General features: G+C 46.2%; 2 protein-coding genes across 3 annotated transcripts in view; one reads left to right on the top strand and one right to left on the bottom strand.

The window, feature by feature from the left end:
• Nucleotides 1-20169, top strand: part of BTG3 (BTG anti-proliferation factor 3) — a 64132-nt gene extending 43963 nt beyond the window's left edge. The window contains exons 4-5 of the mRNA XM_063956360.1: nucleotides 8204-8408; nucleotides 19427-20169. Coding sequence (XP_063812430.1) covers nucleotides 8204-8408; nucleotides 19427-19654 — 433 coding nt within the window. The 3' untranslated portion in view covers nucleotides 19655-20169. The remainder of the gene's footprint in view (nucleotides 1-8203; nucleotides 8409-19426) is intronic.
• A 3892-nt stretch (nucleotides 20170-24061) lies between these two features.
• CXADR (CXADR Ig-like cell adhesion molecule) lies at nucleotides 24062-124363 on the bottom strand. Of its 2 annotated transcripts, XM_063956359.1 has the most exons (8): nucleotides 124048-124362; nucleotides 74677-74843; nucleotides 47148-47349; nucleotides 43563-43718; nucleotides 43322-43444; nucleotides 42811-42949; nucleotides 39296-39482; nucleotides 24062-27272 (listed from the first exon to the last, which is right to left on the bottom strand). In XM_063956359.1, exons 1-8 carry the CDS (start codon nucleotides 124082-124084, stop codon nucleotides 27249-27251), a joined length of 1035 nt encoding a protein of 344 aa, XP_063812429.1. In that variant the 5' UTR covers nucleotides 124085-124362; the 3' UTR covers nucleotides 24062-27248. The 2 variants fall into 2 exon arrangements, with proteins under 2 accessions (XP_063812429.1, XP_063812428.1); XM_063956358.1 differs by lacking the exon at nucleotides 24062-27272 and having other exon boundaries at nucleotides 36092-39482; nucleotides 124048-124363.
• Nucleotides 124364-144179: the final 19816 nt, after the last annotated feature.

The following is a 144179-nucleotide window of genomic DNA, read 5'->3' as shown; positions in this document are numbered from 1 at the left end:
CCACTTCCTTGTGGAATGGGCTTTTTCTGATTTTGTCTGTGGCAAGCCTGCCACAGAATGAGCAAGCTGAATTGTACTACAAATCCAGCGAGCAATCGTCTGTTTAGAAGCAGGAGCACCCATCTTGTTGGGTGCATACAGGCTAAACAGCGAGTCAGATTTTCTGACTCCAGTCGTCCTGGAAACATATATTTTCAGGGCCCTGACAACGTCAAGTAACTTGGAGTCCTCCAAGTCCCTAGTAGCCGCAGGTACCACAATAGGTTGGTTCATGTGAAAAACAGAAAACACCTTAAGGAGAAATTGAGGACGAGTCCTCAATTCTGCCCTGTCAGAATGAAAAATTAAGTAAGGGCTTTTATATGATAAAGCCGCCCATTCTGACACGCGCCTGGCTGAAGCCAGGGCTAATAGAATCTTCACCTTCCATGTGAAATATTTTAAGTCCACAGTGGTGAGTGGATCAAACCAATGTGACTTTAGGAAACTCAAAACAACATTGAGATCCCAAGGTGCCACTGGGGGCACAAAAGGAGGCTGTATATGCAGTACCCCTTTTACAAACGTCTGAACTTCAGGCACTGAAGCCAGTTCTTTCTGGAATAAATTTGACAGGGTCGAAATTTGAACCTTAATGGACCCTAATTTTAGGCCCATAGACAGTCCTGTTTTCAGGAAATGTAGGAAACGACCCAGTTGGAATTCCTCTGTAGGGACCTTCTTGGCCTCGCACCACGCAACATATTTTCGCCAATTGCGGTGAAAATGTTTTGCGGTTACATCCTTCCTGGCTTCGACCAGGGTAGGGATGACTTCATCTGGAATGCCCTTTCAGGATCCGGCGTTCAACTGCCATGCCGTCAAACGCAGCCGCGGTAATGTCTTGGAACAGACAAGGCCCCTGCTGGAGCAGGTCCTTTCTTAAAGGTAGAGGCCACGGTTCTTCCGTGAGAATCTCTTGAAATTCCGGGTACCAAGTCCTTCTTGACCCATCCGGAACCACGAGTATCGTTCTTACTCATCTCCTTGATTCTCAGTACTTTTGGTATGAGATGCATAGGAGGGAACACATACCATGACTGGTACACCCACAGTGTTACCAGAGCGTCCACCGCTATTGCCTGAGGGTCCCTTGACCTGGCGCAATATCTGTCTAGTTTTTTGTTCAGGCGGGACGCCATCATGTCCACCTTTGGTTTTTCCCAACGGTTTACAATCATGTGGAAGACTTCCCGCTGAAGTCCCCACTCTCCCGGGTGGAGGTTATGCTGAGGAAGTCTGCTTCCCAGTTTTCCACTCCCGGAATTAACACTGCTGAGAGTGTTATCACATGATTTTTCGCCCAGCGAAGAATCCTTGCAGTTTCTGCCATTTCCCCCCTGCTTCTTGTGCCGCCCTGTTTTCGTGGGCGACTGCCGTGATGTTGTTCCACTGGATCAATACCGGCTGACCTTGAAGCAGAGGTCTTGCTAAGCTTAGAGCCTTGTAAATTGGCCTTAGCTCCAGTATATTTATGTGGAGAGAAGTCTCCAGACTTGATCACACTCCCTGGAAATTTTTTCCTTGTGTGACTGCTCCCCAGCCACTCAGGCTGGCATCCGTGGTCACCAGGACCCAGTCCTGAATGCCGAATCTGCGTCCCTTTCATAGATGAGCACTCTGCAGCCACTGCAGAAGAAACACCCTTGTCCTTGGAGACAGGGTTATCCGCTGATGCATCTGAAGATGCGATCCGGACCATTTTCCCAGCAGATCCCACTGAAAGGTTCTTGCGTGAAATCTACCGAACGGGATCGCTTTGTAAGAAACCACCATTTTTCACAGGACCCTTTGTGCAATGATGCACTGATACTTTTCCTGGTTTTAGGAGGTTCCTGACTAGCTCGGATAACTCCCTTGCTTTCTTCTCCGGGAGAAAACATCCTTTTCTGGACTGTGTCCAAAATCATCCCTAGGAACATTAGACGTGTCGTCGGAAAAAGCTGCGATTTTGGAATATTTAGAATCCACTCGTGCTGTCGTAGAACTACTTGAGATAGTGCTACTCCGACCGCCAACTGTTCTCTGGACCTTGCCCTTCTCAGGAAAGCGTCCATATTTCTTTTAGGAAGAATCATCATTTCGGCCATTACCTTGGTAAAGACCCGGGGTGCCGTGGACAATCCAAACGGCAGCGTCTGAACTGATAGTGACAGTTCTGTACCACGAACCTGAGATACCCTTGGTGAGAGAGGCAAAATTTGGACTTGTAGGTAAGCGTCCCTGATATCCAGTGACACCATATCGTCCTGGTTCGCTATCACTGCTCTGAGCGACTCCATCTTGATTTGAACCCTTGTATGTAATTGTTCAAATCTTTTAGATCTCACCGAGCCGTTTGGCTTCAGTACCACAATATAGTGTGGAATAATACCCCTTCCCTTGTTATAGGAGGGGTACTTTGATTATCACGTGCTGGGAATACAGCCTGTGAATTTTTTTTTTTTTTAATACTGCCTCCCTGTCGGAGGGAGACGTTGGTAAAGCAGACTTCAGGAACTTGTGAGGGGAAGACGTCTCGAATTTCCAATGTACACCTGGGATACTACGTGTAGGATCCAGGAGTCCACTTGCGAGTGAGCCCACTGCGTGCTGAAACTCTTGAGATGACCCCCCACCGCACCTGAGTCCGCTTGTATGGCCCCAGCGTCATGCTGCGGACTTGGCAGAAGCTGTGGAGGACTTCTGTTCCTGGGAATGGGCTGCCTGCTGCAGTCTTCTTCCCTTTCCTCTAACCCTGGGCAGATATGACTGGCCTTTTGCCCGCCTGCCTTTATGGGTACGAAAGGACTGAGACTGAAAAGACTGTGTCCTTTTCTGCTGAGATGTGACTTGGGGTAACAAAAGTGGATTTTCCAGCTGTTACCATGGCCACCAGGTCCGATGGACCGCCCCTTTATACGGCAATACTTCCATGTGCCGTCTGGAATCTGCATCACCTGACCACTGTCGTGTCTATAAACATCGTCTGGCAGATATGGACATCACATCTACTCTTGATGCCAGAATGCAAATATCCCTCTGCGCATCTCGCATATATAGAAATGCATCCTTAAAATGCTCTATAGTCCATAAAATATTGTTCCTGTCAAGGGTATCAATATTTTCAGTCAGGAAATCCGACCAAGCCCCCACAGCGCTGCACATCCAGGCTGAGGCGATTGCTGGTCGTAGTATAACACCAGTATGTGTGTATATACTTCTTAGGATATTTTTCAGCTTCCTATCAGCTGGCTCCTTGAGGGCGGCCGTATCTGGAGACGGTAACGCCACTTGTTTTTATAAGCGTGTGAGCGCCTTATCCACCCTAAGGTGTGTTTCCCAACTCGCCCTCACTTCTGGCGGGAAAAGGTATACCTCCAATAATTTTCCATCGGAGGAAACCCACGTATCATCACACACTTTAATTTATCTGATTCAGGAAAAACTACAAGTAGATTATTCCCACCCTACATAATACCCTTATTTGTGGTACTTGTAGTATCAGAAATATGTAACACCTCCTTCATTGCCCTTAACATGTAACGTGTGGCCCTAAAGGAAAATACGTTTGTTTCTTCACCGTCGACACTGAAGTCAGTGTCCGTGTCTGTGTCGACCAACTGAGGTAAATGGGCGTTTTTACAAGCCCCTGACGGTGTCTGAGACGCCTGGACAGGTACTAATTTGTTTGCCGGCCGTCTCATGTCGTCAACCGACCTTGCATCGTGTTGACATTATCACGTAATTCCTAAATAAGCCATCCATTCCGGTGTCGACTCCCTAGAGAGTGACATCACCCATACAGGTAATTTGCTCCGCCTCCTCACCAACATCGTCCTCCTACATGTCGACACACACGTACCGACACACAGCACACACACAGGGAATGCTCTGATAGAGGACAGGACCCCACTAGCCCTTTGGGGAGACAGAGGGAGAGTTTGCCAGCACACACCAAAAACGCTATAATTATACAGGGACAACCCCTTATACAAGTGTTTTCCCTTATAGCATTTTCACATATGTAATCATATCGCCAAATAAGTGCCCCCCCTCTCTGTTTTAACCCTGTTTCTGTAGTGCAGTGCAGGGGAGAGCCTGGGAGCCTTCCTCTCAGCAGAGCTGAGCAGGAAAATGGCGCCGTGTGCTGAGGAGAATAGGCCCCGCCCCCTAAAACGGCGGGCTCTTCTCCCGGAGTTTGTGAGATCTGGCAGGGGTTAAATACATCCATATAGCCTCAAGGGCTATATGTGATGTATTTTAGCCATAAAAAAGGTATAATACATTGCTGCCCAGAGCGCCCCCCCCAGCGCCCTGCACCCTCAGTGACCGCTGGTATGAAGTGTGCTGACAACAATGGCGCACAGCTGCAGTGCTGTGCGCTACCTTATGAAGACTGAAAGTCTTCTGCCGCCTGTTTCTGGACCTCTGGACCTCTTCAACTTCGGCATCTGCAAGGGGGGTCGGCGGCGCGGCTCCGGGACGAACCCCAGGGTGAGACCTGTGTTCCGACTCCCTCTGGAGCTAATGGTGTCCAGTAGCCTAAGAATCCAATCCATCCTGCACGCAGGTGAGTTGAAATTCTCTCCCCTAAGTCCCTCGATGCAGTGAGCCTGTTGCCAGCAGGACTCACTGAAAATAAAAAACCTAAAAAACTTTTTCTAAGCAGCTCTTTAGGAGAGCCACCTAGATTGCACCCTGCTCGGACGGGCACAAAAACCTAACTGAGGCTTGGAGGAGGGTCATAGGGGGAGGAGCCAGTGCACACCACCTGATCCTAAAGCTTTATTTTTGTGCCCTGTCTCCTGCGGAGCCGCTAATCCCCATGGTCCTGACGGAGTCCCCAGCATCCACTTAGGACGTTAGAGAAAATGCAGTTGTACACAATGTCCACTTAACCACGGACATGTGGACAAGTGGAGCAGGGCAGATTCAGGACTATATGACTGTGAAAGCACACTGGGTAGATGTATTGCCTCCCGCAGCAAGAACAGCAGCGGCGGCACCAGTAGCAGCATCTCGCAAACGCCAACTCGTTCCTAGGCAGGCTATGCTTTGTATCACCGCTTTCCATAGGAGGCACACAGCTGACATCCTCTTACGGAAACTGAGGAACATCATCACAGAATGACTTACCCCAATTGGACTCTCCTGGGGATTTGTGACATCGGACAACGCCACCAATATTGTGCGTGCATTACATGTGGGCAAATTCCAGCACGTCCCATGTTTTGCACATACATTGAATTTGGTGGTGCAAGAGATGCTGTCGGTGGCCCGAAGAATTGCGGGCCACTTTCGGCATTCAGCCACCGCGTGCCGAAGACTGGAGCACCAGCTAACACTCCTGAACCTGCCCTGCCATCATCTGAAGCAAGAGGTGGTAACGAGGTGGAATTCAACACTCTATATGCTTCAGAGGATGGAGGAGCAGCAAAAGGCCATTCAAGCCTATACAGCTACCTACGATATAGGCAAAGGAGGGGGAATGCACCTGACTCAAGCGCAGTGGAGAATGATTTCAACGTTGTGCAAGGTTCTGCAACCCTTTGCACTTGCCACACGTGAAGTCGGTTTGACACTGCCAGCCTGAGTCAGGTCATTCCCCTCATCAGGCTTTTGCAGAAGAAGCTGGAGAGATTGAAGGAGGAGCTAAAACAGAGCGATTCCGCTAGGCATGTGGGACTTGTGGATGGAGCCCTTAATTCGCTTAACCAGGATTCACGGGTGGTCAATCTGTTGAAATCAGTGCACTACATTTTGGCCACCGTACTCGATCCTAGATTTAAAGCCTACGTTGTATCTCTCTTTCCGGCAGACACAAGTCTGCAGAGGTTCAAAGACCTGCTGGTGAGAAAATTGTCAAGTCAAGCGGAACGTGACCCGTCAACAGCTCCTCCTTCACATTCTACCGCAACTGGAGCTGCGAGGAAAAGGCTAAGGATTCCGAGCCCACCCGCTGGCGGTGATGCAGTGCAGTCTGGAGCGAGTGCTGACATCTGATCCGGACTGAAGGACCTGCCAACGATTACTGACATGTCGTCTAATGTCACTGCATATAATTCTGTCACCATTGAAAGAATGGTGGAGGATTATATGAGTGACTGCATCCAAGTAGGTACATATACTGGCAGGAAAAAGAGGCAATTTGGAGGCCCTTGCAGAAACTGGCTTTATTTTACCTAAGTTGCCCCCCCTCCAGTGTGTACTCCGAAAGAGTGTTTAGTGCAGCCGCTCACCTTGTCAGCAATCGGCGTACGAGGTTACTTCCAGAAAATGTGGAGAAGATGATGTTCATCAAAATGAATTATAATCAATTCCTCCGTGGAGACATTCACCAGCAATTGCCTCCAAAAAGTACACAGGGACCTGAGATGGTGGATTCCAGTGGGGACGAATTAATAATCTGTGAGGAGGGGGATGTACACAGTGAAAGGGGTGAGGAATCGGACGATGAGGAGGAGGTGGACATCTTGCCTCTGTAGAGCCAGTTTGTGCAAGGAGAGATTGATTGCTTCTCTTTTGGTGGGGGCTCAAACCAACCAGTCATTTCAGTCACAGTCGTGTGGCAGACCCTGTCGCTGAAATGATGGGTTTGTTAAAGTGTGCATGTCCTGTTTATACAACATAAGGGTGGATGGGAGGGCCCAAGGACAATTCCATCTTGCACCTCCTTTTTTTTTTTTTTTTTTCTTTGCATCATGTGCTGTTTGGGGACTATATTTTTTGAAGTGCCATCCTGTCTGACACTGCAGTGCCACACCTAGATGGGCAAGGTGTTTGTGTCGGCCACTTGGGTCGCTTAGCTTAGTCACACAGCTACCTCATTGCGCCTCTTTTTTCTTCTTTGCATCATGTGCTGTTTGGGGACTATTTTTTGAAGTGCCATCCTGTCTGACACTGCAGTGCCACTCCTAGATGGGCCAGGTGTTTGTCGGCCACTTGTGTCGCTTAGCTTAGTCATCCAGCGACCTCTGTGCAAATTTTAGGACTAAAAATAACATTGTGAGGTGTTCAGAATAGACTGGAAATGAGTGGAAATTATGGTTATTGAGGTTAATAATGCTATGGGATCAAAATGACCCCCAAATTCTATGATTTAAGCTTTTTTTGTAAAAAAACACCCGAATCCAAAACACACCCGAATCCGACAAAAAAATTTCAGGGAGGTTTTGCCATAACACGTCCGAATCCAAAACACGGCAGCGGAACCGAATCCAAAATACAAAACCCGAAAAATGTCCGGTGCACATCACTAGTTCGCACACAGCGGTTCTTCGCTGCAGTGTGAACGGGTTGGGACTGCAGCTGCATGGCGCCCGCAATGCGCACGCGTGTGGTCGCCGGGCAGTGACGCCACCAGTGCAGAAAGTGATCGCAGTGGCGATCGCATGAAGACTTAAAGGCGGGAGGCGTTCCGGGGCGTCAACTGACCGTTTTCAAGGCATGGTGAGGCGAACGCAGGCGTGTCTAGGCATTTGGAGGGCGGATGTCTGACTTCAATCCCAAGACCTTCGTCGCTGGATCCGTTGCACAGGGTAAGTAAGTCTGACCCTGTTCTTGTTTTGCAGGAAACTTTTTTAGCATAGCAGGGCTGCACAAGCGATCACAGCCCTGCTATGCTAAAATACACTCCCCCATAGGCGGCGTCAAGTTGATCACACGAGCAGCAAAAAGTTGCTACGTGCGATCTACTCTGAATGACCCCCTTAGTTCTACTATTTGTTTCTCACCCTGCTCACTAATGAGGACTGTTCCTTTGACAATTTTGTATTTTTTGGTGTATCGTTCCCAATGCATGTAAAACTTTCATGGTTATGCTTTCTCAAAAACAGATTATTCAATTAAAAAAGGAATATCTCTGAAAATGTATTGAATAACGTTCACTGTAATAAGTGCAATGTAAACGAGTGATCAGCAGGTGGCGCTGCTCTCTGAGAAATGACAATGAACTGGTGTTAATCTGTAGCTATACAGTATTTTACAATGACACCTACAAAAAGCTACTTTTTAATATATATTTTTTAATTAAAGGTCTAAGTCAATAGTCTCTCCAGAGAGCATTATTTTTGCAGACCTTATGTATCATTTTACTAGACAGTACCTCTTTTGTACATCATTTTTTATTACACAGTATCTTGGTATGTATTCATAAACCTATGTACGCTAACATTTTGTTTAGGTATGGGGAGAAGAACCCTTCGTTCGTGGTGGCAAGCTTTGAAAGCATAGATGACCAGAGCAAGAACCCCCAGAAAGTGGCCTATCCATCGGAGAAAGTGACTTCTGATTATCATTCCGGCTCCTCTTCCTCCGATGATGAGGTGTATGTAACTCAAAAGACTCCGCCCACTCCAGTGATGCACAACGCATTTGATGCTTATCAGGTATATATATCCCACGTAGGTGTGCTTACCAACGTCTCCTTCATCCTGGCAGACACCATGACTCTCTGAGGTGTTTATAGAATCTTAGGGGGAAGTTCTGTTAAATGTAATGAAAGGGCCATTCAGGTGATGTATTGATGGGACAGTGTGGGGGCAATGGCACCATATATTTTTAGTTTTACCTTGCACCCCCATAGGGGTGCGCAGGAAAATGCATGTTGGCAGGCTACATACAGATGAGGTGTACACTGCACATTGCCCTAGCATGTGTCGGAACATGCAATGTAAAAACCGCATGTAATTGAATTGATCCCGAAACTACTTGTGTGTTCTACAGCTTCTAAATTAATAGCAAAGTTCTCAACTCCCACTTTCCCACCATGGCTTTTGAGCTGGCATTAAAAATATTACACTAGGTGCCACAAACCATTTTTTTTTTTTAAGACTGTCTAGGTTTAAGGATACAGTGAAAGGAGTTATGAGTACGAAATGCGGTCAATTTGCCTACAGTTAAAATCCCGAAAAGTCGACATGAGTTTTTCATGATTTTGTTATTGAAACTGACTTGTTCATACTTTAACATCCCAGTGGGCCTGGAGGGAGAATATAATAGTGGCCGAGCGCAGCGAGCAATGCGAGGGGATGCGGTACACTTATATGGTGTCCATGTTGACATACACACAAAAAAATGAAAAACTTTTTGACCCGTTGGTATTTTAAATGTCGGTATTTCTCCGGCAGGATCCACAGATTATCCACAGGATAAACATTTGGATATGAGGTAGCGTCAGCGGATTGGCACCAACGATCAAAAGCTTTTCGACCTCCCAGAATGCAATGGGCCAGTCCCCTATATCCCCGCCTCCTGGCTCAGGCAATTACGTTTTTTTGTTGGTGCGGCAGGAGCCAGACCACGATCTTTGAGCTGCTGGTTTTGGCAGCCGTAGTTATTTAATTTATTTTTATAGTCTTAAGTTTTTTTTGAGCAAAGTTTTTAAAAAGCGTCTTACATGTACCTTAGAAATAGTCGCTCCAACATCTCTCCGCCAGGTCGCAACAACGCTTACCCACGTGCACAGTGCTGTTCCGGCTGCCATCTGTGTAGGATGTACTAGCAAGTCCAGCAGACTTTACCAGGCTGTGGCCGGAACACGGGGAGAAGGTAAGGCGTCAGTTCCGCTTAGTGGGGGAGACGCAAGACATCAGCACTGTTTCGGGAAGGAGACTACCGAACATTCGCTGACGCGGCTGCCACCTCTGGTGCACCAGCACTAGGCCTCAGGGATCATATGCTCCAGGGATTAGTGTGAGGCTGCGATCCCTGGGGTTGATGTCCGCAGTGGGGAGTAAGACGCTCCCCTGGTCGCCCCTCCCCCTGGTTCATGACCAGTTTCCCGCTTCCGTATGAGACGCTGTGTATCTAAAGGACCCAGTCGCAGCATAGCCAGCTGTGTGACTGGTGCGTCTGTGTGCACTTGGGCGTCTGTGTTCACTGTGGTTTCGCTGGGCGTTTGTATACTTTGTATACACTATTGGCGTCTGGATCCACTCAGCATTCACCAACGTATAAATCGATCCTGGAAGCGCGGTGAAGTCTCTCTGTATCCCACACTCTTGAGCTAGGTGATACAGCACTAAGGGCCTAATTCAGAGTTGGTCGCAGCAGACAAATTTGTTAGCAGTTGGGCAAAACCATGTGCACTGCAGGTGGGGCAGATGTAACATGTGCAGAAAGAGTTAGATTTGGATGGGGTGTGTTCAAACTGAAATGTAAATTGCAGTGTAAAAATAAAGCAGCCATTATTTACCCTGCACAGAAACAAAATAACCCACCCAAATCTAACTCTCTGCAAATATTATAGCTGCCACACCTGCAGTGCACATGGTTTTTCCCAACTGCTGACAAATTTGCCGTTGCCATCAACTCCCCTAAGTCTCTACCTACCATTAAGTACGAGTAGTTGGATAAGTGCCTGATGCATACGAGTCTAAACTATTGCTGCGGTTTTCTTTCTCTGTGCGACTGAATACATTTAAAAGTCCTATATACGGTAATTCAGTAATATGTTTCTCCTATATACTTGAAATGTATATGTAGTTGAATATGTGCTCATATTGCTTATTATACTAATGTATAACTTTTGACTGATTACCAGTGTGATTGCTCACTTTACTATGCACTGTCCGTTTCTGTTAATGATCCTCAATGTTGGCGCAAGGCAAGGAGGGATCGGATTGTATGTCACTTTAACAAGTTTTAAAGTGATTTCAGTCACAAATTGTGTAGTTAAAACTGTACAGGTGTGTGATTTGTTTATCATGTCTAAGAGAGGCAAGGATGAGGTGGATATACTCTCCACAGCAGCACCAACACTGATTTCCTGTTTGTCTTGCAAAGCTGGGTTAACCTCTCAGGATCTGGTTCAAAATGGATTATGTGCAAATTGTTCTAGCTTTCACCCAGGGGTGTAGCTAGAACTTTGTGGGCCCCGTAGCAACATTTTGAAGGGGCCTCCATCCCAATGCTTCTAGAGAGACCCTTCTCTGCAGCAGTTGTTAATTTTATGCCCTATAATAGTGCCCTAGTTCATTTTCTGAACCATAGTAGTGCCTTTTTTAATGGTATGCCCCCATAGTAGTGCCCTAGTTTCTTTTATGAATTGTAGTAGTTGCTTAAGTTCACCCTATGTCACTTTTCAGAGCTGCCAGTACACATTATGCCGCACAGTACCCCCAATTCACATTATAAAGTGCTCCCCTTTCATATTGTGCCTCATTACAGTGCCCCGGTTCATATTATATAACATTAAAATGCCCTCCAGTTCATTTTATACAACACTACAATGAGCAGGTCCAGGAGCATACCTAGATATATTGCCCCAAGGAAAAAGTTGGAAAAGAGCCTTACGTACCACCCAGTGGCGAAAAATTTATATAACACATGTAACTTTGACAGGGAAGGTGGCCACTCTCAGCTCTGGGCCCCATAGCAGCTGCACTGCCTGCACCTTTGGTAGCCATGCCCTTGCTTTCACCAAAGCCTCCTGTATAATCCAAGGCAGGCACAGGTTCAAGTTGAACCCCCATTGGCTTCTTTTGCACAGACGTTATCCAATATAGCTGAGCGGATAATTCCATCGCCTATACCAGGGATAAGTTACCCTGTTAATCCTTACATGCTACATTCCTCCTGGGGGTTGTCACATCCAGTCCAGGATTCCGTTCAACAAAAACAGGCTGAAAGGCCTGTGGAAAATAAATCACACAGATATGAAACAAAATCGTCACAGTCTACACATGTTTCAGAGGGGGACTCTTTGGTTGAGGACTCCTTGCATTCTGGGTCTCTATACAGAGATGAGGATGAAGGTCCCAGCTGAGTGGATATACCTTAGCTAATTAGTACTATGAAAGCCATTCTATCCTTGGAGGAGGCAGCAGAGCCTTTGTTAAAATCCAAGGCACCTGTGTTTAAACGTCCCAAAACAGGACTGAATTCCGGGGTCAGAACAACTGACGGAGATTATGCAAGAGGCTTGGGTAAGACCCAGTAAGAAGTTTAGAATTCCAAAGAAATGGAATTCCCATTATCCTCTTCCAGCTGGGGACTGTTTAAAAAGGGAGGTGGCTCCCAAAGTAGATACGCATGTCATTCGATTGGTGTGAAAATCTACATTGCCTCTGCCTTCAACATCATAAAATGATGGTACGGATAGGAAAATAGATGTTTTTTAAAAAACCATTTTCATCTTGTCTGGGGAAATTGTAAGACCAGCTATGGCTTTAGCCTGGATGGCAAAAACAGTGGCAGCTTGGGCTAATGCATTAGAGGATGATCTTTCATTGGCATCTAGAGAGCAAAAATCTCATATTGCATATATTAAACAGGCGGCTAATTTTATGGAAGAAGCAGCCTTGGATATGGGTACTAATGCCTCTCAAGCATCAGCCTCAGCAGTAGTAGCTCGCAGATCTGTTTGGCTGTGTACATGGAAGGATGACTCGGAATCCAAGAAAGTTTTAGCATTTTTGCCTTTTACTGGAGATATTTTTTTTTGGTAAAGAATTAAACAGTATTTTGGAGTCAGAAGCAGACTCCAAGAAAGTGAAGTTTCCTTCAACATACAAATCCAAACCTAAGTTTCCAGCTTTTCGGCTCTTTCGGACCCAGGGAAAAGCGTAAAAGAGAGGGTTATGGCAAACCGTTTCAATCTGACAAGTCTGGCAAGACTAAAAAGCATTGGGCTACCAGGGGGCCTGCTTCCAAGCCAGAAGATAAGCCATCAGCCTGATGGTGCGGGCCTGAACCTGGGGGATCCCAGGGTGGGAGGCTGACTACTTCTATTTGCACAGACCTGGCAGCAGTCCACCACAGATGCCTGGGTGCAAGAAGCGGTATCTCACGGTTATGCGTTTGCCTTCAAGAAACACCCTTCACAAAGGTTCTTTTGTACCAGACCGTCTTCAGTGGAAACAAAGGCCAGGGCCTTGCAATAGGCAGTTCAGAAGTTGCTTTAATCAGGAGTGATAATTCCAGTTCTTCCTGCGCAACGAGGACAAGGTTTTTATTCCAACCTGTTTCTAGTCTAGAAGCCAAATGGGTCATCTCGGCCCATTCTCAATCTCAAAGCTCTGAACAAATACATTTGGGTGCCTCATTTTCATATGGAGACTTTACGTTCCATTATTTTGGCCATGGATTTCATGGAATCCCTGGATATCCAGGATGCCTACCTGCATGTACATATAGCACTGTCCCATCAGTGCTACCTCAGGTTTGCTATCCTCCAGCAACACTTTCAGTTTTAGGCCCTACCATTTGAACTGGCCACAGCTCCAACAGTGTTTACCAAAATTATGGTGGTAATGGCTGTTATCTCCATCGGCAGGGGATAAGGATTTTTCCATACCTCAACGATTTATTAATCCTGGCACAATCTCAGGAATTGCTTCAGTGTCATCTGCAACAGACAATAGCTTGTCTGCAGAGACACGGTTGGCTCATAAATTGGGCAAAGTTGTCCCTGGTTCCGTCACAACAGATGACACACTTGGGGGCTGTATTGGATTCGGGTCTTCAGAGGGTATTTTTACCTCTGAACAAAATATCCACAATACAGTCGAGGATTCAAGAGCTGCTACATAGTCAAAGGGTGTCCATTCATGCAGCGATGCGTGTGATGGGATCTATGGTGTCGACCTTCGACATGGTGGAGTATGCTTAATTCCACTCGAGGCCTCTACAATGTCTGAACCTTTCCAAATGGAATGGGTTACATCAGACAATAAAAACTCAGACTATGGTCCTTCCTCTGGAAGTAAGAAGGTCATTAGCCTCGTGGCTACAGACAACCCATTTGGACAAAGGGAGACCCTTTTGGATCACAGATTGGGAGGTTCTGACAACGGATGCCAGTCTTCAGGGCTGGGGAGCAGTGTCAGAAATAAGCTACTTCCAAGGGCAGTGGACCAAGGAAGAAGGTTGCCTGCCAATAAATATATTAGAACTTCAAGCCATATACAGTATATGGCACTCATTCAGGCAATGGACATTCTTCAGGGGAATTAGTTCAAATTCGCTCAGACAATGCAATGGCAGTAGTGTACCTCAATCATCAGGGAGAAACTCGCAGCCAAAAAGCAATGAAGGAGGTAAGCCGCAAGTTAAGGTGGGCTGAACTTCATCATCCAGCCTTGTCCGCAGTGTTCATTCCGGGAGTCCTAAACTGGGAAGTGGATTTTCTCAGCCGACACTCCATTCATGCAAACGATTGGGCTTTACATCCCGAGATCTTCCAGACTCTGGTAGACAAGTGGGGGTTACCGGAGATAGAGCTCACGGCTTCCCGTCAGAACAACAAAGTTCCCGCATACGGGTCAAGGACAAAGGATCCCAAAGCGACCTTTGTGGATGCCCTGTCGGTAAGATGGGACTTTCGTCTGGCCTATGTGTTTCCACTGACCGCCCTCTTGCCCAGGGTGATGCGAAAGGTAAAACAGGGAAAGGGCGCCGTGATACTAATAGCTCCGGCTTGGCCCAGAAGACATTGGTACACAGATCTGCAGAGGCTGTCAGTGGATACTCCGTTCCTACTCCCTCAACGTCCAGATATACTGTCTCAGGGTCCTTGCTATCACAAGCACCTGGATCAGCTGTCTTTGACTTCCATTCTGAAAGCACGAGGATTCTCACAACAGGTAATTCAAACAATGCTTGGAGCACGGAAACCATCCTCAGCTCGCATTTATTACCGAATATGACAGGACTATATTCAGTGGTGCAGTGACAGGAAATTTGACCCTAGGTCTTTCAGAGTTTCCAGAGTCCTAGCATTCCTTCAGGCAGTAATGTACAAAGGTCTACAGGTGGCTTCCTTGAGAGTTCAGGTGTCGGCATTGACTGTATGGTTTCAAAAGAAAATTGCTAACCTACAGGATGTTCGCACTTTTTTCCAAGGAATGCTTCACCTCACATTCCTTTTGTTCCTCCTACAGCTCCTTGGGATCTAAGTTTAGTCCTACAGGCGCTTCAAGTTGCCCCATTTGAACCACTGAAGCAAGTGAATTTTTTTAAATGGTTGACAGCTAAAGTTCTCTTTCTACTGGCTATTGCTTCAGCTAGAACAGTTTCAGACTAAGGGGCATTGTTATGTCGCTCTCCTTTTCTGATCTTTCATCCAGATAGAGCGGTTCTCAGAACCAAATCTGGTTATCTTCCTATGGTGATGTCTAAAGTCCACCTTAACGAAGAAATTGTAGTTCTGGCTTTCCAAGGGCCGGACCTTTCTGCGGGAGATGCATCATTGGACGTAGTCCGTGCTTTAAGGATCTATGTGGATCATACCAGTGCCATCAGAAAGACATACACTTTCTTTGTTCTCTGCGGATTTCACAAGAGATGATGGCCTGCTGACAAGCAGACACTGGCGAAGTGGCTTCGGATGACTATTTCAGAAGAATATTTTCAAGCTGATCTCCCTATTCCGGCTAATGTCTCTGCTCACTCTACTCGTAAGGTAGGTCCTTCATGGACAGCACAACGTGGTGCTTCAGCTGAATAGATATGTAAGGCAGCCACATGGTCTTCCATTAACACATTCTTTAGACATTATGCCTTTGATACCTTTGCCTCTCAGGACGCTGCATTCGGGCAAAGGCTTATCCTGTCCAATCGGGAGCGTCCCCTCCACTAAAATTGCTTTGGGACATCCCGATGTTTATCCTGTGGATAATCTGTGGACCCTGCAGGAGAGATTCGTAGTTATGGTAGACTTACCGTTGATAACTATTTCTCCTAAGTCCACAGTATCCACAGGGATCCCACCCTGACGCACCTGATTTGAGAATCCTCACGCCTACTAACCTCTCTCTTCCTTGTACGGAAGTGTGTGCATGTGTGTTCTTCTCACCTGATAAGTGCTCTCAACGATGCTCCTGCCTTGAGCTTTGGAAAATAACTGAAATGCCTGAGCCAGGAGGTGGGTGTATAGGGGACTGGCCCGTTGCATTCTGGGAAGCCAAAAAAGCTTTTGATCGTTTGTGCCAATCCACTGACGCTACCTCATATCCCTATGTTTATCCTGTGGATACTGTGGACTTAGGAGAAATACAGTTATCGACGATAAGTCTACCATAACTACATATTTGACTTTGTAGGGATTTTGATTGTGGGAATTTCATACTAAACCCATGAGTACGAGTGGTTATTGGAGTGTGTGGAGAACCCTTTACATTGTAGGTAATTTTTCTGCCCAGTTACTGTCTGTGCTATTTAAGTATATGGGGAAATTTAACCGTGGAGCGTAGAAAAAAACAACCGTATACAGTCGACAGTCAGAACTGAGACATTCACAATGTTGACAGAAGGTCTCCCTTGATTATGTTGACATCATAATTGTCGACACCTGCAAAATGTTGACATTTGAAAGGTCGACATTACTGTTAGGGATAGATTAAAAATGTTTTGTCAACATTTCAACATGATGAATGTCGACAAAACATACTATACCCCTGTATGCAAATGAAGAAGCAAATCTGCCTCATGTTTGGGTAAGTGCTAAATAACAGAGCAATCTCTTAGCTGCTTTCGAGGCTGGGAAGCTGAATTAAAGTTGCGTCAGGACAGAGGTCCAAATGTTGTGCTTATAAAATCTGAGTGATTTATTTTTCATACTTTCTTAATATCCGCTACATGACACATTCTCTGTCATGAATCCAGCGCAGCGATTCTCTAGATACGCCAATCTGAGAACGCTGCCCGTGACACCTTACTGATTACAAAATGATTAATACGTTAAAAAAAATAGGTGACATGAGCCTCTCAAGGCGTCGGTGTGAAAACACAGACAACCAGACCTAAAATTAAGATAACTTAATTTAAGTAAAAACTTCAAAGCTTATGGTTACAGAAAAAATAAATATAATAGTTTAAATAGTCACACAAGTAATTACAATCACGAATAATAAAAATAGGGGGGGGGGGAAGGTACAACGTTCATATCACCTAGGCGGGGCTGAATGCTGAGTGAGGTGAAGTCTCCCCCGGTAGTTATGTTTCATTATGATCATCTAGATCCCTTCACGATAATGAACGAATGGCAGAGTGTGTCCCATATTTAAATTCTCTCCAATTCACCTCCAGCCCCCCCTCTTGGGATTCCTGTTTAACCCTTCCAAAGCCAGAAGGTATTGAGTTTCAGCTTGCACTGTGGGGTCTCTTAGCAATACTAATGGGCAGATGGCCTTATCTGTTTAATTGTTTGTTTGAAGCTCTGGGCTAGGGGTTACAACTTTGTCTTAGGAAGAGCAGGCCACGCTCTTCTGGCCATAGCTCTGGTTCCTGGGTAATCAAACTAGCTCTGGTCAGGAAGAATTCCACACCTGGGTAGCCAGTGTGTCTCTACTAGGTCGCAGGGTGGACCCCTGTGGTGTTAATACACAGATTCCTGTCCCATACACAGGATCTTAGGCCTGATTAGCATCTTGTCTCTGAAGTTCTGTGGCTATAATGAAATACCAGAAGATCAATTACCTCTCTACCATTTGACATGCAAAGACATTTAACTGGTATAATACATTGGTACATTGATACATCAATCAGAATAATACATATTTTAATTTTGCCCATTTCAATATAAAATCGGGTGTCCCTTACATTCTCTTCAAAGTTTTGTCTTCTTTTTTTCCTTCCTTCTTGCATATGAATCTTGTGCAGCTCAATGACTGCAAAGCAACACAAGCTTATTGTATACATGTGTAGCAAGAGCTTGCTGTGTATACCCCACTGTATTCTGTCTGGCACCTGGGCATGTGCCAGCATGACCTATTACATCACCCAGGCTGCACTGCTAATAGGCTTTCTGTATACTAATATATTCTATTACTTTAAAATGTGGTGTTGATTCTATTCAAATTCAAATGGTCCTTTTTGGGAGGTTTGTGGGGGATTTTTTTTCATTGATCCCATTTAAGGTCAGGATTCTGTTACAATAATAAATGGATGTGCAATCAAAGAAACAATTACTGACTTAATGGTGGGGAGGCTCATGTCTAATACGGTATGAGCTGAGAATGGGCTACAATATACTGGTCACCTAGTAACACTGTGGTACAGTAAGTGTTGGTACCTTCTCCTTACACCCCCAAAAATATAATGGGCTCTTATGTCTTTTAACAAGCTCTTTAAAAGCAGATCACATAATGTATTTGCTTCTTGATCTGCCGTAACTGGATGTCCATACACTATATTGTACGAGACTGAGGAGCTCTGCGACAAGTAGCGTAACATATGGTTCTTTATATTTTGCGTCTTCGTCACATGACAGATTCATTGAGGGATAAGATTTGGTAATGTTTTATGTCCTCTGTGTAGGCACGGTTTTGTTTAGGAGATGTAATGTTTCTTGGGTATAGTTGGTCTCTAGGAAAATGGCCTCTTGCAGAAGCAGTTTTATGTATGGTAAAACAAGTGTGAGAGTCCAGAAGATCAGATTTCTTCCCTGATAAAGTCTTCATCACAAAGACCCCAATACCTGGGTATGGAAGAGGTCTCTAGTATCCGGTGTTTCATATTGTGTATGTACTGTGTACCAGTAGTGATATTGGTATCACCTGTATATAGGGGGGGTCAGTGTTTTATCAAGGGGGTGATATCCGTATGATCGTTGTCTTAACAGGTATGTCATGTATGACCTATGTATCGGATGCGTGATACCATTGTGAACTGTGTATTAGCTGTGAGACCTGCGTATAGTGTAGGTTATCTGTGAATTCATTGGGCGGTATTCAGTTCTTTTCACCTCTTTCCACACCTGTTCAGTTTCTGCTAACGAGCGTGCTATCATCATTTTAGCTCGCTACCCCCGGGGTAGCACGACGCCCAACCCTTTATGCAGCTAAACCTGATTACTTTTGTCGCGATATGCGCAATAACTGCGATCAGTTTAGAAAGGAGATTAGGCGTGATATATAATTTGAATATCACCCTAAGTCTGTCATTAGTAAGATACTTTGAATGATCGTACAATGGGTTAAAAGTACACCTATAGGAGTGTATACATACTGTAAATGCATGTGCTCCCTACAGGGAATTTAGCCATGGCAAATGTATAAATCCCAGATATACAGCAGTGTATATTTGTATTGTATAAATGTGTTTTTGTTTTTTCCAATCCCAGAGTCTCTGCAACTAGTTTTTTAAACTACAGGATACCTAAAGCCTAAGTGCCATTTTGTTTTTATAAATCTACTAGGAACTAGTCATCACAAATATGCAAGCTATATGTCCTCTCACTGAGTTTATTGAAGGTCACACCTTTTGTAAGAGTACTTAAGATTTAAAAGGGATTTTCAGCCTTTGTTTTGTCTGTCTTCATGCAACATTCTTATCTCTCCAGCATAGACCTGCGCGTTTCGTCAAGGATTTAGCAGATCTTCTTCAGGGACCACAAAATAGCAAACACTATAAATAACTCCTGGGTGGTTTTAGAACTAATGTTTTCTTGTTTCGCATCTTGCAGGTGCCAGAATTTATGTTGCAGCCGCCTCCTCCCCCTCCCTGGAGTAAGAATCCTAAGAGAAAGCAAGGTTCTCATTACCAGTACCAGACACGTTTCCTATCCGGCTACCAAGAAGATAGGAACAAAGTGTATGGTCAGGTGCCATGGCTGCCACCGATGACGCAGAATGAACGGCACCACTGGACTAGCCTACACATGCTGAGTACAGGTCACCAGTGCTTAGTCTGAGTAACCTTACCTGCAAGGTGACTGCTGGACCAAAGTGTATGCACATCCTTTTCTATCAGACTTTGACTTATTTGAAACTTTCTTGCACCTTTTGTACATGTATAAGTAATTTGAGAAACACTTCTTTTTTTGGTTAAGGTTATAGTTAAGTGCCTAAGTATTTTTTAATATTTATATATTGTGACTTGCACATAATCATGTTTAATTAGTTGCTGTCCTGGAAGTTTCTATACCAAATCTATTTATCTACAGACTTTATTTGATATTTTATGTATTAGACTAATAAATGACATATTTTATTGTAATAAATAATAATGTATTACAGCATTGGAACTTTGTAATGATCTCCAATGGTGAACATGGTCTGTATTTGCAATGGTTCTACTTGTCAATGAAAAGAAACTGTTTCTGAAATGATATTGCACTTTCTAGGTAACGTGACTTGTCATCCTTATTCGTGGGCACATTGTTGGCCGTTATTTCTGTTACGGAAAGTAAAGAGAAAATCTCTTGCATAGCGTTGTGTGGTGGTTTTTTGTTTTTGAGTCTTTACGGATAATGAGCATTGTGGTTTTATAACAAGTCTACTTTATTGATCCAAGTGGTAAGTGTGGGGGTGCCCTGCTCTCCTGAGACTAGTTTACTCATGAAGTTTGGCCAAGTATTGGGATCATTTTGGCTAATAGTTTATTTGTGATGTGTTCTACCGCTTGTATGCACTTTTATATCAAGACAAAACGTGTGTGCGGAGGCTACGCACTTCTTCTTGTGTGGTTGCCCACAGTTTAGCTTTTCCATACGGAGGCACCTGTTACATTGATTAACCAAACTAACTCTCACTGATGTCGCTAGTGGAATCACGGGTCCCGTTCTTAGGAATATTGCCAGGAAATGTCACCGCACAGACGGCTTCTACCCTGGAGCTGCTGGCATGACTGGGGCATCGTTAGTCAGTATCGAGGGCTTGGCTTATTATGTCCCACGTTTGCCTAGATATGTAGTGGGAGGTACAGTATGCCAAAGTTCTTGAAGATGGTGGTTTTACATGTAAGCTGCTATCTAGGACAAAAAGACACTTCGAAATGGAAGTAAAATCTTTTATACATATAAGGTGATAGATTTACGTAGATTATCACCCTTATGAGTTACGCTTCATGCAGCGGCGTATCTAGAGAGGGAGGGGACCTGTGTGCAGTCTCCGTGTGTGGGCCGCCTCCTCTCCTGCAGCCGGCAGTGCCGCTGTTAGCGCAGAGACTCTGGCACAGTGCCAGAGTCTACAGCGTATGCGGAGGAGGGGACCCACAGACGGTCACCGATGGACGCCGGATAGGTAAGTTTAGAAGAAATGGGTGCAGTGTGTGTGGTGTGGGCCCGCTCTGGACCCAGGGGCCCACGTGCACCGCACACACTGCATCCATTATAGATACGCCACTGGCTTCAAGGCCTTTATATTAGGTTGATCTACAGCAGTGGTTCTCAACCTGGGGTTCTAGTACTTTCAGTGGTGCTCACTGACGCTCAGGCAAAGGCGTCACTGGGACTGGTAACACCTGGTGCGCACTCTGTATCCCCCCCACCCCTGCATCCGAAAAGGGAGCATGGTCTTGTAGGGAATTCCAATGACATCACTCGGAGGTGTGCCTGCACTGTCTGCTCCTCTGTGACAGAAGCAGGGGAATGTCACTGTGAGTGAGCCAGTATTTTGATGTCACCCCCTCCGAGGGTGACAACCGAGTATGGCCCATACTCCTCTAGTGATGCAACTGCATCCAGGTGATAATTAGACAAATTGGGAAATCAGGCCTAGATTTATCAAGCCTTGAAGAGTGATAAATTGCAGTGATAAGTACCAACCAATCAGCTCCTAACGGTCATGTTACAGGCTATAACATGTCAGTTAGAAGCTGATCGGTTGGCACTTTAGCATCGTGCAATTTATCACTCTCCAAGGCTTGATAAATCTGGGCCTCAGTGTCCTAGGGCTCTCTAGACCCATGCACCATGGACTCTCCCTGTAATAGAGAGCAACTGTGGACTATATATTTTTATTTTTTTTGGCAATTTTAATGTTTTTTTTTCTTTTTTCTAAAGAATATGTGCAATTCATTCTATTTTTGTCCCAATTTTTTTCTAAATCTAGTTTATAGCTTTTACATACAGCGGCGCCTAAACATTTTCTCTAATAGCAATTCTACTCAGTACAAATGTATTGCTTTGCAAAAGTTTGCGGTACAGATAATAAAAAGGGAGTAATGTTTGAGAAACACTGGTCTACAACAAATTATTTCCAAGAAAATACAGAAGCAATTTATTACTTTAAATTGGCCGCGGGTAGGTGGTGTAACTTAGACGGTCTACAGCTGTTGAAGTATTACAATTGTTTGTGAGATCCATAAACTTAAAGGATAACTCCACCCAGAGCGATTAAAAAAGTTGTTAAAAAAACCAAAAAAACAAAATTTACTTATTTACCTGGATGAACTATTTAATGGGTTCATGTAATCTCACCTTTCAGTTAACAAGGCTGAGTAAGTGGTGATAACACAACGGACCTGGCGACCAGTCAGAGGAGAGCAGGCACATTACACATACAGCTACTGTATGCAGGACATGTTTTCACATAACTCCTTGCACTACACTCAGAGTACATGTTTATGTTTCGGGTGAAGTTCTTTAACACGGCTTATCTCACGTAATATATTTGTTTGTACATGAAGCCAGTTCTAAGAGGTATTAATAACAGCAGGCATGCTCGCTAACGCAGTCACAGAAAGATGTCAATACTGTAATGCATGAGGATCCGGTCTGTAGGTAGACCACTATTTGTCGATATGCGTTTTTCAATTTTTATTTTTTTTTCAAAAACGTTTTCATACTTTACGATCCACGTGGACTACAATAGGGAACGGTAACCTGTGCCGAGCGCAGCGAGGCACCTTGCCTGAAACATGGCGAGCCATGCGAGGGGACACGGTGCACAAATTGTGGTTCCCGGTTACTGTACTGAGAAAATGACACCAAAAGAAAAGTAAAAAAAAAACTCATGTCGACCTAGGGTCCCTGTCGACCTTACTGTCGCTCAATAGTGGTCGACCGAAGTCTAATCTACCTAACATACCACACCCGTATGCATGTATAATCTCTTCCATAACGGGAATTATACCGTATATTGAGCATAAAAGTTAGTGTTACATATGTGCCTTGTGTTCATTTTCAGGTTGGTAGCAGGAGACCGGCGTTCACCATACCGATCCCGGCCACTAGAATGGCGGGGGTGAGCGCAACAGTGCCCCTTATGTGACGCCACAGGTTCTGTTCCCACTCTACGGGTGTTTTAGACACCCATGAGTGGGAACAGTCCCTGTTAGTCGGCATGCCGACTTTCGGGCTGGACAGAGTTCTGGATTCCGGCGTTGGTACAGTGACGGGCAGGATCCTGACTGCCGGTCACATGACCATATCCCTCTTTTTCTGTTATGTGATGTATACACTTGTGACTATCCATGGCTGCCCAAAGGGAGCAGGATCTGTGGGAAGCAACATTCCCTTACCTCCCAACCACTTAATTTATGCAAGACCATTGTGATTTTAGGGGACAGTTCAGCCATCTTGATTACAATTGGGAGGCAAATTCTGTATGCCTTGCGGACCTGCTGCTTCTGGTTCCGACAGCATGGAAAGGGTGTTTTTAGGGTTAGGCATTCCAGTATTTCTAGGTTGCTGGACACCCTCCTCCAAGGGTCATGGCAAGCCCACTTTTTTGCCCTCTATCCCTATCGGTAACCTCCAAATATTGGGAAGTATGACACCTCACAGGAAATAAAATTCTTAACACAAATTTGGCCAAAAATGAGGATGTTAGTTACCCATCTAATGAACTTGACCTGGACATAGTGGATGGGCCCACATATTTGGCCAAATGTGTGCCAAGAACGTCACTTGTGCTCCATGTTAATTGTAAGAGTTTATCAAAATTATTTTGGTTATCAGTATTCTTAGGGCATAGAGTGCACACCTGCAATTTACTTTTTCCTGTGTGGCAGAATCCTCCACATACCAGCACAACTTATGCTTACAAAAATGTGTGTAGTCCAACTCACCCCTTTTTCCTAAGTATGATACCTACCTACAATTTGCAGTATTAATGGAGAAATATGAAGCTTGATTTGGAAAAACAGTTTTCATTCTAATCAATTTTTCAGTTTGCAGCATTGATTGTATTTATACTGTCTGGAAACACAAAAGCTATCCATATTCCCCCTCACAGTGTTATGCACAAGGTATTTGTCAGTATTCATTTTCTGCATTTGCACTTTTTCGGATTTGGAACTATACAAATTATGGCAATTTCACTATATCCTGTAAAATGAATTCAGTTCAACTATTTTAATTGGCCCCCCCAAAAAGTGAAAAAAAATTAAAGTCTCTTTATTTACATTTCACAAATTCACAATAAAAAAAAGTGTAATAGTATTGTTCCAGAAAACATGAATCGCCTCAGCATGACTAATAAAATATTGCTGGGAGTTGTAGTTATACACCAGACAGTTATGTTGTTCAAAACTGCTTTAAAGGTAAATATATTCATCCTTAAAAAAAAAAAAATTATGTCCTCCGATCTTGTAACTCTTGTTTGTAAGAGTGACATGAAATATTAACGTTTATATACTGTAGCTGCAGCATATTCTGTTGCGCTTTACAAGTGGGAATAAATATTCAGATTTTGGGGCCTTTTATACACTTCAATCACTGAGCACTTTGTCACAATGTCGGTGAGATTTGGTTCTCCGCATCAGGAAATGAAAACATTCTTACAATGCCAATTTCACAGAATATTCTTAAATTCATGCACATTCAATAAAGTCTGTGTTGATTTGAGCTATTTCGTTAAATCACTTTGTAGTGCTACCGTCTGGATTCCCATTACATTTGGTGCCATGAAATATGGATGAAGGCTTCGTTCCCAAACTCTACATAGCTGTTGCAGGGACAGTTTGAAATATAAATATTCCATGAGGAATTCATCTGTAAAACTGGGAACTATTAAAAAAAAAAATAATAACCTCAGTTCTTGCTCAGTGTATATTTATAATGAAAGGAGTCAACTTATTGCAACAATACGTTATTATAACGAACAATTCAGTTTGTGGGATGTGGGTGGAGGTATGTGTAAATGGTGTGTTATATATATATATATATATATATATATATATATATATATATATATATATATATATATATATATATATATATATATATAGGCAGTGTATGGGGAAATGGTTTGGATACATTCAATAATCACCTTTAAAAGTAGATAACACAAATAGGCAACTTGCTTCAGATCATGACGCAGGGCAGAGTGTTCCAATGTGGTTGTAACGGTACATAACTGAATTAACTCCATAGTCTGCCAGACATATCTGTTCTGTGCCATCTCCTAGCCAAACAACGGCAATTACATACAAACAGGAATTTGCAAAATACAGGATGACGCACACAAATTTCCCCCCCCCCCCCCAGATTTTAATGGTTAACAAAAAAAGGCATGGTAAATGTTATCCAAAATGTTAGTACATAATCTAGAAGTATATGGAATACAGTTTATTTTCAGTTGCTTTTGAATATGATCTCGTCATTTCTTGGCATATAGCAGCCTTCAGCTTATTAATGGTTCTTAGTCAATGTTTGTAGACCTCAGCTGTCAGATGGCCCCGTTGGCTGTACAGAGACCTCTCATGAAGCTGATGAGGATGGTTTTCGGTCCAGTAACGAAAAATTCTGCTTGATAACACGGTCACACAAATGAAAGTGAGCTTCATCAGGAACTTGCAGCAATAACGCCGGAAATGACTGCCGACTGATGCGAAACTTCAGAAATGGACTACAAATGTGTATCGCCAATGAAGGCCACCATCTGGTCATACAGGTTGAGTATCCCATATCCAAATATTCCAAGATACGGAATATTCCGAAATACGGACTTTTTTGAGTGAGAGTGAGATACTGAAACCTTTGTTTTTGATGGCTCAATGTACACAAACTTTGTTTAATACACAAAGTTATTAAAAATATTGTATTAAATGACCTTCAGGCTGTGTGTATAAGGTGTATATGAAACATAAATGAATTGTGAGAATGTAGACACACTTTGTTTAATGCACAAAGTTATAGAAAATATTGGCTAAAATTACCTTCAGGCTGTGTGTATAAGGTGTATATGTAACATAAATGCATTCTGTGCTTAGATTTAGGTCCCATCACCATGATATCCCATTATGGTATGCAATTATTCCAAAATACCTCTGGTCCCAAGCATTTTGGATAAGGGATACTCAACCTGTATTATATTCAAAACCAATTGATAATGAACTGTATTCCATGCACTTTTAGACTATGTACTAACATTTTTAATCGCATTTCTTTTTTTTTAACCTTTACAATCTGGGAGGTTTTTGTTTGCCTCACCCTGTATAAACAGTAAATGGACTGTATGTATCTGATATTTCTGTACAGTAAGTGTCCGCACTGCAGATTATTTACATACATTTTATTATTGGTGCTTGTTCTTATTATACCTGAAGCAAACTCAGAACATTGGACTTTCAGGCGTGTTACAGGCAGAGATAGCGACCACAGTTTTACATGCAGCCAGCACTGGTATAAAGTGAATGGAAATATATGAGCCTTCTATTTACACTGATTGTGTAGCATTTTCAATAGTTCGCCTCTCTTTCCATGCGGACTACCAATGCACGCAATGCTCCTTCTTCCTCCCTCAGGCAGCTCTGCGATTGGCTCTGCTTTGTTTGCCATTCAGGGCACGAGTAAAAGTCTGAGGACTTATAGGTTTCTTTCCCAGACTAAAGGCACGTTACAAAGTAGTCATAACATTCTGCATAGCATTAAAGATCAGCTCTGTCAGTTAATCCAAAAGAAATATAAAACTCGTTTTTTGTTTGTTTTTTAAACTCAAATTCTTGATGACAGCAAAGCAAAAAACAAAATCAGCTTGAGAAAAAAAAATACTGTAAAGTCATAAATTTATCCTAGAATTCTAAATACAAAATAAATTTTTTTGGAGATGCCAAAATGAAAAGGATTGTTAGAAAACAAATGAGTAAACGTTAAGTTTCAAGGGATTACCTATGGTCCGGTAGTTATGAATGTGTATATACATTAATAGTAATAGTCACCAAAGGCTTTTCGAGTTGATTGAAGGACGCACCGCGTTACCGGCTGACACAGTAATTTGTTACTTATTGCAACTGCTTGAAATGTTACTGTAGTTTGTTTTGGTAGCTGCACCCATAACCCTGTGCTGCACCCCTGAACTGCAGGACAGTATTGAGTTCTTCAGCTACAAAAAAGTCTCTTCTTCTTCGTTTAACCTTCTTCTTTCATTAATATTCACAACCTTAAAGTATTCCCGAGTCTTCAAGAAATCCTCAGGGAAGGCAGAAACCGTGCCGGCCGTGTAAACACCGCTGACTTTGTTGGGCGGCAGGGGAGTGGTAAAACTCATCATATAACAGTGCATCAACAACAGGAATCCCATATCTGCCCCACTCACTGCGTGCTGGGTGTGTAGTCCAGTTTATACCACTGTTAAGCCGTGATACTTGAATGAAGGAAAGAAAATGGGTGTTAGATGGTTGCATGCATAATAATTCATGTATTTATTTAAAACTTTAGCTAGGGAGATCGTGTTTTGTAACACCCCTTTCAGACATATGGATGAAAGCACTTGCAAGTGCCGCAGCAGCCATACTACCTTATGTTAATGAGGTATTGTCGCACCTCCCACAATCATCATCGTTAGTATTGGCACTACATCCTGTCCAATGCTGGAGACAATAGATATACAAGCCTCAATCCATCCCCGTAGTCTGACTACATGCCCCCTGCCCTCACACAGATCTTTTCCGTATATTTGGGCAGTACGGATGGTGTAATGGTTAGCATTACTGCCTCACATCACTGAGGTCATGGGTTTGATTCCCACCATGGCCCTAACTGTGTGGAGTTTGTATATTCTCCCCGTACTTGCGTGTGTTTCCTCCGGATACTCTGGTTTCCTCCCACAATCCCAAAATATACTGGTAGGTTAATTGGCTCCCAACAAAATTAACCCTAGTGTGAATGTGTGTACATGTGATAGGGAATATAAATTGAGGCAGGGACTGATGTGAATGGCCAAATATTCTCTGTAAAGCACTGCGGAATATGTGTGCGCTATATAAATAACTGGTTATAAATAAATATATTTGCAAAGTAGCCATCCAGTTGCTCCCATATCATGGAGAGAGAGAGCCGGGCAGGCACGGGACAAACCAGCCACTCCCGTATCCTTCATCAAGTTGCGTCTGCATCGTGTGGCAGATGCGCAGTCTGGGGATAATCGCAGGAAGTGGCCGGAGCTATGCCTGGCTCTGCATCAGGTCCATAATAGTGTGGACAATACTAGAGTTTGTACATTAAGCAGGACGCTCAGCTATGTTAAAGAATGCTACACCTTACATTATAAGGCTGTGGCCCAAATGTATCAAGCCTTAAAAAGTGATTAAGTGGAGAGCGATAAAGAACCAACCAATCAGCTCTGAACTGTCATTTTTCAAAGATCCTGTAAAAGGGCAGTTAGGAAGCTGATTGGCTGCTACTTTATCACTCTCTACGACTTAATACATTTGGGCCAGGGTTTTAAGTGACTCACAATAACATATCAAACCTATGGAGTGGAGAAGTTGGCCATCACAGCCAGTCAGCTGCCTATCATTTTATAGAATGAACAGGGTGGCCCAAAAGTAGGTAGAAGTATGTTTAGATTATTATTATATATTTATATTACACTACCTAGTGCAGCGGTGGCCATCCCGCAGCTCTTTCATCCACCGCATGCGGCTCGAGTCGATCCGCTCCTGGCCACCGCTGTCCGACAGTGCACACACACACACACACTCACACAGCCGGGCCGTGCGCACAGACTTCTAAGGTCTCCAGCGGCGGTGTCTATCTTAAATTCGGCGCTGGCCCGTGAGCCAGAGTTCGCGGACCGGCAGCTGAGGCTCCTGACTGGCTGCCGGACCGCGGGCTCCGATTGGCTCACGGCCCGGCGCCGAATTGAAGATCGACACTGCCGACGGAGGGATAGGAGAGGTGCACGCTGCGCTCTTCTCACCTCACAGCAGCGTGGTGAGCAGCACTTGGGGAGAAGGGGGAGGGCACACTGTGGGGACATGTGTTTCTGCACTGGGGGCATATCTGGTAAACTGTGTGGGGGCATGTGTATCTGCACTGCGGGCATATCTGGCACTGTGGGGGCATGTGTACCTGGCACCGGGGGCATATGTGTATTTGGCACCGTGGGGACATGTGTATTTGGCACTGTGGGGCATATATGTATCTGGCACTGTGGGGGGCACCCATTTTTTGGCATTTTTATATGTATGTGGCACTACTGGGGAATTATATGTATGTGGCACTGTACAATATGACTAAAAACGGGGTTATGACACAAGGTCATACTCCTACAAACATCATACCGAAAGGTGTGCGCACAAAAAATGGGGCGTGGCTTTGTGACAACTAGGCCACGCCCCCATTTTTGTGCACGCACCTTAACTGCAGATCTTTTCTGGCTCTTTGCCTCTGACAGGTTGGCCACCCCTGACAATAATAATGAAAGATCATTACTAGATACCTACATTTGAGCCACCCTGTACTTGATAAATACTGTAGCCAGAAGCTGATTTACTCTTGGTTTGATACATTTCCCCCACTGTATGTCGCTTAGTTTCAGCATTACGTATTGTATTCACTTACAAGAGTGACTTCTAGCTAAACAGAACACACAGCTTTATGTTCTGCTCTTTGAGTAAATGATCCCTCTGATTTTATCAGCACAAATACGGATTACATTATCACTAGCTGGGTGGCACAGAGAAGGTGAGATCAGACAGTGCTGTAATAGTTTGTGGCGCCTGTAACGTGCTCTTCTTGTCAGGAGTTATAAGACAGCCACGGAGCGTGGGGAAAGGACAACGATTTTATGTGGATCAGGCTCATGATTATTGTCGGGTCGACCCAGGTCAGCTCCAAAAAAAAATAACCCGGGTTGATTTACAATGCAATCCTACCCGGGTTTCGACCAGGGTTGAACACAGGTAGAAAATGTGTGTACAGGGGCAGGGTAAATGAGTAACCCGGATCAGACCCGTTTACAGCAATAGAAGAGCCCCCAACCTCCCAACCGCAGCATTCTGCGGCCGGATCGGAGGTTGTGGGGCACGGCGCAAGCAGCCTAAGAGCTGGCCTTAACGACACTGCAGTATAAACGGTACAGACCCGGGATATTCCCAGGTTGGCACCGCAGTGTAAACGGGGTAAGTCCCGAGTGCAGGATGTTGGTGTAAAAGGGGTATTAGGGTTTTGCTGTTGCTGCTGTAGCCTTCTCAAGAATCACAACAAATTCTAGGCCATACTATTTTCTTTAGAACCAGCTCAGAGGCATGTATCCTTTGTGATATATGAAGACAGCTGTAGATCCTCACTTACTCCACTAGGTGGCAGCAAATATTTGAAACTACATATTATAAAAGCAAAATGTGATCATAGCAAAGTAAAAATATTATATAGGTATTCCCTCACAATGACGGGACTCCCAGCAGCGGGGGTACCCAGTTATATGCATGGGGGCACACTCATCAATCTGAGGCTTTTAAGATGGAAAGGTCAGAAGAGGTCTAGTCATAAATAAATGTTAATAATCTATTCTTATCAGTACTTCTTATCCCTGCCTTGATGAAAACACTTATAAATTGTACCACGAGGTTGTTCCTTGTAAAACACACATTAGTTTATCATGTAATGTATTATAATTAGCTCTGGGATACAATAATACAAGCTATACTGCAGGCGTCATCTGAGGTCTGTTGTTTCTAGCCTATTAGGCAAACATACAGAGCTGATATAACTGCAATCTATTATGATAACCTATCAACCATTTCCTTATTAGTATAATAATATAAAAGTAAAGAGAAAGTTCAGTCTCTATATTAAGAATATATGACTCATCTGTAGCAATAATTAGCAACATTCATTTAAATGAATTGTATATGCACTAAACTATTTGTTCTCGCTATTAAAACACTGATAGTCTAATTACAGTGGAAGTTTGGATTTTTCAGCTGTCAGACCCACAATCCTTGCTAGCAGCATTCAGTCAGCTGTTCATTAGGCAGAACACACGTAAAGTTTATTCAAATGCATTTATCGTCTCCAAAGACTAGAGGCAGCCATTTTGTCACCTTAAACAATATTCACAAGAATACAGCCTACTGATTCGCTAAAAAGAAGGGATACCACTGTACGCTTCAGTTGCGCCAATAGAACCTATCAAACAGAAAGGTTGCATGCACCCTCAGTAGTATGGCTTCAGATTCTGCCCATCAGATGGCTGCCATCACTAAACTTTACATTTTGACCTGTTCTTGAATGTTGATGTGTACAGGATACTGGAAACGGAATACATAAGAATAAGTCACATGACCGACAGCGGCATCCCAACCCTGGAAGATGCCGACATTGGCGTCTGGGGGGAGATGGTTAGGCACTAGAGGGGGTGGTTAGCCCTAGCACTACCCCGCGAAGATTAGGGGTACCCCCCCTCCCGTAACCCTAACCTTCGGGGGTAGCGGCTACTGTTAACCACCCCCTCTAGTGCCTAACCCAGATACTCACATTCGGGATGTCGGCGGTCGGTGATGCGGCGCCGCTCTCCTGAGTGGTGTCGGGATTCCGACATTGGTCACATGACCACCGGCATCCCAACAGCTGCGATGCTGAACACATCGCACCAGAATCTCATTGTATCTCATTGAGGTGGGTATTTAGCAAAGCTAAAGAGTTAAAATTGTGAGAGATAAAGTACTAGCCAATCAGCTTCTACATTACATGTTAAGGGCTGCGTTTGAAAATTGACCTTTAGGAGCTGATTGGTTGGTAATTTATCGCTCACAATTTTATCTCTCGCCAAGCTTTGATAAATACCCCCCTGACGGTGTTACACAGGAAACGTGTAATTAAGAGATGTCTGCACCTATTTCCTCTTAAAGCACTCTAGATATGCTATTCCAATTAGGACCACTGCTATTTTATTGGTTTTATTTATTGCAGTGAAAAGATACAGTAGGCAATAAAGAAAACTTAATTTCTGAAATAATCTCAAACGTAACTTTACTGGGCGACAGTAAACCTTCTATATTACTGAAATGTGTTTCTGCAGTTCATGTAGAAATCTGATAGCCAAGTATAAGAGTACAGTAGAGCCTCCGCCAAGTCTGCAAGGGAACCATTTAAATGAAAGCTTGGCTCCGAATATTTGTTGTTTCTTTAGCAAAGTATCTTTAGGAGCCGGTAATTACTTTCTAAACAAACAGAATCAAAACTGTAATTAACAAAAGTATAGCTGTTTAAACACTAACTCACATACTGTAATTTCTGCTTAATACCGATGGAGAGCTACACAGGACGTTGCATCTCTGACAGCTGGGTGGAGATACAGCGAACGATTAAGTCATCTGCGATATGCTGGAAGCGTTAAATTGATGGAAAACAATTATGGGATACGGAACGTGATCCAATTACAAGATCTGATCAATATGGATCACAAAATGCCGGAGGCCTACCTCACTACAGGTCATTAGAATTAATCGCTCAATTAATCATTTTAAAAGATTTATAGAATCAAACCCGATGTTTAATGTGTCAAAATTATTCCCATGAAGGCTTTCTAGAAGGGTGGGTCGTATTTATCCTATTAATTGATGATGACACTACATTATTTTAAAATGACAATTTATACAGGCCATATACTGTAATGCATTACAGGTTGAGTATCCGATATCCAAATATTGCGAAATACGGAATATTCCGAAATACGGACTTTTTTGAGTGAGATAGTGAAACCTTTGTTTTTTGATGGCTCAATGTACACAAACTTTGTTAATACACAAAGTTATTAAAAATATTGTATTAAATGACCTTCAGGCTGTGTGTATAAGGTGTATATGAAACAAATGAATTGTGTGAATGTAGACACTTTGTTTAATGCACAAAGTTATAAAAAATATTGGCTAAAATGACCTTCAGGCTGTGTGTATAAGGTGTATGTGACATAAATGCATTCTGTGCTTAGATTTAGGTCCCATCACCATGATATCTCATTATGGTATGCAATTATTCCAAAATACGGAAAAATCCCATATCCAAAATACCTCTGGTCCCAAGCATTTTGGATAAGGGATACTCAACCTGTACTTGTCAAATTTGATCTACTGGTGTCAACAGGCTTTCTATAACCCTGTCTCATTAAAGACGACCAAGTCACACTTTTAATAGACATCTCTCAACCTCTCCTCATCTTAGCTAGGGTATAATAAGAAGTGTTTGTGGTTTCTTCTTCTTCTTTGCTGTAAAATCACTGCACTAATTCTGGATGCCAGGTATGATGAAAGAATGGTCATCAAGATAGGGGGAAGCGGTGAGGGGACTGGAGGCTAGATATGGCATACATATGAATTGTTATACCGCGCACATTTATGTGCAAAAGCTTGGCAGGTGAGTAGATAGCAGTCCATTTGCCTTCCAAGTGTCTTGGGCAACCTTAAGACAGGCAGACACGTTCTTCACAAATCTCACAAAGCTTCCCTCCTTTGGACCCTTCCATACTCATCCTTACGGTGGACTCATGAACAGACATCAGGAGACTGTAGTGTAGATACTAACCATCAGATTCTCATGATCTCAATGCTTAAAGCCTTATCCTTGGGTGTGATTGGTTGGACAACACAGTTGATGAATTCATTGTGTATTTCAATAGACTCTCCTGCCTTATGAGGGAGGAATACTGGGATCCACAAACCTGTGTTGTAAAAAGCTAAAATGGGGTACAAGATGGGTGCTTACTTCTCCAGGCCTCTCTGCTTTGGATGTTCGGTCTCCAGTGATTGCCATCCACAAATAGTAGAGTTGAACTTTGTCCCTTTGCTGTACTATATGTTCCATGGTCCATCTCTTGCAAATGTTTTACAGCTAATCAATAACTCTGGCACACATTACGGAACTCTGTATTAGTTTCATTTAACTCTTGTTGTTAATTATAAAGAGAAGAGAGATGGGAGAACTCAAAGTTCACAAATGAGTTTGGTTGTGTTCTTTAGGTATTTGTAGTACAAATCTCATTGGTCTGAGTTTATTCCCGTAAACCTCACCAAACAGTCAGATTTATTTAGTCCGCTCCTTATGGGGATTGGGCAGCAAGTACACTGGTCCCCCAAAATGTGCTCAAATTACAATTTAACATCCATGTGAATGAGGGGTGAGAGCCATCAGTAATGTTGACGGTGGACAGTGTAGGCTTCTAGTTAGCACTTACTATGAATTGGTCCTTTCCATGGGTTAACTTTTAAAACCCCTCTTACTGCGCCCAAGAAAATGAGAGAGAGAGAGAGCCTAGTGGCTGGCCAGGAGATACTCTAATTCAGCACATCCCATTGCCAAGGATTTCCAGCTCAGTACGGAGAAGACCCTATGCTATTTTGCTCCTGAGGGATTCCTTGCTTAGCTTCTCTTCCTTACAAGAACAGTTTAAACATTTCTGTTAGATCACCCTTGCCAATATTCTTAAATACCCCATTTAGATATTATCAAAGCCCCTCCAAAGGGCCTATGGATTCATGCGAGATTACGTAAATGTAATGATGAAAGGTGCATTGAGAGGAGATGCCAAACCAGTTCCCAAGATCTGTCTATAGCTACACAAGTAGCACATCTGAATGAGCCTATAACTCGCTGAGGAGTATGTGTCACCTGAACTGGATACAATTCGTATCTCAAATGTTTAAACAGAGAGAATCTTTATTCCTCCACCAGGTGAGCGTGTGCAATGCGATTCTGGAGGCTAGTTTGCTTGATGTCCCCATTTACCTGCATAAAGTGGTCTTTTGGATAGTCCTGATCAATGAGTAGCTCCCCACAAAGAAGCAGGTTTGGTTTGTAGAATCCATAAAAAAAAATAATCTAAATCAACGTCATTAAAGCTGCTTTCCAAATGCCCAACATAACATCTGAATCAACACCACCCTGGCACTGTACACCATCTGATGGTGGGACTCTACGGTGACACACTTTGCCTGGTCTGCAATAATCCTCAGGGAGATCTCTTGGTTAATCATGTCTATCGTATACCAATGACTAGCTCTGTGGATATCTTCTAAGGAGCCAAGCTGGGGTACCAAGGATAGCTAGGAAGACGTGGCATGTTTATAATCACTCTATTAAAATGTTCCTATTAAAAGTAGATTATGGTAACAAGAGCCAAAAATGGTGGTTTGTTATTGTCCAGAGGTTCTTTATACTTACAAATGTCATCTTTATGAGTGGAATATTAGGCTTAACCACTTAAAAGAGCTAAATAACCAGCCAAATATTGGCTAAATGTATTCATTTAAAAAAACTAAAACAAAAAAAAAAACCTCAAAACATTTTTAATTGAAGTCCCTACATCTTTTATAAGAACCTACAGTTCCATTGAGAGAAAAGGTGTCTCACCGGTTTAAAACACAACTTAATTCAAACTAAGTGAACCTCTCTATTTGGGTAGCAGTTGATTTACCGACTGACAATACAGACGGTCATAATCCCTACAGCCATTGACCGACAGTCAAAATACCGACCTCCATTATGCTGACATGTTCAAAATGCAGTCAGAATGCTGACATTTGAAATGCCGACATGCATTTTTAAGGAATTTTTGCCCACAGACTTGTTCATACTTTACCATCCCAGTGGACCTGGAAGGGGAATATAATAGTGTGCCGAGAGCAGGGAGGCACCATGCCCGAAGCTTGCGAGCCATGCTAGGGGACACTGTACACTTAGATGGTGTCCCTGTCGACCTGTGTTGACATTCACACCAAAAACAGAAAAAACTCATGTCGGTATTTTGACATGTCGCCATTTCAAATGTCAGTATTCTATGTCGGCATAATGAATGTTGCTATTTTGACTATAGGTCAATGGCTGTTGGATTATGTCTGTCGGTAAATCGTACTGAACCTCTCTATTTCACCATGGATTTCTCTATTGAATTAAACTTGATAAAGCACTCTACCCTCAACTGAGCCCTCAACTGGGAGGAGATCAGATCACATTTCAGGACAAACTTAGGAACTAGATTTTCCAATGCCCGGAAACTCTCTGTATTTCATAGCACTGCAGTGTTTGCTCAAAACCTGTGAAACGCGTCAAAACCGCCATGTCGTCTTCATCTTACAATGTAATTTAGAAAAAAAGCTCAGAAATCATGAAGGATTGGTTAGTGTTTTTAAATCAGAGAAAAGAAATAAGGATTTTCAGACAAAATGCTGAATGAGACAAGTCTGGATTTCATCACTTTATTATTTTAAAAAAAGTACAGTAATTTCACAAGACTACGGAAAAAAAAGTACAGGTTTGAAAGCCCTTCGTGTACATTTAAAAAAAAAAAAAAATTTAACTCAAAATTCATTAGGAAAGCTATGTATAAAAATGATAGCAATAATTGTGCTCTGCCAGATCTGAAGGATATAATATATTGTAAAAAGGCAGATTACCATGGCAGGTAAATGGATCCTGCTGCACCTACTAAGTACCTTTCCAGAAAACAATTATTAAAGAAAAAAAAACAAAACAACTTTATTACAGCCACTGTTCGATATGTACTGTTTTTATTTCATTGCTACATTAAAGCAGATCCGTCACGGATAAATAAATTCATATGTACAGGTTTGCTTTGGAAATTCAGCAATCAGATATTTTTTTTTTAAAAATGACCAAGGCTTGACTTATCTCAACACTTTGATAACCATCCAAACAGTGCACAACTGGAGAAACAACTTGTAACAGGTAGATTTCAAGGTTTTTAAAAAGAAAACGGAATTATTAGGGGGAAAAAACAAAAACCACTTACACTAATTAGTTTTAGAAAAATTGCAAGATTGACACAATCTATCATACGTATAAAAATCTCAAATTCTTTTAAAGTTCATTTAAAAAGTTGACCTATTGACTAGAGACATTGTGCAGCCATTACGTGGACTGTTGTCTCATTGATGTCATGTGGACTTAGCGGAGAGAGACAGCTCTCCTAACCAATATTAGTGAAGTCCAATGTGGGCAGTAGATGTGTCTAATTTAATGATCCACTGTGTCAAAAAGAGCAGGAAAATACAGAGAGGTCATCGTCACACTCAGGAACTTCATATTTTAATTAAGGCTTGGAGCCAATTCAATGTTTTTACGAACATGGTCATTCTTCATTATTTTGTTCCTGTTTAAGAGGATGGCTCCGACAGACATTTAATCATATAAATGCGTTTAGAAAGAGATCACATTTTGAAGACTGTGCCTTCACATTTAGAGCACCTTCAGAAAGATGATTGTAGGCACGTGTGTGTTCTAAGTTACATTCCTGCATAAGGTTCTCATATGAAGAGAAACAAACCAAAAAAAAAAAAAAAAGGCACCGGGTAGGAAGATTGCGCACGCAGATCTGGAGCAGACGTGTAATGGGTCTGCACCGCTGTATACAGCGGCACAATATGATCATTGAGTAATGAAAAGAGACATCTAATTTCATTTCCACCGGCACTTCCTGGATGATGCTTGGTGGCACTAGGACAATACCCACTTAGACCACCATGACAAATTAATTTGACCCACAGCTGTCGTATCGAAACCACTTCAGCTACTTACAGATGTGTCTGTTATTGTTGCTGCAGCCACGTTAAACAGCCCTTGTAGTCGCACCTAGTTCCGAGCAAGTTTATTAAAGGCAAGTGTCTTTTAGTGCTTTTTCCCCCCCAAAAAAGTGTTATTTGCATTGCTATGTGAAACAAGACACACAAGCAGCCAAAGCCAATTAAAATACGTAATGCTACTTTACAGTGTTTTCCACTGTAACATAGCATTTCGTATACAGATACGGCTTCAGTCGCACACAGAATATAGTCATGCAGCTTATCATTTTAATCAGCGTAGTCTGCTTTTGCATCTAATTCGCATAGTAAAGCGATTAAGAGACATTTTCAGAAAAATAAGATGCCTGGTGCTGGCAGCTCTCATGTGCCACAACAAACAACATATGTAGGCTTGAACAGAAAGGACCAATCTGTACGTTGGACATGGGGCTTATTTGTTTGGTCATTTTCCCCCACACTAAATGGTCCATCCTGATACATTATAACCTGAAAACAGTAGGGGCAGAAGGGATTGGCCGTAGTGGGTCTAGTTGACCAGTGGCCCTCATTATCTGGGTGTGTCAAGTCAGCTGACTGACCAAATGGAACTGAACAAAGAGCAGACAGAGGCATGGTGCAATCTTGTTGCTTAGCCCGGTACCCAAGTACCCCAAGATGCCAGATCAGTGATAGTTGTAGAACCACGTGTGGCCAAACTGCTTGCTTATCTGACTGTTCTAGGATCAGTCCAAATGACAGGACCGCACCATGGGGGTAATTCCAAGTTGATCGCAGCAGGACATTTTTTACCAGTTGGCCAAAACCATGTGCACTGCAGGGGAGGCAGATATAACATGTGCAGAGAGTTAGATTTGGGTGGGTTATTTTGTTTCTGTGCAGGGTAAATACTGGCTGCTTTATTTTTACACTACAATTTAGATTGCAGATTGATCACACCACACCCAAATCTAACTCTCTCTGCACATGTTATATCTGGCCCCCCTGCAGTGCACATGGTTTTGCCCACCTGCTAAAAAATTTCCTGCTGCGATCAACTTGGAATTACCCCCCATGTGTGATCAGCTAGACCAGGAGGAGACACATTTACCAGTGTCCTCTACACTTTTCTAAGTCAAGCTGGATCCGCCACCGCTCAAACTAGTGTTATGCCAGGAGGTCCATTACGATTTAACACAAACTAGATTACTATTCACTAACAAATTACTAGCACAGAAACAATATAAATAAAAATGGACAAAAAATATTAAAATAATAATAATAATAATAATAACAAAAAGGCATAAACAACAGCTATCATTCCTCATTTAAATAGACTCCATTACATGCCATGCTATGGACAGAAGCTTTCCTAGAAACGAGATCACCTTTTGTACACTACGATTCATTGGAAGACAACACTTATACAGCTATACATGAATGCCTAATACTTGACTGGTACCTTCCTTAATAAATGTGAAATATGGGACACTTCTCACTTCTGCTCGTGCTGTGTACTCCTACCCCAATAAACAATCGCTTTCATGGATTTCCTAGCTAATAGAAAATAGTGCTTTCATTTGATATATGACAAAACATTGTGTAATCAGAACAGGACCTGCAGAGCAGAACGTTCTCTGTATCTGCAAAAGAAAGAATGAAGCTGACCTGTCTCTCCAGAACAGATCAGTATGTGCTACGTCCTACTGGAATGTGTAGGGGAAGGAAACAAAACCAAGAAACAAAGTCTGAAGGGAGCGGAGGTGACCGCTAAGACGTGAGGGATCATTTAAACTATTGAGCCATCCTTGTTTTGTGCTGGAATCATCACAGGTATGGCTCCCATTCTACTAAGATTTGGACCAGCTACCTTGGGCGATATGAAGTTTGGTGCAGTGCTTGGAGGACGCTCATGCTCTTCACTTGGTACATGGTTGTATCGAGACTTTGAGTAGCCATCCATATTTGACGGAGACAACGATCCCAGAGAAGAGTGGTTGCTTCCTATGTAACTGCGAGCAGTAGAATTACGGCTTGTGGGAGGAGCGACATCTTCTCTGTAAAAAAAAAAAAAAAAAAGTGTCAGTGTACTTCTTCCCCGAGCCCAAGAGTCAGTGTACTTCTTCCCCGAGCCCAAGAGTCAGTGTACGTCTTCCCTGAGCCTAAGGGGGTATATTTGCTAAAGTGTGGGTTTTAAGAAGTGGAGATGTTGCCCATAGCAACCAGATTCTGGCTATTATCGTCTAGAAGGTGCTAAATAAACGCCAGGAAGAATCGGATTGGTTGCTATGGGCAACATCTCCACTCGCACTTTACCTCTAAGAGTCAGTGTGCTCCTCCCCTGAGCCCAAGAGTCAGTGTGCTCCTCCCTCCCCTGAGCTCAAGAGTCAGTGTGCTCCTCCCTCCCCTGAGCTCAAGAGTCAGTGTGCTCCTCCCTCCCCTGAGCTCAAGAGTCAGTGTGCTCCTCCCTCCCCTGAGCTCAAGAGTCAGTGTGCTCCTCCCCTGAGCCCAAGAGTCAGTGTGCTCCTCCCCTGAGCCCAAGAGTCAGTGTGCTCCTCCCCTGAGCCCAAGAGTCAGTGTGCTCCTCCCCCTGAGCCCAAGAGTCAGTGTGCTCCTCCCCCTGAGCCCAAGAGTCAGTGTGCTCCTCCCCTGAGCCCAAGAGCCAGTGTGCTTCTCCCCTGAGCCCAAGAGCCAGTGTGCTCCTCCCCTGAGCCTAAAGCTAGGTACACACTATACAAGTTGGTTAAATTTGTGTTGTATGAATGACAGGGTTTGTTAATTTTCCAGTGTCTAGGAGCAAATGGTCGATCATTTGCTCTCATCCATTACCAGATTTTCAATCCAACCAGCCAGATTCGGCAGATTATCTGCCACATAATTGTATAGTGTGTACCTATCCTAAGAGTCAGCGGGCTCCTCCCCGGAGCCCAAGAGTCAGCGGGCTCCTCCCCGGAGCCCAAGAGTCAGCGGGCTCCTCCCCGGAGCCCAAGAGTCAGCGGGCTCCTCCCCGGAGCCCAAGAGTCAGCGGGCTCCTCCCCGGAGCCCAAGAGTCAGCGGGCTCCTCCCCGGAGCCCAAGAGTCAGCGGGCTCCTCCCCGGAGCCCAAGAGTCAGCGGGCTCCTCCCCGGAGCCCAAGAGTCAGCGGGCTCCTCCCCGGAGCCCAAGAGTCAGCGGGCTCCTCCCCGGAGCCCAAGAGTCAGCGGGCTCCTCCCCGGAGCCCAAGAGTCAGCGGGCTCCTCCCCGGAGCCCAAGAGTCAGCGGGCTCCTCCCCGGAGCCCAAGAGTCAGCGGGCTACTCACCGGAGCCTAAAGCTAGGTACATACTATACAATTATCTGGCAGATAACCTGCCAGATCTGGCTGGTTGGAATGAAAATCTGATAATGGATAAGAGCAAATTGACCATTTGCTCCCAAACACTGGAAAATAGACAAAAACTGTTGGTCATCCAAGTTGGTTACATTTGTGTTGTATGAACGACAGGTTTTGTTCATTTTCCAGTGTCTAGGAGCAAATGGTCGATCATTTGCTCTCATCCATTACCAGATTTTCATTCCAACCAGGCAGATTATCTGCCACATAATTGTATACTGTGTACCTATCTAAGCGTCAGTGGGCTCCTCCCCGGAGCCTAAGCGTCAGTGGGCTCCTCCCCGGAGCCTAAGCGTCAGTGGGCTCCTCCCCGGAGCCTAAGCGTCAGTGGGCTCCTCCCCGGAGCCTAAGCGTCAGTGGGCTCCTCCCCGGAGCCTAAGCGTCAGTGGGCTCCTCCCCGGAGCCTAAGCGTCAGTGGGCTCCTCCCCGGAGCCTAAGCGTCAGTGGGCTCCTCCCCGGAGCCTAAGCGTCAGTGGGCTCCTCCCCGGAGCCTAAGCGTCAGTGGGCTCCTCCCCGGAGCCTAAGCGTCAGTGGGCTCCTCCCCGGAGCCTAAGCGTCAGTGGGCTCCTCCCCGGAGCCTAAGCGTCAGTGGGCTCCTCCCCGGAGCCTAAGCGTCAGTGGGCTCCTCCCCGGAGCCTAAGAGTCACCCATCTAGGCATTTGAGTGATCACTTCTGTAATGTTAAGAAGCGCCTGTCATCACCACAAAGAATGTAATTTTGTGGGCTGAGGAAACATTCATCACAGCGCAGTCTATATGTTCTCTATGAATCAGAGGCAAGCATGAGGCATTATATTAGATACATGTGTTGGTGTAACACATTTTTAACACTTGGCAGAAATATCCACTATAAGATAATACACGCCTCTTGCTCCAGTGAACAGCTCTGAGTTTAAATATGACTAAATATAAATTCTAAAAATATTCTATAGAATAAAGGACACTTTGTAAAGAAATATTTGATGCAACATTTCTTTACACTGCATCAATGTGTAGAAAACATTCAGCTGCCCTTTACCAGTGCAGGATTCCGTATGTAGTTACAAGGTTAATAAATAGGTGAAGGTGCAGAGGACAACATAACACACAATGCTGTACTGCCAATGTTTTCACAATCACATCAGTCCGCCTCACTTTTTTTCTTTTTTTAGTTCCGTTTCTTTCTTGGTAAAAGAACTACAACAGTATTATTACCCCTCTGTGATCGTTAAGGTGATTTTGGAAATAGTTTTTCTCCATTGCCTTTTGATAAAACATTAACCGTTTTAAAAAGATACCTCAGCAGGAGAAATTGACTGACTGCTTTAGCATTATGGTTTTTTTAAAGCTATTTTTTATAACATACACTAACATTCTGAGATCATTACACAACATTCCCCAGGATCCAACACTGGTGATACTTCATTGATATCCCCTCCCAGTTCCCATAATGGACCGCTAAGGCCTTGGGCATATCGTGATATCAGCCCAAGAACTGGAAGCCGTTGCGTCGTCGTCACCATCCTTATTAGTAAGGTACTTTCAAAGACTTGCTTCCACTTTGAAATAGAAGCCGTGGAGGTCCTACCCTTCCTCTTTTAATCTGAATGAATGCCCCTGAAGATGGGCCGAACTGTGAAATATTGTTGTTCAGTATGGACACTTGCTTGTATTCTGTTTTGTTTATAAGTCTGTCTTCTCATCATTATTTTAGGTTTACTTGATATTTGGGAACATCTTGCCTCCCCCTCTCCTTTCTTTCCTTTTTCTGTATCCCATTTTATTTCTTTTGCATAAGTCATTAAAAATGTAATAGTGACAAAACATTTTGGTTTAAAGCCATTTAAAAAAACACCAGTGGGTAGGTGTTCTAACAATATTTAAATTCCATCTCCTAGGTGCCTGGCCGACAGAAACCAGTATGGTGGGGGCTCAATCTGACTACACCAAAGAAAAGCCGGCTGCTGCCTAATCGCATGCAAATAAATCTGCAAAAAAAAAAAAAAGCTAAAAATTTTATACAGAAAAAAACTCACCTAATTTCATGTTGTATTTCCTTTTCATACTTTTTTTCTTTCTGCTTTCTGCAGCAACAAAAGATCAACAGGCCCAGAAGTATAATGAACAGCAACGTTCCAATGATTGCACCAGCAATAATTCCAGCTGTATTTGGAGCTAGAAAAACAAAAATATAATATTACAACAAATTATCTGGGTGTAGTATTTCTTGCGGGCATTACGGTTATACTGTATGTCTGCCCCGCTGGTTAACTTTGCAACTTGGAAGCCTCCCCTACTTCAGTACTTTGCGGGGCCAGAGGTCAACTATGCAGCCTTTACTGAACACCAAGCCCTCAGAACTCCAAATCCACTTTATGGTGTTAACAGGTCATAAACCACTTCCCTTCCCTGTACGCGCATTTTAGAACTTCAAGAACGTGTTTCTTTCTCAAACATGATCTGCCAACTGTTCTATTACAAACACATCCCCAGACTACTTCTGCACAATGGCAGTTAACACACAATGACGCATAATAAAATACTTACTAGGGACGACACGGAGGATGACGAGGCACTCATCGGTGCCTACCCTGTTTCGAGCTGTGCATTTGTATGTGCCACTATGTTCCTGAGATGCATTTTTTACGGAAAGCACACTTCCAGTCGGATCTAAGTGAAGCAACGTTTAAGAATATCAGAACACAAATCGCACATGAGACAATGGATGAATGCTAGGTGTCATGCCACAGAATGCGAGGAGTCAGTAGAACAAGTTAGTAGTTTGTACCAGATGTTGCGGTTGCTGGAAGCTTCTCCTGCCCACTGATTTTCTGCCAGCTGTACGTAAGAGGCATGGATCCTTCTTTGGAACCACATTTCATGGAAAGGTCTTTCCCAATCTCCTGCTTTCCTTCAATGAAGCACCTTGTGCTTGCCGGCCTGACTGTAGAATACACAATTAGATGTATTATATTTTAATTTATAAAGCACCACAAAGGATTTGCAACGTTGTACGTAAAGGTACAAATGTACAATAAATGTGCATACGTTCAAAATTATACAGCTAAAAAGATAACTTTACATACATGATGACATAACTGCGATGTTCAGATCAGGCTAGTTGGACTAGGCTTGGGAGGGAAGAAGTCTGAATTGGATTCTAAGAGGGACAGGGAGCCAGTGAAAAACCAGAGGGGGAACAACAGAGGTAGAACGATGAGAGGGGATAATGAGGCAGACAGCAGAGGAAAGGACAGGGTATCTGGATGGAAGGTAGACTGCAAATAGACAGTCATTGAGTTGACACCAGATGGTCGATGGTCCTAAGTCAACACAGTTTTTCATGATTTTTATAGTTAGGGTTAGGATTAGACACTAGGGCAGGGGTGTCAAACTCAAATTCATCGGGGGCCGCATCAGCAGTTTGGTCCCCATCAAAGGGCCGGTTGTATCTGTAGGTCTATGTGTCCACTCTTTATTATCATAAATTAATGTCACTGCATTCAATTATTACTGTTTTTTGTAATAATGTAAGTAATAACTAGCTCTGAAAGGGGGAGACGCAGAGAGAGAGCGCGAGGGGGGAGACGCAGAGGGGGGAGAGACGGAGAGAGGAGCAGAGAGAGGGGGAGACAGAGAGGGGAAATGGATAGTGAGGAGATAGGGATAGAGAGGGGGGAGAGACGGAGAGAGAAAGGGGGGAGACAGACAGAGAGCGAGAAAGGAGGAGAGACGGAGAGTGGGGGGAGACAGAGAGGAAGGAGATGCATAGAGGGGGATACATGAAGAGAGAGGGGGGGCAGAGGAGCGAGAGAGAGGAGGAGCAGCACTTTCCACTTGTACAACAATAGTATTGCATTTTCCTGCCTGGCATCAGTAGTGCTTACAATCAGGGGCTGTCACTGTGCATGGAGATGGCTGCCAGTGACTCTATGCATCCCTCCCATGAACTTTTGGCGCTGGTGACAATCAGGACCGGGGTGTAACAGCCAGGTGTCCGTGTGAACAGCAATAGAGAGAGGGACTTGGAATAGTTAAACAAGTCGGGCACATGCAGCATTTGAGTCTATGGTGGAGGAGCTGAAAGCAGAGCATCTCCTTCTCCCCCTCCGGCCGGGAGTCGGGACCCGAGTCACTGACTGTGCAGTGACTGTCTTAATGCACAGGGCTCCGGGGCACTGGTGGTGGGCAGACAGGCGCAGCGTTGGTGGCGGCATTAAATGAGTCAGTGAGACTCATTGTAATGCCGGAAGCTCGGGGACCTGAACCAGCCCCCACCGCGGGAACAGTCAGCCCCCCTGTCACCGCTGATTGTAACAGCTCAGAGCTAAAGCAGCATCACCACCCGGAGCTGGCCGCGGGATCACGGAGTACCCAGCCCCGATCCCCGGCTGCGGAACACTGGCAGCTCTCAGACCCCAACACCCTCCTCCAGCCGCAGGTTATCCACTGTCCGAAGCACAACTCACCAAATCGAGGAGAGCTGCGCCATCAAGTCCGCACTGGCAAGGCTCCACCTCCTATTTTTAAAGTTTGCAGCCGGGCCACAGAGCCATCAATCAATCTGGCAGGCTAGGGATTGGCTGCAGCGAAGCGCGTCCCACGGACCCACCCATGTTTGAAATGTGAGTCCGCGGGCCATCAGACGAGGTCTGGCGGGCCGGATTTGGCCCGCGGGCCTTGTGTTTGACACCCCTGCACTAGGGGGAGGGTTATGTTTAAGGTTAAAAAAAAAAAAAAAACACGTGTTGACCATTTGCATGTTGATCATTTGTTGTTGTTGACTTATTAACTGTCTATCTAGACAGTGTTGATAATCCACACCCAAGGATAGATGATAGAAGGGTGAAGCAGGAGTTTAGAAAGCCAGTGAGGTGTAGATTACAACAAGGGTGATAGAGAGCATGACCCTTCAGATATTGTGGAGGGGAGTATGGCAGATTTGGTAGAGGGACTGAATGTGGGGGGAGAATGAGAAATCTGAGTGGAAAAGGATTACTTGGGGTTTGGAAGGGTTTCAGGAAAGTATTTTGACATTAAGGAGATGACAGCTGAAAGGTAGGAGGAAACATGGAAGAAGATGATGATGATAGAAGGGGGAAGTATCAGGGAGAGAGATATACATTTGGGTCTAGTCAGCACAGAGGTGGTATCAGAGGCCACAGGATCTGCTAAGCCCACAGGGAACAGGGGTAAGGGGAGAAAAGAAAAAGTAATGGGCCTAAGACAGACCCATGAAGGACGACAATAAGAGGAGGGGGGGGGGGGGGGGGGGGATAGATGAGGAGAAGGACAAGGTGAACCAGGAGAGTGGAGTCACAGAGTAGAAAAATAGTATTCTGTCCAATATGATGTTTCTGTAATATGAAACACAGACGCTTTTCATGTCCCCTGTAATAAAAAGGCACAAGACAGTCAAAAGTACTTAAAAATGTATAGATGGTTGTTGTAAACAGCTGGCAATTCTTTTTCTTGGCTAGATTAGCCCCTTCCTTGCACCTGCAGTGGACTAATACACGCATGGGATCAGTAGCTGGAATGCATGCTGGTCCTTGTAGTGCCATTTGGTGGATCTTAGGGTGCTGCCAGGTGATTAAGTTCTCTTATTTAGAAATATATAAATGTGTGTGCTATTATCATGTAGCAATATACAAATGTATGACCCAAAGTAGGTTTTATTATAATGTGGTGTAATAACACCGTGGAGTGGCTGGTGGCTTCATCATAACTTTGCAAATATATGTAACTGAAATCTCTGCATTTCTATTTTCATATAGGCTGTAAATCTCATTCACTGGTCCATTATAGTGTGCTGGGGGGAATTCTGTTTATTTTCTTGGCTAGATTAGCCACACTCTTGCAAACACCTGCAGTCATTCCTGCTGCCAGGGTTGCTAAAGAGCCAGTGGGAATCTGTATTTGCCAGCAGTACGGAATACCAAAGGACCTTTGTGACTGTTTGATCCCCTGCTGTAATTGTGGGATATGCAGGAGAGAGTGATGCTACTAAGGAGTTAAGAAATAATGGGGCAGATGTATTAAGGCTAGAGAAGGGATAAAGAAGTGATAAAGCAGTGATAAGTGCTAGATGATAACGCACCAGCCAGTCAGCTACTGTCATTTTTTTAAATCTGTAATGACTGGCTGGCGTGTTATCACCTTCTCCAGATTAATACATCTGATTAGGAAGACTATTATATTAAAAACAGGCAAGCTTAGAATTTAGAGAGGTGCCTTTACCTAGGTAGCACCTCACTGGGAAAAGCGGTGTCCAGAGCACCCATTTAGCAATTCCGTATGGCGGAAAGGATGGCTGTGGAAAACATGTTCATGTCCCTATTATAGTTGAAGCATGATAAAGCAGATAACTTACTATAGACGGTCAGCGGCAATTTCTTGATTTTGAATCCTGGAAGCTTCTTCACCTTGCACTGATAAGTACCTGTGTCCGACTCCTTCAAGTCAATGATTTCTATTGAGGCGTCGCCTTCTTTGGGATCAGAAGACACAAAGTGCACCCGGTCTTTCAGAGGCCCAATGTCCTGATAGAAGATCTCTCTATTGTAATTAATGATCTGGAGAAACAAAACCAACAAAAGCCATGTTAAGAAAACAAACTCAGAAATAAAATGGTAGCAGCCATAGATACTGGTTAGTAAATTGCCATTAGGGGTATTTTATATTTAATTGGTCAGTTTACATAAAACAGAATGTAACAATGGTTACGTTAGAACAGATATGACGAATGATAACATTATGTGCACGGAAAACAAGGTCAGATACATAAAAACATCCTCTAGATATGGTATATACAGTCTGCTGTTATATAAATTGCTCAAGTTAATAACAAATGAACAAGCTGCAAGAACGCAACATTTGAATTGTGAAGAGACACAATACAGTAATACAATACAGATTAGTATTACAAATCTTAGTAATACAGATTAGTAATAGTAATACAGATGTATTAAGCCTGGAGAAGGCATAAAAGGAAATTTACGGTAAGACTTACCATTGTTAAATCTCTTTCTGCGAGGTACACTGGATTCCACAGGGAATAACATTGGGTGTGGTATAATAGATAGACAGTGTCTAGTTAGACAGTCAATAGATAGACACCATATGTTAGACAGACATTAGGTCGACAAGGTAGACAGTACAAAAGGTCGACAAGGTAGACAGTACAAAAGGTCGACAGGGTCAAAAGGTCGACATAAAAAAAAGGTAGACGCCATGTTTTTTGCCTTTTTGTGGTTTGTGTGGATAGTTTTGTCATCTGGGACCCCCAATTGTAGAAAGGCATACCCAAGCCTCGCTGCGCTCGCCACAAGGTTTATAACCAACTCTATGCCGACATGGATAGAGAAGGTATGAAATTGTCCAAAAACATTGTCTATCTTTATGTCGACCTTTTGACCCTGTCGACCTAATGTCTGTCTAACATATGGTGTCTATCTATTGACTGTAACTAGACACTGTCTATCAACCGGATATCATAACATCGGGGTATAGAGTTGGATATTGATCCGAGGCACCAACAGGCTAAAGCTATGACGGTTTCAAAGATGCACTGCACCACCTCCTCTATAGCCCCGCCTCCAGGCACAGGAGCTCAGTTTCGTTAACCAGTCCAATGCAGTAGCAGGTAAAAGATGACAGTAGTTAGTAGCCACACATAACCACGTTCTCACGACAGGAGAAAGTACCAGTGGCTAATGCCATACAAACACAAAGAAGCTAAGTGATCAGGGTGGGCGCCCTGTGGAATCCAGTGTACCTCGCAGAATGAGATTCAACAATGGTAAGTCTTACCATAAATCTTTTTTTCTGTAGCGGGGTACACTGGTATTCCACAGGGAATAACATCTAGGATGTCCTAAAGCAGTTCCTCATGGGAGGGGACGCACTGCAGCGGGCACAAGAACCCGGCGTCCCAAGGAAGCATCCTGGGAGGCAGAAGTATCAAAGGCATAGAACCTGATGAACGTGTTCACTGAGGACCACGTAGCCGCCTTGCACAAGTGTTCTGTGGACGCTCCACAGCGGGCCGTCCAAGAAGGTCCAACATATCGAGTAGAATGGGCCTTGATAGTAGCAGGAGCTGGAAGTCCAGTCTGTACATAAGCTTGTGCAATCACCATTCTAAGCCATTTGGCCAAGGTCTGCTTATTCGCAGGCCAGCCACGTTTGTGAAAACCACAAAGGACAGGGAGAGAATCAGATCTCCTAAGAGAGGCGGTTCTCTTCACATTTATACGGAGAGCCCGTACCACATCCAAAGACCATTCAGTTCTCTGACCATGTTCTGGAGTTCCTGGGCTTTTTCCATTGGGAGAAAAACCCTCTTTTGTTTTCCGTGTCCAGAATCATGCCTAAGAAAGATAGTCGAGTTGTAGGAACAAACTGTGACTTTGGTAGATTCAGAATCCAGCCATGTTGCTGTAGCACTCTCAGGGAGAGCACCACGCTTTTTAGCAACTGATCTCTCGATCTCGCCTTTATCAGGAGATCGTCCAAGTATGGGATAATTGTGACTCCCTGCCGGCGCAGGAGCACCATCCCATCATTTCCGCCATTACCGTGGTGAAAATCCTCGGGCCCGTGGAAAGCCCAAACGGCAACGTCTGAAACTGGTAATGACAGCCCTGTGCAGTGAATCTCAGGTACGCCTGATGAGGGGGATATATGGGGACTTGAAGGTATGCGTCCTTTATGTCCAGTGATACCATAAATTCCCCCCCTCCAGGCTGGAGATAAATGCCCGGAGCGATTCCATCTCGAATTTGAACTTTTTCAAGTACAGGTTTAGGGATTTTAAATTTAGAATGGGTCTGACCATGCCATCCGGTTTCGGGACCACAAATAGGGTTGAATAGTATCCCTTCCCCTGTTGAACTAGGGGAACCTCGACAACCACTTGTTGTTGACACAGTTTTTGAATTGCAGCTAAAACTCTCTCTCTCTCTGGGGGAGAAGTTGGTAGAGCCGATTTGAAAAACCGGCGAGGAGGCTCGTCTTCAAATTCCAGCTTGTAACCCTGGGATACAATTTCCCTTGCCCAAGGATCCACGTCTGACTGAACCCAGACGTGGCTGAAGAGTCGAAGACGTGCCCCCACTGGCGCAGACTCCCTCAGTGGAGCCCCAGCGTCATGCGGTGGATTTAGTAGAAGCCGGGGAGGACTTCTGCTCTTGGGAACTAGCCGTAGCCGCCAGTTTTTTCCCTCTTCCCTTACCTCTGGCGAGGAAGGAAGAGCCCCGACCTCTTCTGGACTTATGCGACCGAAAGGACTGCATCTGATATTGCGGCGTTTTCTTTTGCTGTGGGGAAACATAAGGTAAAAAAATAAGATTTTACTTACCGATAAATCTATTTCTCGTAGTCCGTAGTGGATGCTGGGACTCCGTAAGGACCATGGGGAATAGTGGCTCCGCAGGAGACAGGGCACAAAATAAAAGCTTAAGGATCAGGTGGTGTGCACTGGCTCCTCCCCCCATGACCCTCCTCCAAGCCTCAGTTAGGATACTGTGCCCGGATGAGCGTACATAATAAGGAAGGATATTGAATCCCGGGTAAGACTCATACCAGCCACACCAATCACACCGTACAACTTGTGATCTGAACCCAGTTAACAGTATGATAAACGCAAAGGAGCCTCTGAAAAGATGGCTCACAACAATAATAACCCGAATCTTTGTAACAATAACTATATACAAGTATTGCAGACAATCCGCACTAGGGATGGGCGCCCAGCATCCACTACGGACTACGAGAAATAGATTTATCGGTAAGTAAAATCTTATTTTCTCCGACGTCCTAGTGGATGCTGGGACTCCGTAAGGACCATGGGGATTATACCAAAGCTCCCAAACGGGCGGGAGAGTGCGGATGACTCTGCAGCACCGAATGAGAGAACTCCAGGTCCTCCTCAGCCAGGGTATCAAATTTGTAGAATTTAGCAAACGTGTTTGCCCCTGACCAAGTAGCTGCTCGGCAAAGTTGTAAAGCCGAGACCCCTCGGGCAGCCGCCCAAGATGAGCCCACTTTCCTTGTGGAATGGGCTTTTACTGATTTTGGCTGTGGCAATCCTGCCACAGAATGTGCAAGCTGAATTGTACTACAAATCCAACGAGCAATCGTCTGCTTAGAAGCAGGAGCACCCAGCTTGTTGGGTGCATACAGGATAAACAGCGAGTCAGATTTTCTGACTCCAGCCGTCCTGGAAACATATATTTTCAAGGCCCTGACAACGTCAAGCAACTTAGAGTCCTCTAAGTCCCTGGTAGCCGCAGGTACCACAATAGGTTGGTTCATGTGAAATGCCGAAACCACCTTAGGTAGAAATTGAGGACGAGTCCTCAATTCCGCCCTGTCAGAATGAAAAATTAAGTAAGGGCTTTTATATGATAAAGCCGCCAATTCTGACACACGCCTGGCTGAAGCCAAGGCTAACAGCATCGACACCTTCCATGTGAGATATTTTAAGTCCACAGTGGAAAGTGGTTCAAACCAATGTGACTTTAGAAAACTCAACACCACATTGAGATCCCAAGGTGCCACTGGAGGCACAAAAGGAGGCTGTATGTGCAGCACCCCTTTTACAAATGTCTGAACTTCAGGTACTGAAGCCAGTTCTTTCTGGAAGAAAATCGACAGGGCCGAAATTTGAACCTTAATGGACCCTAATTTTAGGCCCACAGACAGTCCTGTTTGCAGGAAATGAAGGAAACGACCCAGTTGAAATTCCTCTGTAGGGGCCTTCTTGGCCTCACACCACGCAACATATTTACGCCAAATGCGGTGATAATGTTTTGCGGTTACGTCCTTCCTGGCTTTGACCAGAGTAGGGATGACTTCTTCTGGAATGCCTTTTTCCCTCAGGATCCGGCGTTCAACCGCCATGCCGTCAAACGCAGCCGCGGTAAGTCCTGGAACAGACAAGGCCCCTGCAGTAGCAGGTCCTTTCTTAGAGGTAGAGGCCACGGTTCGTCCGTGAGCATCTCTTGAAGTTCCGGGTACCAAGTCCGTCTTGGCCAATCCGGAACCACGAGTATAGTTCTTACTCCTCTCCTTCTTATGATTCTCAGTACTTTTGGTATGAGAGGCAGAGGAGGGAACACATACACTGACTGGTACACCCACGGCGTTACCAGAGCGTCCACTGCTATTGCCTGAGGGTCCCTTGACCTGGCGCAATATCTGTCCAGTTTTTTGTTTAGACGTGACGCCATCATGTCCACCTTTGGTTTTTCCCAACGGTTTACAATCAGGTGGAAGACTTCTGGGTGAAGTCCCCACTCTCCCGGGTGAAGGTCGTGTCTGCTGAGGAAGTCTGCTTCCCAGTTGTCCACTCCCGGAATGAATACTGCTGACAGTGCTATCACATGATTTTCCGCCCAGCGAAGAATCCTTGCAGCTTCTGCCATTGCCCTCCTGCTTCTCGTGCCGCCCTGTCTGTTTACGTGGGCGACTGACGTGATGTTGTCCGATTGGATCAACACCGCCTGACCCTGAAGCAGAGGTTTTGCTTGACTTAGGGCATTGTAAATGGCCCTTAGTTCCAGAATGTTTATATGAAGAGACGTTTCCAAGCTTGACCACAGGCCCTGGAAATTCCTTCCCTGTGTGACTGCTCCCCAGCCCCTCAGGCTGGCATCCGTGGTTACCAGGATCCAATCCTGAATGCCAAATCTGCGGCCCTCTAGTAGATGAGCACTCTGCAGCCACCACAGGAGAGACACCCTTGTCCTTGGCGACAGGGTTATCCGCTGATGCATCTGCAGATGCGATCCGGACCATTTGTCCAGTAGATCCCACTGAAATGTTCTTGCATGGAATCTTCCGAATGGAATCGCTTCGTAAGAAGCCACCATTTTCCCCAGGACCCTCGTGCACTGATGCACTGAGACCTGTCCTGGTTTTAGGAGGTTCCTGACTAGCTCGGATAACTCCCTGGCCTTCTCCTCCGGGAGAAACACCTTCTTCTGGACTGTGTCCAGAATCATTCCTAGGAACAGTAGACGTGTCGTTGGAATCAGCTGCGATTTTGGAATATTTAGAATCCACCCGTGCTGACGTAACACTACCTGAGATAGTGCTACTCCGACTTCTAACTGTTCCCTGGATCTTGCCCTTATCAGGAGATCGTCCAAGTAAGGGATAATTAAAATGCCTTTTCTTCGTAGAAGAATCATCATTTCGGCCATTACCTTGGTAAAGACCCGAGGTGCCGTGGACAATCCAAACGGCAGCGTCTGAAACTGATAATGACAGTTTTGTACTACAAACCTGAGGTACCCTTGGTGAGAAGGGTATATCGGGACGTGGAGATAAGCATCTTTGATGTCCAGAGACACCATATAGTCCCCTTCTTCCAGGTTTGCTATCACTGCTCTGAGTGACTCCATCTTGAATTTGAACCTTTTTATGTAAGTGTTCAAGGATTTCAGATTTAAAATTGGTCTCACCGAGCCGTCCGGCTTCGGTACCACAAACAGCGTGGAATAATACCCCTTTCCTTGTTGCAGGAGGGGTACCTTGATTATCACCTGCTGGGAATACAGCTTGTGAATGGCTTCCAAAACTGCCTCCCTGTCGGAGGGAGACTTTGGTAAAGCAGACTTCAGGAAACGACGAGGGGGAAACGCCTCGAATTCCAGTTTGTACCCCTGCGATACTACCTGTAGAATCCAGGGATCCACTTGCGAGTGAGCCCACTGCGCGTTGAAATTCTTGAGACGGGCCCCCACCATATCTGAGTCTGCTTGTAAAGCCCCAGCGTCATGCTGAAGACTTGGCAGAAGCAGGGGAGGGCTTCTGCTCCTGTGAAGCGGCTGCATGGTGCAGTCTTTTTCCTCTTCCTCTGCCCCGGGGCAGAAAAGAGTGGCCTTTTGCTCGCTTGTACTTATGGGAACGAAAGGACTGAGTTTGAAAAGACGGTGTCTTTTTCTGCTGATGTGGAGTGACCTGGGGTAAAAAGGTGGATTTTCCAGCCGTTACCGTGGCCACCAGGTCCGATAGACCAGCCCCAAATAACTCCTCCCCTTTATACGGCAATACTTCCATGTGCCGTTTGGAATCCGCATCCCCTGACCACTGTCGCGTCCATAACGCTCTTCTGGCAGAGATGGACATAGCACTTACTCTTGATGCCAGGGTGCAAATATCCCTCTGTGCATCACGCATATATAGTAATGCATCCTTTAAATGTTCTATAGTTAACAAAATATTGTCCCTATCCAGGGTATCAATATTCTCGGTCAGGGACTCCGACCATGCGACTCCAGCACTGCACATCCAGGCTGAGGCGATTGCTGGTCGCAGTATAACACCAGTATGTGTGTATATACTTTTTAGGATATTTTCCAGCCTTCTATCAGCTGGTTCTTTTAGGGTAGCCGTATCAGGAGACGGTAACGCTACTTGTTTTGATAAACGTGTGAGCGCCTTATCTACCCTAGGGGGTGTTTCCCAACGCGCCCTAACCTCTGGCGGGAAAGGATATAATGCTAATAATTTTTTAGAAATTAGCTGTTTTTTATCGGGGGAAACCCACGCTTTTTCACACACCTCATTTATTTCCTCTGACTCAGGAAAAAATATTGGTAGTTTTTTCTCACCCCACATAATACCCTTCTTTGTGGTACTTGTAGTGTCAGAAAGGTTCAATGCCTCTTTCATTGCCGTGATCATGTAACGTGTGGCCCTACTGGACATTACGTTTGTCTCGTCACCGTCGACACTAGACTCAGTATCTGTGTCAGGGTCTGTGTCGACCCACTGAGGTAACAGGCGTTTTAGCGCCCCTGACGGTGTCTGAGACGCCTGGACAGGCACTAATTGATTTGCCGGCTGTCTCATGTCGTCAACAGTTTTTTGCAAATTGCTGACATTATCACTTAATTGTTTAAATACAATCATCCAGTCAGGTGTCGACTCCCTAGGGGGTGACATCACCAACACAGGCAACTGCTCCGCCTCCACATAATTTTCCTCCTCATACATGTCGACACACGCGTACCGACACACAACACACACACCGGGAATGCTCTGATAGAGGACAGGACCCCACTTAGCCCTTTGGAGAGACAGAGGGAGAGTCTGCCAGCACACACCCAGCGCTATATATATATATATATATACAGGGATAACCTTATATAAGTGTTATTCCCTTATAGCTGCTGTTATTATCGTTATTTGCTGCCAAAAATGCCCCCCCTTCTCTTTTTTACCCTGATTCTGAAGCAGGACTGCAGGGGAGAGTCAGGGAGCCGTCCTTCCAGCGGAGCTGTGAGGGAAAATGGCGCTTGTGTGCTGAGGAGATAGGCTCCGCCCCTTCACGACGTCCTTATCTCCCGCTTTTTTGTGTAAAATGGCAGGGGATTAAAATACATCCATATAGCCCAGGAGCTATATGTGATGTATTCTGTTTTGCCACCTAAGGTATTCTGTTATATTGCGTCTCAGGGCGCTCCCCCCCCCAGCGCCCTGCACCCTCAGTGACCGGAGTGTGAAGTGTGCTGAGAGCAATGGCGCACAGCTGCGGTGCTGTGCGCTACCTTAGTCTGAAGACAGGATGTCTTCTGCCGCCGATTTCACCGGACCTCTTCGTCTCTTCTGGCTCTGTAAGGGGGACGGCGGCGCGGCTCCGGTGACCCATCCAGGCTGAACCTGTGATCGTCCCTCTGGAGCTAGTGTCCAGTAGCCTAAGAAACCCGATCCACTCTGCACTCAGGTGAGTCCGTTTCTTCTCCCCTTAGTCCCACGATGCAGTGAGCCTGTTGCCAGCAGGACTCACTGAAAATAAAAAAACCTAACTAAACTTTTATTCTAAGCAGCTCAGGAGAGCCACCTAGATTGCACCCTTCTCGGCCGGGCACAAAAATCTAACTGAGGCTTGGAGGAGGGTCATGGGGGGAGGAGCCAGTGCACACCACCTGATCCTTAAGCTTTTATTTTGTGCCCTGTCTCCTGCGGAGCCGCTATTCCCCATGGTCCTTACGGAGTCCCAGCATCCACTAGGACGTCAGAGAAAGTAGATTTACCCGCGGTAGCTGTGGAAACCAGGTCCGCGAGACCTTCCCCAAATAAATCCTCACCTTTGTAAGGTTATGCTTCCATATGCTTCTTTGAGTCGGCATCACCCGTCCATTTGCGGGTCCACAGGGCTCGCCTAGCAGAAATTGCCATGGCGTTGGCTCTTGAACCTAGCAGACCGTCTCCCTGTATCAATGTCAGCTGACAACGTATCCGTCCAAGCCGCAACAGCGCTACAAACCAAAGCCAACGCTATTGCCTGTCTGAGCAAGGCCCCCGTATGTGTATAAATAGATTTTAAGGTAGTTTCCTGTCTGTGATCAGTAGGATCCTTGAGGGCTGCCGTGTCTGGGGACGGTACCGCCACCTTTTTGGACAAGCACGTTAACGCCTTGTCCACCCTGGGTGAAGATTCCCACCATAAACTGTCCTGCGCAGGGAAAGGATACGCCATAAGAATTCTTTTGGGAATCTGGAGTTTCTTGTCTGGAGTTTCCCAAGCCTTTTCAAATAACGCGTTCAGCTCATGAGATGGGGGAAAGGTTACCTCAGGTTTCTTTTCCTTAAACATGTGTACCCTCTTGTCAGGGACAGAGGGGTCATCTGTGATATGTAAAACATCCTTTATTGCAATAATCATATAATGTATACTTCTGGCCACCCTTGGGTGTAACCTCGCATCATCGTAGTCGACACTGGAGTCAGAATACGTGTCGGTATCAGTGTCTGCTACTTGGGACAGGGGACATTTCTGAGACCCTGAAGGGCCCTGTGACACAGCCAAAGCCATGGATTGACTCCCTGTACTATCCCTATGGACTCTGCTTTGTCCAAACTCTGATGTAATAAAGACACATTTGCATTTAAAACATTCAGCATATCCATCCAATCAGGTGTCGGCGTTGCCGACGGAGACACCACAATCATCTGCTCCACCTCCTCCCTAGATGAGCCTTCCGCTTCAGACATGCCGACATACGCGTACCGACACCCCCACACACTCAGGGATTTATCTATATGGAGACAATTCCCTCAATAAGGCCCTTTGGAGAGACAGAGAGAGAGTATGCCAGCACACACCCAGCGCCAACTGACACTGGAAACAAAAGTCCCAGACAAAACAGCGCTTTTATATACAAAATATAAATATACACTCACTGCGCCAATTAAAAGTGCCCCCCCCCCTCTTTTTTGCCCTCTGTCACCGTGTCCAGCAGGGGAGAGAGTCAGCTTCTCTGCAATGTGCTGTGGAGAAAATGGCGCTGGTTAGTGCTGGAGGATCAAGCTCCGCCCCCTCAGCGGCAGGCTACGGTCCCGCTCAAATTTGCTATACTGGCGGGGAATTATATTATATACTGCCTCCGCAGCTTATATACATATCAGCCAGTCCCTAGAGGTTTATTATTGCTGCCCAGGGCGCCCCCACCTGCGCCCTGCACCCTTCAGTGCTCGCTGTGTGTGTTGTGTGTGGGAGCAATGGCGCGCAGCGGTAACGCTGCGCATTACCTCAGTGTAGATCTGAAGTCTTCTGCCGCCTTTGAAGTCTTCTTTCTTCTTATACTCACCCGGCTTCTATCTTCCGGCTCTGTGAGGAGGACGGCGGCGCGGCTCCGGGACGAACGGCGAGGGTGATACCTGCGTTCCGACCCTCTGCAGCTAATGGTGTCCAGTAGCCTAAGAAGCAGAGCCTATCATTTAAGTAGGTCTGCTTCTCTATTCCCAGTCCCACGATGCAGGGAGCCTGTTGCCAGCAGTGCTCCCTGAAAATAAAAAACCTAACAATTTTTTTTTCTCTCAGAGAAACTCAGGAGAGCTCCCCTGTAGTGCACCCAGTCTCCTCTGGGCACAGGATCTAACTGAGGTCTGGAGGAGGGGCATAGAGGGAGGAGCACTCTTAAAAGAAAGATTAGGTACTATATCTGGTGTGCACTGGCTCCTCCCTCTATGCCCCTCCTCCAGACCTCAGTTAGGGAAACTGTGCCCGGAAGAGCTGACATTACTAGGAAAGGATTTGGAATCCAGGGTAAGACTCATACCAGCCACACCAATCACACCGTACAACTTGTGATAACTATACCCAGTTAACAGTATGAAACAATAATGAGCCCCATTAACAGATGGCTCATAACAATAACCCTTTAGTTAAGCAATAACTATATACATGTATTGCAGAGAGTCCGCACGTGGGACGGGCTCCCAGCATCCACTACGGACTACGAGAAATAGAATTACCGGTGAGTAAATTCTTATTTTCTCTGACGTCCTAGTGGATGCTGGGTACTCCGTAAGGACCATGGGGATTATACCAAAGCTCCCAAACGGGCGGGAGAGTGCAGATGACTCTGCAGCACCTAATGAGCAAACTCAAGGTCCTCCTCAGCCAGGGTATCAAACTTGTAGAACTTTGCAAAAGTGTTTGAACCCGACCAAATAGCAGTTCGGCAAAGTTGTAAAGCCGAGACCCTTCGGGTAGCCCGAAGAAGAGCCCACCTTCCTTGTGGAATGGGCTTTTACAGAGTTAGGATGCGGCAGTCCAGCCGCGGAATGTGCAAGTTGAATCGTGCTACAGATCCAGCGAGCAATTGTCTGCTTCGAAGCAGGAGCACCCAGCTTGTTGGGTGCATGCAGGATAAATAGCGAGTCAGTCTTTCTGACTCTAGCTGTCCTGGAAACATAGATTTTCAGGGCCCTGACTACGTCCAGTAACTTGGAATCCTCCAAGTCCCGAGTAGCCGCAGGCACCACAATAGGTTGGTTCAAATGAAACGCTGATACCACCTTAGGGAGAAAATGGGGACGAGTCCTCAGTTCCGCCCTGTCCATATGGAAAATCAGATATGGGCTTTTACACGACAAAGCCGCTAATTCTGACACCCGCCTGGCCGAAGCCAAGGCCAATAGCATGACCACCTTCCACGTGAGATATTTTAACTCCACGGTCTTAAGTGGCTCAAACCAATGTGATTTAGGAAATCCAACACCACGTTGAGATCCCAAGGTGCCACTGGAGGCACAAAAGGAGGTTGAATATGCAGCACTCCCTTAACAAACGTCTGAACTTCAGGCAGTGAAGCCAGTTCTTTCTGAAAGAATATAGACAGGGCCGAAATCTTGGCTTTTATAGATCCCAATTTTAGGCCCATAGTCACTCCTGCCTGTAGGAAGTGCAGGAATCGACCCAGCTGGCATTCTTCCGTTGGGGCCCTTCTGGCCTCACACCAAGCAACATATCGCCATATGCGATGATAATGTTTTGCCGTCACATCCTTCCTAGCCTTTATTAGCGTAGGAATGACTTCATCTGGAATGCCCTTCTCCGCTAGGATCCGGCGTTCAACCGCCATGCCGTCAAACGCAGCCGCGGTAAGTCTTGGAACAGACAGGGCCCCTGCTGTAGCAGGTCCTGTCTGAGGGGCAGAGGCCATGGGTCCTCTGATATAATTTCTTGTAGTTCTGGGTACCAAGTTCTTCTTGGCCAATCCGGAACGATGAGCATTGTCCTTACTCCTCTCTTTCTTACTATCCTCAGTACCTTGGGTATGAGAGGAAGAGGAGGGAACACATAAACCGACTGGTACACCCACGGTGTCACCAGAGCGTTCACAGCTATCGCCTGAGGGTCCCTTGACCTGGCGCAATATCTTTTTAGCTTTTTGTTGAGGCGGGACGCCATCATGTCCACCTGTGGCCGTTCCCACCGGTGTACAATCAGCTTGAAGACTTCTGGATGAAGTCCCCACTCTCCCGGGTGAAGGTCGTGTCTGCTGAGGAAGTCTGCTTCCCAGTTGTCCACTCCCGGAATGAACACTGCTGACAGTGCTATCACGTGATTCTCCGCCCATCGAAGAATCCTTGTGGCTTCTGCCATTGCCATCCTGCTTCTTGTGCCGCCCTGTCGATTTACATGGGCGACTGCCGTGATGTTGTCTGACTGAATCAGCACCGGTTGGTTTTGAAGCAGGGATTCTGCTTGACTCAGGGCATTGTAAATGGCCCGTAGTTCCAGAATATTTATGTGTAGGGAAGTTTCCTGACTCAACCATTGTCCTTGGAAGTTTCTTCCCTGAGTGACTGCCCCCCAACCTCGGAGGCTTGCATCCGTGGTCACCAGGACACAGTCCTGTATGCCGAATCTGCGGCCTTCGAGAAGATGAGCACTCTGCAGCCACCACAGCAGAGACACCCTGGCCCTCGGGGACAGGGTGATCAACCGATGCATCTGAAGATGTGATCAGGACCACTTGTCCAATAGATCCCACTGGAAGATCCTCGCATGGAACCTGCCGAAGGGAATCGCTTCGTAAGAAGCTACCATCTTTCCCAGGATTCGCGTGCAGTGATGCACAGACACCTGTTTTGGTTTCAGGAGGTTCCTGACCAGAGATGATAATTCCTGGGCCTTCTCCTCCGGGAGAAACACCTTCTTCTGTTCGGTGTCTAGAATCATACCCAGGAACAGCAGACGCGTCGCAGGAATCAGCTGCGACTTCGGGATATTCAGAATCCAGCCGTGCTGATGCAGCACTTCCTGAGATAGTGCTACGCTGACTAGCAACTGCTCCTTGGACCTCGCCTTTATCAGGAGATCGTCCAAGTACGGGATAATTATAACTCCCTTCTTTCGAAGGAGTATCATCATTTCGGCCATTACCTTGGTAAATACCCTCGGTGCCGTGGACAGACCAAACGGCAACGTCTGGAATTGGTAATGACAGTCCTGTACCACAAACCTGAGGTACTCCTGGTGAGGTGGGTAAATGGGGACATGCAGGTATGCATCCTTGATGTCCAATGACACCATAAAATCCCCCTCTTCCAGGCTTGCAATAACCGCCCTGAGCGATTCCATCTTGAACTTCCTTATATAAGTGTTCAAGGATTTTAAATTTAGGATTGGTCTCACCGAACCGTCTGGTTTCGGTACCACAAACATTGTGGAATAGTAACCCCGCCCCTGTTGAAGGAGGGGAACTTTGATTATCACCTGCTGGAGGTACAGCTTGTGAATAGCGTCCAGTACTACCTCCCTTTCTTTGGGAGCAGCTGGCAAGGCAGATTTGAGGTAACGGCGAGGGGGAGTGGCCTCGAACTCCAGCTTGTATCCCTGAGATACCACTTGCAGAACCCAGGGATCCACCCGTGAGCGAACCCACTGGTCGCTGAAGTTCCGGAGACGCGCCCCCACCGCACCTGGCTCCGCCTGTGGAGCCCCAGCGTCATGCGTTGGACTTAGAGGAAGCGGGGGAGGATTTTTGTTCCTGGGAACTGGCTGTCTGGTGCAGCTTTTTCCCTCTTCCCCTGCCTCTGGGCAGAAAGGAAGCGCCTCTGACCCGCTTGCCTTTTTGTGGCCGAAAGGACTGTACCTGATAATACGGTGCTTTCTTAGGCTGTGAGGAAACCTGAGGTAAAAATGTCGACTTCCCAGCTGTCGCTGTGGATACTAGGTCCGAGAGGCCATCCCCAAACAATTCCTCACCCTTATAAGGCAAAACCTCCATGTGCCTTTTAGAATCTGCATCACCTGTCCACTGCCGAGTCCATAATACTCATCTGGCAGAAATGGACATTGCATTAATTCTAGATGCCAGCCGGCAAATATCCCTCTGTGCATCTCTCATATATAAGGCTACGTCTTTAATATGCTCTATGGTTAGCAAAATAGTATCCCTGTCTAGGGTATCAATATTATCTGACAGGGTGTCGGACCAAGCTGCTGCAGCACTACACATCCATGCTGAAGCAATTGCAGGTCTCAGTATAGTACCTGAGTGTGTATATACAGACTTCAGGATAGCCTCCTGCTTTCTATCAGCAGGCTCCTTTAAGGCGGCCGTATCCTGAGACAGCAGTGCCACCTTTTTTGACAAGCGTGTGAGCGCCTTATCCACCCTAGGGGATGTCTCCCAACGTAGTCTGTCCTCTGGCGGGAAAGGGTACGCCATCAGTAACTTTTTAGAAATCACTAGTTTCTTATCGGGGGAACTCCACGCTTCTTCACACACTTCATTCAACTCATCTGATGGGGGAAAAACCACTGGTTGCTTTTTCTCCCCAAACATAATACCCTTTTTAGTGGTACCTGGGTTAATGTCAGAAATGTGCAACACATTTTTCATTGCCGTAATCATGCAACGGATGGCCCTTGTGGATTGTACATTTGTCTCGTCCTCGTCGACACTGGAGTCAGACTCCGTGTCGACATCTGTGTCTGCCATCTGAGGTAGCGGGCGTTTTTGAGCCCCTGATGGCCTTTGAGACGCCTGGGCAGGCACGGGCTGAGAAGCCGGCTGTCCCACAGTTGTTATGTCATCGAACCTTTTATGCAAGGAGTTGACACTGTCGGTTAATACCTTCCACATATCCACCCACTCTGGTGTCGACCCCGCAGGGGGTGACATCACACTTATCGGCACCTGTTCCGCCTCCACATAAGTTTCCTCATCAAACATGTCGACACAGCCGTACCGACACACCGCACACACACAGGGAATGCTCTGACTGAGGACAGGACCCCACCAAGTCCTTTGGGGAGACAGAGAGAGAGTATGCCAGCACACACCACAGCGCTATATAATGCAGGGATGCACACTATACAGAGTGATTTTTCCCCTATAGCCGCTTATATACACAGTTATGCGCCTAAATTTATGTGCCCCTCTCTTTTTTACCCTAGACGTCTGGAACTGCAGGGGAGAGTCTGGGGAGCGTCCTTCCAGCGGAGCTGTGAAGAGAAAATTGCGCCGGTGTGCTGAGGAAGATAGCCCCGCCCCTTCATCGGCGGGCTTCTCCCGCGTTTTTCATGTATAATGGCGGGGGGTTTAATGCACATATACAGCTTATTAAAACTGTATTATGTGCTGTTTGCCATATAAGGTACTCTAATTGCTGCCCAGGGTGCCCCCCCCCCCCCCAGCGCCCTGCACCCATCAGTGACCGGAGTGTGTGGTGTGCAAAGGGAGCAATGGCGCACAGCTGCAGTGCTGTGCGCTACCTTAAGAAGACCGGAGTCTTCAGCCGCCGATTTTCAACTTCGCCTTCTGTCTTCTGTCTCTGCAAGGGGGACGGCGGCGCGGCTCCGGGACCGGACGACCGAGGCTGGGCCTGTGTTCGATCCCTCTGGAGCTAATGGTGTCCAGTAGCCTAAGAAGCCCAAGCTAGCTGCACGCAGGTAGGTTCGCTTCTCTCCCCTCAGTCCCTCGTAGCAGTGAGTCTGTTGCCAGCAGATCTCACTGAAAATAAAAAACCTAACAAATACTTTCTTTCTAGGAAGCTCAGGAGAGCCCCTAGAGTGCATCCAGCTCTGGCCGGGCACTGATACTAACTGAGGTCTGGAGGAGGGGCATAGAGGGAGGAGCCAGTGCACACCAGATATAGTACCTAATCTTTCTTTTAAGAGTGCCCAGTCTCCTGCGGAGCCCGTCTATACCCCATGGTCCTTACGGAGTACCCAGCATCCACTAGGACGTCAGAGAAACAAAACTTGGAAAAATAACGGCAATTCTGAAGTAGAGTAAGATTGTGTAGGACAGGCCACTCCAAGTAACACACTGCCCATCAAAAATTTCCAAAACTCCAGTAGAAAATCTAAAATCTGTACAAAATACTCAAAATGTAACAAATATTTGAAATGTAAGGGGTTTTCACAAAAAATGCTACACAATCAGATTGTCCAAAAACTAATGTAAGTGAATATGCCTTTATGCAAACTTTCCTCAAAAGCCGGAGTTTCGGGTCAGTTTCAAATGTGCCAGCTCACAGTACAATGGATCAGATTTCTACAGAAGTGCTTGGGGTATAACTATAGTTACTGATAACCATACAAAATAAGAAAAAAGTGTCACTGAGCATTATAGTGCATGTCATAGTTACTGATAACAGGATACAGAACAAGGGAAGTTGTACTAAGCAGTTATCCACAGGAAAACAACAAATGTTAATAACCGCATAAGTAATAAGAGGTTATAGCTTAGCCGCTTAAAGCTCAGTAACTGAACACATTTTAACATTCAACAATTTGTTTTTCAATTTAAAAATTAACAAAAGCTTGAATAAAGAGTTTAAAAGATATTAAAAAATAGGATTTTGATAACCTACCGGTAAATCCTTTCCTCCTAGTCCGTAGAGGATGCTGGGGACGACATCAAGACCATGGGGTATAGACGGGATCCGCAGCAGACATGGGCACTCTAAAGACTTTTCATTGGGTGTGAACTGGCTCCTCCCCCTATGCCCCTCCTCCAGACCTCAGTTGTAGGAACTGTGCCCAGGGAGACTGACATTTCGAGGAAAGGAATTACTTAACTAGTGGTGAGATATCTACCAACTCACAACCTCAACCATGCCGCACACATGGTATTCAACATATGACACGCCAACAGGCATGAACCAATTGCAGCAACATGCTGAAACCAAGAAAACACAACTTGTGTAACTCTAATAACTAAACTGCAGGTAAAATACGCACTGGGATGGGCGCCCAGCATCCTCTACGGACTAGGAGAAAAGGATTTACCGGTAAGTAATCAAAATCCTATTTTCTCATACGTCCTAGAGGATGCTGGGGACGGAATAAAGACCATGGGGTCTATACCAAAGCTCCAGTACGGGCGGGAGAGTGCGGATGACCCTGCAGCACCGATTGACCAAACTTGAGGTCCTCATCGGCCAAGGTGTCAAACTTGTAGAATTTAGCAAAAGTGTTTGAACCCGACCAAGTCGCCGCTCGGCAAAGCTGTAATGCCGAGACTCCTCGGGCAGCCGCCCAAGAAGAGCCCACCTTCCTAGTGGAATGGGCCTTTACCGAATTTGGTAACGGCAATCCAGCCGTAGAATGAGCCTGCTGAATCGTGTTACAGATCCAGCGAGCAATAGTCTGCTTAGAAGCAGGAGCGGCAACCTTGTTGGCTGCATACAGGACAAACAGGGCCTCTGTTTTCCTAACCGAGCAAATGTGTTTGACCCTGACCAAGTAGCTGCTCGGCAAAGTTGTAATGCCGAGACCACCCGGGCAGCTGCCCAGGATGAGCCCACCTTCCTAGTGGAGTGGGCCTTTACCGACGTCGGTAACGGCAAACCAGCCATAGTATGAGCTTGCTGAATCATATTTCTAATCCGACGTGCAATAGTCTGCTTGGAAGCAGGACAGCCAATCTTGTTGTGATCATACAGGACAAACAGAGCCTCTGTTTTCCGTATACGAGCCATTCTAGCGACATATTTTCAAAGCGCTAACCACATCTAGAGATTTTGAATCAGTGAATGTGTCAATAACTACTGGCACTACAATAGGTTGGTTTATGTGGAAAGATGAAACCACCTTCGGAAGAAAATGTTGACGAGTCCTCAAGTCTGCCCTATCTGATCAGGTAAGGGCTCTTGTGAGACAAGGCCCCCAATTCAGACACCTGCCTTGCGGATGCCAAAGCCAAAAGCATCACCACTTTCCAAGTTAGAAACTTCAACTGTATCTTTTGTAGAGGCTCAAACCAATCCAATTGAAGGAACTGCAATACCACGTTAAAGTCCCATGGTGCCACTGGAGGCACGAATGGAGGCTGGATGTGCAGAACCCCTTTCACAAAGGTCTGAACCTCTGGAAGAGAGGCCAATTGTTTCTGGAAGAACACTGACGAGGCCGAAATCTGGACCTTGATTGATCCCAATCGGAGGCCCGCCTCCACACCATCCTGCAAAAAATGGAGAAAACGTCCCAACTCAAACTCTTCCGTAGGAGCCTTCTTGGATTCACACCAAGACACTTATTTTCTCCAAATACGGTGGTAATATTTTGACGTTACTCCCTTTCTGGCCTGACTAAGGGTGGGGATGACCTCCTCGGGAATACCCTTCCTGGCTAGGATACAGCGCTCAACAGCCATGCCGTCAAACGTAGCCACGGTAAGTCTTGGTACACGCACGGCCCCTGCTGCAGCAGGTCCTCTCGAGCAGGAAGAGGCCGAGGATCTTCTATGAGCAACTGCTGAAGATCTGGGTACCAAGCCCTCCTTGGCCAGTCTGGGGCAATGAAGATTGCTCAAACCCTTGTTTTTCTTATGATCCTGAGTACTTTTGGGATCAGCGGAAGTGGAGGGAAGACATACAATGACGGAAACACCCACTGGGTCACCAGTGCATCCACTGCTACTGCTTGAGGGTCTCTGAACCTCGAACAGTATCTCTGAAGCTTCTTGTTGAGACGAGACGCCATCGTGTCTATTTGAGGAACTCCCCAAAGTGTCACCTCTGCGAAGACTTCTTGGTGGAGGCCCCACTCTCCTGGAAGGAGATCGTGTCTGCTGAGGAAGTCTGCTTCCCAGTTGTCAACTCCCGGAATGAATATTGCCGACAGAGCTTGTAGATGTTTTTCTGCCCGGCGGAGGATTTTTGTCGCCTCTGCCACTGCCGCTCTGCTTTTCGTTTCGCCCTGCCTGTTTATGTATGCGACTGCTGTTACCTTGTCCACCTGGATCTGCACGGGACGGTCTTGAAAAAGATGTACCGCTTGTTGAAGGCCGTTGTAAATGGCTCTTAGCTCCAGAACATTTATGTGAAGGCAGGCTTCCTGTTGTGACCAACGTCCCTGGAAGTTTTCTCCCTGAGAGACTGCTCCCCAGCCTCGGAGACTTGCATCCGTGGTTACCAGGACCCAGTCCTGAATCCTGAACCTGCGTCCCTCTAGCAGGTGAGAGCTGTGCAACCACCACAGGAGCGAAATCCTGGTTTTTGACGACAGGATTATCTTTCTGTGCATGTGTAGGTGTGACCCCGACCACTTGTCCAACAGGTCCCACTGGAATACTCTGTGGAACCTGCCAAACGCCCCGTAGGCCGCCACAATCTTCCCCAACAACCGAATGCACTGATGGATCGCACACTTGATGGTTTCAATATCTGTTTTACCATTTTTTGGATTTCCAGAGCCTTTTCCAGCGGAAGAAATACTCTCTGAACTTCTGTGTCCAGAATCATCTCGAGGAAAGACAACCTTGTCGTCGGTTCCAACTGTGACTTTGGGTAATTTATGATCCACCCGTGTTGTTGGAGTATTGACAGAGAGAGCGATAGGTTTTGTAACAACTGCTCCCTGGATCTCGCCTTTATCAGGAGGTCGTCCAGATAAGGAATTATATTGACTCCTTTCTGACGAAGGAGAACCATTATCTCCGCCATCACCTTGGTGAATACCCTCGGCGCCGTGGAGAGACCGAACGGTAACGTCTGGAATTGGTAATGACAATCCTGAACCGTGAATCTCAGATAAGCCTGGTGAGGATAAATGGGAACATGCAGGTAAGCATCCTTTATGTCCACTGACACCAAGTAGTCCCCCTCCTCCAGACTGGCAATCACTGCCCGAAGTGATTCCATCTTGAACTTGAACCTTTTTAGGTAACAATTCAGATCCTTTAGATTTAGGATTGGTCTGACCGAGCCGTCCGGCTTCAGAACCACAAAGTGGCTTGAATAAAAACCACTCCCTTGTTGTGACAACGGTACTAGGACTATGACCTGGTCTTGACATAATTTTTGGATTGCAGCTGTTACTGCTTCTCTTTCTGACGAAGAAACTGGCAAGGTCGATTTGAAAAATTGGCATGGGGGAACGTCTTGAAACTACAGCTTGTACCCCTGGGATACTATTTGCAACACCCAGGGATGCGGGCCAGACAGAATCCAAACCTGGCTGAAGAGTCTGAGACGTGCCCCCACCCGAGCGGTCTCCCGCAAGGGAGCTCCAGCGTCATGCTGGGGATTTGGCAGAAGTAGGGGTAGACTTCTGCTCTTGGGAACCTGGAGCCGCTGTGGGCTTCTTTCCCCTTCCCCTTCCTCTACCTGCAAAGAAGGGGGAACCTCTCATCTTTTTGTATTTATTGGGCCGAAAGGACTGCATTTGCGGGCGATAGGTCTTTTTTGCCGGTGCAGGCGGCAAAAATGTCGACTTACCTGTGGTAGCTGCCGAGACTAACGCATCCAGGCCATCGCCAAATAAGGCCTCACCTTTATATGGGAGAGCCTCCATGTTTCTTTTGGAATCTGCATCTGCGTTCCACTGGCGAATCCACAACGCCCGCCTAGCCGATACTGCCAAGGTAGCGGCCTGTGAACTCAAGAGTCCAATATCCTTCATTGCTTCCAGCATGTAGGCGGCAGCGTCCTTGATATTCCCTAACTTAAGGAGTATCTCATCTTTATCAATCGTGTCAATTTCTGATGACCCGCTTTCTGATCATTTTTCAATAGCGCGACTCACCCATGCGCAGGCAATAGTGGGCCAGATCAGTGTACCATTGGTAACATAAATGGATTTCAATGTCGTTTCCATTTTGCGGTCTGACGGCTCTTTAAGAGAAGCCGTGCAGGAGCAGGGAGAATTACCTTCTTTGTCAACCTGGAAAGTGCCCTGTCTAACACAGGGGGCGACTCCCACTTTTTCCTGTCCTCAGCTGGGAAAGGGTAAGCTATGTGAATTATTTTGGGAATACGAAATCTTTTATCAGGATTCACCCACATCCCTTCAAACAGAGCACTTAGTTTGTGTGAAGGAGGGAACGTGACTTTGGACTTCTTTTCCTTACATAAATACGCATTCTCCTGAGGTACAGGAGTGGTTTCTGTAACCTCCAACACGTCCCTTATAGCCACAATCATATATTGTATATTTTTTGCCAAGTTATGATCTCTCTCTCTGGATTCACTATCGTCGACACAAGAGTCAGAACCCGTGTCGGTATCAGTGTTTACAACATTTGCAAATGGTCTCTTATGTGACCAGAGGGGCCGCCCGCATAAGGAACAGCAGCATCCTGAAAAATCACATCTTCCACAGATTTTCTCCAGCATGCAGCCTTAGATTCAGATTTATCTAATCTACGGTTAATCAGATGCATACTGTCACGTATCTCTTTCACCCATGCAGGCTCTTGGTGTGCCGGTAGCGCCACCACATTACAACTCTGTGTCCCTAAAATGGCTTCCTCCGTGGAGGAACTCCCTACCTCAGACATGCCTCACACGTGTACAGCACACCAACAGACACACTGGGACTTCTTTTTGGGACAGACCCACATTAAAATCTATCAGAGGGACACAGGATAGGAGCAGCCAGTTCACAATCCCAGCGCCAGTATTTCCTGCCTAACAGCGCTTTTTATATAGTAATATACACTATCAAATGCACCACAATCGCTTTGTGCCCCCCCTTAATAGCACCCTGTGGATTAGAGGGCCAGCATGTTCCAGCCTGAGGAGGGAGAGAAGATGGCGCTGAGTAGTGTGCTGTCTGCCTGAGGAAGAAGCTCCGCCTCAGCAATGGCGCATCCTTACACGCATACAAACACTAATATTTATACTGGCGGGGGTAGGGCTGTGCCAGCAGCAACTTATGCCCCCTTTTAGCCAGTCTGAGGTATTTTTTCTTGCTGCCCTGGGCGGCGCGCCCCACCCGCGCCCTGCACCCTGTAGTGCGTGTGGGGGGGCAGCAATGGCGCGCTGCCCTCCCGCCAGCCGTGCCGCACCTCAGCCGTCACTTACTTGATAGAAGATCATTCTTCTTATACTCACCTGACTTCTGGCTCTGTGAGGGGGGTGACGGCGTGCTGTGGGAGTGAGCATCTAGACACGGCTAGCGTTCAGCTCCCTTCAGGAGCTAATGGTGTCCTGTCAGCCAGAAGCACAGCCATGAAACTCTGAGGAAGTTGGTTCCTACTTCTGCCCCCTCAGTTCCACGAAGCAGGCCAGCAGATCTCCCTGAAAATAAAAAACCTTTCGTAAGTCTTTTCAGAGAAACTCAATACAGCTTCTCAGAGTGCATCCAGTCGACCTGGGCACATTTCTAAAACTGAGGTCTGGAGGAGGGGCATAGGGGGAGGAGCCAGTTCACACCCAATGAAAAGTCTTTAGAGTGCCCATGTCTCCTGCGGATCCCGTCTATACCCCATGGTCTTGATGTCGTCCCCAGCATCCTCTAGGATGTATGAGAAAATAAAGATATATTACAAACTTTTGTGTATATCGCCAAGTGGCAATTCTGGAGGCGCAAATGATCTGCAAGGTTTCATAGAAACATAGAATTTGACGGCAGATAAAACCCACTTGGCCCATCTAGTCTGCCCCTTTTTCTTTTATCCTTTAGGTAATCTCAACCCTTTTTGATCCTTATTTCTTTGTAAGGATATTCATATGCCAATACCATGCATGTTTAAATAGCTCTGTCTTAGCCTCTACCACCTCTGATGGGAGGCTATTTCACTTGTCCACTACCCTTTCTGTGAAGTAATTTTTCCTTAAATTTACCCTGAAACTACTGTACCTCCCTCAAGTCTCAGTGGATGTCCTCGTGTTCTAATACTTCTCTTCATTTGAAGAATGTTTCCCTCCTGGACCTTGTTAAAACCCTTGATATATTTGAAAGTTTCTATCATGTCCCCCCTTTCCCTTCTCTGTTCCAAACTATACATATTGAGATTTTTTAGTCTTTCCGGGTAAGTTTTGTGATGTAGGCCATGCACCATTTTAGTTGCCCTTCTTTGTACAGTCTCTAATGTATTAATATCCTTCTGAAGATATGGCCTCTAGAAATGAACACAGTATTCTACATGAGGCCATACCAATGACCTATACAGTGGCATTACTACTTCTTTCTGCTGATGATTCCTCTCCCTATGCAACCAAGCATCTTACTAGCCTTCCTCATTGCTTTGTTACATTGCTCCCCCTTCCTCCTCAGCAGTTTCAAGTATAGTGCCATTATTACTATATTTAGCCTTTGGATTTTTGAGACCCAAGTGCATGATTTTGCATTTTCTGGCATTAAACTGTAATTGCCATGCTCTTGACCACTCATATAGTCAATCTATACTATCAATCATTTGTTTTACCCCTCCTGGTGTGTCTACCCGGTTGTATACCTTTGTGTCATCGGCAAAAAGGCATACTTTCTCTTTAACGCCATTTGCAATGTCACCAAATATATTAAAAAGCACTGGTCCAAGTACAGATCCTTGGTGGTACTCCACTGGTAACATTTCCCTCCTGTGAATGCACTCCATTTACTACACCTGTTTTCTATCCTGCAACTAAGACCTTATCCATTCAACCATCTCCAATCCTTTCAAGTTTATTTAGCTCGAAAGCATGGGATAGGAGATTAAACTAGTTGAATGGATAAGTGCATGGTGAAATATTAGGGAGCGTACAAAGAAGGGCAACTAAAATGGTGCATGGCCTACATCACAAAACCTACCCAGAAAGACTAATAGATACTTTGGGCGGTATCCAATTACCCGCGGTCATTAAGCGGGTAATTGCATGGCCGAGGGCTATCTAATTAGCCCCGATAAGATGATGCGAGATGCAGCTTAATTGGGGATTTTGTTTTACCTGCCAGAGAATGGAAAGGGGGAACATGACAGAAACTTTCACATATTTTAAGGGTTTTTATTAAGGTGCAGGAGGGGAACCCTTTTCTCAAAAGGAAGAGAAGTATTCAGTAAGTAACTCAAGTACATGCTCTGACACTGGAGGGAGGAAGGTTTAGAGGAAATTTGCTTCACAGAAAGGGTAATGGATAAGTGGAATAGCCTCCCAGTGGAGGTGGTAGTGGCAAAGACAGTAAAACAATTTAAACATGCTTAGGATGGACATGTGAATATCCTTATAAAGAACTAAGGGCTAAATGTTTGAATCAGTGATAAGAGTGGAGAAGTGAGCCAGTGGAGAAGTTGCCCATGGCAACCAATCAGCACTGAAGTAACATTTATAATTTGCATACTATAAAATTATACAGAGCAGCTAATTGTTTGCCATGGGCAACTTCTCCACTGGCTCACTTATCTGCCATCAAAAACTATGTTTCTATGTCTACATAAAAAAAAAAAAAAAAAACCACAACTTATCCATCCCAATGATACAGCATGCTTACTAAATGAGGCTTGTATGGCAGCCAAGTGTCTCAATGAGCTGCACTCCTGTTACCAGGGCTGCAGAGAACACTGCTGGCTGAAAAGCAGTGATGCAGGATACTGACCGTTACAGGTCACCGAGGGTTGAGATAAAAGAAAGAAAAACAAGGAAAGAGATAATAGAGACGGTCTGCAGCTGTGCAATCTATGCTCATTTTATATTATTGATTTACAAGTATACAAACTGTACTGACTACCAGGGTGTATATGTTAATGCAGCAATGGCCACATTTGGCTCTCCTATCAATCTGATGCGGCTCTCGGCGCTCCCGACACAGTTGCTGGGAGCTGTGGCAGGAGCGCGACGCGGGGGGCAGGAGCGCGACGCGGGAAGCAAACTCAGTGGAGGCAGGAGCGCGAAGGCAGCACTACATCGGGGCGACGCTCCCTGCCCTGTCTGACGCCAGTGCTATGAAGAAGCGGCACCTGTCTGTCCTCACTCTCCGCCGGCTGCATGTTATACAGGTGAGGGCAGCAACCAATAACTGGAGTAGGGAGAGATAGAGGGGGAGCAGAGTGAATGGGGAGTCTTAGAGGCACAGAAAGGAGGGGTAGAAGGCTGAGAGGCACAGAGAGTAGAGTGAGCAGGCTGAAAGGCAGAGATAGAAGGGGTAGATGGCTGAGAGGCAGAGATAGAAGGGGTAGATGGCTGAGAGGCACAGAGTAGAGTGAGCAGGCTGAGAGCCACAGAGAGAAGGGGGAACAGGCTGAGAGGCACAGAGAGAAGGGGGAACAGGCTGAGAGAAGGGGGAGCAGCAGGCTGAGGGGAACAGGCTGAGAGAAGGGGGAGCAGCAGGCTGAGGGGAACAGGCTGAGAGAAGGGGGAGCAGCAGGCTGAGAGGCACAGGGAGAAGGGGGAGCAGCAGGCTGAGAGGCACAGAGAGAAGGAGGAGCAGCAGGCTGAGAGGCACAGAGAGAAGGGGGAGCAGCAGGCTGAGAGGCACAGAGAGAAGGGGGAGCAGCAGGCTGAGAGGCACAGAGAGAAGGGGGAGCAGCAGGCTGAGAGGCACAGAGAGAAGGGGGAGCAGCAGGCTGAGAGGCACAGAGAGAAGGGGGAGCAGCAGGCTGAGAGGCACAGAGAGAAGGGGGAGCAGCAGGCTGAGAGGCACAGAGAGAAGGGGGAGCAGCAGGCTGAGAGGCACAGAGAGAAGGGGGAGCAGCAGGCTGAGAGGCACAGAGAGAAGGGGGAGCAGCAGGCTGAGAGGCACAGAGAGAAGGGGGAGCAGCAGGCTGAGAGGCACAGAGAGAAGGGGGAGCAGCAGGCTGAGAGGCACAGAGAGAAGGGGGAGCAGCAGGCTGAGAGGCACAGAGAGAAGGGGGAGCAGCAGGCTGAGAGGCACAGAGAGAAGGGGGAGCAGCAGGCTGAGAGGCACAGAGAGAAGGGGGAGCAGCAGGCTGAGAGGCACAGAGAGAAGGGGGAGCAGCAGGCTGAGAGGCACAGAGTGAAGGGGGAGCAGGCTGAGAGGCACAGAGTGAAGGGGGAACAGGCTGAGAGTGGGGGAGCAGGCTGAGAGGCACAGAGAGAAGGAGGAGAAGGCTGAGAGGCACAGAGAGAAGGGGGAGCAGGCTGAGAGACACCGAGTGAAGGGGTCAGGCTGAGAGACACAGGTGGGATTGCTGAGAGGCACAGAGTGAAGGGGGCAGGCTGAAAGACACAGGTGGGATGTGGCGAGGCACAAAGTGAAGGAGGGAGGCTGGCTTGTTTCAGTGTATTTTATGTATACCTGGATTGTTGGTGTTTCTCGCCCCCAGTGTAACTAAATATGGGGGTGTGACACATGGTCATGCTCCTCCAAATGTCATACTTAAGGCAGGTGCACAAAAGTGGGGCGTGGCCTTGTACCGGTTAGGCCACGCCTCTTTTTTTAACACGCACGCCACCGGCTCTTTGACTTGACTACAGATATTTTTTGGCTCTTTGACGCTGACTGGTTGGTCACCCCTGTGCTAATGGCTCTAGAACCCCAGTTATATGCCAACTAATCTTCACCTAGTGCTCCTAAGGATTAGAAAGGCTAATGGCCTGTATATATAATCTACTGTAACCAATACCTGTATACACAGTGAGTTGTGAGGTCATCACTACAATGTTCATTCAGCAATGTGCGCACCTCCTACTGTATAATAAACCAGACATTATATCCGTCACCTGTGAGACCTTCAGTAGCATGCTACCTCCAGCCTTACTGAGGTCACAGAAGAACATGGTAAGATGTAATATCCATATAATCTTAAGGTGCATACACACACAGTGATATATTGACATAAGTGCGATTTTGACTATGCGATATTGATTATGTGTGCTTGCGATTTTGGCTACACTTTGTACTAGATAGTCAAAACTGACTTGCCTGCACAGTCTATCTAACCTTGCGATACGGACCGCATGGGAGCGCGTATCGGGACTGAATCGGTATTGCAAGTTGGCTAACACCTTGTGATATACGCTAAAGCTTCTTGTGATTTTGACTATATAGTCAAATCGTATGGTAATATTGCACCGTGTGTACACACCTTAACAGTAGAAAGTGCATTACTGGCACCACAATTGCATTACAAGGCTGTCAGAAATAGTGCAGAACTGAGTGGCAATGTGTCTCTATATCAGGCATTCCCAACCACGGTCCTCAAGGCACACTAACAGTGCAGGTTTTAGGGATATCCAGGCTTGAACACAGGTGACTTAATTAGTAGTTCAGTTAATTTGATTTAACCATCTGTGCTGAAGCCTGGATATCACTAAAACCTGCACTGTTGGTGTGCCTTGAGGACCGTGGTTGGGAATGCCTGCTCTATATGGTCAGAGACCTCTCATGGGTCCATCGCCTCTGGAATGGATACCTGGGTGTTATAGTTACATATCAAATGCAGGATAAATCAGGCCATAACTCATAACAGTGTACATACCATCTGATCCGCTTTCTGGGTATCGGCTGCCACTAAAAACCATTCAATATCCAATGTGCCAGTGTCCTCCGGTGTGGTTGTAAACTTGCAATCCAGAGCTATTTTTCCACCTTGAATTCCTTCAAACTTCGTATCGGAGGGAACTAAATCTAGAGCCCTAGAAGAAGCTGGAAGACAAATAAGATTTACTATGAGCAACATAAACACAGGTAGTTTACATGCATACATAGGATATTTACCCCTCAAATATGAATGTGACCACAAAGCACCACCAATAATAAAAAGCCCCTCCTACACAACCATGAAAAATGAGTTGCCATTAGACGTTGAACCTCCTTTTCTCAGTTGCCGCAGTGGCATCAGGCAAGGTACAAGTGTGGAAGTAGCCTGCAAAGCGCGGTAGGCTGCGACCAATGGGAAGTGGTACAGGACAGGATGCCACCTTGCTAGTAACTTATAGCGGGGGGCAGAAATGTTCTTGGCACAGAAGATTATAATGCAGCTTCTAGCCATAAGACCACCTTCAGCTTCCCACCTGTGAAATAAAGGAAACACTAGACCCAGTAGGGTATACCCTCACACATCTCCGCAGTGGTTTGTTGCCATTATCTCTAGGCTTTCTTTAAGGACATCCAGTGACCATGGTGTCTGCATTGTAACATTATCTATTGCTGTTCAATAAGGGTAACGTGTTGGGAACATGCGGTAAGGCAGACATACATGTTCAGGAGATATTAAATTGCAGAAGTCCCTAGTTCATGGAATGCCATGACATTTACATTGTGCTCAAAGAAATATTCATCAGGACAATCTCAGAGTGTCTTCTTACTGATTTGGAGGCACTGTCAGCTGCAATGTTAACCACATTAATATTTACAGAGTATATTATATCATACAATATTTTAATATACATTTTAAAGATGTGTGTGCGATGCGGCACTCTTGAAAGAATTTGCCACAATATAACCCAGGGGCGTTTTAACAGTATTCTGACTGCCGGGATCCCGTACCAAAGCCGCTGGAATCAGGACACATTAGCAGTAATAAGTTCCAGGTACTGTAAGAAGCGTGAAGGATGAAATCAGGTGATTACTATATTAGTAATAATGAAGATACGTATTAGCACTATTTACATGACATATACCAGTTTTAATGGTGTCAGTAAAAAGGAAACATCATTCACTTTTACTGACTGGACATTATATAAAAATGAAGTAAAGACACCAAATTGTAATTAGCACATTCTATTCCTGATACACAGGCAGAAGGATTAATGGTGGTCATTCAGAGTTGATCGCTAGCTGCATTAATTCGCTGTGCAGCAATGAGGCAAAAAAACGTCACTTATGCGTATGCGGCGCAATGCGCACGCACGTCATACAATTGCAACGAACGATGTAGTTTCACACAAGGTCTAGCGAAGCTTTTCAGTCGCACTGCTGGCCGCAGAGTGATTGACAGGAACTGGGCGTTTCTGGGTGTCAACTGACCGTTTTCAGGGAGTGTTTGGAAAAATGCAGGCATGCCAGGAAAAACGCAGGCGTGACTGACCGAACGCAGGGCGTGTTTGTGACGTCAAAACAGGAACTGAACAGTCTGAAGTCATTGCAAGCGCTGAGTAGGTATTGATCTACTCTAAAACTGCACACAAAAAAAAAAAAGTTTGTAGCCGCTCTGCGATCCTTTCGTTTGCACTTCTGCTAAGCTAAAATACACTCCCAGTGGGAGGCGGCATAGCGTTCGCTCGCTAGCAGTTTTTAACAGCCGTGCAAACAACTCGGAATGACCACCAATATTCTCTGCAGAATGTCACATTACTATTGTTATTTATATAGTGCCAATATTATCTAGAGAATATGTCATTATACAAAATAATTGTGCTTATCGAAGGGGAATGCATATACAAAAAACAATTTGATGCTGTTACCACGTACAGAATATGAGCAAATGTAGGAATTTGAGATTCCCTCCTTTATGACTGCAGCATATTCTACAACCTCTGACCCGGTCATGTCCCCAGGTCACTGATATAAGACTGGGATCCCCATGTCATCAGGCTGTTGCAGTACCAGAATATTTGCATTAAACAAATAGGGTGTAAGTTTACATAGACCATTCAAATGAATGGAGCCAGGTTACTCTTAAACACGGTCTGAAGAAAGGAGCGGTCCCATGTGAAGAACAACACTCACGTAACATAAAGCCATGAATCGGTTCTCCATACAGCCACTCAGGTTATTGAAGTAAGTCGCAGACATCCGTGCGGCTTCCCCCAAGATCTCCAGGATCAGATCAGTAATATGAGCACAACTGTATTTAACCTTATTGAAGCTGAATAGGCTCAGCTCGGAAGCACATTAATCCAGCATCAGGGACGGGATGGAAATGCATGGGCTGATGACAAACACAAGTCACTAGCCCAGGCTCTTGCACTCACAATGGACAAGCAGTTAAACCCTATGGAACGGATTTGGATAATGTGGGCACCATTTAAACAGCCATTGAAGTCGATGGGCAATTGTTATTTTGAAGAGCAATGAACAGATACAATCCAGCCCCATCACAATGCAGAGAGCATAGGGACCCAAGCAGCAATACGTATTACCTGGGTTGGCGCTGACTAATAAGAGCCTGGCTAAGGGGGGCAATGCCCTTCTGTCACTATTGCCTGCCCATCTGTGAAATGTTACCCTATAGATAGTAACAAGATCAGTTGGTCTTTCATTCTCTTGCAGAAAGATGTGGTCTAGGATGACAACATGCAAGGGACACTGCTCTGTTAAACTTAGAGGGGGTTCGTATGATACACCAATGGACGGGATGCTGACTGTCCGTATACAGACAGCGGCATCCAATCCAGCATAATCTCAACAGCCCCCCATTTAGCCCCCTAACCCTCCCATGTGTGTGCCTAATCCAGTGATTTTCCACCTTTTAAAATTCATGGCACACTAAATAAAACTTTTAAATTGCCAAGGCACACCACCAGTTTTTTTGGCCCCGCAGTAATAAAACAGATTTATATTAATGCCACACAACTACCCCCCATAGTAATTAAACACACATGCCCCATTGTAATTCCACACACCTGCCCCCCCCCATAGTCAAGCCACACACATGCCCCCATTGTAATTTCCACCCACTGAGGGCATCTCTAGCGGGCAGCAGTGGCGGCACACCTGTTGAAAAAGGCTGGCCTAACTCTCCCCCGTTAGGTGGCACCTAACCCTGACCCTCTGTTACCTGCTGCCTAAACCTAACCCTCCCTCACCCGGTCCCTAATGCTAACTTTCCCGTGCGTGGACCCTAAGTCTAGAATATCCATGGCCGAGCACAAATTATTAAATAAAATTGACTGAGGCAGTAATTAATCCACCTATGTCCAAGCATAGATATCCTTAAAACCTGGATTAGGGTGCCTTGAGGACAGAGTTTGAGAACCTTTGATCAAGGATCATTTATTAACCCCTTAAAAAAACTGAAATGCACACACAGCTGACTCGTTGTCTACTCAGGACATTCAAGGATGCGCCTCTCAGTTCTAATAGTGTCATGGGCACATAATCAAGATGTGACCTGGGGTATGAAACATGCAAATTGAATCTAGAACGGAGTGACAGATATTTTTATAGACCTTAGACAGGTGGCATATTTTTAAATGTTTGGAAAAATAAGGCAGGGCAGATTCCTTACTGAACCTGGGAATCATCAGGTGCCTTCTATTATGTGCTTCTGTCCAGAGGAGATACAGGCTTGGCTCCAACAGACTAAAGGGCCCTACACATTAATAGATCCGCCGCAGAGCTGCCCGACGGCGGAAACAGCTGACCCGGCGGCGGCGGGGAAGGGGGGGGGACAGTGACGTGGGGAGTGAAGTTTCTTCACTCCTCCCGTCACCATAGACGTGCAGGCAAATATGGACGAGATCGTCCACATTGGCCTGCATGCACAGCCGACGAGGCACCAGCGATGAACGAGCGCAGGGCCGTGCATGATTCATCGATGGTGCCTCCACACTGCACGATATGAACGTTATCTCATTCATTAATGAACGAGACCATTCATATCTTGCAGTCAAATCGCCCAGTATGTAGGGCCTATTAGCCGTGTTTGGAATGGGTTCACTACGGCTGGCCGGCGGTCGGGCTCCCGGCGACCAGCATACCGGCGCCGGGAGCCCGACCGCCGGCTTACCAACAGTGTGGCGAGCGCAAATGAGCCCCTTGCGGGCTCGCTACGCTCGCCACGTTACGGGCACGGTGGCACACTATTTTATTCTCCCTCTATGGGGGTCGTGGACCCCCACGAGGGAAAATAAGTGTCGGTATGCCAGCTGTCGGGCTCCCGGCGCCGGTATACTGAGCGCCGGGAGCCCGACCGCCGGCATACAGAAGACCACCCATTTGGAATACATCGCTTATGTCAGGGGTGTGCATGGAAACAAAATGAAAGGATCAGATCCACGCATTAACAGATATTAATGGGATGCAGTTATGTTACTGGAGGTCAAGAGACGCTAGGATCCCGACCGGTGAATAGCCTGATGGTCGGCATGCCAACCAACAGGCACTATTCCCATTCCTGGGTGTCCATGACCCCCATAGAGTGTGAACAGAACCTGTGGCGAAAGCAGCGAGCCACAGAGCCGCTATGTGGCGAGCGCAGAGTTGCGCTCCCCCATTCCTGACAGCCATCTAAAAAGTTGGGATCCCGACGTAGGTATGGTGACTGACCGGTTTCCCAACTGCCGGTCACCCGAACCCAACCCATATTAATATCTGCACACACTATTATAAACCCAATGTAGTGCACTTTGTACGTTTTGCCTTTATCCCACATATCTTTGGATACTGTTTTACCAGAGTTCAAATAGTTTGTTTAGTTATTTGTTGCTCAACCTCAGAGAAAATCAGGTTGCAAAATAAGCTCAGAAAAGTCTGATGGGTGCATCTATATACACAGAAGGGAACATACAGACTGTAGGCTACTACACAGTAATTGCAAAACTGTGATTATATTGGGGGAGGATGCTCTATCAGGGCATCATAATGATGGTTACAGTTACTGTATTCATTCTGCCAATAATAATGTAGCGCGGCTCTCAAAACAATCATTGAATGCGCTGGCAAAATCTTAAACGCCAACGAGCAATGTATTGCATCAGTTACCAAGCGTATTAAAGTTATTAACCAAATTTTAGGTAACTGAAATGAGTTAATCAAAGTTGTTATAGTAATATTGGGCTTTTCCTACTTCTGATTGTCTGGAGTAGTGTTTCCATGGTCTAGCAAGCCAGCAAATTCCCAGGTCTCCGCTCGTGATCCTGGCGAGAGCAGGGTGGTGGACCCAGGACTAAAGGGCCCCATAAACTACAACGATATGTCTAAGGCTGAAGTCGGAGGCGATTTCCCTTGAACCACCCGGCAGCTTCCCGGCCGGCAGGATCACATACGATACATCATATGCGGTCCTTTTGCATACGATGTATTGTATGAGATCCCAGCCATGCCTGCGGGATTCGACATATCACGAGTGCAGCACTAACGATCTAGGGGCTCCGATCCGATGCTCAGGGGAACGCGTATCGGATCAGATGTAAATCCGATTTTCCACTTTTCATCCGATTTATCGGCCCGAAAGGTCAAAATCGGATGAAATTGGGCATTATCGTTCTAGTGTATGGGGCCCTTTACTCCTGAGTTGTGAGCAGATCATGTTTTCCAGGTGTGCTTTTAGAATTACAAGTGAAATAATAAGAACCATCTGTGAATTTTTTTAAAATGTGTCAGTCAGTTATACATACACCTGTGCTCCAGCAAAGGAGAAAGGGAAATCGTAGAGTATGTTTCCCACATTTGCCCATAATCGTAAACATCTTTAGATGAGCCACTTACTTTCTACAGGGGGTACACACGGAGAGATCAGTGCTTAAATTCTAAGCATTCTGACTAGATTGCTTCGAATTTAAGCACGGATCCTCCGTGTGTATGTCCCACAGCAATAGCGCGTCGCTATCGCAGGTGCTAGATTGGCCTGCATGCAGGCACAATCTAGCACATCGCTCATTTCATCGCTGGGTGAAATGAGCGGCCCCCCTCGCTCATCACACATCGCGCTGTACCGAGCGGTAGGAGAGATGTGTGCTGAGCGGTCACTGATAGATCGCACAGCACATCTCTCCCCGTGTGTACGGGGCTTAACACGCCAACACAGTATCTCTGAATTTGTAGAGGTCAATAGCATTTAAAGTTACCTGGGGAATGCAATCTATGATCATGACTAGATGTTTTACTCACATCTCCAATGGTGGGGCTGCTGTGCATACGCTGGACCTGCTCTGTGCGTGTGCAGAAAGTGTCCTGCTTCCTCGCACAGGTTGCCAGAGATTGGTCAACGATCCCAAAAATTGGGATGCGTTGCCACCGTTTTCTGGGAGTGGTGAGGCCAGGTCTGGATCTTCAGGAGCAGATATCCTGGCCACAGCTGAGCGGTTCCGGTGACCAGTCTCTGAGTAAGCTTCAGCTTAGTGGTCACGAAGGTGATCCGATGCTGCACTCGCAGATGCTGATAGGGGGCGTCTTTTTCCTACAGATGCCTCCTGCTGCATTATCATATTAGTTATACAGTATTCCATACAATTATGTATTAGGCCATCTGACCGTGGAACGCTGCATGGCTATCGCAGGGCCTTCGATAGTTGGAAAATTATTTGGGTTAAATTTAGCATTTTTGTGGTCAACCCAACACAGATTAACGTTCCTAAGAGCCAATAGCTGACTGTTTCTGAATATGGATAAACACTATTGACCAAAAAGTTTATCATAACCCCTTTCACACTCAGCCGCCTACCCAGGATATTGCTGAGGGAACTTGGGTCCTGGTTTGATGTGAAAGGGTCAACCTGGAGTGTGTGTCCTGAGTCTATGACCCAGGGCTGACCTGGATATAGAGCCTTATTCAGAGCTAAAGGCAGTGTTTTGACGTCTGCGGACGAGCAGCGTCCACAATGCGCAGGCTATCATGATGCGATCGCATCCCGGAAGTATGCAATCACGTCATGATTGAACGGTGATGGACTGCAGCGTTGTGCGGGATGAGGGCAAGAAACGCAGGTGTGTCATGGCCGTTTTCAAGGCGGCCCGAATAGGACGCCTACGTTCCCTGCAAGTGGAAACTTGGGTGTGACCCGGCACTGTACCCTTTCAGACTGGCTTCCCGACCCAGCAATATGTCGGCATCAGGGGCGGGTGCAGCGCTGGGAGATGAGATCTTCTCCGAGCCGCCTCTGCTTATACAGTGAACAGGTCCCGGGTCGCATCGATCAGACAACCCTTTCACACTGCACCTGACCCGGTAATAAGCCGGGAATAACTCTTCTTTATTCCCGGGTTGAATTACCAGGACAGGTGACCCAGGAATTCGTCAGTGACCCCTTTCACTCCGCACAGTGACCCGGCAATATACTGGGTCGATACCAGGTTATTTGTGCGGTGTGAAAGGGGTATAACATTCCTAAAATATAAATATCCATGAATAGCATTAGATACATTCCTAATGTTAAGGCTTGGTCCCGTTTCTGTAACAATTCACACTTAAAGCTTATCCATAGCGCACGGCTCTTACTTCAGATTATTATTTATATGGCGCCACAAAGGATCCGCAGCGCCCAATTACAAAGTAAACAAATAAGCAAAACATGAAGACAGTGACTTACAATTCAACACAGTATAGGACAAGTACAGGGTATACAAACATAGCTGTGTCAGTAATAAGTATCAGGGTGGCAGAAAACCGAGGGATTCAGTATTCTGACAGTTGGTGAAAGGCCGGCTGCATGCCAGATGGAGAGCCCTTTCAAGAGTACTACCACCACCACTACTACTACTACTACTACTTTAATACGTTCAGAAATACCGGCATTCGAAAAAATAAGAATTTACTTACCGATAATTCTATTTCTCGTAGTCCGTAGTGGATGCTGGGAACTCCGTAAGGACCATAGGGAATAGCGGCTCCGCAGGAGACTGGGCACAAATAGAAAGCTTTAGTACTACCTGGTGTGCACTGGCTCCTCCCCCTATGACCCTCCTCCAAGCCTCAGTTAGGATACTGTGCCCGGACGAGCGTACACAATAAGGAAGGATTTTGAATCCCGGGTAAGACTCATACCAGCCACACCAATCACACCGTATAACTTGTGATCTGAACCCAGTTAACAGTATGATAACAGAGGAGCCTCTAGAAAAGATGGCTCACTACAACAATAACCCGATTTAGTTAACAATAACTATGTACAAGTATTGCAGACAATCCGCACTTGGGATGGACGCCCAGCATCCACTACGGACTACGAGAAATAGAATTATCGGTAAGTAAATTCTTATTTTCTCTGAAGTCCTAGTGGATGCTGGGAACTCCGTAAGGACCATGGGGATTATACCAAAGCTCCCAAACGGGCGGGAGAGTGCGGATGACTCTGCAGCACCGAATGAGAGAACTCCAGGTCCTCCTCAGCCAGGGTATCAAATTTGTAGAATTTAGCAAATGTGTTTGCCCCTGACCAAGTAGCTGCTCGGCAAAGTTGTAAAGCCGAGACCCCTCGGGCAGCCGCCCAAGATGAGCCCACTTTCCGTGTGGAATGGGCTTTTACAGATTTTGGCTGTGGCAGGCCTGCCACAGAATGAGCAAGCTGAATTGTACTACAAATCCAACGAGCAATAGTCTGCTTAGAAGCAGGAGCACCCAGCTTGTTGGGTGCATACAGGATAAACAGCGAGTCAGATTTTCTGACTCCAGCTGTCCTGGAAACATATATTTTCAGGGCCCTGACTACGTCCAGCAACTTGGAGTCCTCCAAGTCCCTAGTAGCCGCAGGTACCACAATAGGCTGGTTCAAGTGAAACGCTGAAACCACCTTAGGGAGAAATTGAGGACGAGTCCTCAATTCTGCCCTGTCCGTATGAAAAATTAGGTAAGGGCTTTTATATGACAAAGCCGCCAATTCTGAGACACGCCTGGCTGAAACCAGGGCCAACAGCATTACCACTTTCCATGTGAGATATTTTAAGTCCACAGTGGTGAGTGGTTCAAACCAATGTGATTTTAGGAACCCCAAAACTACATTGAGATCCCAAGGTGCCACTGGAGGCACAAAAGGAGGCTGTATATGCAGTACCCATTTGACAAACGTCTGAACCTCAGGAACTGAAGCCAGTTCTTTCTGGAAGAAAATCGACAGGGCTGAAATTTGAACCTTAATGGACCCTAATTTTAGGCCCATAGACAGTCCTGTTTGCAGGAAATGCAGGAAACGACCAAGTTGAAATTCCTCTGTAGGGGCCTTCCTGGCCTCGCACCACGCAACATATTTACGCCAAATATGGTGATAATGCTGCACGGTTACATCCTTCCTGGCTTTGATCAGGGTAGGGATGACTTCATCCGGAATGCCTTTTTCCTTCAGGATCCGGCGTTCAACCGCCATGCCGTCAAACGCAGCCGCGGTAAGTCTTGGAACAGACAGGGTCCCTGCTGGAGCAGGTCCCTTCTTAGAGGTAGAGGCCACGGGTCCTCTGTGAGCATCTCTTGAAGTTCCGGGTACCAAGTCCTTCTTGGCCAATCCGGAGCCACGAGTATAGTCCTTACTCCTCTCCTTCTTATGATTCTCAGTACCTTGGGTATGAGAGGCAGAGGAGGGAACACATACACTGACTGGTACACCCACGGTGTTACCAGAGCGTCCACAGCTATTGCCTGAGGGTCCCGTGACCTGGCGCAATACCTGTCTAGTTTTTTGTTGAGGCGGGACGCCATCATGTCCACCTTTGGTTTTTCCCAACGGTTCACAATCATGTGGAAGACTTCTGGGTGAAGTCCCCACTCTCCCGGGTGGAGGTCGTGTCTGCTGAGGAAGTCTGCTTCCCAGTTGTCCACACCCGGAATGAATACTGCTGACAGTGCTATCACATGATTTTCCACCCAGCGAAGAATCCTTGCAACTTCTGCCATTGCCCTCCTGCTTCTTGTGCCGCCCTGTCTGTTTACGTGGGCGACTGCCGTGATGTTGTCCGACTGGATCAACACCGGCTGACCCTGAAGCAGAGGCCTTGCTAGGCTTAGAGCATTGTAAATGGCTCTTAGCTCCAGTATATTTATGTGAAGTGTTGTCTCCAGGCTTGACCACAAGCCCTGGAAATTTCTTCCTTGTGTGACTGCTCCCCAGCCTCTCAGGCTGGCATCCGTGGTCACCAGGACCCAGTCCTGAATGCCGAATCTGCGGCCCTCTAGAAGATGAGCACTCTGCAACCACCACAGAAGATACACCCTTGTCCTTGGGGACAGGGTTATCCGCTGATGCATCTGAAGATGCGATCCGGACCATTTTTCCAGCAGATCCCACTGGAACGTTCTTGCGTGGAATCTGCCGAACGGAATCGCTTCGTAGGAAGCTACCATCTTTCCCAGGACTCTTGTGCATTGAAGCACTGAGACTTGCCCTGGTTTTAGGAGGTTTCTGACCAGTTCGGATAGCTCCCTGGCTTTCTCCTCCGGAAGGAACACCTTTTTCTGGACTGTGTCCAGAATCATCCCTAGGAACAGAAGACGTGTTGTCGGAATCAGCTGCGATTTTGGGATATTTAGAATCCAGCCGTGCTGCCGTAGCACTACTTGAGATAGGGCTACTCCGACTACTAACTGTTCTCTGGATCTTGCTCTTATCAGGAGATCGTCCAAGTAAGGGATAATTAAAACGCCTTTTCTTCGAAGAAGAATCATCATTTCGGCCATTACCTTGGTAAAGACCCGGGGTGCCGTGGATAATCCAAACGGCAGCGTCTGAAACTGATAGTGACAGTTTTGTACCACAAACCTGAGGTACCCTTGATGAGAAGGGTAAATGGGGACATGGAGGTAGGCATCTTTGATGTCCAGAGACACCATATAGTCCCCCTCTTCCAGGTTCGCGATCACTGCCCTGAGTGACTCCATCTTGAATTTGAACCTCTGTATGTAAGTGTTCAGAGACTTCAGATTTAAAATAGGTCTCACAGAGCCGTCCGGCTTCGGTACCACAAACAGCGTGGAATAATACCCCTTCCCTTGTTGCAGGAGGGGTACCTTGCTTATCACCTGCTGGGAATACAGCTTGTGAACTGCCTCCAATACTGCCTCCCTGTCGGAGGGAGACGTTGGTAAAGCAGACTTCAGGAACCGGCGAGGGGGAGACGTCTCGAACTCCAATTTGTACCCCTGAGATACTACTTGAAGGATCCAGGGGTCCACTTGCGAGTGAGCCCACTGCGCGCTGAAATTCTTGAGACGGGCCCCCACGGTGCCTGAGTCCGCTTGTAAGGCCCCAGCGTCATGCTGAGGACTTGGCAGAAGCGGGAGAGGGCTTTTGTTCCTGGGAATTGGCTGTCTGTTGCAGTCTTTTTCCCCTTCCTCTGCCCCGGGGCAGAAAAGAGGAACCTTTTGCCCGCTTGCCCTTATGGGGACGAAAGGACTGAGCCTGATAAGACGGCGTCTTTTTATGCTGAGAGGCGACCTGGGGTAAAAATGTGGTTTTCCCAGCAGTTGCCGTGGCCACCAGGTCCGATAGACCGACCCCAAATAACTCCTCCCCTTTATAAGGCAATATTTCCATATGCCGTTTAGAATCCGCATCACCTGACCACTGTCGCGTCCATAACCCTCTTCTGGCAGAAATGGACAGCGCACTCACTCTTGATGCCAGAGTGCAAATATCCCTCTGTGCATCTCGCATATATAGAAATGCATCTTTTAAATGCTCTATAGTCAATAATATACTGTCCCTGTCCAGGGTATCAATATTTTCAGTCAGGGAATCCGACCAAGCCACCCCAGCACTGCACATCCAGGCTGAGGCGATTGCTGGTCGCAGTATAACACCAGTATGTGTGTATATACTTTTTAGTGTATTCTCCAGCCTCCTATCAGCTGGGTCCTTAAGGGCGGCCGTATCAGGGGACGGTAACGCCACTTGTTTTGATAAGCGTGTGAGTGCTTTATCCACTCTAGGGGGTGTTTCCCAACGCGCCCTAACCTCTGGCGGGAAAGGTTATAATGCCAATAACTTTTTAGAAATTAATCAGTTTTTTATCGGGGGAAACCCACGCTTCATCACACACCTCATTTAATTCATCTGATTCAGGAAAAACTACGGGTAGTTTTTTCACACCCCACATAATACCCTTTTTAGTGGTACTTGCAGTATCAGAAATGTTTAAAACCTCTCTCATTGCCGTGATCATGTAACGTGTGGCCCTACTGGAAGTCACGTTTGTCTCCTCACCGTCGACACTGGAGTCAGTATCCGTGTCGACGTCTGTATCTACCATCTGAGGTAACGGCCGTTTTAGAGCCCCTGATGGTTTCTGAGACGCCTGGACAGGGACTAGCTGATTAGCCGGCTGTCTCATGTCATCAACTGTCTTTTGTAAAGAGCTGACATTGTCACGTAAATCCTTCCATAAAGCCATCCACTCAGGTGTCGACTCCCTAGGGGGTGACATCTCTATTATAGGCAATTGCTCCGCCTCCACATCATTTTCCTCCTCATACATGTCGACACAAACGTACCGACACACAGCACACGCACAGGGAATGCTCTGATAGAGGACAGGACCCCACTAGCCCTTTGGGGAGACAGAGGGAGAGTATGCCAGCACACACCAGAGCGCTATATTATATATATATATATATATATATATATATATATATATATATATATATAGGGACAACCTTTATAAGTGTTTCTCCCTTTATAGCTGCTGTATTGTTAATATCCCGTCAATTAGTGCCCCCCTCTCTTTTTTACCCTGTTTCTGTAGTGCAGGACTGCAGGGGAGAGTCAGGGAGACATCCTTCCAGCGGAGCTGTGAGGGAAAATGGCGCCTGTGTGCTGAGGAGATAGGCTCCGCCCCCTTCTCGGCAGCCTTTCTCCCGCTTTTTGTGGAAATCTGGCAGGGGTTAAAACTCATCCATATAGCCCAGGGGGCTATATGTGATGCATTTTCGCCAGCCAAGGTGTTTCTATTGCTGCTCAGGGCGCCCCCCCCTAGCGCCCTGCACCCTCAGTGACCGGAGTGTGAAGTGTGCTGAGAAGCAATGGCGCACAGCTGCAGTGCTGTGCGCTACCTTGTGGAAGACAGGATGTCTTCTGCCGCCGATTTTCCGGACCTGTTCTTGCTTCTGGCTCTGTAAGGGGGCCGGCGGCGCGGCTCTGGGACCGAGCTCCAAGGCTGGGCCTGTGATCGGTCCCTCTGGAGCTAATGGTGTCCAGTAGCCTAAGAAGCCCAATCCACTCTGCACGCAGGTGAGTTCGCTTCTTCTCCCCTTAGTCCCTCGATGCTGTGAGCCTGTTGCCAGCAGGTCTCACTGAAAATAAAAAACCTAAACTAAAACTTTCACTAAGAAGCTCAGGAGAGCCCCTAGTGTGCACCCTTCTCATTCGGGCACAAAAATCTAACTGAGGTTTGGAGGAGGGTCATAGGGGGAGGAGCCAGTGCACACCAGGTAGTACTAAAGCTTTCTATTTGTGCCCAGTCTCCTGCGGAGCCGCTATTCCCCATGGTCCTTATGGAGTTCCCAGCATCCACTAGGACGTCAGAGAAATGGGAAGGGTCGACGTATCATGTGTCAGCGCAGACAACAGAAGAAAACGTTATGTAGAAGGGCTGTTTGTACGCCGATACCTCAAGACATTGTTTTTAGCACTCAACAAAAATACTTGTTGGAAAGGGAAAATCTTTTATGTAACCCAGGTGAACAGCTACAAGAAGTGTAGGCCTGAGGGAAAGGGTTTTGTGTATGGCGGCATAGTGGCTAGAAAGTGATATGACGGCTAGAAAACTGCAGCTGGTAACATTTACAGAACTGTGAACACCACAGTAAGATGGCCTTCTGTCAGGAGGTTTGGCCGATAAGGAAAGGACGTATCAGTTATGAATAGGTCATTATGCCTCACCTGTGAGATTTCAGGTGCATAAATGAAATTAGTTGAAGGAGATGGTTATGTGCCCGGCTGCAGGTGTATTCCCTGGTACAGACTCCACCCACTCTTTGCCTCCTGTTTAACTCCTGAATAACTGATAAATACGAATGACGAATTTAAAAAAACAAAAAACACAAGGTAACTTTAGCTTTGCCATTGCTGACTGTGAGGGTCATTCTGACCCGTTCGCACGCAGCAGTTTGTCGCCTGCGGAGCGAACGGGTCCGGAATGCGCTTGCGCAGCAGCTGCACTGCGCATGTGAGAATTCGCCAGGTTACGTCAAGAACAAGGAGGAAAGCGGTCGCAGAACCGACCGCAAGAAGTTTGACAGAAAGAAGGCGGACCTGGGCGTAACCGATTCATCGCTGAGATTGTCGAACAGTGTAAGTATGTCCAGGGCTAGTCTTGTTTTACTTGAAAAGTTTTTTAGCATAGCATGGCTGCACAAGTGATCGCTGTCCTGCAAAGCTAAAATACACTCCCCCATAGGCGTGTGCTAGATGATCACAGCAGCAAGAAGTTGCTGGCTGCGATCAACTCGGAATGACCACCCGTGTTCCAACAAAGACATTTTCCAATGGAAAAGTGTCACAACTGAGGGCCTGAGTTGACGGAAGGCAGCCTCAGTTGTAGGGGCTGAGATGTACCGGAACCTGGGAGGTTGTATCAGACCCCTGGACATGTAAGTAACATGAAGAGAAACCGCCCGAAGGCGTGACCACGACAACTTGAGTAAAAGTCAATGATATTTATTTATGACAAACTCCATGCATCACAGTAGCAGTAAAAAGAAACATAAAAATCAGCAGAGAAATAATAATACAGTTCCTGGGTACTACAGGGTGGCAGGGGCCACAGAGCTCTGGTGGTATGAGACAGTTCTTATTATCTGCAAGTTGGAAAGTCCTTACCAGGCTCAACTGTAGCAATGAGGAAAGCCCAGGGTCGTACCAGCTGGTGTTCCAGGGAAAGCTGGACTGCTGTAGATAAAATGCTGCTGTGGGTACTGGTTAGAACCAGACAGGTGTTGGCACGGAGTGGATACTGGCTGGAACCAGTTAAATAATAAATAAAGCTTGAGAGCGATGCAATATAGATGAAATGTAGAATTTGAGAGCGGAGAAATAATAATACCGGTGGAGAGTGGTAAACTGCAGAAAGGACACCGGCCCTTTAAGAGAAGCTGTACACTGCTGGAAGCTGAGCTGGAAGCAGGTGATGTTGTAGCTGGAAACAGGTGAGTCCAGAATGGATCGGAGAGTCAGGCTACACCGCAGCTGGAATGCTGGTGCGGGTCTCTATAGCAGAAGTCTGGAGATAGGAGCTGGAACCTGGAAGACAATCACAGGAGAGAGACAAACTGGAACTAGGTTTGACAACCAAAGCACTGACGCCTTCCTTGCTCAGGCACAACCTATTTATACCTGCAGCAAGGAAGGCATTGGCTAGGCAATTATGCAAATTAATAATACTGACAACGGATTGGTAGGAAAGATCAGCTGACAGAATCCAAGATGGCTGCGCCCATGCAGACACTTGGAGGGAAGTTTGGATTGTATTCCATGTGGTCTGGAAAACAGTAATGGCGGCGCCGGCCACCGGAGACAGGAGACGCCAGGCTGACAGATGCACATCCGACCACGCGGACACAGCGGAGGCCGCGGCTGACGTAATCGCCACTCTGAATGCAGAAGCTCAGGGACGGCGGCGGAGGCCGCGGGAGACGCCATGCCAGATGTATAAGGCGTTACTGTGACTGCGTCCAGAGAGACAGGAGAGGATGCGGGAATGTGCACATCAGGATAACAGATGGGATCTGGTCCTGGAGCGCTGAGCCAGCCTTAGGAGGCATCTGATAGGTAAGAAATGGCGTCCAGATACCCGGATCGTGACAAAAAGGATACGAGGGATCAATTACTAGACTCACCCCACAGTAAACGCAGATTATACAGGGATGGAATACAATTCTGATACGAAGAATCAAGCACATATATTGGCGTAACAGATATTGAGCAAGATGGACGTACAATAAATTATTCCTGACTGGGTTGTGAACGATAGAGGTTTGTGGCTGCTCCATATTATAAGGACGGTGGAATCTGCTGGATATAGCCTCATCCGTGCCTTACATTAATCCCAATGTATAGCGACATTAAGGGCTGTCTTTACTATGTGTCACTTTTGTATTTTTCAATGTTTCCTTAATTTGGTCACCTAGAAACGTGGCCATAAATGTGCCTTCTCTACCCCTCCCCGATAGCTCATCTACATCAGCCCATCCTGCAAAACTAAATTATAACTTCAGTGCAAAAACAGGCGCAAATTCATACTTGGCTAGACTTGTGTTAAATATATAATAGACATTAATAAAAGCAAAAAAGGCCAGGTGACTGTCACTCATTTACATTCTATAAGGCAGGGGTGTCAAACTCGCGGCCCTCCAGCTGTTGTGAAACTACACATCCCAGCATGCCTTGCCATCTATTTTGTATTAGGGACGGCTGCAACTGTGGCAGGGCATGCTGGAATGTGTAGTTCCAAAACAGCTGGAGGGCCACGAGTTTGACACCCCTGCTATAAGGTATCGAGGAATACACCCTTCCCAGGTCAGGCTCTCTTACTTTTACACCAACAAACAGGAACATTTGTGAAAGTTTTAAAGACGAGGATTGCTGCTAACAAAGCCCAGCCTAGGATCTTGTCACATTAATAACCATGATCCTGTTATTACTGCAAAACAAGCTGTGTAATTGCTGCAGCCTGGTTATATAGGTGTGAAGCACACAGCACACATTGCTGCAACTCCAGATCACTGTTTAGCAGGTCTCTAGGTTACCTAGCAACAAGCACGGCGGTGACCTGCCTCCTTCGGGATACACTATGCACCACAGCGAGAGCCCAGAGACAATGCCACTGCTGTTACACAAGGCAAATATTGCACCAAGGAGAACCATCATGAATCATCATTAACCACGACGTTTGCAAATGTTGCATCTAACAAGATAGTGTAGACTGGGGTTTATAGATGTCAAAGAGAAGCAAACCCTCACCCCCCCCCCCCCCCCCCCCCACCCATTACTAGCGGTCAGCACCAGCCTTCCACTAGGCCAAGAACCATTTATTTCAGTTCCTGGCCCTAGGCTTTGTGCAAACAGCGGCGTACTATACCATGACATTCCAGCACAGTCATGCAGTTGCATCGGGGATTTGGTCCCGATCGGCAGGCCTGCAACACTGATCGAAACAGCAGAATCAGCTACCCCTTGCAGGACATTACTACTAGACCCAAGCAGACAGGACCTATTAGTAACGGCTATTACTGTAACTAGATAAAGTCATATTGCATTTGTAATAAAAATAGGAGACCTATGGGAAAATAGTGTCTGCTACTATAACTCCATATGGGGGGGGGGGGGGGGGGGGGGGGGGAGAGATTCACCACTCTCTCTAAAGAGGACAAGTGGAGTTGTCACTAGCAACCAGAATCTAGGAATCTATAAAATGATAGCTACACGTGTCCACAAACCGCTCTGCTCAAATTGCTCTGAATAGCCACGTGTGGCGTGCCACAACCTGACTAAGCTGTGCCAAGTGTGCCATCAGTAACTTTCTTAAAATAATTGTCTTATTTACATCACTGTGACAAGTACAATGCAGCTGCCTACTGCCACTGGCATTTCATGCACCAATATGAGAGCGCCACGCCATGCCTCGTGCCACATATTATGCGTAATCTGCAACTTTATACCAATTCCTTTGCATCAAAAGTGTTAATCTAGTGTGCCTGGTAGACGGTCACTGCCTTTGTATTCGGCTACAATGTAAGTAAGATGCAAAATTCAGGAAATAATTATTTATCGCTACAAAATAATGGGAGTGGCTAAGTCAAAATAAAGTGACTTGCGTCATATGCCGCAAATTGGTAGGTGAATGTCGACACTGCTGTACAATCTGATTGCTTGCTAAGGGCAAAGCCTCCACTTGTCCTCTCTCTATACAAACACATTTAAGAGTTATTTCTGTGAACCTGCTTGTTCGTATTAAACACCTGTAACCACTTATCCACACAACAATCTCTTTATTATACGGGACGACTTTTACATCATTAATACGATGGCAAAAAAAACATCTTTGCGATATCGTAATGTCATTTTGCTATTCCATTTACCCTATAGCACAGGTTCTCAAACTCGGTCCTCAGGACCCACACAGTGCATGTTTTGCAGGTCTCCTCACAGAATCACAAGTGACATAATTAGCTCCACCTGTGAACCTTTTAAAGTGTGTCAGTGAGTAATTAATACACCTGTGCACCTGCTGGGTTACCTGCAAAACATGCACTGTGTGGGGTCCTGAAGACAGAGTTTGAGAACCACTGTCCTATAGCATTGTGCTCAAAGGAGTATTCACAGGGGCCAGACAATGTCTCAGGTTTAGCCATTTTCCTATTTATAATTTTGCTAGGATACACCCGAATCCTGACACAAAGCAACTTTACCTGATAGCAACACAACTCTCATTGTTCAGACTGAACATCACAGACTAACAACCTTTGTGGCTTTGTATAAGTGCAGAGGTATAATCGGTACACCCATATGGCCAGGAGATAAAAGGGGGAGATGGAACACTGGGGAGCAATGGTTGCCCAGTACTGCTGCCTGGTATGGTACATGAAAATGATCAACGTAATTCTGTGTAATATTTAGCTTTTAACCCAGAAAATGAAATCTTCTTTGTCGTTTGAGATGACAGTATAGAGCAGGCATTCCCAACCGCGGTCCTCAAGGCACATCAACAGTGCAGGTTTTAGTGATATCCAGGCTTCAGCACAGATGGTTAAATCAAAATAACTGAGGTACTAATTAAGTCACCTGTGTTCAAGCCTGGATATCACTAAAACCAGGACTGTTAGTGTGCCTTGAGGACCGCGGTTGGGAAACACTGGTATAGAGCATCATGGTAGTTGGGAATGGAGACCCGGCCGTTACTACAGCGTACCCCAAGAAACTTTACTACTAGATTCCGTATACAGATGAAATGTGCAAACGGCTGCTGAGTGCATTACTAATATGTCTCCAGATCACATGGATTCTATCCATTGGAAACACTCATATAAACACTCGAAAAAGGCAGCACCATTGTTATTTGGAGAAAGCTTCCTGGTACTTAATTATCATCTTATCTGTGTGAGATGTTTTATAAACCATTCATACCCTCACAGGATCAAAACACAAACAAAAGTTATCTACTTTATTTCCATTACAAAGTACAACACATGCCTCCCAGCTGTCCTGCATTCAGCGGGCTGCAGTATCCCAGTTTTTTTTTTTTTTTTTTTTTTTTTGGGGGGGGGGGGGGGACAGGATTTAGAGGGAGTACATATCATCCACCAACACTCCTCCCCACCCCCACCCCCCATACACAAATAGGTGAATAAATGCCACATGCATGCACATTCACAGGCGGGGAAGTCAATTGTTTTTTGCTCCGGCTGCCACTAGGTGGCGCTCAACGGAGCACTTCAATTGTTGCTCCATTCAGGCGTGCATGCTTTGCACGGCTATTCCCAGCACTTATAAGCACGCACACGGGGCATGCGCTCCAACGGTGGAAAAATTAAATAGCTCCAGTGGGCACCCATTATATTTGGGAGCCTACAAAACAAATTAATTACACCCAAAGTGAAGGGGGGAACCTGGGGGCAGCCCGCCATCTCGGAGAGTGCTGGGCATACTCCCACAGTGACGTTAACAGGGGTGCCGTAAGGGCCAGACCCTTTTCCCAGGGCCCCATCCCACATCCCCTTTTTGGCACGTGCACAGTCCTGCTTCCAGCAAAGTTTGGAGCTATGCACAAAAGGTTTGCGCCTAGACAAATAATGTTGCAATGCAAGCGGTCCAATATAAATGTATTACTGCACGCAGGGTAAATATTGGCCACTTTTCCATATAGCCGACAAATGCTGGACACCTTTATTTTCACACTGCAATTTAGATCCGAGTCCCCTCCCAATATTAAATGCCTCTGCACATTTTCAATCTGCCCCCAACCCCACAGTGCAAGATGGTTTTACCAAGGTGCAACGTTACCTGCTCCTTTCTTGCTTTTCTCCCAACACTGAATCATTCCCATTATATTTACTAGTAATCTGTGAAACAAATGAATCCTGGTAAATGTACAATCTAATGAGCAATTCCAATACTGCGCCAAAGCCGCCATCAGAACACAGTCTGAGATTGGATGAGCCCTGCTGCCTGCACGTCTCAGGCTGGGCCAGAACAATGGTGCAGTTCCAATGAACATGTAAGCTTAGAACAGATGAAACGTTTTTCATAAAAATAGTTCTGTAAAGTACTACAAATAATAAGAATTTACTCACCGGTAATTCTGTTTCTCGTAGTCCGTAGTGGATGCTGGGAACTCCGTAAGGACCATGGGGAATAGCGGGCTCCGAAGGAGGCTGGGCACTCTAGAAAGATCTTAGACTACCTGGTGTGCACTGGCTCCTCCCACTATGACCCTCCTCCAAGCCTCAGTTAGGTACTGTGCCCGGACGAGCGTACACAATAAGGAAGGATTTTGAATCCCGGGTAAGACTCATACCAGCCACACCAATCACACCGAACAACTCGTGATATGAAACCCAGTTAACAGTATGAAACGATAGAGCCTCTCAACAGACGGCTCAACAATAACCCGATTTAGTTAACAATAACTATGTACAAGTATTGCAGATAGACCGCACTTGGGATGGGCGCCCAGCATCCACTACGGACTACGAGAAACAGAATTACCGGTGAGTAAATTCTTATTTTCTCTAACGTCCTAGTGGATGCTGGGAACTCCGTAAGGACCATGGGGATTATACCAAAGCTCCCAAACGGGCGGGAGAGTGCGGATGACTCTGCAGCACCGAATGAGAGAACTCCAGGTCCTCCTCAGCCAGGGTATCAAATTTATAGAATTTTGCAAACGTGTTTGCCCCTGACCAAGTAGCTGCTCGGCAAAGTTGTAAAGCCGAGACCCCTCGGGCAGCCGCCCAAGATGAGCCCACCTTCCTTGTGGAATGGGCATTGACAGATTTAGGCTGTGGCAGGCCTGCCACAGTATGTGCAAGCTGAATTGTACTACAAATCCAACGAGCAATAGTCTGCTTAGAAGCAGGAGCACCCAGCTTGTTGGGTGCATATAGGATAAACAGCGAGTCAGATTTTCTGACTCCAGCCGTCCTGGAAACATATATTTGCAGGGCCCTGACAACGTCTAGCAACTTGGAGTCCTCCAAATCCTTAGTAGCCGCAGGCACCACAATAGGCTGGTTCAGGTGAAACGCTGACACCACCTTAGGGAGAAACTGGGGACGAGTCCTCAATTCTGCCCTATCCATATGAAAAATCAGATAAGGGCTTTTACATGATAAAGCCGCCAATTCTGACACTCGCCTGGCTGATGCCAAGGCCAATAACATGACCACTTTCCACGTGAGATATTTCAGATCCACGGTTTTTAGTGGCTCAAACCAATGTGATTTCAAGAAATTCAACATCACGTTGAGATCCCACGGTGCCACAGGAGGCACAAATGGGGGCTGAATATGCAGCACTCCTTTCACAAATGTCTGAACTTCAGGTACTGAAGCTAGTTCCTTTTGAAAGAAAATCGACAGAGCCGAGATCTGTACTTTAATGGAGCCTAGTTTTAGGCCCATATTCACTCCTGCTTGCAGGAAATGTAGAAATCGACCCAGTTGAAATTCCTCTGTTGGGGCCTTTTTGGCCTCGCACCATGCAACATATTTCCGCCATATGCGGTGATAATGTTTTGCCGTAACATCTTTCCTGGCTTTAATAAGCGTAGGAATGACTTCCTCCGGAATGCCCTTTTCCTTCAGGATCCGGCGTTCAACCGCCATGCCGTCAAACGCAGCCGCGGTAAGTCTTGGAACAGGCAGGGGCCCTGCTGTAGCAGGTCCTGTCTGAGCGGCAGGGACCAAGGGTCCTCTGAGATCATCTCTTGAAGTTCCGGGTACCACGCTCTTCTTGGCCAATCCGGAACCACGAGAATTGTGTTTACTCCTCGCTTTCTTATTATTCTCAGTACCTTTGGTATGAGAGGTAGAGGAGGGAACACATATACTGACCGGTACACCCACGGTGTCACTAGGGCGTCCACCGCTATCGCCTGAGGGTCTCTTGACCTGGCGCAATACTTCTCTAGTTTTTTGTTTATGCGGGACGCCATCATGTCCACCTGTGGACGACCCCATTGATTTACAATCATTTTGAAGACTTCTGGATGAAGTCCCCACTCTCCCGGGTGGAGGTCGTGCCTGCTGAGAAAGTCTGCTTCCCAGTTGTCCACTCCCGGGATGAACACTGCTGACAGTGCTAGTACATGATTCTCCGCCCATCGGAGAATTTTTGTGGCTTCTGCCATCGCTGTCCTGCTTCTTGTGCCGCCTTGTCGATTCACATGGGCGACTGCCGTGATGTTGTCTGACTGGATCAGCACCGGCTGGTGTAGAAGCAGGGATTTTGCTTGACTTAGGGCATTGTAAATGGCCCTTAGTTCCAGAATATTTATGTGAAGGGCAGTCTCCTGACTTGACCATAGTCCCTGGAAATTTCTTCCCTTTGTGACTGCCCCCCAGCCCCGTAGGCTGGCATCCGTGGTCACCAGGACCCAGTCCTGTATGCCGAATCTGCGGCCCTCCAGAAGATGAGCACTGTTCAGCCACCACAGAAGAGACACCCTGGTTCGTGGAGACAGGGTTATTAAACGATGCATCTGAAGATGCGATCCGGACCACTTGTCCAACAGGTTCCACTGAAAGATTCTGGCATGGAACCTGCCGAATGGAATTGCTTCGTAAGAAGCTACCATCTTTCCCAGGACCCGCGTGCAGTGATGCACCGATACCTGTTTTGGTTTTAGGAGGTCTCTGACTAGAGAAGACAACTCCCTGGCTTTCTCCTCCGGGAGAAACACTTTTTTCTGGGCCGTGTCCAGAATCATTCCCAGGAACATTAGACGTGTCGTGGGGACCAGCTGTGACTTTGGGATATTCAGAATCCAACCGTGCTGGCTCAGCACTTCCTGAGATAGTGCTACTCCCACTAACAACTGTTCCTTGGATCGTGCCTTTATTAGGAGACCGTCCAAGTATGGGATAATTAAAACTCCCTTTTTTCGAAGGAGTATCATCATTTCCGCCATAACCTTGGTAAATACCCTCGGTGCCGTGGAGAGTCCAAACGGCAGCGTCTGGAATTGGTAATGGCAATCCTGTACCACAAATCTGAGGTACTCCTGGTGAGAATTGTAAATGGGGACATGCAGGTAAGCATCCTTGATGTCCAGGGATACCATGTAATCCCCCTCGTCCAGGCTTGCAATAACCGCCCTGAGCGATTCCATCTTGAACTTGAATTTTTTTATGTATGTGTTCAAGGACTTCAAATTTAGAATGGGTCTCACCGAACCGTCCGGTTTCGGTACCACAAATAGTGTGGAATAGTAACCCCGGCCTTGTTGAAGTAGGGGTACCTTGATTATCACCTGCTGGGAATACAGCTTGTGAATTGCCGCTAGCACTGCCTCCCTGTCTGAGGGAGCAATCGGCAAGGCGGATTTTAGGAAACGGCGGGGTGGAATCGCCTCGAATTCCAGCCTGTATCCCTGAGATACTATTTGAAGGATCCAGGGATCTACCTGTGAGCGAACCCACTGATCGCTGAAATTCCTGAGGCGGGCCCCCACCGTACCTGGCTCCGCTTGTGAAGCCCCACCGTCATGCGGCGGACTTGGAAGAGGAAGCGGGGGAGGACTTTTGTTCCTGGGAACCTGCTGTTTGCTGCAGCCTTTTTCCCCTGCCTCTGCCTCTAGACAGAAAAGACCCTCCTTTTCCCCGCTTATTTTTCTGGGATCGAAAGGACTGAACCTGATAAAATGGCGCCTTCTTAGGCTGTGAGGGGACATGGGGTAAAAATGCTGACTTCCCAGACGTTGCTGTGGAAACTAGGTCGGAGAGACCATCCCCAAATAATTCCTCCCCTTTATAAGGCAAAACTTCCATGTGCCTTTTGGAATCTGCATCTCCAGTCCACTGGCGAGTCCATAAGCATCTCCTAGCAGAGATAGATAGTGCACTTACTTTAGATGCCAGCCGGCAGATTTCCCTCTGTGCATCTCTCATGTATAAGACTGAGTCTTTGATATGGTCAATTGTTAACAGGATCGTGTCTCTGTCTAGTGTGTCAATATTTTCTGACAGGTTATCTGACCATGCAGCGGCAGCACTGCACATCCAAGCTGACGCAATTGCTGGTCTGAGTATAATGCCTGAGTGTGTATATACAGACTTCAGGATCGCCTCCTGCCTTCTATCAGCAGGTTCCTTAAGGGCGGCCGTATCCTGGGACGGTAGTGCCACCTTTTTTGACAAACGTGTGAGCGCTTTATCCACCCTCGGGGGTGTTTCCCAACGTAACCTATCCTCTGGCGGGAAAGGGAACGCCATTAGTAATTTCTTAGGAATCACCAATTTCTTATCAGGGGAAGCCCACGCTTCTTCACACACTTCATTTAATTCATCTGACGGGGGAAAAACTACAGGTAGTTTTTTCTCCCCAAACATAATACCCTTTTTTGTGGTACCTGGATGTAAATCAGAAATATTTAACACCTCTTTCATTGCCTCAATCATGCAGCGAATGGCCTTAACGGGCATTAAATTTGACTCATCGTCGTCGACACTGGCGTCAGTATCCGTGTCGACATCTACTTGTGCCACCTGAGATAACGGGCGTTTTAGAGCCCCTGATGACTTTTGAGACCCTTGGACCGGCACGAGCTGAAGACTCGGCTGTCCCACAGTCGGCATGTCGTCAAATTTTTTATGTAAGGAGTCTATACGTGCACTCATTTCTTGCCATAATACCATCCACTCCGGTGTCTGCCCCGCAGGGGGTGACATCTCTGCTAAAGGCATCTGCTCCCCCTCCACATCATTATCCTCCTCAAACATGTCGACACAGCCGTACCGACACACTCCACACACACAGGGAATGCTCAAATAGAGGACAGGACCCACAAAAGCCCTTTGGGGGGACAGAGTAAGAGTATGCCAGCACACACCAGAGCGCTATATATATACAGGGACTAACTGAGTTATGTCCCTAATAGCTGCTTATACTGTATACAGTGCCAATTTAGTGCCCCCCCTCTCTTTTTCCCTCTTACTGTATTGTAGAAATGCAGGGAAGAGCCAGGGAGCTTCCTTCCAGCCGAGCTGTGAGGGAAAAATGGCGCCAGTGTGCTGAGGAGATAGGCTCCGCCCCTTTTTCGCGGCCTATTCTCCCGCTTATTTTGGGATTCTGGCAGGGGTATTTACCTCATATATAGCCCCAGGGGCTATATATTGAGGTATTTTAGCCAGCCAAGGTGTTTTTATTGCTGCCTCAGAGCGCCCCCCCCCCAGCGCTCTGCACCCTCAGTGACCGGAGTGTGAAGTGTGTATGAGGAGCAATGGCGCACAGCTGCAGTGCTGTGCGCTACCTTGGTGAAGACAGGATGTCTTCATGCCGCCGATTTTCCGGACCATCTTCCTGCTTCTGGCTCTGTAAGGGGGACGGCGGCGCGGCTCCGGGACCGAACATCAAGGCTGGGCCTGCGGTCGATCCCTCTGGAGCTAATGGTGTCCAGTAGCCTAAGAAGCCCAATCCGGCTGCAAGCAGGCGAGTTCGCTTCTTCTCCCCTTAGTCCCTCGCTGCAGTGAGCCTGTTGCCAGCAGGTCTCACTGAAAAAAAAAAAAAATTCTAAGACTATAACTTTCTAAGAGCTCAGGAGAGCCCCTAGTGTGCATCCAACCTCGGCCGGGCACGAAATCTAACTGAGGCTTGGAGGAGGGTCATAGTGGGAGGAGCCAGTGCACACCAGGTAGTCTAAGATCTTTCTAGAGTGCCCAGCCTCCTTCGGAGCCCGCTATTCCCCATGGTCCTTACGGAGTTCCCAGCATCCACTAGGACGTTAGAGAAAATTAATTAACTGCACCTTGAGGTTGTTCTGGAAGGGTCAGACACGGCCTGACCTGCAGCTGCAGCGTGATTTACAAATCTGTTTTCTCAAATAGTTTTATTGTCATGGAAACTATTTCACTCACAAATGTTGCTACATATAAATGTAAGCAGCGGTGGAAATATATATATATATATATATATATATATATATATATATATATATATATATATATATATATATATTTATTTTTTTAATTTATTTTTTTTGTTTGAGTCTTTGTACACAAGCATAATAAGAACTGCAGAAAAGATCTAGGAGGCATTGCAGTGAATGTATGCTTTATTGGGTGTGCGCTACTTGCATTGCAATTAATGATTCTGCGTCAGCTGTGTAACGATTAATGTACACTTATTGGATGTCTACATTCATGCAGCACAATGAACTGCAGCCTTCCTGGGTGTACAATGCCATAGCATGATAAATCACTTACATATGTGCACAGCTGCAGAGGCTGTGAGACTGCGCCGCCTGGGGCAAAGGATATATAGAAATATTACCGATCGACAGAGTATCAGCATTATAGTCACAGTACTAGGTCATACTTGTCTCCCAAAGTACGGCCTGATACCCACAGCTTCACATACATGTTAATGTAGCAATAACTATGCAAGAGACAGAGAGGTCAATGCAAAATTCAATGCAAGTTGGCCTTAATTGCTCCTGCATTCCATACGTGACGTTAAACATATATATTTGCCTGTACGTAGTGTTGAATGCATCTTTGCAAGCAGACAGCCCCTATCTATACACTTGGATTGAGAGCAGTGACGACCGTCAGGGCGCACTTTCACAAGCCCTGTGTTTGGTGCAAAACCTAAGCCTGTAACGAAGCAGATTCACTCTGCCGCAGTGCAAGAGATATTGGGGTTCATTCCGAGATGATCGTAGCTGTGCTAAATTTAGCACAGCTACGATAATTCACACTGACATACGGGGGGACGCCCAGCACAGGGCTATCACGCCCCGCATGTCAGTACTTCTCCACCCCCCACGCCCCCCCCCCCTTCCCCAGCAGAAGTGCAAACGCATCGCACAGCAGCGATGCCTTTGCACTTCAAGAGTAGCTCCCAACCAGCACAGCTTTAGCATGCTGGCCGGGAACTACTCAGCGCTCCCCGGCCCGCAGCGGCTGCGTGTGACTTCGTGCAGCCGCTGCGGCCCACCCCCGTTCAGATCGGCCATGCCTGCGTTGGCCGGACCGCGCCCACGAAACGGCGGCCAAACGCCAACGTTCCGCCCCCCCCAGCAGAGGCGATCGTAGCAGCTGCGGCACCGGCGCATGCGCAGTTCTGAGACAATCGCACGGCTGCGATAAACTGCAGCGTGCAATCGGGTCAGAATGACCCCCTTTGAGTAATCTTCCTCAGGTGCATAAGCAGCTAGAACCACATATAACCCAATAAAAAGTTTCACCACACTTCTAATAGAACATTAACAGGGGGGCAGGAAAACTGCAGATACAGTACCAGTGCTAAACAAATCAAATAACTTCCCTTTTGTTAGGCGAGTATCTTCCTACGAATATGATACTTCTGTATGTTCAGCCTGAATGGTTCTTGTGTGTATATTCCTCCCGTCAATGAGAGCATGAAAATCAAGGACAAAAACATATAATAGTGCAGTACGTCACAGCTCAGATGGTTAATTCAACCCCTGTGATGTTCATAGTGGTTAAGATGTGATAATGAGAAATTCTTCCGTTGTCCTTTGTAAAATCAAGGTTGCCGTACCATACAAAGATAGTGGGTGAGAAGTGTATATAAAAGGTCTTTAGGCTCTATAGGAGCGTGACGCGTAACCCGTCGCACAGTGCATCGGGAAACAGCATACAGCATAAAGATTTCTTTACTTTTACAGATATCAAGACAGGCATACCCCAAACTCCTAACCACAGATTCTGGAATGTTTGTATCAAGGTTTCTCCGACAGCCTTAATCCCAAAGTAACAAACTTACAGGTGTAGTATAAGAAATAGTGATATTTATTGAACATAAATCCCATACATTTCATAATAATAATAATAATAAAAAATAAAAAAAAATAAAAAGTATAGCTAAAACCCAATACAAACAAAATGTAAATAAAATACGGGGGGTGAACTTCATACACACCAACAAGAGAGGGATCAGGTCTGTACTCTTCCACAGCGGGTCTTTCCATCTACTTCAAGGTCCCTTATCTTGTTGGTGTGTGAATCTTTTTTCCCCATTTAAATCTTGAAAATTGTAATTATCAAGAATCTAGTAATGTTTCAATACAGTATTTATTTATTTATTTTTGGGGGGTAAGGGAATCCAATTGTGTTTGGGTTCCCTAGTTCCAGTCTAAACGGACAGGAGCTATTCAATTGTTTTTGGGCGCCCATCACTTATCGCCTTAAAAGCTTGATCGCGAATATGCAGCATTTTGGGAATTTAGCTCACAAAATAGCTGACCCGACCCTGCTTCATGTTCATATGCTCACTATGCTCTTTGAGGCCGATTCAATTGTATTACATTGCAGCTACAGCTAGGGGGTGAAAAACTGAGCAATTAAATTTTTGCTGCGTTTAGACGTCCAGTAGCTGCAGGGAAGACATTTCTTCTCGCAGCCGCCTGAGGTGCGAGAAGGAATGTGCACTAAGTCGGCACTTTGGCATCCAAACACTTTAGACAGGTTTAGCCGTTTTACGCTGCTAAACCTTTTCTGTTTGGGCGCGACATATTCGATATGCATGAGTGCCCAAACAACAGCCCAATTGTGACAAATGTTTGGGCATCTAAACAGTCCCGTTTAGACAGGAACATTAGACGCCCAAAACGACTGATTTGGTCCCTTTTTACTGCTGTTTTGTTTTTTCCTCTCATTTCTGCAATACTAAACCTCTGTACTGTGGGGGTTATTGAGGTTTGTTAGCAAACCAAAAAAGTTAGCAATTGGGCAACACCATGCTGCACTGCAGGTGTGGCAGATGTAACATGTGCAGAGAGAGTTAGATTTGGGTGGGTTATATTGTTTCTGTGCAGGGTAAATACTGGCTGCTTAATTTCTACACTGCAACTTAGATTTCAGTTTGAACACACCCCACCCGAATCTAAATCTCTCTGCACGTTACATCTGCCCCACCTGCAGTGCAACATGGTGTTGCCCAATTGCTAACTTGTTTGCTTTGCTAACAAACCTGAATAAAGCCCTATGTTTTTGATGTCTGTAAAGTGACTGAGTTCAGCAGGGAAAAAGCGCTATAGAAATAAAATTATTACAGTTATTATGTTGCTTGCAATGTACTGGAAAGGTTAGAGCAGAGGTTCCCAAACTGTGTGCTGTGGCTCCCTGGGGTGCCTCGGGACACTTGCAGGTGTGCCCTGGGTTGGTGGTCCAGGACCAATTCAAATTATTCATGGTCAATATAATAGGCAAAACCAGTGCTGGTGGCTGCCAGTCATAAAATATGTGGCCAAACAGAAGCAAATCTTGTCCCTCACCACACAACTGACCCTAAGGATGACATATAAAAGCGATCTACTTAATGTAATATTTCTTTCTAAATTTCTCAATAAGAAATTTTTGGCCTAGGGGTGGCGTGAAAAAAATTCTGATGTTCTAGGGCGCCGTGATTCAAAAAAGTTTGGAAACCACTGGGTTAGAGGATAAGTAGAGAGCAGTCTGAGGGAGTGGATGAGTGGGAACTTGTGGAGCAGGTAGTGAAAGTTACTCAAGTATCTCTGTGTGTATAACAGTGTGAGAGGGTGCAGTCAAGGTCACCACACACTTGCTGATACGGCTGCTTGGCCTGACCAACAGGTGTCATATTTGGCCAAACCCATTGTGGCCAGATGGCCTTACTCCACAAGGCAGTCACAAATTGCACAGAGGCTGCAGGTCATGTGCAGACTGAATGGTCTTACTGAAGCAGGGTACACACTAGATGGTATTTTGAAAAATTTGGCCGATTTCGAGAGATCGGAACGAAAAATCGTTCATATTGGCCAGTGCGTATGCACTATTTACTCGCTCGTTAGTAATGTCTTCTGGTTGGCCCCACAGTAGGGCTGACAGAATACATCACTAACGAGCCACCCTGTTACAGGCAAGTGTGTATGCGCTTCCCGATGGCGGTTCCCTGTTGCTCACGATGTCAGGCTGGGTACACATCACCTAATGTCTACCCAGCTTTAGAGTATAGGGACTCCTGTATACCATCAGTAACCGCCTGTTACTGACTCCTCCCACCACGTTACAATAATGCACTAAAACATTTCCCCACATTTGAAGCGGTTTTAAAACAACACTTCTCTAGTCTGAGTGTCCAGCGCTGGACATCAACTCCTCTGGTGCTGCATTTACTTGAGGCTGTTCAGGTGCCACAGCTGCGGAATCCTGACGAACAAAATACTGACGAATCCCTTTGATGAGTATTAGGGTCAGGGTTATGCATAAGGGGGAGGGTTAGGTTGCAGGAGGGGACAGTTAATGTTAGAATACTAACCAAAATCCATTGGGATTTTGACCATCGGGATTCTGCTGCTGCCAGTATTGTGACCATTGGGATATCGTAACCAATCCGGGGGAGAATGTAAGAGCAGTGAACACAGGTGAACAATGCAGTGGTAAAAATAAGGAGATCCGGTCTAAAGGTCGACAGTGTTTAGGTCGATAGGTCGACATGAGTTTTTTTTTTTTTTTTTTAAATCTTTTTTTTTTGAACTTTTTCATACTTAACGATCCACGTGGACTACTATTGGAACAGTAATCTGTGCCGAGTGAAGCGGTAGCGGAACGAGGCACCGTGCCCGAAGGGGAGACGGTGCACTAATTGGGGTTCCCGGTCACTCTACGAAGAAAACTACCTTAAAAAAAAAAAAACACACAAATACTCACGTCGACCTTTTGACCTGTCGACCCAGCACATGTCGACCTAGAAACCCTGTCGACCTATAGTGGCCGACCTAGATACTGTCGATTTGATGATCCACACCCAAAAATAAGGAGCAGTCTAGGAGAGGGATGAATAAGCAACAGAGAATTGGGTAGGCTTTGCGGTTGTGCTAGCAAGTTTGACGTTTTGGGTGTGAGTCAGCAAGGCAGGGAGTTCCAAAGGTGGGGAGCAACCTGGGAGAAGGGAATGAGGGGGGTGGTGAAGAGGTCGATCTGGAGTTTATCTAGTGATATACATGTATGAAGGGGAAGCAGTTGTTTGCTTTAACAGGGTCTCTGTCTCTACTACATTTAAAAAATTATTAATATAGATGGACATTACCTGGCAGAAGTATATATTTGAATAAGCATATATACATACGTGCATACACACACATAAGTCAGTGACTTCGGACTGTCAGGAAAGATCACAGTTAAGCAGAACGATATAAAGAAATATTTTCAAATTAAAACAGGTCTGCTGTAACAGCCCAGGCAAAAGGTCAGGCAGCGCTGCAGTTAACCCTCTAACCGCCACACAGAATAGATTTCGTGCAAAATGTAGAGTTGATTTGTAACTCAGACATAATATACAATTTGCAGTAAACCAAACTAGTGTCAATTCTGCATTTCATACTAATTATTTGTTTAAAATATTGCAGACTCGTAATTAATGAAATCACCAGCTTTCCTGAACAGATTAGAGCTGCACTAATTCCATTATAAATACACACTGTACTCTGCGTGTATATATTAGCAGACTGTACCCCACTGCTGCGATACAGACCAGTGTGTGCTAGAAGCACCAGAGCAGAAAGCGACACTCCAGGCAGAAAAGAGGAACTGTACAGGTTGTGACAAGCACAGGGTGCTAGAATGAACATTAAACTAGCGTTTTTGCGCTCTATGGTTCAAGACTTGTGTGTGTGTTGTTGGGTGGGGAGGAGGATTCAATAGTTTGTGGGGACATAACTTCTGTCTAAAGCTATTCCAATTGTTTTGTGCGACCAGCTCTCGAAGCAGCTCATCTCATGGATTTCTGCTCACATCTTCCTGAGGTGTGAACAGAAAAAAAAAAAAATAAGATTTTACTTACCGATAAATCTATTTCTCGTAGTCCGTAGTGGATGCTGGGGACTCCGTCAGGACCATGGGGATTAGCGGCTCCGCAGGAGACAGGGCACAAAAATAAAGCTTTAGGATCAGGTGGTGTGCACTGGCTCCTCCCCCTATGACCCTCCTCCAAGCCTCAGTTAGGATACTGTGCCCGGACGAGCGTACACAATAAGGAAGGATTTTGAATCCCGGGTAAGACTCATACCAGCCACACCAATCACACCGTACAACTTGTGATCTGAACCCAGTTAACAGTATGACAACGTAGGAGCCTCTGAACAGACGGCTCACAACAAGAACAACCCGATTTTTTTGTAACAATAACTATGTACAAGTATTGCAGACAATCCGCACTTGGGATGGGCGCCCAGCATCCACTACGGACTACGAGAAATAGATTTATCGGTAAGTAAAATCTTATTTTCTCTAACGTCCTAGTGGATGCTGGGGACTCCGTCAGGACCATGGGGATTATACCAAAGCTCCCAAACGGGCGGAAGAGTGCGGATGACTCTGCAGCACCGAATGAGAGAACTCCAGGTCCTCTTTAGCCAGGGTATCAAATTTGTAGAATTTTACAAACGTGTTCTCCCCCGACCACGTAGCTGCTCGGCAGAGTTGTAATGCCGAGACCCCTCGGGCAGCCGCCCAGGATGAGCCCACCTTCCTTGTGGAATGGGCCTTGACAGATTTAGGCTGTGGCAGGCCTGCCACAGAATGTGCAAGTTGAATTGTGCTACAAATCCAACGAGCAATCGTCTGCTTAGAAGCAGGAGCACCCAGCTTGTTGGGTGCATACAGTATAAACAGCGAGTCAGATTTTCTGACTCCAGCCGTCCTTGAAATATATATTTTCAATGCCCTGACAACGTCCAGCAACTTGGAATCCTCCAAATCGCTAGTAGCCGCAGGCACCACAATAGGCTGGTTCAGGTGAAAAGCTGACACCACCTTAGGCAGAAAATGAGGACGCGTCCGCAGTTCTGCCCTGTCCGAATGGAAAATCAGATATGGGCTTTTATACGATAAAGCCGCCAATTCTGACACTCTCCTGGCTGAAGCCAGGGCAAGTAGCATGGTTACTTTCCATGTAAGATATTTCAGATTTGAGTGGCTCAAACCAATGGGATTTGAGAAAATCCAAAACTACATTAAGGTCCCACGGAGCCACTGGGGGCACAACCGGGGGCTGTATATGTAGTACTCCTTTTACAAAAGTCTGGACTTCAGGAACTGAAGCCAATTCTTTCTGGAAGAAAATCGACAGGGCCGAAATTTGAACCTTAATGGACCCCAACTTGAGGCCCATAGACAATCCTGTTTGCAGGAAATGTAGGAATCGACCCATTTGAAATTCCTCCGTGGGGGCCTTCCTGGCCTCACACCACGCAACATATTTTCTCCAAATGCGGTGATAATGTTGTGCAGTCACCTCCTTCCTGGCTTTAACCAGTGTAGGAATGACCTCTTCTGGAATGCCTTTTTCCCTTAGAATTCGGCATTTGACCGCCACGCCGTCAAACGCAGCCGCGGTAAGTCTTGGAATAGACACGGTCCCTGCTGAATCAGGTCCCGTCTTAGAGGTAGAGGCCACGGATTTTCCGTGAGCATCTCCTGAAGTTCCGGGTACCAAGTTCTTCTTGGCCAATCCGGAGCCACGAGTATCGTTCTTACTCCCCTTTGCCGTATAATTCTCAGTACTTTGGGTATGAGAGGCAGAGGAGGAAACACATACACTGACTGGAACACCCACGGTGTTACCAGAGCGTCCACAGATATTGCCTGAGGGTCTCTTGACCTGGCGCAATACCTGTCCAGTTTTTTTGTTGAGGCGAGACGCCATCATATCCACCTTTGGTTTTTCCCAACGGTTCACAATCATGTGGAAGACTTCTGGATGAAGTCCCCACTCTCCCGGGTGTAGATCGTGTCTGCTGAGGAAGTCTGCTTCCCAGTTGTCCACTACCGGAATGAACACTGCTGACAGTGCTATCACATGATCTTCCGCCCAGCGAAGAATCCTTGCAGCTTCTGCCATTGCTCTCCTGCTTCTTGTGCCGCCCTGTCTGTTTACGTGGGCGACTGCCGTGATGTTGTCCGACTGGATCAACACCGGCTGACCCTGAAGCAGGGGTTTTGCCAGGCTTAGAGCATTGTAAATCGCTCTTAGCTCCAGTATATTTATGTGAAGAGACATCTCCAGGCTTGACCATACTCCCTGGAAGTTTCTTCCCTGTGTGACCGCACCCCAGCCTCTCAGACTGGCATCCGTGGTCACCAGGACCCAGTCCTGTATGCCGAATCTGCGGCCTTCTAACAGATGAGCACTCTGCAACCACCACAGAAGAGACACCCTTGTCCGTGGCGATAAGGTTATCCGCTGATGCATCTGCAGATGCGATCCGGACCATTTGTCCAGCAGATCCCACTGAAAAGTTCGTGCGTGGAATCTGCCGAATGGGATTGCTTCGTAAGAAGCCACCATCTTTCCCAGGACTCTTGTGCATTGATGCACAGACACTTTTCCTGGTTTTAGGAGGTTCCTGACAAGTTCGGATAACTCCTTGGCTTTCTCCTCCGGAAGAAACACCTTTTTCTGAACCGTGTCCAGAATCATTCCCAGGAACAGCAGACGTGTTGTCGGGGTCAACTGAGATTTTGGAAAATTCAGAATCCACCCGTGTTGTTGCAGCACTACTTGGGTTAGTGCTACTCCGTCCTCCAGCTGTTCTCTGGACCTTGCCCTTATCAGGAGATCGTCCAAGTAAGGGATAATTAATACGCCTCTTCTTCGCAGAAGAATCATAATTTCGGCCATTACCTTGGTAAAGACCCGAGGTGCCGTGGACAATCCAAACGGCAGCGTCTGAAACTGATAATGACAGTTTTGCACCACGAACCTGAGGTACCCTTGATGTGAAGGGCAAATTGGGACATGCAGGTAAGCATCTTTTATGTCCAGGGACACCATAAAGTCCCCTTCTTCCAGATTCGCTATCACTGCTCTGAGTGATTCCATCTTGAACTTGAATTTTTGTATGTACAGGTTCAAAGATTTCAGATTTAGAATAGGTCTTACCGAGCCGTCCGGCTTCGGTACCACAAATAGCGTGGAGTAATACCCCTTTTCTTGTTGTAGGAGGGGTACCTTGACTATCACCTGCTGAGAAAACAGCTTGTGAATGGCTTCCAATACCGTCGCCCTGTCTGAGGGAGACGTTGGCAAAGCAGACTTAGGAACCGGCGAGGGGGAGACTTCTCGAATTCCAACCTGTAACCCTGAGATACTACCTGCAGGATCCAGGGGTCCACCTGTGAGCAAGCCCACTGCGCGCTGAAATTCTTGAGTCGACCCCCCACCGTTCCTGAGTCCGCTTGTAAAGCCCCAGCGTCATGCTGAGGGCTTTGCAGAACCCGCGGAGGGCTTCTGTTCCTGGGAAGGAGCTGCTTGCTGCCCTCTCTTACCCTTTCCTCTGCCTCGGGGCAGATATGACTGTCCTTTTGCCCGCTTCTTATAGGACCGAAAGGACTGCGGCTGAAAAGACGGTGTCTTTTTCTGTTGGGAGGGGGTCTGAGGTAAAAAGGTGGATTTCCCGGCAGTTGCCGTGGCCACCAAATCCGATAGACCGACGCCAAATAATTCCTCCCCTTTATACGGCAATACTTCCATATGCCGTTTGGAATCCGCATCACCTGACCACTGTCGTGTCCATAAACTTCTTCTGGCAGATATGGACATCGCACTTACTCTCGATGCCAGAGTGCAAATATCCCTCTGAGCATCTCGCATATAAAGAAAAGCATCCTTTAATTGCTCTAAAGTCTGTAAAATACTGTCCCTATCCAGGGTATCAATATTTTCAGTCAGGGAATCCGACCAGACCACCCCAGCACTGCACATCCAGGCTGAGGCGATGGCTGGTCGCAGTATAACACCAGTATGTGTGTATATACTTTTTAGGGTAGTTTCCAGCCTCCTATCAGCTGGATCCTTGAGGGCGGCCGTATCAGGAGACGGTAACGCCACTTGTTTTGATAAGCGTGTGAGCGCCTTATCCACCTTAGGGGGTGTTTCCCAGCGCGCCCTAACCTCTGGCGGGAAAGGGTATAATGCCAATAACTTTTTTGAAATTAGCACTTTTCTATCTGGGTTAACCCACGCTTCATCACATACATCATTCAATTCCTCTGATTCAGGAAAAACTACAGGTAGTTTTTTTCACCCCCCACATAATACCCCTTTTTGTGGTACTTGTAGTATGAGAGATATGCAAAGCCTCCTTCATTGCCGTGATCATATAACGTGTGGCCCTACTGGAAAATACGTTTGTTTCTTCACCGTCGACACTAGATTCAGTGTCCGTGTCTGGGTCTGTGTCGACCGACTGAGGTAAAGGGCGTTTTACAGCCCCTGACGGTGTCTGAGACGCCTGGGCAGGTACTAACTGGTTTTCCGGCCGTCTCATGTCGTCAACTGATTTTTGTAATGTGCTGACATTATCACGTAATTCCATAAACAAAGCCATCCATTCCGGTGTCGACTCCCTGGGGGGTGACATCACCATTACCGGCAATTGCTCTGCCTCCACACCAACATCGTCCTCATACATGTCGACACACACGTACCGACACACAGCAGACACACAGGGAATGCTCTATTGAAGACAGGACCCCACTAGCCCTTTGGGGAGACAGAGAGAGAGTTTGCCAGCACACACCCAAGCGCTATAATATATATGGGAACAACCCTATATAAGTGTTGTATCCTTATAGCAGCTTAAATATAGTAATATCGCCAAAAAAAGTGCCCCCCCTCTCTGTTTTACCCTGTTTCTGTAGTGCAGTGCAGGGGAGAGTCCTGGGAGCCTTCCTCACAGCGGAGCTGAGCAGGAAAATGGCGCTGTGTGCTGAGGAGAATAAGCCCCGCCCCCTATTTCGGCGGGCTCTTCTCCGGAGTTTGTGAGATCTGGCAGGGGTTAAATACATCCATATAGCCTCAAGGGCTATATGTGATGTATTTTTTAGCCATAAAAAGGTATTATACATTGCTGCCCAGGGCGCCCCCCCAGCGCCCTGCACCCTCCGTAACCGCTGTGTGAAGTGTGCTGACAACAATGGCGCACAGCTGCAGTGCTGTGCGCTACCTCAGGAAGACTGAAAAGTCTTCTGCCGCCTGCTTCTGGACCTCTTCCATCTTCGGCATCTGCAAGGGGGGTCGGCGGCGCGGCTCCGGGACCGGACTCCATGGCTGGGCCTGTGTTCGATCCCTCTGGAGCTAATGGTGTCCAGTAGCCTAAGAAGCCAATCCATCCTGCACACAGGTGAGTTGACTTCTCTCCCCTAAGTCCCTCGTAGCAGTGAGCCTGTTGCCAGCAGGACTCACTGAAAATAAAAAACCTAAAAACTTTTTCTAAGCAGCTCTTTAGGAGAGCCACCTAGATTGCACCCTGCTCGGACGGGCACAAAAACCTAACTGAGGCTTGGAGGAGGGTCATAGGGGGAGGAGCCAGTGCACACCACCTGATCCTAAAGCTTTATTTTTGTGCCCTGTCTCCTGCGGAGCCGCTAATCCCCATGGTCCTGATGGAGTCCCCAGCATCCACTAGGACGTTAGAGAAAAGCATAAAGCAGGGCACCGAGTGCCGGAACACGACTTACCAGCAGCGTGCCCAGCACTTACCAAAGGAGAAAACGCTTGACACGGCTATTCCAGTGCATTCTCAAGCGAAAATTAGCCTGGTCTTGCAAATGACTGAATAGCTCTTTAGACGGGAACAACTGAATCGCCCCCTCAGGGCGACATAAGACACTGCGTCACGGATAGCGAGCTTCGTATTTTCACATTTTAGCGTCAACACAGCCACGCACAAACAAGATTGTAGTGTACTAAGGGCTTGGTAGTAGCACTTTCCCAGCAATCGTGGCAGCGTAACGGTGCACAATACTGCGTGGCGAGGCTCCGTCACATCGGTCCCATGCCTTGCCCAGATTAGTCTTTTTTTTTTTTTTTTGCACATACCATCGTTATACAATGAAAAACTAGTGGTGTAGAGGCCAAGCGCACCTTGTGCTTTTATCATATTAGCAGTGCAAACAAACACATGGATAAAATATTGAGCGCGAAGAAAGCCTGACGCGACTCGGTCACATTCTGAGGGGTATGCAATTAGCTTTGGTAATTTCGGAGCTATTGATTACTCCCCCCTCCTGCCTATTCAATTGTGGCCGTTATCATCCGTTTTTTAGGGAAATTTTCACTAATGCCTTTTCACTTTTTTTTTTTTGTTACATGGCATTGGCGAAAAATGCCTCAAACTCAGTCCTTGTTTTTTCACAGCAGTGCTGGTGAAAACATGTGGATTCGCCAATCCACGTGTTTTTCGCTGCTACTGAATTTTTCGCCTGGGCTATTGAATAGGGTGAATCCCCATTCACCATCAAAAATAGCGAAAAGGGAGATTAATGGTAGACTTACCATTGTTAAATCTCTTTCTGCAAGGTACACTGGATTCCACAGGGAATAACATCGGGGTGTAGAGATGGAGCTAAAAACTGACTGTTCCCAGGATGCACCGCCTCCTCTATATAACCCCTCCTCCGTGCACAGGAGCTCAGTTTTGTTAACCAGTCCAATACAGTAACAGGTAAAGAGACGGTAGATGTTAGTCACATTGAACCACGTTCTCACAACAGGAGAAGGTGTCAGTGGCTAATGCCACACAAACCCAAAGAAGCTAAGTGCATCAGGGTGGGCACCCTGTGGAATCCAGTGTACCTCGCAGAAAGAGATTTAACAATGGTAAGTCTACAATAAATCTCCTTTTCTGCAGCAGTTCCTCATGGGAGGGAACGCACTGTAGCGGGCACAAGAACCCGGCGTGCAAAGGTGGAATCCTGGGAGGCGGAAGTATCAAAGGCATAGAACCTCATGAACGTGTTCACAGAGGACCATGTAGCCGCCTTGTACAATTGTTCTGCAGAGAGGCACGCTGTCAAAGCCATTCTGGCCAGGTCTGGGTAGACACTAGGGCCCTGAACGAGGAGGTCTGAGTGTTGAGGAAGTAGTAGAGGACGTTCCATCGATAGACCCTGCAGGTCTGAGAACCAATGCCATCTGGACTACGCTGGAGCGACTAGAAGTAGTATTCCTCCTTCTTGCTTGAACTTCCGTAGAACCCTGGGCAGGAGTGACACCAGAGGGAATACGTATGGCAGTCAAAATTTCCAAGGAATTGCCAGTGCATCCACGAATGCTGCTTCAGGATTCCTTGTCCGTGATCTGAAGACCGGAACTTTGTGATTGTGTCGAGACGCCATCAGATAGGCCCCACTTGTCCACTAGGAGTTGAAACACCTCCGGATGAAGGCTCCACTCTCTGGCGTGTACGTTCTGACGACTGAGGAAATCCGCTTCCCAGTTGAGGACACCCGGAATGAACACTGCCGATATTGCTGGCAGATGCCGTTCCGCCCATTGAAGTATTCTGGACACTTCCATCATTGCTTTTCGGCTTGAGTGCCGCCTTCACGATTTATGTACGCCACCGCAGTGGTGTTGTCCGACTGTACTTGAACAGGTCTGTTCCTTAACAGAGGCAGGGCTAGTGTCAAAGCGTTGAACACTGCCCGCAGTTCCAGAATGTTGATGAAGGTGAAATTCCTCCTTGGTCTAGCGACCCTGGAGAGTGTGTTGCTCGAACACCACACCTCTGCCCCTCAGACTGGCCTCCGTCATCAGGAGAACCCAGTGGGGAATCCAGAAGGGACGGCCACTGCTCAACTGTTGATCCTGGAGCCACCAGGACAGGGATTAGCGGACCTCTGGAGTCAGGACCATCATTTGAGACCTGATCCACTGAGGCAGACCGTCCCACTTGGAGAGGATTAACCGTTGGAGGGCGAGAATGGAATTGAGCATACTCCACCATGTCGAAAGTCAACACCATCAGGTCTAGTACTTGCATCGCCGAGTGAATAGACACTTTTGGGCGAGAGAGGAAGTATCTGATCCTGCCCTGAAGCCTCAGGACCTTCTCTGGAGACAGAAACAGCCTCTGGCTGTGTGTATCCAGCAGGGCCCCCAGGTGCATCATGCGCCACGCAGGGACCAGGGAGTACTTTTTCCAATTGATCAGCCATACGTGGGCTGTGAGGAATTGCACCAACATCTGGAGATTACTCAGAAGGACATCTTGGGAGCTTGCCAAGATCAGCAGGTCATCCAGATACGGCAGGATCCTGATTCCCTGTTGACGGAGATGAGCCGTCATCGCGGCCATGACCTTGGTGAAAATCCGAGGGGCCGCAGTCAGTCCAAACGGCAGAGCCCTGAATTGATAACGGAGGTTTCCAATAGCAAACCGCAGATATTGCCGATGCGAAATGGCAATAGGTATATGCAGGTAAGCATCCTGTTTATCCAAGGATACCACGTAGTCCCCAGGTACAATGGAGCGCAGTGTTTCCATACAGAACTTAGAAACGCTCACAAACTTGTTCAGTGACTTGAGGTTGAGAATAGGCCGGAAAGACCCATTGGGTTTCGGTACTAGAAACAGGGTCGAGCAGTAGCCCCTCCCCGTTTGGGAGGTAGGAGTGGTGGTGCCGGTATCCAGGAGTGATTTGACAACCAAGTGTAGAGCTTGCGCCTTCAACGGGTCCGATGGGATAACCGTTGTGCAGAACTGGCGAGGGGGACGTCTCTTGAAAGAGACAGCGTACCCGTGAGAGACAACTTCTTGCACCCACGCGTCTGAAGTGGGGGATGCCCATCCCATCATGCTGCAGGCTTGTCCTGTTTGGAAGCAGGCTGACGGGCACCTCAGGATTGTTTAGATTTGGGTTTACATGTCTAGGAAGTACAAGGCTTTCTCTAGTACCCCTGACCCTTTGATTTACCCGAGGTCCGAAAGGAACGAAACTTAGTACTTTTAGCTTTCACAGCAGAAGGAGTAGTATTAAGAAGGCACACAGTCTTAGCAAAGGCTAAGTCAGTCACGATCTTATTAAGATCTTCTCCAAAAAGGATGTCTTCTTGGAATCTAGGTCCACCTTCCAAGACCACAACAACAGAATCCGGCGAGCCAAAATAGACGTAGAGGACGCTTCTGACGCCAGAATACCTGCCTCAGAGGACGCCTCTTCAATATAATGGGAGGTGGTGGTAATGAGAGAGACACTGTTTGGCAATTTCAGAAATATCCCTGAGGTAGCTCTTCCTCCAGTACCTGGACCCACAAATCAATAGCTTTTGCAGCTCAGGAGGCCGCAATAGTGGGCCTGTGAATTGCCCCAGTTAGGGAATAAAGGCATCCACTCCACTCGCTTATCTGTCGGCTCCTTCAGGGAGGTGACAAGTGGTAACAGGCATCCCTCCACTCGCTTATCTGTCGGCTCCTTCAGGGAGCCGACAAGGGGTAGCAGGCAGAGAAGAGGAAACCACGATCCGTGCGACATGCGAGTCGACCGGCGGTGAAGTATTCCTACTTGTTAGCTAACTCCGCAGGTATAGGAAAACTAGCTAACATCTTCTTGGATAGGGCAAACTTCTTTCCTGGGGAGACCCAAGCCTCTTGACGTATGTCAATTAAAAGGTCAGAGTGAGGAAAAACTACCTTTGCCAGCTTCTGACGCTTGAATTTAGGCTTTTTTGAAGCAGAAGTGGGATCAGCTTCATCATCAATCTGGAGAACCATTTTGATAGCTTCCACTGATTCAGGGACATGAACCTGAGGTAAATGCTCCACATCAGAGTCCGCTGAGTCAGAATCAGTCGGATCAGTATAGGGTCCATCTTCATCAGAAGAAGTATCTGAAACATGACTGGATTGAGAGGAGGAAATCACACGCTTAGAGGGCCCCTTAGCCCAGAGGGCTGAGGTGTAGACTTCTGTTTAACCAAGGATTTACTCAAAACCTGTATCTGGTTAGATAGTGTGTCCACCCAAGGCGGATTAGCTACAGGGACAATTTGTGGCTGCAATGGCACAGGCAGTCCCACAGGGGGCGCAAGACGTGTTACCAAAGTATTTAACATACAAGAAAAAGCGGCCCACGGTGGCTCTTTATTGGCCACGGGGCCACAGGTGGAGTGGGAGATGTAAGGGACCCAGTACTCACATCCCCAGCAGCAGGTTCCCCTCCCAGTAAATCTGTGGGAGCAGCACTGCCTGATGCAGGAGCGTCTACGGAATTTCCGCCCTGTGTGGCAGACATTATGAGGAATGTAGCCGAGGGGCACACAGTACAATATAGCCAAACAATAGTAATACCGTAATCCCCCGGTTTATGTGCTAATAAAAGCAGGACACAAACAGAGAAATGAATCGGTATGGGGTGACTGAAATACACAGATAAAATACACTGAGATGTATAGACTGTGTAGCACTATATATGTACATTTATAGACAAATAAATGTGGACCCTGACGCACTTATACTCCCAGGCTTAAGAATATAGTGATAGCAAGGGTGTGATACACTTGAAAAGGAGAGCACACACAGTCACAAACACAATACAGGAATAATGTACACAACAATAATACTGGACAGGCAATTTACATACAATAGCAGATATGTATATGCAGAGAGATATAAGAATGCACAGCAGTACTGGATGTATATCACAGAATAATTGTACCACCTATTCTGCCAGTAACACACTTATTTCTTAATTAACACAGTCAAAAGACAGGTAGAATACTCAAGTGTCCTGTATAAGCACGGCGCTGGAACAAGCGGCTATACAGAGAGCACCCAGCAATCCCATAGAGAGCAGCCCTTCAGCTAAAATGGCACCAAGTCCAAGCAGGGTGTCAGGGGAAAGCGAAAGCAGCTCCAGAGCGGGAACATCTGCAGTAGATGGTGCCTTTAGCTGGGGGGGGGGGGGGGGCTACAGGCAGCGCTCTATCCCCAAAATGCTGGACTTCACCACCGGTAACTTAAGGAGCCTAAAAGAAATGCCTGTGCTCCGTTTACTGCCCTGGTGAATATAGTGGAGTCCCTGAGCAGTACAGTGTCCACGCCAGCCGTGCAGTCCGTTTCCCATGGGCCGCACAAGAAATCGCGATTTGTACCGGTCGGGTCTCCCAGGGTTACCTCCTCCCCAAGTCCTGCAGCCAGTGTGCCAAAATACCGGTGCGTCTCCGCTGTAAGTACCCGGGAACCAGGCTGCGGGAGTATACAGTGCCGCAAAGGGGAGGTGATGGAGCCGCAGCACGGCATGTCTCCCAGACAGAAGTGCTGCGGCTCAGTAGCATAGTAAAAGCTTTCTTCATTTCTTCAAAGTCTTCAGGGCTGCCTAAGGCAGCCCCCTCTGCTAGTGACCTGCACTGCAAGCACCAACTTTAAAACTGAGTTCCTGTGCACGGAGGAGGGGTTATAAAGAGGAGGTGGTGGGGTGCTTCCTGGGAACAGTCAAAGTTTTTAGCCTGATGGTGCCTCGGATCAAGATCCAACTCTACACCCCGATGTTATTCCCTGTGGAATACCAGTGTACCCCTCTGCAGAAAGTCAAGTTTTTTCGCATAGGCAAAAAAAAAATGGACCTAATTGCATACCCCCCTTTGTCTTGGTACACAAATGGGTCTGAGGATGAGTGACTGTGCACACCTCACATGTGGCGTTGCTGGATGACCTAACCTTTCATAGGAAACAATAGAATTCCGGAAGAGGAGCCTGCTGACTGCCCAAAACATGCAGATGATGACGAACATTTCCCCAATAAAATACAGGTGACAAATAACCTTATGAACTGACATACAATGATGTGATTATAGCCCGGCTATACCCCATGTAACAAGACAAAAACATCCACACCAAAGATAATATACCACTATTCATTCTGAGAAGGGGAGGGGGAGACACACTACGGGATATAGGAGTGGAATTGACGTAAAAGCAAAAAACTTAATAAAAACATGGTGCATGCACATGTGTAATAATATAATACATATCAAACAGGTATTTGCATTCATTTGTATGACCGATGTCAGACGGATTGGTGACAAGATCTGAAGAGTTAAATATTCCCGGGATCGTGTATTGTCCAACAGCATGAAAATTGTGTCCACCACCAATTTGTCTAATAGTGTGTTTACTGAACGTGACAGGAGACCAAGGAAACTATCCCTTACCTAGAGGCGGAACAGTAATTATCCGCAGCAATCATGTTACGTGTGTCAGTAAATGTGCTCAAATAATTCAAACTGGTGTAAAACCCAATAGCATTCGGACCCTCCCGAAAGACAAGCTAGCTAGCTAGCTCGCGGCTGGCCGATTACAGGGGAGACTGTGGCGGGGTCCTGTCCTTGGTGAACCTCAATCGCACATCTCTTGCAGATCTTCTAACTTGTTTCGCAAAGAAATACATTTCAGGAAGGTTTTGCATCTTCAGGTACAAGGTAATAAGCCGGAAGAGTCATAGCAGGAAATCGCAGCAAGATTCTCCCCTGACACGGATCTAATCGCTTCTGTTGTTACAGCAACTAGAGCACATCAACAAAGACCCAATTATATCCTCAGCTGAAAACTAATTAAATTGTGTATCAAGGACAATGCTTGGATTAATATATCAAGACTTATGAAAGAGAAACCACATAAATGATCACGAAATACAAGTATAATGCAATACAGAAACTTAAAGTACACTGATCCGCCACGTTTTTATGGCGTGGAACACCACCCAAGTGGGGTTTCTGGCCGGTGGTTGGGATTCCGACCATCGGCATTTTAATTGCTGTCGGGATCCCGACAATCGGGAAGATAACTGCATACCCACTGATCACCTACATGCAGTGGATACAGGTATTCTGCACCCTAACAGCTGATTAGTTCCCTCGGAACAGGCCATCTATGATATTTCACCGATTCCGAGGAAATGGATAGGCGGCATTTTCTTTAACATTGGGATTAGCCGTCAAAACGCCCGTCTACACTGGGTCCAGGGAACAGGTACATTTAAAAATATTGGGGCCCGTTTATTAATGAGTTTTAGCTATTTAAAACTAGTTGCGTATGAGAAATGGTGCTCAGTTCCCATCACGTTTTTGAAAAGTGACAGTTGGGAGCCGATTAGCTGGAGCACCATTTATCATACGCAACGAGATTTAATGAGATAAAATGTGTTGATAAACGGGGCCCAACAACTGGGATCGATTTTCAATTCCATTTTTTTGGCAGGGGTGTAGTAACAGAGGAGGAAGGCCGTGTGTGGCCTCCTCCATCCAGGCCCTTTCCTCTCTATCCGCCAGCGCAGAAAAAAGTCCGAGCATTAGATACACAGACTCTACCGCACATATGCAGAACTCCAGGAAATGGCGCTGTGGCCATTTTCCCAGAGATTTCCTTACTGTATATGCGCAAAAGCCAGGAAAATGGGCGCAGAGGTTGTGCTGCTGACTGGAAACTCTGGAGAGGGGAGTACTGAAAAAATGGGTGCAAGGTATGCGCTGTGGGGCCCGTGTACACTTAACACACAGCCCCCATTATAAATACGCAGCTGCTTTGAGGGGTATATTTAATAACCAGTGATATTCTTATCACTGATTACTAATCTTAAATGGACAGCCCATATCCTTTGATTTCACGGGTAGAGTTACACTGTAGCCGGTACTGTGAGCCTGCCCCAGAGAATCTCAGTCACAATTCATGTAGTCTAAAGGGATTTTCAACCTAAATTTAGGGGGAGGGGGGGGGGGAATAAATAATTGACATAGGTCATACATTTTTTTTTTTAGGAGCATTTAAACAGCGTCTATTCTCTAGTCTTGAATACAATGCCCAAAAGAGCCACAATAAGCATCAAATGGTTGAACTGCATTGCTGATGCAGCCAGGCACAATGCTTGGCTGGAAACCCTCTTTGAGCCATTGTATTGAAATCACTTTCTCTTGTAACTGAATTTTAGGGCTCGAAAGTATAAGTTTGACAAAAGGCGTCTGTAGACAGAGCTCCAACAGCCGCAGCTCACCGATACCAACCAGTCAAAGGCAATAATGCCTCGTTAAACACTTACTGTTAAGGGAATGGCATTAAGTAGGCTACACACCAAGTGGTAGCTTCACGGTCTCCAGTCATGGAAGAAATGATGTCTATTGACCAGGAGAGCAGGATGCAAAACTGGAACCGCTACATTTGCGGAGAGAATATATGCAGGAACTATCTAGACTTTGCTCTAATAAAAGCAGTGGTTTACATTCTTGGCAAGCAATATCAAGGGAAAATAAGAAGTATATATGAATTTACAGGCAGCACATACATTTTATACAAGACATCCTAGAGATAACCGACAAGCACAGAACACTGCCCTGCCTGCTGCAGATGCAACAGATACCCGCCGCCCTCCCCCCTGTCAGAAAGATAAGTGTAGCTCCCTGAGTACAAAGGGCGCTCCCTACTACAGGACACGGAGTGCGCTGAACTCTTCCATTGAACAGACATCATGGACGGCATCCAAGCTCACCCAAATGGATTTAGGCTACAATTCTGCGCAAGAGAAGATTCTATACAAAAACCATCTGCCCCTCCCCCCCACACACACACAAAAAAGTCTCAATACACACTGTTCAAAGCAAACCAGATAACTGAGTGTAAATCAACACGACAAATGTAATAGCTATCCCTGCTGAAAGTATTGTACCATGCAGTAATAGGTAGCAGGACAGCTTCAATCAATGCAAACAGAGGGGCAGATGTATTAAGCCTGGAGAAGTGATAAAGATGTGATAAGTGGAAGGTGATAACGCACTTGCACTTATCACTGCTTTATCACTTCTCCAGGCTTAATACATCTGCCCCAGAGACCCGTGTGCTGTAATTTCTAGATCACATTACAGTTAAAAAAAAAACAGATTCATGGTAACAGAGAATTTGACGGCGGATAAGAACCACTTGGCCCATCTAGTTTGCCCATACACACACTTACACACTGGAGCCAATTAATCTACCAGCCTATTTTGAGATTGTGGGAGGAAACCAAAGCAAGCACGGTGAGAATATACAAACTCCACACAGTTAGGACCATGGTGGGAATTTAACCCATGAGCTCAGTGCTGTGAGGCAGCAATGCTAACCATTACACCATCCGTGCTGCCCAAAGATGTTTCTGTTTTTTTAAACGTTTACAATAAATAAAAAACAACAAGCAAACATTAGCATAAAGGTTCTGACACTGTGTACACGAGCCAGACACACATTACCCGTTCATATTTGAATATTGGCAGCTTTATAGATGATGGTGGCAGCTACAGCTGGAAACGTTTGCCTCCTGGAGTTTGCATTTATTGCACTAGTATTTACAGAACATTATCACTTGGATAGAGGCCAACATGATATCACGGCTACGCTGAACGGATGACTGGGAAATAAAAGTGATCATATACTCTTTGCAAACAACTGTGTGCATTGCATGCTTCGGTAGTAACAGGTATCTGCAGCCTACAACAGGGGTAGGCAATGTGAAGGACTACACATCCCAGCATCCTCTGCCACAGCTTTCCTGTTAGAGCATGATAAAACTGTGGCCGGGCTGGCTGAGGTGTAGTTCAACAGCAGCTAGATTGCCATACGTTGCCCAGCCCTGCTCTACAATATCCATGAGAAGCACTAGTAGGAAGGATTAAACCTGAGTGCTTGGAAGGATAAGGTAAACTAGAGCTAAATAAATAATGCAATGTGCCAGCTGGGAGTATCCCTTCCATAAAAGGTCAGCAAAGGCCGCACATCTATACACAAATGTTATTTTCACTCAATACAGCTAATACTGTATGAGCTGTTCTTCAATATACAGTACATATTGAAATTAACCCTTCATGGTAATGTAAAATGTTCTCTTGACTTGTACACAAGGCTGGTCATTCGGCTTACAGGGTGTTATCACCAAAGTTTTTTTATCAGATAAATTCCCTTTAATCCACTCTAGCCCAGGGCACAACAGGAACCATTTCTTACTAATCAGTGAAATCCAGTTAAAGTTTTACACCAATGACACATTGTAATGACCAGGGGATCTGCCAGTTCCAGTAAGATCATAAAAGCACACTGACCCCCCCCCCCCCCCCCCCAATGTAAAGACCCTTTATTGTTTAATAGGATCAGGTCTCAGCCACCCTCCCCCAATACAACCCCCCCAGCCAACATCTCAGATGGAGAGAATGCACATGGGAGGTTAGGGGAGGGCTGGTAACTATCAGATAAGAAGACAGACCTAGGAACATGGTGCCCCAATTTCAGACACCATGGCTTTATAAGCTCCGGCAGGTCTGTCTGGCACACAGGGCACCAAATATATCCAAAGAGGGGTATAATTATAATATACCTGTATTAAAAAATAAACATAGATCTCAACTTCCCCATGAGAACTATTTGTATCTTGCATTTGCAGCAGGATTTATGTGCGGTCTCTATAAAAAGTTATATATTCTGCTTTACAACCTGCCTGAGTGACGGTGTGGGAAATGGGGACATAAGAGGTGGCACCAACAAGCAAAGACCATCCTGTGTAATGTAAAGATCTGCTACACTACTGGGCAACGCGCAGATTACCCAGCTGCCATAATATCAGAGAACACACCAGTGTACAAACAGATACCCTACCTCTTACAGCGGTGATCACTTACTAGCGGCTATATATAGGACTGGGATAACAGATATGAGCACAGCTATACATTATATTACTGCAATAAAGCCCAGTGCATGGAAATGTGATGGATGTAGCGCACAGATCTAGTGGGTGGATAAAATAACAGTAACATAATGTAACATACACCAGCGGGGTGATTCATATCTATAGCATATATCACACAATATACAATACATTACACATTATCCATACCATATATTATACAGAATCTATACCCTACATTACACAGAATCTATACCCTACATTACACATACCATATATTGCACAGTATCCACATTATCCATACTATATTATAGCAAAAGTTCTATAGCTGAGTGTGGAGTGGAACAAAAGGCAGGGAGCTACAGTATCACACTACATAACACACCCATAGAGTTAGTGTGGATATGTGTGTGTAGAATATATATATATATATATATATATATATATTCCTCCCCAAGTAGAGAATGGCTGAGTACATTATATCAGGGAGCTGTGTGTCCGGGCAGATGACTGTAGGGCGCACGTTATAGTAGTGTGTATATATATCAGTATATAGTGTGGAAGCCAGGTGTGAATGAGGAGTGACCCGGACCCCACCACTAGGCGGGTGATAGCTGGTACGGGACTGGTACGGGTGTGACTTACCCCAGCAGAGGCAGAGCAGGAGGAGCCGCAGCGCCATCCCGGGAGCCCTATGCGAGGTGGGTACAGCCGGAGTATCCCCGCCGCCGGTGCCCGGACACAGCAGCTACTACTCCTGTGAGTGCGCGGAGTGATGCGGTGAGGAGGCTGCTGCTGCTGCCGCTATCTCTCCAGTCCCGATGTGCTGCTGCTGCTGCCGCCTCCCAGCACTGCCCACCGAGCAGCAGGTGAATGGTGATGTCACTTCCGGGCGTACACCCGGAGTCACCCCCCTCAATGTCCAGCGGAGACAAGCAGCAGCGGGTGCACCTGTAACGCGCCCTCCACAACCTGGGCTGCTGCTACCTGTGCTTCTCCGCCTGTGTGGGGTGGGGGGACTACAGGTCCCAGCATGCCCTGCCAGCCGTCCCACAGAGTCCCCAAGCCAGACTGACCATGTTTGGACTTATAGTTCAATACACCAAAACAGACGATGCTGCACAGGCTATTATAGTGACCCCCTCCCCTAGCATTATACACTGCATTACAGGGTATTATACACTGCATTTCAGGCTATTATAGTGATCCCCCTATATTATACACTGCCGCCCAGGTTATTATATTGACCCCCTCCCCTGGCATTATACACTGATGTACAGGCTGCTAGTATAGTGCCGCCACCAATACCCCTCCAACAGCATTATACACTGCAATACAGGCAATTATAGTGACCCCCTAGCATTATACACTGCATTACAGGTTATTATAGTGACCCACCGGAGCATTGTACACTGCAATACAGATTATTATAGTGACCCTCTCCCCTGGCATTATACACTGCAATACAGGTTATTATAGTGACCCCCAGCATTATACACTGCAGTACAGGTTATTATAGTGACCCCCAGCATTATACACTGCAATACAGGTTATTATAGTGACCCCCAGCATTATACACTGCAGTACAGGTTATTATAGTGACCCCCAGCATTATACACTGCAGTACAGGTTATTATAGTGAACCCCAGCATTATACACTGCTGTACAGGTTATTATAGTGAACCCCATCATTAGACACTGCTGCACAGGTTATTATAGTGACCTCCAGCATTATACACTGCTGTACAGGTCATTATAGTGACCCCCAGCATTATACACTGCTGTACAGGTTATTATAGTGAACCCCATCATTAGACACTGCTGCACAGGTTATTATTGTGACCCCCCAGAATTATACACTGCTGTACAGGTCATTATAGTGACCCCCAGCATTATATACTGGAGTACAGGTCATTATAGTGACCCCACAGCATTATACACTGCAGTACAGGTTATTATAGTGACCCACAGCATTATACACTGCAGTACAGGTTATTATAGTGACCCCACAGCATTATACACTGTTGTACAGGTTATTATAGTGATCCCCGAGCATTATTAACTGATGTACAGGTTATTATAGTGACACCCCAACATTATACACTGCAGTACAGGTTATTATAGTGTCCCCCCAGCATTATACACTGCACAACAGGTTATTATAGTGACCCACCGGAGCATTGTACACTGCAATACAGGTTATTATAGTGACCCTCTCTCCTGGCATTATACACTGCAATACAGGTTATTATAGTGACCCCCAGCATTATACACTGCAGTACAGGTTATTATAGTGACCCCCAGCATTATACACTGCAATACAGGTTATTATAGTGACCCCCAGTATTATAAACTGCAGTACAGGTTATTATAGTGACCCCCAGCATTATACACTGCAGTACAGGTTATTATAGTGACCCCCAGCATTATACACTGCAGTACAGGTTATTATAGTGACCCCCAGCATTATACACTGCTGTACAGGTCATTATTGTGACCCCCAGCATTATATACTGGAGTACAGGTCATTATAGTGACCCCACAGCATTATACACTGCAGTACAGGTTATTATAGTGACCCACAGCATTATACACTGCAGTACAGGTTATTATAGTGACCCCACAGCATTATACACTGTTGTACAGGTTATTATAGTGATACCCGAGCATTATTAACTGATGTACAGGTTATTATAGTGACCCACAGCATTATACACTGTTGTACAGGTTATTATAGTGATCCCCCAGCATTATACACTGCAGTACAGGTTATTATAGTGATCCCCGAGCATTATACACTGCAGTACAGGTTATTATAGTGATCCCCGAGCATTATACACTGCAGTACAGGTTATTATAGTGACCTCCAGCATTATACACTGCAGTACAGGTTATTATAGTGATCCCCGAGCATTATTAACTGCTGTATAACTTATTATATGATACCCCAGCATTATACACTGCAGTACAGGTCATTATAGTGACCCCCAGCATTATACACTGCTGTACAGGTTATTATAGTGACCCCCAGCATTATACACTGCTGTACAGGTTATTATAGTGACCCCCAGCATTATACACTGCTGTACAGGTTATTATAGTGATCCCCCAGCATTATACACTGCTGTACAGGTTATTATAGTGATCCCCCAGCATTATACACTGCTGTACAGGTTATTATAGTGACCCCCAGCATTATACACTGCTGTACAGGTTATTATAGTAACCCCGAGCATTATACACTGCAGTACAGGTCATTATAGTGATCCCCCAGCATTATACACTGCTGTACAGGTTATTATAGTGACCCCCAGCATTATACACTGCTGTACAGGTTATTATAGTGACCCCCTGTATTATATACTGCAGTACCAAGTGGTACCTAACTCTAACTTCCCCTCCTCGCAGCCTAACCCTAACCACCCTCGATCGCGCAGCCCAACCCTAACCCCTGAGTTGCACCTAACAACCCCCTCCCCCCGCAGCCAAATCCTAACTTTCCCGGCTATACTTGCATATGGGATCCCAGCTGTGGGTATTCTGGCGTCGGGATGCTGACATGGTTGGGATTACAGTGTCGGTGTTCTGATGGGTGTCGGGATTCCAGCATCTGCATTTCGACTGCCGGAATCCCGACAGCTGGGATCTTGAACGTATGCCACAACTGAATAGCAGATGGAAGAGTTCATCGACATATCAGTGTTACTCAATTCAACATATATATCTATATATGCACGAGAACAGCCACCATCATCCCACCCCCCTTCATAGAGAGACAGCATGGACACATCATTCCCCCCCTCAGCAACCCCCCCTTCCCAGACAGACAGACACAGTACCAACATTTCCCCCCCTCCCCCCCCCCCCATAGACAGACAACGAAGCACCATCATTCCCCTTCCCATAGGAGTACCAGCGCCAACCCCGGACACATGTCTCACCTGGCTCTGCTCCACGGAGAGACGGAGTGACAGCTAGGGGTAAATTTACTAAGATGGGAGTTCTATTTGAGATGGGATGTTGACCATAGCAACCAATCATATTCCAGGTGTTATCTTCTAGAAGGTGCTAGATAAATGAGAAGTAGAATCTGATTGGTTGCTATGGGCAACATGCCATCTTAGTAAGTTTACCCCTTAGTGCCTGGCAGCAACTGAAAAGCTATAAGCAGTGCCACTACAATGTCACTGCACCGCCTGCTCCTCCTATGTGCCAGCCTGAGCGGCCAGCCTCGCAAAGCGCAGAGAGTGACTGTGTCACACTGCAAGGCTGAGCTGTTACAGGGGGAAAAGAAAAACACAGCTCCTCCGCAATAGATAGGCGACAGGGGGGGTTTCTAGGTTCCCGGAAACCCCCGCCCCCTGCGTGCGCGTATGACTCCCAGTATTATACAGTGCAGTAAAGGTTACTATACTATAGTTGCCCCCTGTCCTTATACACTACAATACAGGTTTAATATAATTACCCCCCAGCATTGTGCACTAGTTACGCCGTCCGTCCCCCTCCCCAGCATTATGTACTGCAGTGCAGGTTGTTATTATTATTGTGCCCCCACCCCAGCATTATGTACTGCAGTGCAGGTTGTTATTATTATTGTCCGTAACCGCCCAGCATTATGCACTGCAGTGCAGGTTGTTTAGTATTATTGTGCCCCCCCCCAGCATTATGCACTGCAGTGCAGGTTGTTATTATTATTGTCCGTACCCCCGAGCATTATGCATTGCACTACTATTAGAGTGACCCCCTGCATTGTACACTGCAGCCAATTTTGCTATAGTTACCCCCAGCATTGTGCACTGCAATGCAAGTTATGATAGTCCTCGCCCACAACTGCATTGTGCAGTGTGCACTGCAATACAAATTATTACAGTTATGATAGTGATTATCCATGCAGTTCTGTTTATTATAGTGACCCACCAACATTATACAATGCAGAATAGGTTATTATAGTTATCCCACTATGTGCTGCAATACAGGTTATTATAGTTACCCCCCAGATTTTTTTTTACAGCTGCATTGTACAATACAATAGAAGTTATTATAGTTTTCTCATACGTCCTAGAGGATGCTGGGGACACTTCATGAACCATGGGGTATAGACGGCATCCGCAGGAGACATGTGCACTTTAAGACTTTCAAATGGTGTGACCTGGCTCCTCCCTCTATGCCCCTCCTCCAGACTCCAGTTTAGATCTGCGCCCAGGCAGACTGGCTGGAAGAGCTCTACTGAGTTTCTCGGAAAATACTTTATGTTAGGTTTTTTATTTTCAGGGAGATTGCTGGCAACAATTTCCCTGCATCGTGGGACTTAGGGGAGAGAAGTCAGACCTACTTCTAGGCAGGGCCGGTGCAAGGTGATTTGGCACCCTAGGCAAAACTTATGCGCCCCCCCCCCCTTACTCTGTGCCTCTCATACCCTTCACTGTCACTCAAACAGCCCCCGCTTTATTCTGCGTCACTCAGCAAACCACCACCCCCAATCTATGTCTCTCAGCAACGTTCACTAGCGGCTACTCTGTCTCACGTGTGCCTTTGAGTCGTGGGCGCAGCAGTCTGTAATGTTGGCATCGCGCTCCCCAGGTCCTGGAAGCCTGCAAAGTGGGAGGGAGGGAGTGGTAATGGCGGACCGGGACCAGGGCTGCCGTAAGAAATTGTGGGGCCAGGGACTGACAAAATAGGCAGGGCCCCCTTTTAGAGGGTGTGGCCTGTACCATGTGGTATGGTTAGCACCATGGAGTCTGTATTTTCCATTTTGTCTGTATGAATTCTATTGGTATCATGCCTCCTCCTCTATATGTTTTGTATTGTGCTACCCCCTCATGTGTATATTCTGTACCGTGCCTTTAATCCTCTCCATCTGTATGTCCTGCATTGTGCAGTGTATCCCTCTTACCACCTGTATGTACTGCATTGTGCTATTCACCCATCTATATGTCCTGTATTTTCCTTTCCCATCCATCTGTATGTCCAATATTGTGCAGTCTGTCCTCATATGTATGTCCTGCATTGTGCTGTTCCCCCTTCTATATTTCCTGTATTGTGCTGTTCCCCCATCTATATTTCCTGTATTGTGCTGTTCCCCCATCTATATTTCCTGTATTGTGCTGTCCGTCCATCCCCGTATGTATGTTCTGTATTGTGCTGTCCATATATCCCCGTATGTATGTTCTGTATTGTGCTGTCCATCCGTCCCCATATGTATTCTGTATTGTGCTGTCCATCCGTCCCCATATGTATGTTCTGTATTGTGCTGTCCATCCGTCCCCATATGTATGTTCTGTATTGTGCTGTCCATCCGTCCCCATATGTATTCTGTATTGTGCTGTCCGTCCATTCCCATATGTATGTTCTGTATTGTGCTGTCCATATGTCCCCATATGTATGTTCTGTATTGTGCTGTCCATATGTCCCCATATGTATGTTCTGTATTGTGCTGTCCATCCGTCCCCATATGTATTCTGTATTGTGCTGTCCATCCGTCCCCATATGTATTCTGTATTGTGCTGTCCATCCGTCCCCATATGTATGTTCTGTATTGTGCTGTCCATCCGTCCCCATATGTATGTTCTGTATTGTGCTGTCCATATATCCCCATATGTATGTTCTGTATTGTGCTGTCCATATGTCCCCATATGTATGTTCTGTATTGTGCTGTCCATCCGTCCCCATATGTATTCTGTATTGTGCTGTCCATCCGTCCCCATATGTATGTTCTGTATTGTGCTGTCCATCCGTCCCCATATGTATGTTCTGTATTGTGCTGTCCATCCGTCCCCATATGTATTCTGTATTGTGCTGTCCGTCCATTCCCATATGTATGTTCTGTATTGTGCTGTCCATATGTCCCCATATGTATGTTCTGTATTGTGCTGTCCATATGTCCCCATATGTATGTTCTGTATTGTGCTGTCCATATGTCCCCATATGTATGTTCTGTATTGTGCTGTCCATCCGTCCCCATATGTATTCTGTATTGTGCTGTCCATCCATCCCCATATGTATTCTGTATTGTGCTGTCCATATGTCCCCATGTGTATGTTCTGTATTGTGCTGTCCATATGTCCCCATATGTATGTTCTGTATTGTGCTGTCCATATGTCCCCATATGTATGTTCTGTATTGTGCTGTCCATCCGTCCCCATATGTATTCTGTATTGTGCTGTCCGTCCATCCCCATATGTATTCTGTATTGTGCTGTCCATATGTGCCCATATGTATGTTCTGTATTGTGCTGTCCATATGTCCCCATATGTATTCTGTATTGTGCCGTCCATCCGTCCCCATATGTATTCTGTATTGTGCTGTCCGTCTATCCCCATATGTATGTTCTGTATTGTGCCGTCCAGCTGTCCCCATATGTATGTTCTGTATTGTGCCGTCCAGCTGTCCCCATATGTATTCTGTATTGTGCTGTCCATCCGTCCCCATATGTATTCTGTATTGTGCTGTCCGTCTATCCCCATATGTATGTTCTGTATTGTGCCGTCCAGCTGTCCCCATATGTATTCTGTATTGTGCTGTCCGCCCTCTCCGCATCTGTATGTGCTGCATTGTGGTGCTGGCCCCCACCCCGTCTGTATGTACTGCATTATGTTGCCCCATATATATATATATATATGTATATGTAGAGAGAGAGAGAGAGAGAACTCACCAGCCTGTGTACACGTAAGCTCACCAGCGTCGGACTGGGGCATGAAGGGCCCACCGGGGGAATGCAGTGATAGGGGCCCATACTTAGGGGTGTGGCCAGCTTCCACAGAGGCTTGAAGTACACAATAATTTAGTGTAGTGTAATGCAACATATCTACCATGTATAATAGAAGTGCACATTCTGGAACCTGATCCCTAGAGGAAGGAGTGGGCCCTCAGGCAGTGGGGCCTACCGGTGGTTTCCCTTGTACCCCTGTGGGCCAGTCCGACCCTGAAGCTCACTAATGGTGCCATCAGATGACGTCTTACGCCTTCACTAGGATGGCCATCTGGCCAGCAAGCCTCTGCATCCATTGACAGAACAACACCCAGAGCCGGCCCTAACCAATATGATGCCCTAGGCAAGATTTTGGCTGGTGCCCCCTAGCACCACCGCTGGTTCCGCCTCTGACCTTGCACCTCTTTCCCAGCACCATCACCCCTTACTTATACCAGTCCTTATTTTGGCGTTTGTACCCCTTATATTTTAAATAGGAACAGTTCGCACATTTGGCGCACAGCCCAAAAAGGGGTGTGTTTTTGCTAGCAAGGGGCATGGCCACACAATAGTACCCCCAATTCCAATTACGCCACACAATACTACAACTTTATTCACATTTGATCATGCGATAGTGTCCATAATTCATATTACATCCCACAGCAGTATCACTTTACCTTATAAACGTTACTCCTCACAGTAGAGCCCCTTATTCACATTACATCACACTGAATTGCTCCTTATTCACATTACACCACACTCTATTGCTCTTTATTCACATTAGACGACACAGTAGTGCCCTTTCTATATGCAACGCCACATCGTAGAGCACCTCATACACATAATGCCACACATTAGTAATGTATTTATACACCTAATTCCACACAGTAATGTTCCTTACACATACGATACACCATATTAATGTCCTTATAAACATAATGCGCCTTACACATTATGACAACCTTTATTAGTGCCCTTTTACACATAATGTCCCTTACACATATGCCGCACATTATTAATGTCCTTATAAACATAATGCGCCTTACACATTATGACAACCTTTATTAATGCCATTTTACACATAATGTTCCTTACACATATGCCGCACATTATTAATGCCCTTATGCGCATAATGACACACATAGTACCCCCTACACATTTGCTGCACATTAATAGTGCCCCTATACACATAATGACACACATACAGTAGTACCCTGTTACACATATGCCACACATTAGTAATGCCCTTATACATATAGGTGGTCATTCCGAGTTGTTCGCTCGCTGCTACTTTTAGCAGAATTGGTAATAGGCTAAAATCAAACAGTTCTGCGCATGCGTATGCACAGCAGGGAGCACGCGCTAAGAAATTTTACACAAAACTATGCTATTTTACTGACGGGCAAACAAAGCTTTTCAATCACTCTGCTGATCGTAGTGTGATTGACAGGAAGTGGGTGTTTCTGGGCGGAAACTGGCCATTTTCAGGGAGTGTGCTAAAAACTGCAAACGTGCCAGGTAAAAACGCAGGAGTGGCTGTAGAAACGGAGGAGTGACTGGCCGAACGCAGGGCGTGTTTGTGACGTCAAACCAGGAACTAAACGGACTGAGGTGATCGCAATCTAGGAGTAGGTCTGGAGCTACTCAGAAACTGCAAGGAAATACTTAATAGCAGAATTGATAATCTTTCGCTAGCAATTCTGCTATGCTAAGATACACTCCCAGAGGACGGCGGCTTTGTGTTTGCATTTCCACTAAAAGTAGCTAGCGAGCGAAAAACTCGGAATGAGGGCCATAATGACACACATAGTGCCCCTTACACGTATGTTGCACATTATTAATGTATGTTTACATGACACACATAATGCTTCTTACACATATTCTGACACTACTGCACAACCAACCCACTCACATGTGTGATAGCCCACTGGTATTAGGTGTGCAAGATCTGCAGTCACTGTGTATAGTACATCACCCTTACCTTGCCCCGGCTGGTCATGGGTTCAGGCACAGTTACCAGAGGGTCCCCTGAAGAATCAGGTCTTTAACTACAAGTACATTGTGGGTGTGGACTACAGGTGTCGGTGCAGCGCATAAAGAATTGGGCGCCAGGCCATCTCAGATAAACAGCATAAAGTTTATTTAAACATCAAACAGGGAGATTGCAGGGATAACTTGTGAACACTCCTCCAGCACAAAGCATAAGTTACAGTGGATCCCATATCAGGGCACCTCCTCCAGCGCATCGCTTAGTCGCAGCGGCATATACATGGCAAACAGCATTACGTACCAGGGCATTCTGTGACCAGTAGTGCTACACATCAGGTGACCGTCTCTCTCTCTTACTTAGCGAGGATTCTTTTCCTTGGGGGGCGCTTACTCACGCCGCGTGGCTTTCCGACCACTTCACCCAGATACCTCTCGAGATACTTTTCCATGGGGGCGCTTACTCACGCCGCGTGGCTTCCGACCACTTCACCCAGATACCTCTTGAGACTCACACCATTAGCACACTTTTCTCCTGGCATCACCCTTTCACTGGATTCTGCATACTGCTGCTCTTACACTGCGATGTCTTCCTCTGTCATCAAGTGCTTTGCTGTGGCTGGCATCACTCCCCACCTAAACATGTGGGGAGCCCTCACTGGGGCTACATCTTTCTGGCTAAATCCACCTCACTGTCTGCTCACTCTCCTCACTGACTGTCCTCTCTCTAGGCTGCTGCAGGACAACCTTTTTATAACCCTGCATTCCCAGGTACACATTCTATCTGGGATTTCCCGCTCTGTGTTTCCCGCTCTGAGTCTGCAAATGAGTGAGTCATGCCCTTTGCATTTTGCAGACTAATCTGTATAGCTATGAGCTGTGCTGTTAACTCCTTCTGTGCTGCAAGCCGTAGGCTGCTGGCACAGTGCTATGCAACTCCAGCAAACATTTTACTTTTATTAAAGTCATGCTGGCACCTGTAGTGCCACAGTTGATTTGGGCTGCAGTTTCAGGGTATCACATGCACCCCTGCTGAAATCTTGCGTGTCCTCACGCAACAGCAGTTTTCAACATAACATATAATGACAGTACATGTGACAAAAAAAACAACAATCACATATTCAGGAAAACATGGCATGTCAAACATCACATTACATACAAATCACATATTCTGTTCCGGTTTTCAAACGAGTTACAGTCCAGAGTCACATGTGATAGTAAAATGTTCCAGACATCTTGTGGCAATTGCGCCAAACACAGAGAACCTGCCCTCGCCTGCCCTTGTCTCCCCCCACGTCTGGGTAAAAAGAGACAGGTGGCTCTCGTGGGCCCCTCCCATTAAACTAGTTTCTCCAACTTTAGGAAAATAGATATAGGGGACTACATTCCCCTTGCGATCCTTGGCTCTTTCGAACACTCAGAAATGGCCAAACACAGTGCCCCCAAGGGTGTTGCTCCGACCGGGTGTACTGCATAGTCCCGATGTCCTGTTACATGAGTTCCACCTCCACAAATATTGCCCTTAGAGCCCCACGTTGGTAACCATGGTTGCTCGTATCCTGTTCGTGACGCCAAATGTGATAGCCCACTGGTATTAGGTGTGCAAGATCTGCAGTCACTGTGTATAGTACATCACCCTTACCTTGCCCCGGCTGGTCATGGGTTCAGGCACAGTTACCAGAGGGTCCCCTGAAGAATCAGGTCTTTAACTACAAGTACATTGTGGGTGTGGACTACAGGTGTCGGTGCAGCGCATAAAGAATTGGGCGCCAGACCATCTCAGATAAACAGCATAAAGTTTATTTAAACATCAAACAGGGAGATTGCAGGGATAACTTGTGAACACTCCTCCAGCACAAAGCATAAGTTACAGTGGATCCCATATCAGGGCACCTCCTCCAGCGCATCGCTTAGTCGCAGTGGCATATACATGGCAAACAGCATTACGTACCAGGGCATTCTGTGACCAGTAGTGCTACACATCAGGTGACCGTCTCTCTCTCTTACTTAGCGAGGATTCTTTTCCTTGGGGGCGCTAACTCACGCCGCGTGGCTTTCCGACCACTTCACCCAGATACCTCTCGAGATACTTTTCCATGGGGGCGCTTACTCACGCCGCATGGCTTCCGACCACTTCACCCAGATACCTCTTGAGACTCACACCATTAGCACATTTTTCTCCTGGCATCACCCTTTCACTGGATTCTGCATACTGCTGCTCTTACACTGCGATGTCTCCCTCTGTCATCAAGTGCTTTGCTGTGGCTGGCATCACTCCCCACCTAAACATGTGGGGAGCCCTCACTGGGGCTACATCTTTCTGGCTAAATCCACCTCACTGTCTGCTCACTCTCCTCACTGACTGTCCTCTCTCTAGGCTGCTGCAGGACAACCTTTTTATAACCCTGCATTCCCAGGTACACATTCTATCTGGGATTTCCCGCTCTGTGTTTCCCGCTCTCAGTTTCCCGCTCTGAGTCTGCAAATGAGTGAGTCATGCCCTTTGCATTTTGCAGACTAATCTGTATAGCTATGAGCTGTGCTGTTAACTCCTTCTGTGCTGCAAGCCGTAGGCTGCTGGCACAGTGCTATGCAACTCCAGCAAACATTTTACTTTTATTAAAGTCATGCTGGCACCTGTAGTGCCACAGTTGATTTGGGCTGCAGTTTCAGGGTATCACATGCACACAGCACTCACACTGCCACTAACACTGTGATCTCTGACTCTGCTTGGATACAGATGTGTCCTCATAAATCTTGCCTCAGTGCTAACGACGGGCACCTTTTTTTATGAAAATGCATCTTATTTGCATTGCTATGTGGCTAGGATGCACAAGCAGCTTCTGCTGATTACACTGATATGCAGCATGCCTATATACTGTGTGAGACTGTGGCTGTATCTGCATATGAAATGCTACACACAGAATATAGGCATGCCGCATATCATTTTAATTAGCAGAAGCTGCTGATGCCCCTAGGCATATCAAATGCCCTAGGCAATTGCCTAGTTTGCCTATGCCCGGCTCTGACAACACCCTTGCTCCCCTACGCCAGTACATCATTATGTCACACCGGACCAGCACTCTCCCTCACTGAATCAGCTGCTCCGGTACCTTCTGGATCCAAATAAATAATTTTCCATACAAACACACAGCGGCACTTGGAGTCTTAAATTTAACTTTCACACTGGGCGATTTTGAGCTGAAAGCAGCTCACTTTTTGTGTGTTGAGCTGCTTTCAGTCGCCCAGGGTGCATGCCCCGGCGATGAGCGCTGATGCGCGCTCCCGCTTCATCGCCAGCGGCCGCCGTTCATCTGCTGGTATTACCAGTAGATGAACGGCGGGGTGAACAGCTTTCCATAGCGTCCTGCTATGGAAAGCCATTCACCCCCGCTGACATCGCTGGGAAGGGGGGGGGAAATCGCTCAGTATGTATTCACCTTAAGTGTATTCATAATCTATATCCAACATTTTGGGGCTGGATCGCCCCTTTGTCAAGGGGATTTACCTTGGCAAAGGGGCAATCCAGTCCCGAAACGTTGGGTATAGATGTAAATACACTAAGTTAAATTTAAGACTCTGATGCCGCTGTGTGTTTGTATAAAAAAAAATATATTTTTTAAATAATAGTAAAAAAAATTTTTTTATATATATATATATATTTTGAAACAAGTATATACAGGTGCGCTGGTGACTCTATGTAAGGTAGTCCACAGACCAACAATCCGGGCTTCAGGCACAGGTAATTTTAATTACCGCAGCAATATTCTCCTATATTCACTCCGAACTCCTGGAGATAAGTTTTCTAAAGATACAAATGAGGAGAAAGTGCGCTCATAGTGCAGGTAAGTATTTTAATGGATAAAACAACACTGTGTATAATCCAGGACAGGTAATTTAAAGACTCGTACCCTGATTACCCACTCTGTGGGCTGATTACCACATGATATAGATATTTCCACAAGGCTGTCTCAACGATCGCCTACCACAGTCCGGGACACAGCACCGTCTCCAGCCGCAAACACGTCAGGATCCGTCCAGCCACCGTGCCGTGCAGTCGACCAGATCAGCCAGCACAATTGTGGAGAGAAGACGTCAGACAGACCACGCCCCAACGCGTTTCGTATACCACTTCGTCAGGAGGCTGGTCTGTCAATTGTCAAGAGGGTTTTTGTAGGGGAACGAAGCCGCTCCCATGCAGCATCATCATACTACATTTCACAGAGCCGCTAATTGTCACAGCTTGCCGTAATTACATCTTTATACACAATCTAACAAAATATAATTTGGGTTTCTACAAACATATATTCAAAATACATATATAAAAAATATACAAATACGTACACCAATATACATATATATACATCACATAATTAATACACATATCATATTATCATTAAAAATACACATTTTAGGGATTTTAAAAATACACACACGGGTCTCTTAATATATGCCCGCTCGTTCTGTTCGGACATACCCATCAGTTATTTATATTAGATATTATTCACCAATGATTATAAGAAATGCATTTATACATGACTTTTTTCTCAGGCTATCGTATTATCCTGGCGATAATGTATCTACTTTTAAAAGAGAAAGACATTTTATCAACGTCAGACAGCAACTTATTTGAATCATGTTCCAATCCATTCACTGGTTCCCGGCCTATATACTCTAAACACAAAGTACCTAAAGGAAAATAGTCAGCAACAAGAGAGACAATAAAAAATAATAATAATATTGATAAAGGCTCCATTTATATTAATAATAATAAGTTGATACTTTACTCAATTCAATTGGATTAATTCTAAACAGGAATATGGTGCTCTAGCACTCAGGGGTTAATGATTCCGGAAATATGATACATTAGCATATACTAAATTACCGTTTTCTAATAAAGGGGGTAATCTCGTAATTTTCGTTTAGCCCCTTGGGTATCAACGTATCCAGGGACAGAATCCAAAAAGTTTCTCTCCTCAATAGTTGTTCTTCCCTATTACCTCCTTTCTTACTACATGCCACATGTTCTATCCCCATGAACTTCAGTACACTGGAGTCAGCATTATGGAATTCAGCAAAATGACGTGGAATACTATGATTTAACACTCTGTTTTTAATATTCCTACAATGCTCCAGAATCCTGATTTTAAGGACCCTTTTCGTTTTCCCCACATATCTTAGCCCACACGGGCAAGTCAGCAGGTAAATACAGAATGACGAGTTGCAATTCATAAATGATCTAATAATTAAAGGCTCCTTTCTCTTGTAATTACCTTGAAACGTTTTTTTCTTTTCTGCTAAGACGCATACTTTGCAGCTCCCACAACTGAAAAAACCTTTTGTTGTCCCCAAAAACTTGTAATTACTATTCTCAGTTACTATTGACGGTAAAGTACTTTTAGACAACATAGATTTAAGTGTTTTTGCCTTTTTATATATGATATCTGTTTTTTTTGCTAGTTCTGGACCTAGAATAGGGTCCATTTGTAGCACATGCCAGTTCTTCTTGGCTATTCTTTCTAGATCCCTGAAACCTGTACTGAACTGAGTGACCATCGGGCAAAAGGTTTTTTTCCCCTCATTAGTGCTCTTATTTTTATTTTTATTTTTATAGATCAGTAGGGATTCACGATCTTTTGTTTTTGCCTTTTCACGTGCTGAGTCCAATAATTTTAAGGGATAACCTCTTGCTTTAAATCTCTCTGTATATATTTCTGACTGTTCATCAAATTTTGTTAGATCAGTGCAATTTCGCCTGAGCCTTGTATATTGCGAATAGGGGATATTTTCTTTCCACTGGGGGAGGTGACAACTGCCAAACTGTAGGTAACTATTACTATCTACACTTTTAAAGTGTGTGTAAGTTTCTATCTTTCCTGTAGAGCAGAAATTTTCAGTAGACAATACCAAATCTAGAAACTCAAGTCTATTGGGACTAAAAGTTCCTGTGAACTTAAGATTGTACGTGTTCACATTTATTTTTATCAGAAACTCTTCCCAGTCTTTTTCAGTACCCTTCCATATAATCAGTACATCATCTATGTACCTTTTGTACATTATGATGTTTTCCTTCAAATTATCAATAATAGTTTCTAGTTCCCATTGGCCCATATAAATGTTGGCCACACTCGGGGCACAAATACTGCCCATGGCTGAGCCACACACTTGTTTGTACCAATCATCTAGGAATGTGAAATAATTATACTTTAGAACAAATCCTAAACATGAACAAATGAAGGACCTTTTTTCATCACTAACCAGTGGGTCTTCCCTGAGTTTCTTATCAACAGCTTCAATACCTCTATCATGTGGGATTGAAGTGTACAGAGATTGTACATCTATAGAACACCAACTGTACGACTCATGCCAAGATAAATTATTAATAAGTTGAAGCACAGCTGTGGAGTCCTGTATATAGGACTCTAATTCTGGAACATAATGTTTAATACAGGTATCCACATATTCAGAAATACGGGACGTTAATGAACCAATTCCACTGATGATCCCTAAAATGTGTATTTTTAATGATAATATGATATGTGTATTAATTATGTGATGTATATATATGTATATTGGTGTACGTATTTGTATATTTTTTATATATGTATTTTGAATATATGTTTGTAGAAACCCAAATTATATTTTGTTAGATTGTGTATAAAGATGTAATTACGGCAAGCTGTGACAATTAGCGGCTCTGTGAAATGTAGTATGATGATGCTGCATGGGAGCGGCTTCGTTCCCCTACAAAAACCCTCTTGACAATTGACAGACCAGCCTCCTGACGAAGTGGTATACGAAACGCGTTGGGGCGTGGTCTGTCTGACGTCTTCTCTCCACAATTGTGCTGGCTGATCTGGTCGACTGCACGGCACGGTGGCTGGACGGATCCTGACGTGTTTGCGGCTGGAGACGGTGCTGTGTCCCGGACTGTGGTAGGCGATCGTTGAGACAGCCTTGTGGAAATATCTATATCATGTGGTAATCAGCCCACAGAGTGGGTAATCAGGGTACGAGTCTTTAAATTACCTGTCCTGGATTATACACAGTGTTGTTTTATCCATTAAAATACTTACCTGCACTATGAGCGCACTTTCTCCTCATTTGTATCTTTAGATATATATATATATATATATATACATATAGAAAAAGTGCTCAAAAAAATAAAGGGAACACTAAAATAACACATCCTAGATCTAAATGAATGAAATATTCTTATTAAATACTTTGTTCTTTACATAGTTGAATGTGCTGACAACAAAATCACTCAAAAATTATCAATGGAAATCAAATTTATTAACCCATGGAGGTCTGTATTTGGAGTCACACTCAAAATTAAAGTGGAAAAACACACTACAAAAAGTTACATCAAAGTTGGCTGATCCAACTTTGATGTAATGTCCTTAAAACAAGTCAAAATGAGGCTCAGTAGTGTGTGTGGCCTCCACGTGCCTGTATGACCTCCCTACAACGCCTGGGCATGCTCCTGATGAGGTGGCGGATGGTCTCCTGAGGGATCTCCTCCCAGACCTGGACTAAAGCATCCGCCAACTCCTGGACAGTCTGTGGTGCTGGTGGATGGAGCGTTGGTGGATGGAGCGAGACATGATGTCCCAGATGTGCTCAATTGGATTCAGGTCTGGGGAACGGGCGGGCCAGTCCATAGCATCAATGCCTTCATCTTGCAGGAACTGCTGACACACTCCAGCCACATGAGGTCTAGCATTGTCTTGCATTAGGAGGAACCCAGGGCCAACTGCACCAGCATATGGTCTCACAAGGGGTCTGAGGATCTCATCTCGGTACCCAATGGCAGTCAGGCTACCTCTGGCGAGCACATGGAGGGCTGTGCGACCCCCCCAAAGAAATGCCACCCCACACCATTACTGACCCATTGCCAAGCCGGTCATGCTGGAGGATGTTGCAGGCAGCAGAACGTTCTCCTTGGTGTCTCCAGACTCTGTCACGTCTGTCACATGTGCTCACTGAGAACCTGCTTTCATCTGTGAAGAGCACAGGGCGCCAGTGGCGAATTTGCCAATCTTGGTGTTCTCTGGCAAATGCCAAACGTCCTGCACAGTGTTGGGCTGTAAGCACAACCCCCACCTGTGGACGTCGAGCCCTCATACCACCCTCATGGAGTCTGTTTCTGATCGTTTGAGTAGACACATGCACATTTGTGGCTTGCTGGAGGTCATTTTGCAGGGCTCTGGCAGTGCTCCTCCTGTTCCTCCTTGCACAAAGGTAGAGGTAGCGGTCAAGCTGCTGGGTTGTTGCCCTCCTAAGGCCTCCTCCACGTCTCCTGATGTACTGGCCTGTCTCCTGGTAGCGCCTCCATGCTCTGGACACTACGCTGACAGACACAGCAAACCTTCTTGCCACAGCTCGCATTGATGTGCCATCCTGGATAAGCTGCACTACCTGAGCCACTTGTGTGGGTTGTAGACTCCGTCTCATGCTACCACTAGAGTGAAAGCACCACCAGCTTTCAAAAGTGACCAAAACATCAGCCAGAAAGCATAGGAGCTGAGAAGTTGTCTGTGGTCACCACCTGCAGAACAACTCCTTTATTGGGGGTGTCTTGCTAATTGCCTATAATTTCCACCTGTTGTCTATTCCATTTGCACAACAGCATGTGAAATTGATTGTCAATCAGTGTTGCTTCCTAAGGGCTGTAACACACTGCCCGGTTTCTCCCGGATGGCAAAAAGCCGGACAAAGTTTGTCCGGATTTTTGCCATCCGGGAGAAACCGGCAGAGTCTCGCACACAGGACGGCTTTGAGCCGTGTGTGATGCTGTGCGCATGCGCAGCATCAGACACGGCTTCAGAAAAAAACGTTGTGTGTGAAAGCTCCCCTTCACACACACGGTTCACTGGCTGCAAAGACGGCCCGGACCTTCCAGTGGTGAGACCCGGCTGCAACCCGGCAGCCAGGCCGGGGCCGTGCAGTGTGAAGGGACCCTAGCCCTCACACTGTTAACTACAATGCCGGCACGGGAAAAAGCCGGGTAGTGTGTTTCAGCACTTAGTGGACAGTTTAATTTTGCAGACGTGTGATTGACTTGGAGTTACATTGTGTTGTTTAAGTGTTCCCTTTATTTTTTTGAGCAGTGTATATATATATATATATATATATATATATATATACACACACACACACACACATACACATACCTGAGACCGGGGGAAATGGTTCATCTTTCAGCAGGACAACGACCCTAAGTACACAGCCAAGATATCAAAGGAGTGGCTTCAGGACAACTCTGTGAATGTCCTTGAGTGGCCCAGCCAGAGCCCAGACTTGAATCCGATTGAACATCTCTGGAGAGATCTGAAAATGGCTGTGCACCGAAGCTTCCCATCCAACCTGGTGGAGCTTGAGAGGTGCTGCAAAGAGGAATGGGCGAAACTGCCCAAAGATAGGTGTGCCAAGCTTGTGGCATCATACTCAAAAAGACTGGAAGCTGTAATTGCTGCCAAAGGTGCAAAAACAAAGTATTGAGCAACGTCTGTGAATACCAGTGACGTGCGGTGAGGCCAATGGCTGGGGAGGCACCAAGTGAAGCCCTGTGTGTATGTATGTATGTATACATATATATGCAATAAAATGGACTCCGGCACTTGGATATGTCCCTGCACGGGACTGTCTTGCTCAGGTGCCCTCCTCCGTGGACAGCGTCCACATTACATATAAACAGTGAAGAACGAGGCGGCACTCAGAGACTTCAGAAAAGCAGCAAACTTTGTATTTAGTGCAGATCAACGTTTCGGGGTCTCCCCCTTCGTCAGGATTAGTGCAAAATGTCAAACAGTGTGAATAAATACCACTTACCCCCAATCAGAACATCCCCGCATGCTGATGCCGCTGGCCGCAGCCGCCGGACCTCCGTTCTGACGTCACCCGCGTCTCAGCGGAAGTGACGCGCCGGGAGCCCGTCGGCGCGTCCATTGCAACGCACCCTGGTAACGGAGTTGTACACAATGCATGAAAACACCAGTGTCAGTTTCTGATAACAACGTATCGTGCCCACTTAAAAGTGTTTGCTGCAATATAATGCAGCACCCTAATTAAAAACCAACAGTGAACAGTTAATATATTACCAGGTTAAAAAACAACATATAAGTGATAAAAAACACATGATGCACATGCAAACAAATTATAAGATAAAAATACACATCAGTGACCTGCAATGCACCGGCAGTTACTAGATGCAGATGCATTTTATATTAGTATATATTGCAACTACCCCCTGGACCTAGCATCCTATCCTATATGAAATTGATGAGCCCTAGGTTATCATTAAGACCCACAGGCCTAAGAGTGTTAAGCCTGTGGATCCACCGGGATTCCAGCTGCAATAGCTTTTTCCCTCTGTTACCACCTCGCATAGATTCAGGAACGTGATCAATTATTCTATGTTTGAAAGTGGCCATCGTGTGTCGGTGCTCCAAAAAATGTTTGGCCACAGGTTGGTCACCCTTCCCTGTGGCCAAAGCATTCCTAATGGCCAGTCGGTGCTGTGCCATCCTGATCTTAAACTGGCACTCTGTTTTGCCTATGTAAAATCTGCCACAAGGGCACATAATGGCATACACGACAAATTTAGTGGTGCAGGTAAGAGGCCATCTAATCGGGAATTTTTTACCGGAGCAGGGGTGCATAATGTGATCGCCCACAGACATATGCGAGCACGTTGTGCACCCAGTGCATTTGAAGCAGCCATTCTTGCGTTTCAGAAAATGTTTCGGTTCCTCTCTGAACTTGGCCATGTCTGTTTTAACGAGCAAATCTTTGATGCTGCGCCCCTTCACATAGGTAGGCATAATGTAATGATGTTTAAACATTGGCAACTCAGGGTCAGAGGTTACCACCGGCCAAAGCTTCTTAATCTGTTTTTGAATATGTTGGCTGTGTACGTTATAAGCACTAACCCATGGGATTACGTCACCTAACTTTTTCTTCACTGCAGGGGCCAAACAGTCAATTCTATTCCTTTTTACTGCCTTGTTACGGGCTTGAGTTAACAGTTTTTGGGGGTACCCTCTGACTCGTAGTCTGGCCTCCATCTCGTCTAGCTGTCTGTCCCTTTCCTCAAGGTTAC

The sequence above is a fragment of the Pseudophryne corroboree genome, chromosome 2, assembly GCF_028390025.1.
Source record: "Pseudophryne corroboree isolate aPseCor3 chromosome 2, aPseCor3.hap2, whole genome shotgun sequence".
In the NCBI taxonomy this organism is placed as follows: Eukaryota; Metazoa; Chordata; class Amphibia; order Anura; family Myobatrachidae; genus Pseudophryne; species Pseudophryne corroboree.
Note: the sequence above shows the minus strand (reverse complement) of the source record. Positions and strands in the feature narration are given on the sequence as shown.

Coding starts and splice junctions, on each gene's coding strand:
- CXADR (XM_063956358.1), bottom strand. CDS start 124,084: ATGGCGCTGCGGCTCCTCCTGCTCTGCCTCTGCTGGG. Junction 74,844..124,047: donor CCTGCTCTGCCTCTGCTGGG/GTAAGTCACACC, acceptor TTTGTCTTCCAG/CTTCTTCTAGGGCTCTAGAT. Junction 47,350..74,676: donor CCCAGAAAGCGGATCAGATG/GTATGTACACTG, acceptor TTGTTTCTCCAG/ATCATTAATTACAATAGAGA.